At 43.0% G+C, this 141,935-nt stretch overlaps 7 protein-coding genes across 9 annotated transcripts; 6 read left to right on the forward strand and 1 right to left on the reverse strand.

Annotated features, from left to right (window-relative positions):
- The first annotated feature begins 387 nt into the window (after positions 1–387).
- Positions 388–8,133, forward strand: ndufv2 (NADH:ubiquinone oxidoreductase core subunit V2). The gene is made up of 8 exons (XM_004078613.4): positions 388–561; positions 1,437–1,499; positions 2,336–2,398; positions 2,667–2,783; positions 4,545–4,713; positions 5,021–5,130; positions 7,791–7,867; positions 7,937–8,133. Exons 1-8 carry the CDS (start codon positions 520–522, stop codon positions 8,028–8,030), a joined length of 735 nt encoding a protein of 244 aa, XP_004078661.1. The 5' UTR covers positions 388–519; the 3' UTR covers positions 8,031–8,133.
- A 1,829-nt stretch (positions 8,134–9,962) lies between these two features.
- Positions 9,963–52,567, forward strand: ankrd12 (ankyrin repeat domain 12). 2 transcript variants are annotated; one of them, XM_023965343.1, is made up of 13 exons: positions 9,963–10,155; positions 32,221–32,334; positions 34,094–34,244; positions 37,205–37,276; positions 37,705–37,845; positions 41,013–41,216; positions 41,396–41,538; positions 42,760–42,907; positions 44,407–48,683; positions 48,812–48,910; positions 48,999–49,142; positions 49,257–49,352; positions 51,385–52,567. In XM_023965343.1, the coding sequence occupies exons 2-13, from the start codon at positions 32,275–32,277 to the stop codon at positions 51,568–51,570; spliced, it is 5,721 nt and encodes a 1,906-aa protein (XP_023821111.1). In that variant the 5' UTR covers positions 9,963–10,155; positions 32,221–32,274; the 3' UTR covers positions 51,571–52,567. The 2 variants fall into 2 exon arrangements, with proteins under 2 accessions (XP_023821111.1, XP_023821113.1); XM_023965345.1 differs by lacking the exon at positions 37,205–37,276.
- Positions 52,568–53,581: 1,014 nt separating this feature from the next.
- Positions 53,582–73,526, forward strand: twsg1 (twisted gastrulation BMP signaling modulator 1). Its single transcript, XM_004078614.4, has 5 exons — positions 53,582–54,539; positions 55,007–55,165; positions 65,679–65,778; positions 71,800–72,060; positions 73,076–73,526. Exons 2-5 carry the CDS (start codon positions 55,040–55,042, stop codon positions 73,255–73,257), a joined length of 669 nt encoding a protein of 222 aa, XP_004078662.1. The 5' UTR covers positions 53,582–54,539; positions 55,007–55,039; the 3' UTR covers positions 73,258–73,526.
- Positions 73,527–78,049: 4,523 nt separating this feature from the next.
- On the forward strand, positions 78,050–87,964 carry ralbp1 (ralA binding protein 1). Of its 2 annotated transcripts, XM_023965253.1 has the most exons (10): positions 78,050–78,166; positions 82,634–82,936; positions 84,038–84,469; positions 84,537–84,886; positions 85,425–85,586; positions 85,749–85,880; positions 85,956–86,066; positions 86,145–86,266; positions 86,338–86,458; positions 86,534–86,833. In XM_023965253.1, the coding sequence occupies exons 2-10, from the start codon at positions 82,687–82,689 to the stop codon at positions 86,831–86,833; spliced, it is 1,980 nt and encodes a 659-aa protein (XP_023821021.1). In that variant the 5' UTR covers positions 78,050–78,166; positions 82,634–82,686. The 2 variants fall into 2 exon arrangements, with proteins under 2 accessions (XP_023821021.1, XP_020566379.1); XM_020710720.2 differs by lacking the exon at positions 78,050–78,166 and having other exon boundaries at positions 82,687–82,936; positions 86,534–87,964.
- A 743-nt stretch (positions 87,965–88,707) lies between these two features.
- rab31 (RAB31, member RAS oncogene family) lies at positions 88,708–102,411 on the forward strand. The gene is made up of 7 exons (XM_004078617.4): positions 88,708–88,921; positions 89,595–89,674; positions 91,006–91,087; positions 95,835–95,906; positions 97,922–98,028; positions 98,148–98,257; positions 101,079–102,411. The coding sequence occupies exons 1-7, from the start codon at positions 88,886–88,888 to the stop codon at positions 101,174–101,176; spliced, it is 585 nt and encodes a 194-aa protein (XP_004078665.1). The 5' UTR covers positions 88,708–88,885; the 3' UTR covers positions 101,177–102,411.
- Positions 102,412–102,657: 246 nt separating this feature from the next.
- vapa (VAMP associated protein A) lies at positions 102,658–120,189 on the forward strand. The gene is made up of 6 exons (XM_004078618.4): positions 102,658–102,819; positions 113,073–113,225; positions 115,576–115,679; positions 116,905–116,988; positions 119,045–119,176; positions 119,262–120,189. The coding sequence occupies exons 1-6, from the start codon at positions 102,762–102,764 to the stop codon at positions 119,394–119,396; spliced, it is 666 nt and encodes a 221-aa protein (XP_004078666.1). The 5' UTR covers positions 102,658–102,761; the 3' UTR covers positions 119,397–120,189.
- Positions 120,190–121,262: 1,073 nt separating this feature from the next.
- LOC101175348 (protein APCDD1) lies at positions 121,263–141,831 on the reverse strand. Its single transcript, XM_004078710.3, has 5 exons — positions 141,539–141,831; positions 134,244–134,430; positions 133,616–134,141; positions 123,806–124,127; positions 121,263–122,217 (listed from the first exon to the last, which is right to left on the reverse strand). Exons 1-5 carry the CDS (start codon positions 141,576–141,578, stop codon positions 121,766–121,768), a joined length of 1,527 nt encoding a protein of 508 aa, XP_004078758.1. The 5' UTR covers positions 141,579–141,831; the 3' UTR covers positions 121,263–121,765.
- Positions 141,832–141,935: the final 104 nt, after the last annotated feature.

Here is a 141,935-nt window from a genome sequence, read left to right on the forward strand (position 1 = left end):
ATCATTATTATTATTGTCAGTCTGCCCAGGGCAGCTGTGCTTACATCAGTAGTTTACCTTTACCAAGTATGAATAAGTAGTGAATGAATAATGGAGACATTGTGGGCATCTGGAAAAGTGCAGATAAATTAAATCCATTATTATTATTATTATTATTACCACTAATATTATTATTATGAATTAATAATAACAATAATAATAACAAAAGTGTACACTTTGAGTTTCTCTTGTCAACAGTTCAGTAAAAGGTATGATTTTTGCACATTTCTCCAAATGAAAATCCTGTTTTGAAGGGATTTACAGAATTTTAAATGGTTTATTGCAATACAATAATTAAAAGCTTAATATTTAGATATTATGGCTGTCTAAACAGTTTGGATCTGGGCTCGATTGGATTGCGCAGGCGCAGACGCAGCGACATGCGTCAGACCCTCTCAATCGAGCCAGAGAGCGTTTGTGTTGATGCACCGCTGTCCCGTTTCTCTGCTAAACCGTCGGGACAGACTTTGACGCCTCACAATGTTCTTGTCTGCAGCTGCTCGCTCTGTTTTATCGCAGGCGGTACGTATGCGGCATTTTGAATATTTAGGGCTGACTTGCAAATCATTTCTTTGAGAAATTAGAGAGAAATGTCCATGACTCCTCACAAGGACATGTAGCCGAAGCGGCTAAGCTAAGTACGGTTGGATAAAATTAGCATGCTAGTTAATGAAGCACCTTCCTGCTGTCACACTAAAGTGACGCACAGTCTGTCGAACATTAAACTTACTTAAACAAGTAAATAGTACAGAACCAAATCACCCTTCATCCGAAACTAAATTTTACTTTGAATTTTGCGCAACTGATCGGTAGAGTTTTGAAGTTAGCAAAACATTTTAATTTCTATATCTGTTCTCCGTGGAGGAAAATCTGTTGTTTTCTGATGGAAATTATGGGGTGGTTTATGATTTATTTTCTCTATTAAATGCCTTTTAAGGAGACGTTTTATTGCTGACGTTTAAAACGCCACTCATTCTTTTCACGAATGTTTTTGTTCAGCGTTCATATTTTTCTTATCATAAATGAAATAACGTACACGATCAAATAAACGAGTTTGGGTCATAATAATGTGTCTGTACAAACAGGAACAAATGTGTGTTAACATTTCTTTTATCTCAACATAACTAAAACATTTGGATTGAGAAATACTTTCAAGTTGATGTAGTTTTATTTTCTGAATTGGTCACAATATTTATTTTTAATACATGTGGTGTCAAACTAATTGAAGTTGATATTTTTACTGTGGAATTAGTTTTATATTTTATATATCAGCGAAAGTCCACCTACTTTGATGATTAAGATAAACAACAGCATGTTTTCTATTGGGTGTAGATTTACTTTGTCCCCTGAATCCTTGTTCTAGCAGGAGTCTGACCTTTTCCTCCTCTGTCCTGCAGGCCAGGCAGGTCAGACGTCTGCATCGGTCTGCTGCCCGCGCTGGAGCTGGCGGCATCTTTGTGGTCAGTTTCAGTTTAGATTCGAGCTTTCCTTAAAGATGGAAGGAATTGTTGTTAAATTATAAATGTATCTTTTAATACAAAGATGGAGTAATTCCAAGTAAGAGCTGCTACTACTACTACTACATGTCAATATAGATTATATTCTCTGCTTAATTTTTCCAATATTGGCCCTTTGGACGGCTCATTCTTTACTTAACGTTTAGTACTGTGATTAAAACAAATTGCTAGAATAAAAAGACGTCACATTATCTGTAAGTTTTTATCCCTTTTGTGATGTAGATTTAGAAATATTCATGTCAAACTAATACCAAGCACAAATTCTGAGTTTGAAGATGAAGTCTTCAACAGGGTTACATGGAATACATCAAAGAACATCAGTTCTTGTTTTCAATGTTGTAATCCCAATAGCATTGTTTTTTCCAAGGTTCTCTAACCATCTAGGGAGCTGCTATGAGCAAACACAACAGGAAATGTTGTTTTCTTATGCAATGAGAACTTGTTTCTGTGATAGAATCTCTGGCAAAGGAAACACGTTAAAAATTACATTTATGACACTTGTGTTGGGCACATTCATCTCCAAGGACCTTCACACTTTAGAACTGAAATCATTTCTTTAGAAATATTTCTCGTTCACAAGGGGGCAGTGTACCTAGAGGCCCAAGCAGTTGTTGCTGTGAAGCCTGATGTCAGAATGTGTTTGCCCTGTTGGATATTTAACGCTTTTTTGGTTTTATTAGACGCTGTAAAACACACGCAACACTCATTTTTTCTCCTTAAAATACATGGAGATCTACATTTGATTTGAATTTAATGATGATATATTTTATCTTTTATAGCACAGAGATACTCCTGAAAACAATCCTGACACTCCGTTTGAGTTCACTGAGCAAAACAAAAAGGTGAGAGAAAAACTTTGAGTGAGTTTTTTTTCACAGCTGCACTTAGTTTTTCTTTTTAAGCCACTAGAAATGTTTGATCTTTACCTTCTGGTATATGATGACTTCAGTAAAATGTATGTATTTTTTCGCAAAAATGGCTTATCTCAACTTGTATTTTTTTTTTGTTTTTTCTTTTTTTAACCATTGTATTCTCTTAGAAGTGTTTTCGGCTAACGCCATTTTGATGTGCTTCGTCTGTCAAAAATGTAAACATCTTTTTCCTTTGCAGAGAATAGAGGCAATTCTGTCAATGTACCCTGAAGGACACAAACAAGCAGCCACGATCCCAGTCTTGGATTTGGCCCAGAGGCAGCATGGATGGCTTCCCATCTCCGCTATGAACAAGGCACGGTTATTTTTCTCCAGACTCTTGTGGACGTGTACTGCTTGCCATTATTCACACTGGCAATTTGTCCTGTACGCCTTGTTTTGGAAAGACGGGTTCGTTTGTATGGTCATGAAAAACCTGGAAACGTTTTGGAAATTGAAAATGCAATTTCTAGGTCCACGAAAAGTTTGTGGAAAACGAAATCGTCTGTAAAGTTTTGGAAAAGTCGTGAAATTTTAATATTTTGGACGCAAAAAACATTTGAAAAAAAATAGTTAAACAATATAAATATAAATTGTGGCAGAAGTTCAACCTCACGCCGTTGATGATGGGAGTTTACACCATGGTCTGGGTGAAAACCCGGATGATTGGCTGCTGGGTGTGCGTCAAAAAGCGATATACCACAAGATAACCGCAACCCATCAGAAAGATCTGCATATATATATATCGCTTTATATTGCCGAATCTTGACTGCAGCGGTGGTGCGGCACGGACTATTTGTTACGTACATAAAAAATAGTTTATGCTTTTTGTGAGAAAGGCGATCCAAATCGGAAAAAAACAAAACAAGAATTAAGGCGTAAAAACTGGTTAATATTTATTGCTTATGTAAGTGACCATGGTTGAAGCGGGTTAATGGCCTTTGAAGTGTGTATTATTACTTTTTAACGTACACCGTGGAAGCCTGAACTTCTGCGAAGTGCGTTAAAAAGTGATAATGCACTCTTCGAAGGCCATTAACCCTTACTTACGTTGCCGTGCAGCAGTTTGAGTGGTCGTCAGTTAAGCGCATGGCGCTTTCAACTCGCAATGCCGGGAAATGTAGCTTTAACGAGTGGCTTTTCAAGGAGAGGTATCAACTGTGGCTACTGAAAGACCCTGAAACGCATTTTGCAACATAAATGTGCAAAATGCAGATTTTGCTCCTGGTCCTTTAAGATCGGCAGCATGAGAGAAGCTGGCGAGCCACATCAAAGGGAAGAAACAGCGACAGCAGGCGAACGCTGCAGACGCCAGTCAGTCAGAGTTAAAACGGGTAATGATGGCGTTACTATGGAAGTGGATTGCCTTAAGTGAGAAAAAAATTTAAACAATGGTGATCTTCGTTCAAATCTTTAACCTTCGTTCTAATATTTTAGAGAACTACAGAAGCAAAGGGCTCTAACCTCATCTGTTGATGAAAACTAGAAGACGAGCTGTAATTAAAAGTTAAAAGCCACAATGTGTTAAATGTGTTAAATATGAGGGTTAAAACTGTATAAAACCATATCATAAAAGAATCAAAAAATCAAAAGGTTTTTTTTGGAACAGTTTGAATCATTATGTTATTTAAAAGATTATAACGAACATCACCAGTTTATTTTAATTAAATGCAATAAGCTTCCATACGTTACTGCAGTTTCCGCCACACCATTGATACGACAGCTGCAATTTTAACATCAAGCCAGAACAACTCGGATGTATCAATATGTCTTTGTTGGATTTAGGCAGCAGCAACTTCAATAGTTTGACTGAAATGTATTTGGAAATTCTATGAAAGGTATTGGAAAAGCATTTACTAAAACCTGTCCAAACCCTGAAAAGAGCATCTTGGAGAATTTTCTCAACCCGTTTGTGATACAAGTGTCACTCTGAAATTTGGGGCTTAGACACAACTCATTGATATCTACTATTTGTCATTAATCTCTTTTTTAAATGTACCTCTATTTGTGCCTGCAGCACCTAGTTGTTTGTTTCTTTTTGCCATTGTTTTTAGTGACATGTGAATATTTCTTCCAGGTTGCTGAGGTTCTGGGTGTCGCACCAATGAGAGTCTACGAAGTAGCAACATTCTATACCATGTTCTTGCGTCAGCCTGTGGGAAAATACTTTATCCAGATCTGCACAACAACACCGTGCATGCTCTGCAACTCGGACAGTATTCTGGAAGCCATCCAAAACAAACTGGGTAAGAGGGTAACTTTCCATTTTATGCTGAGAAAAACCAATGAAGAGATGAAAACACAGATGGCGACAAAGTCTGTCTTTATTGTGCAAGTTGGAGATAAACGTAGAGTAAAAACAAACATGTAAATATACAGTTGTCAGTGATATTCAAACTGTATTTAAACATAGCAGCAAACAAGAAAATGGGAAAAAAAACAAAAGTTCAACTAACAGGTTTTTATTTTTCTTAATGACAAGAATTGAGTTTTTTTCCTCCTTTTTTGTGTTGGCCAGAGCACCAAACAGACCCTAACCCTACATCTCCACAGGTATCAAGGTTGGAGAGACGACTCCAGACAAGATGTTCACTCTAATAGAGGTGGAATGCCTGGGTGCTTGTGTAAATGCTCCAATGGTCCAGATCAATGACAATTATTATGTAAGTTCTTGACTTCCTGGGCACATGTCTTCCTCTGACCATAACTTCATTTACTAAATTGAATTCAAACCCAAAATACGTTTTTCAGAAAATACGGTTCATTTCATCAAATATCCTGTTATTCCGTTTAATAACAATGCTGTCCCTGTGGCTGTAAACAAACATTTGAAAGAAGTAAACTATGTTCATCTCCACCATCAAAGGAGCAGTTGTCTGTTACGTTTAAGGTTGGCTAAATTACCTATTTCCTATTCAACCTGTAATCTTCTCAAACCCACTACCTCCCAGTATCGGGCTGCTGAGGTGGAGTAAATGTTAGTGATGAATGAATATTTTAGTTGCTACAGTACAACATCACTAGTATGCTGAGCTTTAAAATAAATTAACTAGAAAGATGCATCAGATTCACTCAGGCAAACTCCCCAATGACCATCGTTTACCTTCTTGAACTGCTCCGTTACATTAAGGAAGACAGGAATCTGAACATTGAGGTGAAAAGGAAAACCCTCTCTCACCCTTGACCAGGATCTTATGTTTGACTCCCACCACCCACTTCTAAATAACCTAGGAGTAATCTGAACATTACAGCACCGAGCAAACACATCACTTACAAATTCAGAAGGATCCAACAAGGAGCCACATTAGCACTTCCTTCAGGAACTGCGGTTCTCCCAGCGGGACTTGGGTGAAAACCAAGAAAAAGAAAACTGGCAGGAAAACGACAAACGTTGTCTTCCTTTACGTATCAGGTGTGTCTGACAATCTTAGAGGGATCTTCAACAAACATGACATCTCTGTTAGCTTCAGCCCCAGCAACCCCAAACCTGATCCACCAAAACACAGAGGGTGAAACGGAGCAAAGAGGTCTATGCTATCCAGTACAGGCAGGGATATTCTGATCAGTTGGGGGTGTAACAATTCATTTTAACAACGATTTCCTCCATATCAGAATTTGTGGTTGAAGAAACGATTTATAGTCAATGTTGGTTTATTTGAACGCTCCAATTCACTGAATCACTTTAGCCCAAACTTCAACAGTGTGACTGATTGTGAAATTCCTGGTTCTAAACAGTGAAGCTTTTCAGATTCCTTTGATTTCTTAAAGATCATCAAGTGCAAATGAAATGTGTCCAAACAAGAATGAATCATTCAGATTTTAGTTTCATAGAGTTCAGCCCACTGTTGTTTTTCCACATCCAAAGAATCCAAAGGGAACATTCTAGCACACTGTATGGTCACATGTCTTTGCTAAATTCAAAGTCTTTCCACACATTGGACTGGAATGATCCGTTTTGGCTGCATCATGTGTGTTGTCCGCTGTGATGCACTTGGTCGTTTTTATGTTATAGTAAACCTACTGTGTCCTAATCCAAAGGGTATTTTCCAATACCAATATATTTATTTTGTTTTGAAACCATTTTTTAATGGTTTAGGTCAATTTGATTGACAACTTGCCTCAAACAGATTGATATGGTTGGATCGTAGGAATCTTAAGTCTATGAATCGTTGCACCCCCATGATCTGTATTTTGGGGAAAGTAACCACACAGACACACACAAACAGACAACACACCTGAATGACCAGAACTTCCAACTAGGTCTCATCAGTTCCCTGCCACCTGAAGGACAGGGAACGCTCCTTTGGAAGACCACAGTCTCATCCTGATGAGAGAGGTGATGGTTTGAAAGAGACAAGACAGAAACCTTCCCTCAACAAACACTGAGATGTTTCCTGTCTCGCATGCCTTGTCCTGTTTTGAAATTTTGTCCTAGCAGACTCAGATTCCCATTCACAATCACCACACACCAAGTGCCCTACCCTGAAGAAACATCAAGACCCTCCACTAAGTAACAGGACACTAGCTGACAATTCCAATTAACACTGGATTGTTGGCATTTACATCTGTTTACATGGCATTAAGATATTGAACTTTTTTGGCTCTGAAGGAATCAACACACAAACAACCAGGCTTCTACATCAGCAGTTAAAACTGAAAAACCTGGGTAGCTCTAGAAACCTTTAAAGTCCAGTCGACTGGAGGAACACAATCCTGACCTGAACAATGTGATTCTTTACAGACAACACAAAAACAAGTTTATTTTTAAGGTTAAACTGAGAATCAAACTATTTTCCGCACTCAAGTTATCATAGTAAATCCAGTTATTGCAAGTTGGGCACAGCTGAATGACCCAATTAAAAAGCACTCAGAACTTACTCTGAAAACTGCAAGATGCAGAGATGAGATCATTAGAGTAAGAACATTGTTTTTCTATGCTTAAAGGTTGTAGGTAGTGCTGAGTTGAGCAGTTTTGTATTCATTACTTTAAAAACGGTGCTTGGAACATGATTTAGTTGCTGATTTAAGTCTGTTGAAATCTTAAATAGAATGGTGGGTTTGTTTTCAAATAATGGCAATATTGGAATAAATTAAGTTCAAATTATCCAGAGCACTTGTATACATGTTGTCAGTACAATGTTGAGATTCAAAAACATTTCATGCAATGATATATATTTGCACAATAGCTTTTTAAAAGTGTTAAAAGTACAATTTGAAATGTTTTCTTTAATGTAAGTTTTATAGAAACAGCCTCATCATTTTTATATGCAATTCATACATTTTACTTTTTACAAATGATAGTCTTTACCTTCCCAATCTCCAGGAGGACCTTGCACCAAAGGATATTGAGAATATTATTGATGAACTTAAGGCAGGAAGAATTCCACCACCAGGACCCAGGTATGATCACATAAAACATAAAAAAAATGTTTTTTCTTGTTTAAGTTAATATATCACTTTTTTTTTAAGGAGTGGCCGTTTCTCCTGTGAGCCTGCAGGAGGACTGACTTCCCTGACAGGACCTCCTACTGGACCAGGATTTGGTGTACGATCTGACCTGTAAACCTGTTCAAGGTGTTTTTTTCCTGCTTCACCTGGAAGTGGTCCCTGCAGATGTTAAAATAAAAAATTATTGTGTAAATAAAATGTCCCACACCTGCTACTAACATGTGTGTTACTATAATAGTTTTAAGAAGCTACAGGTTTATTAGTACTATTGACTTGTGTTTATTATACCGTACATACAATCAAGTTTCCAGCCTTAATAATTCAAAAAAACATCTTTACCCTTATATATTGTAGGTCATTTTTCTCTATTTTAAACAATAAAAAAGACAAGTTACCTTTATGTTCATATCTTTAATTTTGGAAACGTTTGTAGGATGTGTTGTGGTAAAATTAAATGTTTTTAAATGGCTGTTGAAATATTTTTAACACCTGTTAATTTTCAAATACTCCTAAGTTTTGAGGTGATTCAAACAGCCAATTAAAAAAAAAAGTTAAGTTTTAATGGAGAGACAAACATTATCTGTGCTTTGTTGGATCTTCATTCTTATGCTATGTTCAGTTATTCAAATATACATTTGCTTTCAAAACAAATGAAGAAATCATGCTGTAGATCAGGGGAATCCAAACTGTTTGCAAAGACTGCCAGATTTGGTGTGGTAAAAATGTGTAAGGGCCAACCATTTGACCTATTTTAATAATACTAAATGCAAATTAACTAACATTATATTGCAGTGGCAAACTTATTTCCTCACATAGAAAAAATAATCATCTAAATAAGTTTACCAAAATTACTCTCAATTTATCAAATGTTCACACCATTCATTCCCAGGTAGCTTGTTGTAGATGGCATGTCTCGTCTGTAAATCGTAATTTAGCCAACCCCAATCAAGAAATCGTATACATAGTTTTTAGAAAATGCTGGGGGCTGCGTATTAATGATTTTATCAAAGGAGTTTGGACCTGCCTGCTGTATATGATTCTCCATTTAGATTTGATTGAAATATTTAAAAACCCATAACCACAGACTCAAAACTGAAAATACCATTAGCATTATTTTATTTAATATATAGAACAGTGCTTTGATGCTGAAAGAACATATGATTTTCTTTCACAGCTACAAACATAAATGTGCTTTAAGGTGCCTGTCAGGTACACATTCTTATTTTCATTGAATATCATTCAACAAAGTTTTTATCTTTTATGCTTTGGGAAATAGCATCTTTGTGACATACTTTAGGTATATTGTTTTTAACGTGGGTACCTGAATCTTACAAAATAAATCTTACAGTCGTTCAAAAGATCTCATTGTAACATTAAGTTAAATACAGTGTTAAAACCAAGAATGACTGTCGGTCAAAAACTCCCGGTCATCTAGTTTCTTTCCATTCAGCCCCGTTGGCGTTTTCGTCTCATGCCAGCGCCCCTCCCCCTCGCTTTACACTTCCTTCAAATCTTGCTCTGCAACACCGTCACGCATGCGCGGGACGTGCTCGATGATGCAAAAGTTACTGCGCAACCAATTCTAAAAGCTGACTCATACGAAGAATTGGCTGACATTTCGGGTGAAATGTAGCCACCGGTTTATTAACTGTGTAAAAGACAAAATCAACCACTCTTATCCGTACATGTATACCTTTAGAAATCCCAACCTGGAGCTAAGTTCGAGAACGTTCCCACCGACCGCAACAGCGGAAAAGATGACGTCAAGCGGCCATTCCTGCTCTCCTTCTCCATTCCCTTCAATCCAAATTCTCACGCTAAATACACCCTGTCGGCTTAAAATATTCCAGTAACTCACTAGTAAAGATACATCAAAAGATACTGCAAGTGTTAAAGTGAGATTTTACTCACAGTTACGAAAGCCTAGCAGTTAAATCGTTAAACACATACCCATCTACAGTCTATCCGCCAGACGGAGACCTTATAAGCTCGGTGGGGCTCGGGCTGTCACGTGACTGTCGTTGGCCAATGAGAACGGCGTTTGCATGTTTTGCTAGGCTTTTCTCAGAGAGATCGACAGACGAACGGCTGGAATGTTTTCAAACCCAGCGATGAACGTCACACAGCCGTAGGCTACGGTTAACGTCCATAGTTTTTAGGAAATAACGTTTAATATAGCGCAAGAGTTTTCTTTAGAGGAAGGCGAATGAGTCGGCGGAAACGTGTACCCTGATTTTAAGGTAAGCACCCGAAAATACTTGCTTTTGAAACCGCTTCAGACCATGATGGGTAAAAAATCATGCTTAGCCGAATGGCTAAGTTCTACAACGAGCAAGCTAATGTTGGGCTAACTTGACGTAATACGTGCGAAAATGAATGTTTTGTGTTTGCGTGGGCTTAGTATAGACGTCTACCACGTGCGTTACACACGGTGAGTTGTATCTCATTCTTCGCTATCAGAATTTTCACTTGCGTGCGCGCTCAGAGTAAGCCGCCGCATTTCGTGCAAGAGTGCATAGAGGCGTTAAGGAAAATGTCGGAGCGCAGCTCAGTGATCCGGGTGAGCCCTCGCGAGCCTGTGACAGGCTGGGCACGAGCTTGCTAGCTAGCTAGAAGGGCTGGGGAGGGGGATCGTTGTAAGGGCAGCGAAGGGGCTGCAGTGGGCTTTTGTCTTGTTCTGTCTCTTGCTTTTGGGTTTATTTAACCAGTGAGTGAACATGGATCACCAAGGATTTTCTTTTTTTAACCGCGCTATAGGAATAATAGCTAACAAAAACATAAAGAGAATTTTCAGGAACCCCAACACCCCCGTTTATAGTGTTACTATCGTAGGATTGAGCTAAGCCTTTCACCTTAAACTGTTTTGTGTGTGTGTTATAAGAAAGCGTGAACGACGTGAAGCTGCCGTGAACTGGGTGGTGGTGTCTGCAATGGTTTAGTCACCGTTTATTTACAACCGGCGCTCTTTTGTTGGAAATAAATAACCATCAAAAAATGTTTCCAAGCACACATTTGTGGTCTGATCATAATTCTTCAACGTAGCCCCATAAACAGGAGCTGGAGTCTCTGTCATTGAATGTGACATCTGGGGGGTGTGTTTCCTGATACAAAAGCAGCCTGTCTTTTAGATGGCAAGCTCTGGAACAAGCCTGAATCCAATCCAAAACTGTACATCTCAATTAACCAAGCTGTTCTGAACGAAACACAAGTACGTTTAGATCTTGGTTTATTGACCTTTGTGCCTGTGTATGAGTCAGTATTTTATTTTGGTAATTGGCTGAAATTCCCTTCAAACCTATATCGAGTTGAACGTTTTTTGCAGTAGGAAGAGTAATTTAAAGGGTATTTTAAAATAGTAGCGCAGGTAAAATGTCTTTTCTGTTTTCTGTAAGGAAAAAAAGTCTTAACAGACGTCTGCTGATGAAGCTGGATAAAAATTTATTGTAACTATCTCTGAAAAATTATCCACCAGTAATTTTTCAATTAAAAATGTCAATATATAGTCTTCAATTGCACTTACACCTGATTTTTAAATGAGTTAAAATAGCATCATGATGTGCTTACAAAAGAGAACAGGTTGAGCTATAAATGTGCTAGTTCAGTGTCCATTGTTTTATTTATTTCTACCTTTTTTTTCTCTTCAAAATGTCTCAAAAGGACATTTTTAGATGTTATTCTCAAAACTAGACAGTGGCTGGGTTTCAATTCCACAGATGCGCAAAACTTTATCAAAATTCTACAAATGTCCAAAAAATAACAACACAATTTTGCAGTTGCACCATTTCCATTAAATCCTAATTATGCGAATAAACACAAACCAACTTGTGTGGTATGTCATTTAAAAACATGGCAACGGATGTGAACAATACTTTGATTTACAACAGATAATTCAAATTTCTGCCATGGCACGTTGACATGGTCTTCAGGCCGTGGAGCGGCGAGCTCCTTAAACGTGGGAGGGGCTACGGATGAAACCATTTTGGGAAATGGTGGTTGGTGATTTTACAGAGGAGCTGTAGATCCAACAATTCCACATGACACGCTCAATTTTTGAGGACCCGTGTGATGCTGTGGGACCTTTTTTTGGGCCCGCTGTGCAGTGTCCAAGGCAGCCAGTCCCTACCAGGAAGAGCATCGCCATCTGATTTTTGGTCACATGATTCAATTAGTTTAAGAAGTATTTCCTTTGCAGTTTTTCCAAATATGTCAGTTTGAAATGCCTTAAAAAGCACCTCCTCCAAGCGCAAAAACTTGTTTTAATAAATGCGAGTTTTTTTTTTTAGATTAGGCAATTTATTTTCACGAATCCAATTTTAGCAATTTCATAGTCAATGGAAACGCAGCTAATGTGGTCGTGTCCTGGTATTTTGTTTTGTTTGCACTTGACATTTCACACATTCCTGTCTTCAAAACATTTTTTTCAATTTCAGTAGACCTTTGTGAATTTTATTTATATATCAAAACGATGAGCAGCTCACATGCATTTTTAATTCACGTGAGGCATTAAAATCAACACACTGCAAAAAAGAGACATAAAATAAAGCATGCAGAAGACTCCATCTGGTTTTTATATTGTGAGTAGAAATCAAGTTTCTATTGCAATTTGAGAGTGAATGGTGTCGGACTAATCTAAATGAGAAATTTTCCAACGTTGAGGAGCAGTAGTTCTCAGTACAACCAAAGGCCTCGGATCAGCTGGTCTTTTTTGGGTCTTTCTGATCTTTTATGTCGTACAGTTAAAAAATTATAGTGATGGGAAGACAATAACCCATGTAATCATTTCAAATCAAGTCAAATTTTGAAATCAGTTAAAAGAAAATGTGGATGCTTGCAGAAGCCAAACGCACTTTGTACTTGTTATAGATGTACACAAAGCCTTTCATTAATGTTTCCTATTTTATGATATACAATAATATGCATTTGACATAATCTTTTATTTTAGTTGTTTTTTCACGTGGTGTTGGTAAATCACTTTAACTTATTACTCTTACTTTGGAATTTCGTGTTTTTACGGAGCTAGTTAGCATAATTAGCAAATGCAGCCTTGACTAGCTTTTAATTTGTGGTCGGTGAGGGGGGCGGTGGTGCGTAGAGTTGAGCGTGGAAGGTGGCTTGCGTCTGCGGGCCATACAACGCCGCTTGCGGCTTTAATTACTCTCACTTTGGAATTTCGTGTTTTTACGGAGCTATGACGATTGTTTTCCTTTTCAGCTGATAAGTGAAGATTTTAATAAGTAAATGTAAATTACTGGCATTCCATTTTTTGACTTGTTTAAGATAAAAGTCATACCATGATTTTGGGAATTAAAAAAGCACAGACATTTTTGGGGTGGGGGTGGGGGGTGGGGATCTGATTTTAGGTTTTCATCAAAACATTGCGACTTGTATAAAAGAAATTGTCCCTTGTTTGTTAGGATCACACCAGGCTCATATCTACTGTCTTTTCTAATTCACTCACACAACATACATCCATGCATGCGCACAAACCAACACTGAGGGACTTTTTTTGTAAATCACAAGAGCAAACAACTTAATTTTCATTAGCAGGTTAGATGATAATCCTCTGCTGATTTCTGAAAAAAACTAGATAATTGATAATGACATGGCAAAAGGTTAATTCACTCAGAAAAGATTGAGAATACACTGTCAGACATCAGCTTATCAATTTAACAACTAGCAAGTGAACTGAATGGCCCAGCTCCACATCAACGTTATGATCAGCCTTGACTGTTGCATCATGCATGACAGTGTTTTCCTGTATATTGGTTTGGATCAAGTGCAGTAATTGTGTTTTGTCTGGATACTGGTGATGTTATACGCATCATCATCACTCATCACTTCTTGGCTGAAGCTTAATAAATTTGTAACAAGGATACATGCTGCCCCCCCCCCCACTTGTCTCAAAGTGTGTCCAAAAAATCCAGAGTAGAAAACCCCTAAAATGATGGTCAACAATTCCATGAGCATAGAAAGTTTACTCTTTTTAGGTACAATTTTAAATTTTCCTTTAAACCAAGTTAACGTGCTGTGAAAGTTAATTTGCCATCTTCTCAGTAAGTGTTTTATATTTTTACACTTTTTTATACATTTTGCTTATGTTTTCACCATGGTATGATTCTGACCAAGGTTTCTTCTTGGCTAATACTATTACTAGCTTGGTCTTTGTTATTGACTGTCTATGAAAACCGACTGAGTGACCCCTCCTTCTGGCACTCCAAACAGGAAGTACCCACTGGTCCCAAAATGCCGAAATTCCATAGACTTATATAGAGAATTAAACGGCTATTATTCAGTCATTCTATATGTCAGAATAACTGTTGTTGCTCTGAGACCTTTTTTTGATAATCTTTGTTTTTGTCTTGATATCTTTGCTGTAGCGCAAGTTAGTCAAATCAGTGGTCTCAGGTTGAATGTTTGACAGATTCTCCTGTGCCCGCTTTAAAGTGGTAGGACTGTGGACTGCCAACAAGCTCACTCCTGATTGGTGAGAGTGGTTGTCATAGAAGTGTTGACTCAGACCGACTTGAAACAATTGCAGCTTACTGACGATATCTGGTTCCCACTTGGTGACGGGCGTATCGTGAAAAATAGGCGACTACATTGACTTCCTTTCGTTGGTTCTGAAGCCAAGTCATTTTAAATGGGTGACTTTACACTCACTCGATCCAGTTCTCTAATACAGTCAATGGTCTTTATTAGAGGTGTACCTGGAGGGCCATATTGCATCTTGCTTTCCAACAAACTCCGCGCTTGCATCGTCTGATTGGTTGAACACCCCTAATCCAGGTAATCATCAGTAGATAGAAAAAAGATATCTGGAAAGAACGCAGGTATACTGACTCCCAAGGCCTGGAATTGCCCATCCCTGGTATGTTATGGGTTTGCTTTTGTCCTGTTGAGCATTGTAAGCAATGAGACTGCTTCTGTCATTAGCCGTTAAGTCTCATCGATTGGAGTTGACGCCTGCTAACATTTGTATAATGAGAATTTTTTTTTAGTCTTCCTGCACAAGCCTCTAATTCTTTTGACCTTTGTTTTTTTACTTTGTTTAAACTTAAAAATGGGTTTTTGCTTGGTATGAGATATTTTTTACAGATTTAGCGAATACAACAGCTTGCATCTTGACATTGGTCAAATGCTGATTTCAACACACTCTAACCTCTAGTGATGTGACAGTGATGTAAATGGTTACATGCCAATCAGAGTCTTTTCTCAGAGAAGAAGAAGCAATTTTTATAACATTTTCAAAGAAAATGCTGTTTTCATCTTTTCCGGGTGTTCATTGAGGTGCATTTAGAAGGATTCCTTTTCGGTTTTTGCAAGGCAGTTGTCATGCTATCCTTGTAAGAAATGGAGGGTTATTCGTGGCCTTGTTTTGCTCCAGCTGTATCTAGCTCAGAAGTTTCAGATTTGATTTCCAGCCCAGTTTAAAAAACAAAACAAAAGAAAATTTGTTTTCTTCAAAGGGATGAATGTGCTTCGAAAAGTTGTAGTTTCTCCTGACTTTTGCAACTGTTTTTGCTGCTCCCCCTTCTTTTTTCTAACCCCCCATTTGTTCATCTTTGACTTGTTTCTAATTCCAGTTTTTTTATGTGCATTATGAGCAGCTGTTTGTTCTTCCTTACATGGAAACAGGAGTAAACAGGGTTTTTGGAGCGAGTATTTTTTTTTTATAACAGCATCCCAATCAGCAGAATAGAAGAGTTTATCAGGCTAAACTGCCAGTGAAGACATTTCTAAGTCAATCAAATTTAGAAAAGATGTTGATTGCTTCTTTTTGGATGAGTTAGGTACCACAATTAGTATAAATAATCTCTATAAAAATGTTATGCTCTTGTATTTTGCAGAGAATGTTTAACTCAAATAATAGGTTCTTATCTTAAATTAAATAAGCAAAAACATCAACCAGACTTTCTAGTCAAAAGGATGACGGTCAAGAAAACAGAAATATTAAACGTTTGCTTGTTTTGACACAGAGTCAGGATCATTTGAGTACATATTTATTACCGTATACTCCCATCCTGAAACTGTAAATTTATACCAACTTTGAGATATTTTTTCAGTCTGTATTAGAAGTCAGCCTTTCTTCTTGGCACTGAAGCAGTGTTGTATTTAAAATGCAAATCTCTGAAATTCTTTACGTATATTCCATGTAATGCAAGTCATTTGTGTACCGGTATTTGTTCTTTCATTCTTTTTTTGAACGTACTCTCCATACACTCAAAATACTCTTGAAGCAGCAGATATCATTACTTCCCACCTTCTACACAGAATTTGCTATCTAACCAAAAGGATTTAATTCTCTTCATTCCTTTTAAAGTAAATTCTGAATAAATTAGCTGTCTGTTGAGCTTAAAAACCATTGCATGGCTTTCTCATACAATAATAGCCTTTACATGCAGACTAATAAGCTTCTTAGTGAATAGGGCATTGAACAAGCAGCTGTAGTACAGGAATGATTATGCCAGTACTTTAAGCATGTCTGTGAAAAATTGTGTTACTTTATGAATTGAGTTTTCACCTCTAGGTATTTAATTCAGTTCTACTTTTGATCATATGGCAAAGACATAAACAGATTTTCTTTGATCTTTTTGTGTGTCCGATATGACAGATTTGATTAAGAGGCTTGAATCTTAATATATTGTAAACACGTTACCAGATTACCTCAAAATTGGACGTACAGTTGTTGAAACAGCATTTATATTAGTGTTTTTCTTTTGTAAATCATTTTTTCACTGTCTGACATGTTTATAAGAAGTAAAACAAATCCACGGAGTAACATTTTTACTTAAAAAATTCACATAGTTTTACTTCTGGGCAGTTTTTTTTACTTACGGAAAAAAAAAATCCAAACTTGGATCAGAAAAGAAATGTTTTTTTGGTCAACTTTTTAAACTACACAGTTAGAAAAGTAATAAAAAATCATTTGTTTTTCTGTTACTATTTAATCTTTCTGACTTTGCTTGTTATAATGCAAAAATAAAAATAACAACATCTGAACTGTGTATTTGTTAAATTTTAGCATTTAGTGTACAGCGTTTGTATTTGAGGAAAATATTGCGTCGTTGTTGGGTGGACGTTCATTCTCTTACATTTTACTGTGTTGTTGAATTTTGATAGTTTTCAAAACTCTTCTATGTATGCTACTGACTGAGTGAATGACTGTTGATAAGTTGTTTTTACTGCAGCTTCTCTGTAATACCAGGCAGAAGTGACCTATGGCCGTAACACAACTACTTTCCCCTGATAACGCATTAAACGCAGTTCCTCTTTTGTCTTTTGAGTGATCACACCACTGAAGGGGAAACCCCTTAATGGTTCTGAGTTTTTGTCTTACCGTCGTCCTCGAAGTGAGCAATGTCTTGACTGTGACTTGTTCATGGTTAGGATACTATCAGAAGTCATCAGGGCTCTGCCATTGTTCCGAGTTGCTGATATAGATCAGCCTAAACAGAAAGCAAAGTATTTGATGAGGGCAGTTTCCTTTTACTGCAGAAAACGTTTCTGCTCTGTCACTTTCACTTTAATGTGTCCTGCTTTTCTACAGTCGTAGTTCTGAGAAGTCTGAGAAACGACAGACGCCCTTTATACTACAGAGTACCTTCAGCCAGTAAAGAAGCTTCCTGCAATGTGTTCTAATGGTACCTGTAGTATTTTTGTCAGTACATGTGGGGGCTGAGGGCGGAGCCTCCTCATTACTCAATATTTGAAGACCTCTGCATAAGGGTGCAGAATGTTATCTTTTGTTAAATATTGTGTTGTAGTACTGGATAAAGCAATTTGATAATCTGCCTGTTGTTTTTTTTATTGTTTATCGATGGACAACATGCGACCAGTAAATATTATGTTGGTAGTTGAATGAAATGTCTTCTGTTGTTGTCTTTAATTATTTTGTTCAGATAATTTTTGTGTTTCTGTTTACTTTGTTGTTGTTAGTAGAAAACTAACAACCAAGAACACAACAGCTTCTGCTTCTTTTTATGCACATCCGGAAAGTAATTAATGATAAAATGAGTGACTGCTGCTGTGAAAATTTACTACTGACATTAAGAGTGGCAACAAACTTTGATTTATGCTTTAAGGATCCTTTACTTTTAGATTCTGCACTTGACAATAAATGATCATTTTAATACATTTTTGTCATCTCCAAACAATCCTTGGTAAAGTTCGTATAGGTTTGCTCATTAAAAAGATTCCCGTTGCATGTTTTAAAAACAGTTCCTTTGATCCCAATTTTTAATCATTGATTCTATAAACTATTCAAGCGAATGTGGTATGATGGCATTTCTGATGTTAAATGAGCCCAGAATTCCATCTGTGATAAAAATCAATTCAGGTTCCTTTACATCTTAGTCTGCAATAGTTGCATTGAATAAAAAGATGCCCAACTGAATAAATAAGTTCACAGAACATGGGAAATAGTTAGGAGGTAAAAGTTATTGCCACTAAATAAATATGCTTTGTTCTTTGTTGTTGTTAATGCCAATATCCAGGTTGACCATAAGAATAGGGTCCACTATGACTATGACTGCATTCTATTGTGGATGGGATCTGATGTTGTGTATTATGGTCTCTTGTGTTACATCAGAGTATCTCTCTAAAGACTAAAGTTTCAGATTTTCTGGCAGTGTAAAAAAAAAAAGAAAAGACCAGTTTATAATTATTTTATTTTTGCGTCGTTCTGTTCCTTGGATATTTTTTTTAATGATTTCTTCTTTATTTTCTACCTTGATGAAGAGCTCAGGAGTCTTTTTCATTAATATATAGATTTTGTAAACCCAGTCTGCTGACTTGTCTTTGACTGTTTTTTAACCAGTGTGGTGCGGCACATCAGCGTCCCCTACAGATGATATGGTGTGCCATGGGCAATTATTCGATTTCACCCCATTGGTCTAAAACATTCACCATCGCCAGGATATCAGCTCTGTGTTCATCCAAACAGGCCAAAATTTCACACTGAGTATTTAATAACATGAAAGATCATAAAGCACTTTTTTATTGTTGCTTTTTTAAAATTTCCTTTCAAGACACTTTGATAGGAAAGACTGTACCATGATTTTGCTGCAACTATAGCCAATTTATCTCAGTTTGGAAAACGTTTGACCCCTTAAAGTGTCTCCACCAATCATTCTTGAAGACTTGGATCATACACGTCATCAACCTAACCAATCAGATGTAGTTATCTTCCTCACTTCGTTGTGCTGACATGGCTCATAAAGTCTGAGTTACGGCTAAAATAACGGCCTAAATGGTGTTTAACGGTGTAGCTACCCACGGTATCTGGTGTCAGATCTTGTAAAATGTGGATAAAATTAATAAAGCTTAAAGACAGGAGTCTGTTCGGCGGCAGCACCGCCTTTTTGCACTACATATCTCATGATTCACTGGGTTAATCTGACAGCATCTCTCCTCTGTCTTGAAGCATGACAAACAAAGATTGAACAGTCTGTCATCACAGTTTTTACTTCTGTATGAAAGCAGAGATGAACAGTTTAGTTCTCCTTCAAGGTTTTTGTTGGAGAACAAAGGAATCATTAACAACCAGAGATTCCAGTGTTTGGTCCGAGTCATTTTTTAAACTGAAACAGCTGAGAAACTGAAACGGAGAGACGGAAGTACCACTGGATGCGGCCAACCAATCAGATGCAGCTCCTACAGTAGATTGTGAACCATAAACAGTGTGAGACACAGTGACGTGATTACTGATGCTTTTGTAGAGCTCTTCAAAATAAATAAACCTGCCTTCTCAACACCATCCATGTTTTCGGAGCGTTGTAAAAGAAATCCAGTCAATGCGTCCATCTGGAATGTCAAGTTTCAGAATACAGTTTTAGCCGAGTGTCCAGCAGCAAGTTTGAAGCAGAATTTGACGCGTGAATTTCATTTGTATGAATGCATCATAATAACGTCTGTATTTAAGAAAAGAGTCAATTACAGGCTTAAAGCACTTTAGCACTCAATCAGAGTTATGTTTAGTTTAAGTTAAAAAAAATCATTAAGGTTAGGTGGCCAAGAGACAAATTTAACTAAAACTAAATTGAAATGATTGTTTTATTTATTTATGTATTTAACCAAGAATAAATAAAAGCCTTTTTGTTAAAGTTACATTTTTGGTTTAGCCAAAAGAAAAACTATTAAAACCCCAGCGTGTTGATTTTTTTTTTTTTCTCTAGTTACCATTAAACTTTTAAAAATGAATATAATGTTGGTCCTTATTGTTTAAAAGTCTTTAAGCATGTTGGGATTATAAAATTGTTCAAAATTTACTGTTGCGCTTGCACAAACATGAAAAATGAATAAATAATAAATAAATAATAGTTTAAAAAGAGTTTTATTATGGCCTTTATTTTATTTTTTGCGAGGTTAGATGAAAATGCATTGTAATCAACTGGAGGCAAACCACATCTTTAAAATATTTACATCCCTCACAGCTTGTAGCTGAAACTGTTTTTGAAAACAATCGCAAAGTTTAAAACAGACGTCCACAAGCTAAAAGTCATGCTAAAAGGTAAATAAATCGTTTAGAAATGTTTCTATTTTTAGGAGGTACCTTATTTTTTATCTTTTTATTGTATTTTTTTATTTTTATGAATTTGTTTCCTTTACGTTTTCTTTTTAACTTCCCTGGGACTGGCTCCCACACAAAGCTGTGGTCGCACACTGCAGCAGATACCGTGTGCTGTGGCTGTGATCGGATCGACAGCTTATCATGCTTAAATGGTTTTGACAGGTGGAGATGGAGTCGCGTCTTAAATGTCATAATGAATACTGACAACGTTTCTATGTCTCAGACTGCGGTCGGCTAGTTGCTCATATGGAGCGGTGGTGACCAAAGTCTTTCTGCTTTGACCGTCTTGTTGGCTGCAGGCCTGTTTTACTTTATATTCGTACCCCAAGGCTGCTTTCAGACGGTCTTCTGTAGGATGAATGTGTGCGATGTCTTTGGAAAAATCATGTTACAGAAAGACACTTTAACCCTTAATTTCAAAATTTTCACCTGGTTGAGATAAAAAGACTGTGTCGTTTGCTGCACTAAAGTAAATCTGGGTTAAGTGTTTTTTAAAGAGTAAAGCGTAAACCAGTCAATCAAACAGACACTTATTTTAAGATTGAAAGCGAAAGGAAAACTGTTCTGTTTGATTTAAAAATGCCATTTCTGCATACTTTATCTGAAAGCCATCGTTCGTTTACGTCAATATTGTTGAGTCATGTGGTTCTTGGGTTGCAGTGAAGTAAGAAGCAGACCCCTGCCCTGGTCTTAACCTTTGCTCTAATCCTTCCCTCATTCCCTCCCCCTTCTTTTAACCCATAATCAGAAATAAAAGCTTCATTGTTCCTGTCCTCTGCTTGGGTATCTCATCATTAACCTACATTCAGGGCAGTGGCAGCCGGCCTCTTAAAGCTTTCTGGTTCTCCTGGACCGGTTAAATGGGCGTGTTTTAGTGTCCAGAGCTGAACCAATGAAGTTAACCCCATCAATGCCTCTGTCATGCAAACATTGGGCTGTTTTATGAAGCTTTTGGTTCGTTTGGAGCAATCCTTTGACTTGATTTAGTGCTGTTCCTCTTCTTATGGAAGCTTTTGCGAGATGGATTGAACTGTGGGAATGTTTGCCATCTAGCTCTTTCATTAAAGTAAACATTTAGAACACTTACTATTTCTTTCTCGTGAAACTGCTCGGTTATTTGATTGCAAAACGGAATCTGCTGTTTGTGACCATTTCTAGGGCATTTAAACTGTGGAAAAATGCTTTTAAAGCTGAAAATGTATCATTGATGAATGTGCCTTTAGAAAAGCAGACGACTGCTGTGAACACTAAACATGTTTTAAAGTAGAAACTTTTACTGGAGTGTACAGATGTAAAATCCATGAAATATATTTAATGTGAAGGCTTAATCTGTCATTTTAGTAAAGCTCATACTTTTCCTGTTTACAAACCTTTTAGCCAGAGCTATCTAGGTTTGAAAAAAATCCAGAATGCTGGATTGACACTTAGTTGTTTGGTGACGGGGGCAAGAAGAGGTAAACAGATGCCTGTAGACATCCTCTGTCCTCTGTCATTTGCTCGTCCATGTCAAAATACGCCCGAAGCTCGCGTTTGCCTTGACACGGCATCAAAGAAAAGGCAGCGTTTAATTCATCCGGTACATCTTAATTCATGTTTTAAATATTAGAGCTTTGAAGCACGTGGTCAGTTGAAGCTTCAGAGTGAGAACACCAAAAAATCTTATTGTTAGTGTAGTTTAATTATTTAAAATAAAACTGGATTTTGATGATTGGCTCTAGATAACCCTTATTTTCAGTTATGTTTCTGATTATGTATTTATTTAATGCTTTTTAAATGCAGTAGTGTGCTAAAGGGGATTTCAAGGTGTGCAGTTGGCCCACGAGTAAATCTTTTTGTTTTTGTCAAAAAATACTCATAATGTTTTCACTCCTACTAAAAAAAGTTGGGCTGCAGAATATGAGGAAAACTCGCAGTATTCGTTATTAGTGATCAATATTGCGATGACGATATAACTTGCAATACATGAACAAAAAGCAAAACAACCAAAAACCTTTTCATTTTACTGCAGCGTTTTTTTTTTTAAATAGGAGTCAACATAATTTAAATTGTACTCTGAATGACCCTAGTTTACATAGGAGGCAAACATCTAACACAATAAAGCTCCAAAATAATTAAAAGGCTCCATCTGATTGGTCAACAACGTGAGGGCGTCCATCCAATTGGTCAAATGCATTGATGGATTTATGTGGTTTGTTAAATACTTCAAGGTGTCATAAGATTGTTTTAGCACATTCAAGGAAACCATTTATTGCAATTTCCTTTTCGATCTGCGTTTTGCACAGTTTGATATCGCGATAATGATAAATTTGGGATTTATTGTGCAGGCCTAAAAAAAGAGTCAGGTAAGATTCATGGTGCTGGTTGAATGCCTGCATGTTTTTGTTACTCAACATTTTATTTTATTTTAGGTTAACTCGTACGTTCCTAAAATAACAAACCCAGATTCTGTAGGCCTTTCCAACCACAGAGGAGCTGATGAAGGCTCGGTACTGATGTTGCTTGTCCGGTTCAGCTCAGGATCTTCTGCAGAACCTGTCGGCTCACACATATACAGGGCCAATTCAGTGCGCCATTATTATTATTTTTTCTGTCATTATGTAATAATATGTGGCATTTTGTTTGATCTGGCAGGAAAAACGGTTTTGGTGGGATTTACAGTGTCCGCTTTACCTCAAGTCAATTGTTTTGATGACAGAAACCTCTTCAGCTTGTTTATTATCTGACCCACAGTCTTGTTGTGTGCCGACTGGTCTGTTCAAAGTGGGCTTCCTGTGGCTGCTGTCACAGCATGTTACCTCAATGCTGGCACAGTGAAGGATGCACATTTACCCCGTCAGACCAAGCCTGCTGGTTCTTGCAGGTTGGAGTTTGGTCATTCAATTACTCTCATTAAACAGTGGTTGGTCACACCCTGTTCCTTTGGCCAGGTATCCCTACGCCCAGCCTTTCACAGAAACTACCTGCAGTGGTTTTTCTCCCGTGAGGCTAGCAAAGACTCCAGGATTGAGATCCAGAGGGCCTCAAAGACTCGCTCCGAGGAAAATGGTGTTTTTAACAGATTCTTGTTGCATTTTTTTTAAAGATAGAGCACCTAAGTAAAGAAAATTATGCTAATTAATACTAAGAAAATTGCATTTCTTAGTGTTTCGTTTTTTCAAATTGTGTTGAATCAGGAGTAGACGAAAAAAAAAGCCATTAACAAAGATTGTATTTGTGATGTTGAAAATACGCTGGGCGGGGACACAAGCCCCCCGCTCTGCTCCATTCTGATGCATCCACCTGCAGACAAACAAATCCATGAACGTCCTTGTTTTCCTCGTCTGAACTGGAATCTGGATATAAACTGTACGGCTGTATCGGTCGCCATTTCTTGTTGCACCGGTAATGTTAGGTTGGGGATGTGAGGGGCTGTAAGCTTGCGTGAGAGAGTGTTGGATGACGGGATGTGGAGGTAGGCTTTCCTTCTTTAAAAAGTACTTTTTGCACCACTGATGATTGCGAAAAGACTGGTAATTTTTTATAGTCCCACGAACTTATCAAAATGACCTTAAAATTAATTTTCAGCCTTAACTGTCAGAGGTCAAAGTAACGCCAGTTTTTTTTCTCTCTCAAAGCACATTTACCCTCTGTACCTCTAATTCCCATTTTTTATACTTAAGAAAAAAAGGTTTAGAATGAGGTTTAGAAGCTTCTGAATCCAAAAATACAATACACAGAAGACGATGCTTTTTATTCTTTTGTTCTCTGGTTTTTTTTCCCTGCAATGGGTGTGAAGCGGACACAATGCTTTTACGCTAGAACCTCCACTTTGCCGTCAGCATGAGCTTCAGTTTAAATCTAACCTCATTTGTTATCAAACGGTGGACATCAAAAGTAAGGTCATCCTTTTAAGGACAAAGGTAGTCTAGATAAAATGAGCTTTTTCTGGAGACACGTTTGTCTAAAGCAAAGAAAAGACAAAAGACTCGAGTCAAAGAAGAGGATTTCTTTTTCTGGCGTTTTTCATAATTTCCTTTTTCTTTAAATTTCGATATATTTATTTTAAAATAAGGTTTTAAAGATGAAACAAAACATTGTCGATTTATAGATTTTAGATGACTGTTTTTCGCTGTCATATAAAAATCCTCCTGAGAATGCTCATGTACAGATTTGCATCTTCTACTTCGTGGGTCCATCTCTGCGTCTGTTTCTGGTGCTACCCTTTCCATGTAGTCTCAGTAATTGTGTCTGTGTCTGGCTTTGTCCTGCATCTCATTATGCAGCCAGAGGAGGTGGAGGAGGAGGAGGAGGAGGAGAGCTGGGAGTGCATGTGCAGAGGAGAGATACCTCCCCCATCATTTAGCCTGATAGCAGAAGGACCACCACCACGTGACCAGCTGTTTACCATTGCAGCAGGCGTAGTGGGGCTGCCTACAGATTTGCTGTCTTCCATTGCTCCAACAATAGCCAGTCTGAACCGTGCAGCAGTCATTCAGTGTTTTTTATAGCAACGTATAACATCTTGAACCTGGAACTCATTTATTTAGTAGCTTCATTTTATATGCAATGGTGAGTGGAGCCACATGGGAAAACACGGACAGATGACATGTATTTCCTACATGGCGTGTGTGAGTGCACAGCAGGCGGTACTTAAGGAGGTGTAGTTGAATAATGTTTCTGCTGGTGGTGGTGGTGACAGCGTGCTCTACGAGCCCCATGTCAGACTGGGTTGCTATTGTTAGACCTCCTGCCTCCCCGTCCCATGCTGCAGTCGGTGGATCGGGTTTCTGTAATGTGTGTGTGCTTCCATCCCAGCTACAGCACCATACACGCTCCAACACCCCCCCCCCCCCCCCCCCCCCTTAAGTTACACCAGCACCCCCCACCTCTTCTATAACCCACAAACTGCTACCCTCACGCAAGGACGCACAAGGCTCCCAGGGCCAACATGATCCAGCACTGGAGGGAAATGGCTGTTGTTGTTAGTGGGAAACCAGTGGAGGTAGACTGCAGGAACACCGTGTTATAAATAAATACAGAGACATCTGCTTCTCTGGAGCTGCAGCTCTACCTTTTTAGCTCTAAAGGAGATTTTAGTCACTTCTGTCACTGCGTCTTCATGTTAGGAATTGTCATCCCTTCATTTTCCTAAAATTTGGTCATAAAATTGGTTTGCTTTTTGAGTTAACTGAGAGAAAAGCATCTTAAACGAAGACATCTGGAATAAACTGGTATTATTATATTTTAGGATGTTTTCATCATTGGAGACAAAGATCCACAGAGTTTTATCACATCTACGCCTGTTTGACAGACATTCTTTTTAACGCATTTCAGTTAACTCTGAAGATTTTTAAAGACTAATATGAATTTTATTTTTGTTTAAATAACCACCAAATTGCTCGAAAATAAATCTTTAGTAGATGTTAGTTCTTTTAGTTGCGCAAAACAGCCAAACAGTTATTGGAATTTCAAAAAAACTCAGTTTATTAAAAGTATCGTTAAACAAGCAATGATGCAATTTAATAATAAAGCTGTTTTTAACAAAAATGTATTTGCTGCTTTATAATGAATCAAATCCTGTCCGTTTTTTACTTGTACAGCGATCTTTGTGTTCTGCTCTCTTTCATAATCAATGATTATAAATTGATATTCCATCAGTTTTTCTGTCTTTGCCATCTTTTCCTTGGCAACTGAATTATTTTAGACATGATGTATGTAATCAATTCTCTGTTGTGTCACATCCCTTTTTTTAATTCCATTTCCATATTTGTCCAACTGCCGTTTGTGTTAACGAAGCTCTGCGTTTAAGGTAGCGGTGTGCCATCACTTCTGTTGGCCGTGTCGACTCTGAACTAAAGCAGTCATTAAGGCGGGGTTTGATGTAGACTTGAAACGGCCCGAGGTTAACGGCAGAGCTCGCCAGGTCTTTTCATCCCTGAGCCACTCATGAAACTCTGAATGGAAATGCCAACTGGCGGGTGCCCAAATACCTCGGTAATTATAGTCACACCCTCTTCGACTGTCTCTGGGCCAGATCGGAGTTCTGTCGGTGTTTGTTTCCTGGTCTGGTCCCAACGCGTCCCCGCCGCTTTAATGCCCAGATCGGAGAGTTTGAGCTCCGGTGGCTGTGGGCAGCTCGGCTCCTCTTTTCTCTGAATGGCATTTGTAGCTGCATTCTGCTTATCTGCTGACTAATGACAGACCTCTCACTGACCTCAACAGAGCAGCAGGTCTGCTGTGGGGGAGAATTACACCTGTTAACACATTTCTCTTTTGGATAAAACAAGTCCAGCTGACTGCATTTACACTACACGACATCTATGGATGAATGTTTTTGTTGACCTTTTCAAAAAATTATTAACTGAAACAGGAAAAGTCGACAGTTTTATTTAAATTTAGTATTGATGTAAAATTTTGAAGATTTTCATAAGAACCTGAAAAGCATGTTTTGTAGAAACTCCATCCATCCATTTTCTTAATCCACTATGTCCCTTTTGGGGTCACGGGGTTGCTGGAGTTTGTCCCGGCTCTCTGTAAATCCGGGGTTCTCAAAGTTTTAGTAGAGGGCCAAATGAAGAATTCGACATTGGACTGTGGGCAAATTTTGGTGGGGAAAAAAATGGATAAACAGAAAGTCGTTTTTAATAACTTAAATGACCAAGTGTCATTTATACAGTTAACCAGGCCCTCCAGATGTTTTCCTAGTTGGGATTGGAGGTTGCTGCCCACATCTTCTACTCGTCTAGTAATTGTATCATCGGAGAAGCATCTTTTCAACACTATGGCCCCCGTTTATGGAACAGTCTGCCAGAGGACCTGAGAGCCGCAGAGAGCATTGACGTTTTTAAGAAAAGGCTAAAGAACTATCTGTTTAACCTGGCTTTCAGCTAATTTTTGTTACTACCACTATTTATTTATTTATTTATTTGTTTTATTTATTTATTTTTATCTATTTTATCTTGTTTTATGAACTTACACTAGATTTTAGTGTTATTTTAATTTTAATTTACCTTATTTCAATGTTTTATTTTTTATTGCTTTTATCAATATGTTTACTTCATTCTCTTTGTCATTTTTTATTCATTTATTTTCCGGTGCTTCCTCATTTGGGACCTCTCCCTCTGCACTGCAGGGAGAGGGAGAGGTTCCCATCCAGAGCTGCAGTGGCTGAACAGCCACTGCAGCTCTGGATGGGAACCTGCATCACCGCTTAGCTGTGGTGGAGCGGTCCCCGCCTGTGATGCTGCATTTGGCTGATTATGCGGCTGTTCAGAGAGGGGGAGGTTCCAATTATCAGTGTTTCCAACATCTTGTTTTCGTGCTCAGCCTATTTCTCATAACTCATTGTCTTTCCCCATCAGTGAGGTGGTGGGAGATGTGAAACAACTGGGGGGTTGTGTAGGTATGGGGAGGGGGGCCCTATTTTTATGTTTATTTGTTTATTTTTGTGCTTGTTTATTTTAATTTTCATGCTTGTTTTTATATTATTTTGTTTTGTTTTAATGTAAAGCACTTTGTGTTATACTTTTATATGAAAAGTGCTTTATAAATAAAGTTTGATTGATTGATAGACTTATTTCTTTAAACTTTTCTTTTGCTCTGGACTAACCATGTCAGCTACTTTCAGCTTACATTCTTTTCCAAACTCCCCGTCACTGAAGGACTTGCTACGCTGCTTCTGTCACAGTTTCACTGGATTTAGCCACTTTTGTAAACATCTGCTGTGCAGCATAGCCTCCTTGTTGTTGTTGGAGCTTATTGTTGCGCTCCTCACCGGTAAATTTGTCAGTTTTTATGATTTGTAACATAGTGACGATTAATATTGAATTCTTTGAACATTGCATTTACCTGGTTGCAAATAAGGCACAGGACTTTATCTAGCCCATGAGGTATGACAAAATATTCATTTGTCCACTTAGCTTGAAAGAGCCTTTTCATCTCGCCAACAGGTTTTTCCTCAAAGGAACCTGCTCTGGTTCTCTTATTGAGGGCCACAAAAAATCTTCCCGTGGGCCGCTATCGGCCCCCGGGCCGCACTTTGAGAACCCCTGCTGTAAAGTAACCAGTCAACCTATGAAGCATGTTTTTGGACTGTGGGAAGAAGCCGGAGTGCCCGGGGAAAACCCACACATGCCCGGAGAGAACAACAAACCACACAGAAAGGCCCCTGGTAGGATTTGAACCAGGGTCTTCACGCTGCTAGGCATTAACCTCTGTGCCACCGTGCAGCCTCCATGACAAACTCAAATTAGAAAAAATCCTAACACGGTTGGTCTGTTTTTTCTAACAGTTTCCTTAAAAATTCTTAAGTGAAACTGGAGTTTTTGGTGTTTTAAACATGTTCTTGTAGCATTTTTCTCTGATGTAGGACATATACAGGGGCAAAGTTCTTTGGGTAGGAGGCTACTAAGGAAAAATTAGGAGGCTACGACCAGAGCGCCGGAGGTGTGAGGGGTTGACTTAGTCACACAAAATGCCCAAGGTAGGGCTGCACGATATGAGGAAAACTCGCGATTTGCAATATCAGTGATCAATATTGCGATGACGATATAACTTGAGATACATGAACAAATATCAAAACAACCAAATACATCATTTCAAACATTTTTGCCGAGTATCCTTCTAACTTTTGCTCGCCAAACAGAAAAAAATGCTGGCAAGTAGCGAGTGTTGGTTTCAGAGCCCGCATACACAGATTATTTTCTGAGAGGCATTAAATGAAACTTTTGTTCATCAAGAAGTAGCCAGCGACTACTTTACTCACAGACAGCGACCACAAATGTGATAGGTTGGTCAAAGGCTCCCCGCTCTGATTCATTCTGATCATCCACCTGCAGACAAATAGGTCAATGAACGTCTTTGTTTTCCTCGTCTGAGCTGGAATTTGGATCTAAACTGTACGACTGGATAGCTCCAATATTGCTCCCCAATTTTTAAGCACTGGTAATGTTAGCTTGTGGATACGAGTGGCTGGCTAGCGGGAGAGGGTGTATAGGGGAATGTTGGGAAATCAGCAGAGGCGTACACTTAGCAGCAACTACTTACTTACGTGCCAACAGTCCAGCCAACAACTCGGAGGTGAATTACTTATGAACTGCTGCTTTGTGGAAACTGTCCTAAAAAATCGACACAGGTTTTTTGCCTAAAATGGCATAATAATGTTTAAAAGTTCCCTGGAAACGCTTTGAAAATACATTAAAATATGATTGGAGTGGGAGTTGAAGAAGTAAGATTAAACCAGCTGGACTTGGGTTCTAAACATAAATCATTGGTTCTTACCCCTAAAATGTTGTTTGCACATGTTCTTCTTGGAATTTTTTGGTCTACCTTTTCTTTGAATCAGTTCAACCACCACAGTAGGATGTGTTTAGGGCTGTGCTCATTGTTTTGGTTGATGTATTTGTTATCATTCATGTCTACTATAGTTTATGACTAAAAATATTTATTTCCACTGTCATTAAACCAAATCAGTTTTAATTATGCAGCATAAAAGAATGTCAACTTTAGAGTTATGTTCAAGTTTTTAAATAAATCTTTGAACAATATCTAGATCCAGTTTTGATTTAATGGGAAAATGAGTTGTAGTAATTTTTGTTTTCTTACTAGTTTTTTGTCCATCAATACTATGCACTGAAGAAATGTCTGCTTCACTGTCTTTTACATTATATAAATACAGTTGAGGAAAGAAATGCTGATTTTGAAGAATTTTATCATTGAGGAAAATAAGTATTTGAACCTTCTTGGTGGAAAGACTTGGTGCTTTGTGGCAAAGTCCTTATCAGTCGTGGCCAGAGGCTTCTTGCAATTGATGGGCAGGTTTCTGCACATGTTAGGAGAAATTTTGGTCCACTCTTAATTGCAAATGACTTCTAAACCATTGAAGTTTGGTGGCTGTTGCTTGGCAACTCTGAGCTTTAGCTCCACAGGTTTTCTATAGGACTGAGGTCCAGAGACTGGCTAGGCCGCTCCACGACCTTCTTTAGCCATTCCTTGGTTGTCTTGGTTGTTTGCTTCCACCACCCATTTGTAGCCTCCTGGTGAAGGGAAGGAGGTTTTTTACTTAGGATTTTATGCTACATGGCTCCGCCCATCCTCCCATCCACACGGGGAAGTAGCCCTGTAGAGAAAAACACCCCATACCATAATGTTTCCACCTCCATGCTTGGCAGTGAGGATGGGGTCATAGACAGCAATTCTCTATCTCCAAACACGATGGGTTGAGTTGATGCTGAAGAGCTCCATGTCGTTCTGATCTGACCACAGTACCTCCTCCCAATCCCTCTCTACATCAGGAAGGTGTTCAGTGTCAAACTTCAGGCAGGCCTGCACATGTGCCTTCGTAGGCAGAAGGACTTTGCTAGCTCTGCAAGATGTTACACCATAATGTGGTAAAGTATCACCAATGGGTTTTCCTGGTGGCTGTGGTTCCAGCTGCTTTGAGATCATCAAGAAACTCCTGCCGTGTGGCTTTAGGCCCATTGCTCACTTTTGATCACTCGTGATCACAGAAACCCCACCAGGTCAGATCTGGTTTGGAACCCCAAACCTGAAGGTGGATTTGTGGTCAGGTTCTTGTATTTTGGCCCAGTTGCACCAACAGTTGTTATCTTACCCTCCAGCTTCTTGCTGATGGTTTTGTAGTCCATTCTGGTCTTGTGCAGGTCTACAATCTTCTCCCTTAAATCCACCGAAAGCTTGTTAGTCTTTCCATGTTGGAGAGTTTGGTTCTGTGGACAGGCGTCTTTTCCACAGGTGATTAGTTCAAACAGGTGTCTGTGTGAACTACAACTCTTTAATGGTTACTAGGGGTTCAAATAGTTATTTCCCTCAATGAATCGCAATTAAATGTATATAAATTCTTCAAAGTGGATTTCTTTATTTTCTTTGTTATTTTCCATCCCTCACTGTTGAGCCAACCAGTTGACAGACTTCAGTTTCTTACTAAATCATCTAGGGATCAAATATTTAATTCCTCAGTAAATATTTATGAAATAGTATTTACCTAAATTGGACGAGCTAATGGTATGTTGGTTACTCAGGAATGATTGATGAAATTGACCATTGTTGTTCACTACTTTTGAATTTCTGCTTCTTTACATTTTGTAGCTATGAAATCTCCAAACGCGTCTGTTCTTTGAAATAATCTAAATTTCAAGTGTGCTCATGAAGCTGTGCCTCTTAGTCTTTGTTGTTCCTGTTTGAAGGCAGCTTATAGACCAATGAGAGGCCTTTCCTGCTCCATCCAGGGCCACCGTGTGACATCATAAGGGATGCATGTCAGGCTGTCTTTGTGGGGAGATGGTCACACTTTATCCGGGCACTGCAGACGCCCACATTGTTCCTATTCACTCAACTGTCAGTCACAAACCACATCAGAGAGGATGGTTCAAGTGATGACTAGGCTGGAGTGACGACTGTTCTGGGGGACGTTTTCCGTCCAACACTGAGAGTCCCTAAAGCTGTGGTTCATGCTGCCTCATTGAATTGTTTTCTGACTTTTCTGACTGCTTTAATGTCAACCTGGAGGACTACAAGGAAAATCCCTAATTACATATTTTCCCTCTTTAGGTCAAATGTCTTTTCCACAGACTGAAAGTTTCACCCTGCTCATAGTTTAGGTGGGGAAATGGTTTTATTTTAAGTCCCTAAAACCCTCATCTGTCCTGTGCTAGTGTCTGCACGAATTGCGAGCTTAGTCATCTGTTGACAGAGATGCAACAGAGCCTAGATCTTTATCTTTGCCGTTTTCTCTTTTCAGGTGCATGATGAGCCGACTGTGCTGTAGCCGTCTAAGCTAGTCAGGTGTCGCACCATGGCCAAACCTGGGAGCGACCGAGATGGAGCCATGGTGGATAAGCAGGCGGGGAAGAAGGTACGTCAGCAAACTCATCCAGTTTCAGAGAAAAACAGGATTTGAGCTGTTTCCCCTTCTCTGAATGACGAATTCTTGTTTGTATCTTTTGTTAAAGCATTTTAAATACTTCACAGAGATCAGAAGAGGCAGTTATTCTTATATAGTGGAATAAAAAAAACTTAAACCAATACTGTATTTATATATTTAGTTGCATTAAAAGGCCTGTACCATGCTTTTATTAAGCCTTTCAGAATAAACTATATCCATATTTATGATCACATATTACCTTTTGCATACAAAAGAACAATTTTTTTTAATGAAATATGTGAAATATGAGTCCTTTTTGCAGTTCATTTCTCTATCCGGAAATAAGACGATTCGATCTCTGCCTTGTGGATGCCGCCCATTTCATGTGGTCATCCCAGAGCCGGCCTCTGCAGCGTCATTGTATTTTTTCCACACACAAAAGCAAACAACACCTGAACGTTTCCAAAGATGGATGCGCATTTTGTTCATATAATAGGAAAAGAGTTTAGCCGATCACTGCTTGCTCCACGGAGAAAGTGGGCGTGTGTGTTAGCCTGGAGGCGGGGCTGGCAGCACAGACTCTTCCTGGAAGGGGCTGTTCCTCACTTTGTGATGTCACAATTTGAGGACCTGGCTGTTTTGGTGGGTTGGAAGGGGCTGCTGCTTAGAGAGCAGGTTTTTAGAGGAATACGCAGTAATGCGTTAACGGATTAAAATACCACTTTGGGGTTGTTTTTGAGAGGAATAAACATTATAAAACACTTCTGACCTCAAAAAACTGATTCTGCATGATATAGGCCTTTTAATCTTGTCTTTTCTCTATGTGTCATAAAAAACTATTTGTGCTGCTTGTTGTTTTCCTTTTAATATATCTCACTGGCAGTTGCATGTTTTCCCAAAAAGGACTCAAAGGACTTTTCTTTGAGATGCTCTTCATTATTGTTGCACCAATAGCATTATTCTTCCCTGCGAAAAGGACAGATAGTCTGGGTAGTTTTCTTTTTTCTAAATCAGAAGGACTACACATCCTTGCAACAGTTCCAGATCCTTCAGCTTTCACAGCTGGCTCTTAGCTTCTCTGAGATCAAAGAAGCAGCACATTGCAGACATTTTCTTCCTGCCAAAAATGGATTTTACTGCATCTAAGTGCAGCTCACTAAAAGTAAAGGTGCTAAAGGCGTTTTGTCTGCAGATCAGGGTGCAAAACCCAAGTAAATAATAGACATTAAGAAAAGAAATCACAGATGCTGGTGTTTTGTTTTGATCTCTTGTTATAGTTGTCTTGACCTGTTGCATTGATGTTCACTGTCATGCAACATGCAGCCTTTTTTAATATTGAACTCCTCCAAACTTTACCTTTTTAAGATTTAAAAGTACATTTGTTGTTTTACCTTCTGGGAGTTCAGTATTTAAATGTTCTTGGAAGTATTTATACGTCTAACAGGACCCTCACACTGCATTACCCAAATGATTAACCGTTGCTTCTAGTGTTTTCCTCTTGGCAGGAACCTGTGACAAAAGCCTGTGTCTAATGTCATCTGTGTCATGTTTTAGCAGGCTCTGGTTCCACCCAGGAAAGATGTGTTTGTTTGCTTTGTTCAGCCATTTCCTTTCTTGTTAGACTAGTTAGCTTACAGTTTATGTAAGGTCAGGATCCCTGTAATGTTCACACACAGACACACATTTCCAGACACGTTCTAACATTGTCTGCTCTCTCTTCCTGTGTTTCTGCCATCATCCTTTCTAACAGAGCAAAGACAAGTTGTCTCCGTTCACCAAAACTCCCAAATTGGACCGGAGTGAATTACTGGGGAAGGAAGGAAAAGCCAAATCTTCCATGAAGCGCAAGCTCTCCTTCACTGCAAGTCCGCCCCGGACAGAGGAGCGGGACTCAGACACTGGTGAGGATTGTTAGGTTCCTCCCTGCTCCCCCCCCTCCAAAGCTGCCATGCTGCTGGCTCTCTGCCATGCCCTCACACTGCCCCCTGGTGACTGCTAAACTGCCTGTTTGCAGACTTCTCAGTAGGTCAAACTCACAACAGGATAAACAGTGTGTGTTTAAATCCCACACTGGCTTAAGTTTACTGCAGCTTTCCCTATGAGGCCTAGTCCATTAAAGCTGTTGATGTCAAGTGTTGATCTTCATTCACCAATGTATCCAACTTAACAGCATCTGAAACAATGGCAGCCTTTTCATGAGCTCTTAAAGCCCATCAGGTGGAAATGATATCATTTTATCTCAAATGTTATATTCAGTAACAACAGAAACCGAAGGAAAAATCAGCGAACAAGCACACATTGAGATCATTGAAGAAAAGTTAGGGGATATTTCTGGGAGCTCTAAGTTTCTCTCTGTATGCTGTGTGATATAAAAAGCAAATCACTTTGATCATAAATTTCCTTTGTCTTCTTATTTGGAAATCATTCTGGTTGTATGACTGACTGATTGGGGAACAATGAGTTTAAGTTTTTTGCTGGTTTACTTGTATTGGGGTTAATGTTTGTAGCAGCTGTTGGATGGATTAAGACTCACTGAGACATTTTTATTCCAGTCGTGTGTCGTTTCCTTTAAGATTTGAGCCTGTAGTTTCAGCCACACTAAACAGTAAAATCTGATGGGCAGTAATGCAGAAAAACTTCATCTGCAATTCAAATTCATGGGTTTTCTAAGTGGTGTTTTGTTGTTTGACCAAGTTAACCAAAAGCATATTTTACAGTACACAAACTAAAGCTGACTGAGGAAAAAAACACATTTTCTCTGTAGAGTTGCTGTATGTTATTTATTTAAATTGACTGTTTTATGCCTTGTGCTACGGTCACATATACAACCGCCACCGTGCCAAGTTAAGCTGCTGCCATTTAAAAAAAAACAAATGTTTGAAAAATCGTTGGCGTGGTCATGAATACGGAAGGCGTCAATCAGCCATGTGGGTAGGACGCCTGTATGAAATTGGGCGACAGCTGGAAAGCCACAGGGCGGTGGCAGCGGCTCTGATTGGACGATATGTGAATGTCTCCTGACGGTGGCCGTCAAGAGCCACCGGCTGACAGCTGACGGGGAAGTATATGAAAAGTGCATATACTTCCTCACGCCAGCAAAGAAAGCCCAATGTTTATTCTTCATGTTTTTCTCAGCATCAACTGCAATTCGGCAATATGCAGGTCTGGGAGTCGCTGTGGTGCCATCAGCACCATGATGAGTTTTGTGCGGCATCAATGCTGTCTCCCCTTTTGGGCCTACGGTGGCCAGAATTTGCCAGATTGTCGTCTGGTCATTGCCGGGTACCCGGCCCATGTCAACAGCCTTCGTCGGGTGCCCGCGCTGCTAGCGTAGGATTTCTACCAATCGGACGGTGGCAGTGGGGTGGGGGTCCCAGTCTGAAATCAGCCAATCATCAGAAGCTTTTAGGGACCCTGCAGACCCTCCACCAAGTCAATTATCAGGCTGTTTAAATGTAACATTTTCTTGGACCCTCGCCGGCCGCCGCGCGGCGTGTAAAAATGCGGCGGCCGCCTCCCGATTACAAACGCCACCGCGCGACCAGCTGCCGATTTTTCTGAAAAACTTGTATTTAGGTCTCCGCGTGGTGACATTTTGGGATATGTGACTGTAGTCTTAAATCTTCAGACGTTTTACACCACTGTAGATGTAAAACTGACCTGCATCGTCATCACCAATAAATGCAAACGGTGTAAAAATGTAACATCTGCAGATGGTTATCTCCCCTGTTTATTAACCATCAGTTACTTAGTGTGTCCGGTTCTTGAACCGAATGCATCACTCCCCTTTGGCCAGAAGGGGGCGAGATCGCAGCGCTGCCTAGAAATAAAACGTAGCTGGTAAAAGCACACCACCTGCTGGGAAACTAAACCTGCTCCTTCGGTCAACTAGCATCCTCACAATGCCAGAACAGGTTGCTGACTGATGAGTATTCAATCAATGGAACCAGCTCGTTGTGACGTACTCTCACCAGGCTTTGAAAACGTTGCGTTGAAAAAAAAACACGTTTTCTGCTGCTGAAGCTATGGTCACACATCTGCGGTTTTATCTCACAGCTCAGCATGTGGGTACAGATCAGGCTGAAGTAACTTTACATGACGGTTCAAGGTAAAAATTTAAATATTAGCAGATTTTTTGGGGTTCTTTGCAGCCCAATGAATATTTTTGCTACTGAGATTCCTTTATGTAGACCTTCACAAGTTGAAGAAAAGTTCAAAATCAATAATTACGTTCCTCGATGATCGATTTACTTCATTTCTAGAAATGTTCCTCCCTTTTCTGTGAAACTTCATTTAGGTGGGAGAAGCTTCCTGTTTTAGTTCCTGAACAGAAGCAAATTACAGCCGTCTTAATCCCAGTCTTTCATTAGTGTCATCTGCAGCCGGCATTTAGTTAGGAGTGCAACGGTCTGTGGACATCAGACAGAAGATAAACAGCCTGAATGACAATAAACGGAGCACGTGTTTAGATCCAGGAACAGGTCTGGTGCTTGATGTCGTCTGCGGGGCGATCATAGCTGTCATCGTTCCAGCAGCAGAAAGATGCTTGCTTTGGTGTAATTGATGTGTTCTAAACTAGCTTTCAGGGCGGCTTTACCTTCCAGCAGCCCGGGTCCTGCAGCTTTAGGAGGAAGCTGCATAACGGCTCCACAGACCAGCCCGGATTGGACGTCATCTCCCGTCTTGCCGTGACTCATTGTGTGTGGCGGCGAGGAGTGCGAGTGTGCTGCTGTGGCTGGCTGTTGTGGGGTATAATGTGCAACGAGGAGGGTGTGAGGGCGTGAGCGTTAATGCAGTGCTTTCCCACCCTTCTTCCGTCCCTCCTCTCCCCCCTTCCCATCCTCTCTGCTTTGCACTGTAGATGACTCAGACCCAGGCCATTCGAGTGAGACCTGGGGAGAGAGATTAGTGGCTCCCTGCAGGATATACGCAGGTAACTGCTGCAGCCCGATCCTCCGCCCCACGTCACCCACTCTGCGCCACCGCTCTGCTGCAAGCACACATGCACGTGCGCGTGGACTCACCTTCTGTGTCCCCGCCGCTCTGTCAGCTCCGCATGTCTGTGTTTAGTAAGAACTGACCGATCAGAGACCGAGGCTGGGGAGCCGGTGGAGTGCCGTCTGCACTTGGTTGGCTTAAGAGAATGCTGTCCTTTTTATTTTTCTCCTGCTGTCTCTCTTTTTTGTCCTCCTTTTTTCTTCTTTCTTTCTTTTCAACCTCATGCTTGTCATCTGTTTCTCTGCGTGGCCTACAGATACAAGAGGAGGAAGAAATAGTTTTTCCTTGGTGATGACGTTAGCTTTTGTCATACTTATTTTGAAAGTGACCTCTAAAATCTTTGACCTTTTGGTTGTTTTGCAGAGAAAGATGGACCAGATAAGAAGAAGGTGAAGAAGGAGGCTGGGAACAAGAGGTCCCAGGCATCCAACCTGTTGTTTGGCTATCCTCTGTCAGAACGCAAACAGATGGCGCTGCTGATGCAGATGACGGCCAACAGTCCAGGTTTGTGGACCTCCCTCTAACCTGAAGCGCGTCCTCCAACGTGTTCCTCATGAGTCATTCCTCCCAGAGCGTGACCTGGATATGTCAGACAGGGTTGTATAAAAGTTCCCTCAAACTCTGGCCTGGCACGTGTCGTGTTGCTTCGTGGTTATTTTACGTGGCGTTGTTGTCGCTGTTTTTTTCACGTCTGATGAGGCTTTTGCTTCGTCTGCTCAGCGCTGTGAGAGGAGCAGTAGTACTAAAAAACAGAGAAAATCGTCATTTGTAAAGGAGATGTTTGGCGCTCGCTCGCTGCTCCATAAACCGGTGAGGACTTTTTTTCTGCAGCTCTGCTGGACAAGGAGCTGGAATGTGAGAGACAGAAATGATACCTGAAGATGTAAAAAAATCACATTGTCCCATTCGGATCAACTTCTGATCGATTAGCAAAACGTTCCCAGTCGTCTTTTAATGATGATGATGCCGTTTTTAGCCCAAATCACAAAAACACTGTCGTTTTTTAGGACAAAGTTTCTGCAGATCGGCTGGAGCTCGTTAGAAATTCACCTCTGAGGTGTGGGCGACACTATGGGCACGGAGTAAGCCTGCCCTCGTTTCCCATCATCCCTTTCTTTACACTCCCTCCCGCTTGTAACACTCGACATTAAATGAGAGTAATTACAACAACAAAATCAGGGATCTCCTTCCTTCTTTACAGTATGTGCTTGCTTGTTTGTTTTTTTTCTATTTACACGAACAACTCCAACGTGACTAAATTATGTCTCTTTAGTTACTTTGTTACTGTTGAAATATACACAGATATATACAAAAACATCACCTTTGGTTCAAACCGCCCCCCAAATACAGCCAGTCTTTATATTATTTACTCTCAGTTCTTTAAGAGTTTCTTTGGCGTCTTTTGTTTCTTAGGACAAAGCCGTCTCAAATGTAACGCTTCGTCCACATTCCGATGGACAACGGCTTCTTACCGGCTCGTTGAGTCGGTTAACGTACGACTATCTGATCAAAGGGTAGACCTGATGCGCGGCAGGAAGTGCCGGTAAACACCCCAACGATGCGTCCAGAGAAACATCCGTTGTGCATTAATCCATCCCAACAATGGCGTCTGTTTGTTTCTCCCTCGCTTGGCTCCGTTTCCTCCCTTTTTGGGCCATCATTGGCCATAATCGGCCACCTGAGAGACCGGCAGAAAGGCCGCCATATTTGTAGTTCTTTTCACAATATACACTATTCTTTACAACATAAGGCTAGTCTACACACAAATACATAAAAATAACTATTATGATGTGCTCATATGGTGACAAAAAAATGAAACACTGGACCATTAATGATGCTTATGACTAATTTGGAATGCAATCACTGTCTTTTCCCAACAGTAAAATGTCAACCTTATTTATTATGTGGCAATGCGACACAATTGCTTACAGCCCCTCACAACCTAACATTAGCGGTACAACAAAAATGGCGAGCAATACCGGCGCCATCCAGATTCCAGCTCAGACGTGGAAAACAAAGACGTTGTCTGACAGTGGATGCATCAGAATGGAGCAGAGCAGGACGTTTGTGGGATGCTGTTGTAGGAACTATATCACACTTCCAAGCTTTTCAAACGTTTTCTTTTTTTTGCTTCTGATTTACAGTGATTTGAATTAAGAAATACTAACAAAATTTATATTAAGACCAATTATCTTTGTATGTGTCCTCCATGAGAAAAATGCCACAAGAACATGTTAAAAACACAATTATCATCTGAGTGGGTCTTTAAAGGGCCTATTTTATGCAATTCTTAAGCCTTTTATAGTAAACAATATCCATTTATATATTTGATCACCCTTGGTACACTAAAGAACACAATTTTTATTAAATACAAGTTATTTTTGCAGCTCATTTTCCTACAAGAAGTAAGACGACTCGATCTCTGAGGCCCCGCCTTTCACTCCTTGTGGATGCCGCCCATGTTATGACATCATCCTAGAGTCGGCCTCAGTAGTGTCTGCATTTCTCCCAAGAAAACAAACAACATCTGAATTTTTGTACAGATGGATGTCCACATTGTTTATATATAAGGAAAGAGTTTAGCTGATCACCGCTAGCTCCCCGGGGAAAGTGGGCGTGTGTGTTAGCCTGGGGACGGGGCTGGCAGTGCATACTCCTGGAAGGGGCTGTTCCTCACTTTGTGATGTCATAATTTGAGGACTTGCCTGTTTTGGTGGATGCTGCTCAAAAAACAGGTTTTTAGAGGAATACTCAGAAATGCACAAATGGATCAAAATTCCACTTTGGGGATGTTTTTAGTGAGAAATGAACTTTATAAAATACTTAAAAGCTCAAAACATTGATTTTGAATGAAATAGGCCCTTTGAATTTACTGTGGACCTTTTTAAATAAACACAGCTGGAAAATTAACTTGTTTTTCAGAGAAGGGATCTTGCAAGAGAGAGGGGAAATACGGTAGTGGAAAGAGCTAAAGCTCCGGTGTAAGAAGGCTCATTGTTGGAGCCATACATGTTGGCTTATTGTTCTAAACAAATCTTCAGATCGTGTAAGGAATTTCTTTAGAAATGACCACGTTCAAACTCGTTCCTCTGCTCTCTGAACACCGTTTCTCCTGTTCTAAAGAAGCGGTGGTTTCCTGGGATACGTCTCTAAAAACAACAACGGTGGCATTTAAATGCAGACTATTCTTTATGGTTTGAGTCTGCTTGAAGGGACGTCACTGTGCAACAGAAAGCTCCTCTAATGCTTCGGTAATGCATCCTTTGGTAGATAAAATAAACTTTAACGTTGGTTCTCCTTGTTTTACGACCATGTTCTTCTAAAAAGTGCTGTTTTGAAGCTAAATGGATGAAAATTTAGAGGAAACTTTGTTTTTTTTGTCATCAGAGGTCTTGACTTTGATTTCTACTTCAAAGAAGATCCATCTCCAGTTTCCACCTGTTTAGAGAAAAACTTTTAGTAGAGAACTTCAGAAAACAGAGACCGTGTTTCATGAAGACAGGGTTGTACTGCTCTCATTGAAGTGGAAGGTCTTAAAAATTAAGCCCAGATAAACAAATGCGATGGAGTCTTTCTGTATAGATTCCCAAAAATGTCTGAATAAAATTCTATAGCAGGTTTTTTGCCTCCTTCCTCACTTTAGATTCTGTCCTTTCTTTGTATTTTTCTAGACTCCACGCCCAGTCACCCCTCTCAAACCACCCCTGTGCAGAAGAAAGTTCCCAGCAGCGCCTCGTCTCGACAGAAGGACAAAGTCAACAAGAGGAACGAGCGCGGGGAGACTCCCCTTCACATGGCGGCCATCCGAGGAGACGCCAAGCAAGTGAAGGAGCTCATTAGCCTGGGAGCGGATGTCAACGTCAAAGACTTTGCAGGTACCGTGCCTCAGCGGATTATCATTTAACGCTTCTTACAGCTGCTGGTTCAACTGGGATACGAGGGGCTTTGTCCCCCCAGGGGCAGACGGGTTGGAAAAATAAAGAAAGGGACGGGAACAACGCGGAATAATGAAGTGTGGCTCCTGAAGGCTTTGTGTTCTCTCTGTCCTCGTTAGGTTGGACGCCTCTTCATGAAGCCTGTAATCTGGGCTACTACGACGTTGCCAAGGTTTTAATAGCAGCAGGTGCAGAGGTGAACACGCAGGGCCTGGATGACGACACGCCGCTCCACGACGCTTCCAGCAGCGGACACACAGATGTACGAGGGTTTGGCTTTAACTTCACAAGCTGCAGGTTTTTTACACATAACTTTTAAAGGTTTGAGTAGTCTTCCCTTGTTTATCGCAGGACTTACAATTCATAAATAACTTTTCAAAAAGGAAATCCAAAACTATTGGGGTTTTTTTACGATAATTCTAGAGGGTTTGAGGTTGTAAAACTCCTCTTTACACTTTTCTCAGACAGACACGAACATTTGAACTCTTTTTCTCTCTTTAAACTCAAAGTTAGAAAAATAAGTCCAGGATTAAAGGAGGAACACAGAAATCTGATCGCCGTTAAAGATTTATGTACATTTGAGAAGTTGAACACATTCTGTAGAGGAGACACGGCAGAGGAGAAAGATGCCAATCAGGACGCAGAACACAGTGCGCTGTCAAAAAAAAAAGTATGCAAAACTACACCTGAAAAAACCCCCACAGGTGAGCGGTGACATGGCGAGGGGACCCCGTACACGCCAAAGAGACACGTAGGCATGAAAAAATGTTGCTGTTCATCAATCAGATGATTGATCATTGTATGAGAGTCAAACCTGCTTCAGTCCTGTGAACATCAGAGTCTTAGGCCGAATCCGAGTTTCATTCCCGACCCCTACGGCTTCTCTCTACCCCTACATTTATCCCTCCAAGGGAAGAGAGATGGAAAAATAGTGTCTCCAAATCTGGACGTTACTACCACTGGATCTCGTCACGAACAGCCGCCAGTCATCTATGTTAGTGCGTAGCTGCCAGCGCTCAGAAAATGCATAACGGTGTTGGTTTTACAACTTTAAAAGGTCAAGCAAAAGCACAAAGTCAATACCTGCATTTAAATGTAAACTTCTGTGCTTCAAAGCACACCCACAGGAAGAAATGAGTTTGTCTTCTGTGCCACAAGCGCGACAGAGGGATATCCAGCCCTAAGTTGCTACGTCTACGCCTCAAAAATAACAAGTTTGGACACCACTACAGCTCCAAATGCCCCTACAGTCGGGGCAATAGGGAGGAGCCAGAGGCTCAGGGAAGCAATTGAGATTCAGCCCAAGTTGTTATAATATTTCCTAAAATAAAACAAATCTTAGTCAGCCTAATCCTACATCAGTTTGAAGTGCCTGAATGTATTAAGATTTTGGTAGAATTTTTGTTTGGAATGTTGGTGTTTTAGATAGATTTTAGCCTCTTTTTTCCCCCTCTAAGTCTCATTTCTGCGCTCGTTTTTGCAGATCGTGAAGCTTCTGCTCCGTCACGGCGGCAACGCCTTCCAGGCGAACAAGCGCGGCGAGCGGCCGGTGGATGTCGCCGACTCTCCGGAGCTGGAGCAGCTGTTAAAGGGAGAGGCCTCAGTGTCCGACCAGGATGACAGCTCGTCAGGTACGCTGGAGGGTTGTTGCTTTGGTTTTTACACACACACACACCTACACACATACACACACGTACAAAACTATTGATATCTCTCTGTCAATGAAAGACAAGATTACTAAAAAAATGAAACCGGTTCCAATGAAAATTTGGCCTGTTTAGATGCAGACCAAACAATAGACCGTTATCTGGTCTGATTTCACCTGTAGATGAGATGATCCATTGTCCGCAGCTATCCGCTCACGAGATATCGGATTAACACGCAGATTTCTCCCTGAAAGGTACAATACTTCACCTTTTATTCCGTCTTTTGTAGTTTTGCGCCTATATATGTGTAAACAAAGACACAGAAGACAGGAAATGGCGCGTTTAGGCGTCCAAACGGCGAACAGCAGCAACACGTTTCTGTTACAAACCGTTTTCAGGAAAGCAGAACTAAAGTTACGTCCGTCTGAGCTTCAAAGTGTGCAGAGAGCAGACGGCGGGGGTATCAGGAAGTCATCAGTGCCTGAGCGCCTTAGTTTATGTAAAGGTTAATGATCTTTGAAGTGTGCACAATCAGATCTGATCGTGCACACTTATCCCGCTTATACCATGGTCACTTACAAAAGAAAATGCATTCAACCAGTTTTTGGTACTTTATTCTTGTTATTTTTTCGGTTTGGGTCGTTTTCCCCCCACAAAAAGTGGACTTTTTGTTGCGTGGAGCAGCGCGTTGTCACGGTAACGTGCTGAGCCTGCACTGATCTCATCTGCAGCGGCAAAGAAAGCGATATCTATGCTGATGATCACGATGTGTTAAATAAAGCATCAGTTCAGAGAGAAAGTTCTTCTCTTGCCGCTTGTTTTTGTCCAGATGATGAAGATGAAGGTTGTTTTAAAGAAGCCAGAGCAGTGATACAGAAGATTTAGGTTAGGTGACCGGAAATACTTTTTTTAGGCGTGCATTTTATTTGCACACCCAGCAGCCAATCAGAATCGAGCACTCACTCAGACCATGGTATAAACTCCTGTCATCCTCCTCCTCCTTCATTGTGGTCGGTTTTGTTCTTGCAGCTGCATCATGGAAGCAAACCCCTCTGAATATCATCAACATCCTTTCTGCTTTCTCTGCCTCTCTACATGTGGACCAAACGGCACACGTGATGTCTGCCGTTAAACACACACCTGTGATGTTGGCGGACACGCCCCCGTTTAGCGTGTCCTTATGCTCATGTTTATCTTTTCTACAGGAGCCATGATTTCTGTTTTATTGGTCTATTCCGATTCAATTGAACAACTCAAAAGAAGCATCTGATTTTTTTTGTCATTTTCTGTTTTTCAAAGAGTTTTTTTTGTGTTATTGTGACCTTTGTGTCTTTCATTAACAGAGAGGAGACAATCATTGAAGTACACAAAAGTTTTCCATTTTGAATCCGCTGGAAGTCACACAAATGTGTTTCTTTACTTTATGACATTGTTCCATTCTGCTTTGGTTTCTTTTCCTAACATACTTTTATTTTTCTCTAAAGAATCGGAAGACCTTCCGTCTGTCAATCCGTCCAGCGTGGATGACAACATGGAGGACACCGACACAGAGAAGGACTCGGACGGCAAACCGGCAACAAAGGCGTCGTCGTCCATGCCGGGACTGGACGAGTACGAGTTCAAGGACGAGGACGAGGAGGAGGACCTGAGCAAAGCCCTGAACGACAGACACATCCTGAGGAGGGAGCTGCGGCAGCGGGAGAAGGAGGACAAAGACAGGAACCATGTGGCGGGGAAGCACAGCAGCAAAGCGGAGTCTTCCTCAAAGTCTAAAAAGCAAAAGACGCGCGTCCACTGCAGCTCTGACACCTCCAGCGATGAAATGGAAAGCCTGCCTGAAAAGAGGAACTCTCCCACCTGTTCGCACAGCTCCGAGGGCCACAAGCCGGATACGAGATCCAAAAAGGACCACGCAGAGCAGAAAGACAAGAGCAAAGTCAAGAGGAAGAGCAAAAGCCAGATCAAAAACAAGGAGAACCAGGAGGATGGCAAAGAAAACAGTAAAACTTTAGCCCTGTGTCTTTCAACTGTGTGTGAGAGCAGCGAGAAAGGTCGAGAAGAGGACTCCTTCAAGATGTCGTTCAGCCCAAAGGATGACTCCTCCGTCCACCTTTTCCACCTGTCGTCCATCAAATCTCCCAATCTGAACCACAGCCTGGTGGATAAACAAACCCCACTCAAACAGGAGAACACTAAGACCAGCGTTTCCCTCAGCGACGGCCCCTGTCCGGTGGACGCCGTCAAGTACAACCACTACGCAGACGCAGAGTACTGCACCGAAGGCTCCAGCACCAAGGGCTGCAAGCACAAGGAGAAGAGCAAGCACCAGCAGAGAGACTGCAGCGGGGACGGAGACGACGCCAGCCCCTGCAAAGACAACAGCGTGGACGCCAGCGAGGGCGCCCTACGGAAGACGGACGTGGACGGCAAAGTGGTGAAAAAGCATAAACTGAAACACAAGGAGAAGGACAGACACCGGAGGGAGTATGAGGCCGAGCGCAGCCGCCACCGGCAGAAGGAGGCCAGGAAAGACGGCCACAGGAATTTGGAGTTCGACAGAGAGTTCTGGAAGGAAAACTTTTTCAAAAGTGATGAGACGGATGAACCTCCGGGAGCGAAAAGGGAAGCAGAAGACAACGGCGCGCTCCACAAGGCGCTGGAATCCTCTCCTGTCAAAGAGGAGAAAATCGTGAAGGAGAAGCATTCCAACAGCAAGGAGAAGAGGATAAAAGAGGAGCGAGAGAAAGACAAGACCGTGAAGAAAGAGCGGAAAGAGGAGAAGGCGAAGGATTCCAAACCCAGCGAGCACGACGAACGACCCGAGATCCCCGGCTCAGGCCGGGAAGACTCGCTGCAGGGCGGCGTGAAAGAGGAGCCGGAGGAGAAGCCCGTCAGCGGAGTCGCGCCTGATCAAGAGCAGCTGGAGCCTTCAGAGAGAGCCGCACGCGAGAGAGCAGACAGGAAACTCCCGGGAAAGGAGAAGGATTCCGAGAAAATGGAGAGGAGGCATCCTGACAAAGAAAAAAAGGTTAAAACGGAACATTCTGACAGAACTGAAAACCAGAACTCTGTGGAGCGTTGGAAGGAAAAGGAAAGAACGGGAGGCATTGCTTCCCTCTCGCCTGCAGACAAAAGCTACAGAGAAAATGAAAAACCCAAATCCTTCTCCACAACAAAAAAGCACGAAGATGGCAGGAAAAGTAAAGACAAGGCGGACAAACGCTCCGACCGGGAGCGGCTGGACAGAGACTACAGTGCAGGAGAGCACAAGGAGAAAGATCGTGCCAACAACGAAAAGAGAGGGAAACCTCTGGAGAAAACCTCTGATCAAAGCAAATCCGATCGATCCAAAGAAAAGGACTGTGACAGGAAGAGGAGAGAGAAGCCCAAAGATGCAGCTCTGTCCTCAAGCTCCAACCTAAAGACAGTCCTAGATGAGAAGAGAGGCTTTCTGTCCGAGGGCACCAAGGTCTTGTTGGGTAAATCCAAGGAGGAGGTTGTGAGAACGCCAGAGAAGGATCGTGACAGACGAGACCGGGACAGAGACCCGGACCGCCATAAGGACAAAGATCGGCACAAGGACCGCCTCCAGCAGGCAAAGGTTAGCAAGCTCAAACCCGGCGAGGTGGAGGCCGATAAAAGCAAACCCAAAACCTCTCCAGCGGCGCGAGACGCCAAGCCAAAGGAGAAGCGGCTGGTCAACGACGACCTGATGCAGACCAGCTTTGAGCGCATGCTCAGCATGAAGGATCAAGAAATCGAGCTGTGGCACCGGAAGCATCTGGAGAAAATCAAACAGAAGGAGCGGGAACGGCTCAAGCAGCGGCCTCTGGCAGACGCCGGGCGATCCAAACCCAAAGAGCGAGCAAAGCCAGAACCGTCCCTGAGCAAAGAGCTGATGCGCTCTAAAAGCTCGGAAGCTTCCGATGCTTCCTGCAGAGACAAGCCTCTGAAAGACATCACCGGCGCCAGAACTGTTTCTCTGGATGGACGCTGCCTCGCCCCAATCAACGCCAAGGTCATGACGGCCGTGGAGAACTGTCTGAGCAGGTCGCCGCGGCCAGAGAGCGAACGTGCCGGCCTCATGTCCAGATCCGTGTCTTTGGTGTCCGTGGCCAGCTCTGAGGATTCCTGCCAGGCCGCCACCTTAACGCCCAGAAACGCCGAGTACGACTCCGACATGATCCTGGAAACCTCCGACTCCCAGCCGGCCTTCCTCCAGTCTTCCCTCGTCATTCAAGCCGCCAGGTCGCCTTCTGTCCAAGACAGAGATTGCAACAGTCTTCCAGAAGCTCTGCAGAGTAACCGCACTCTGCCGCCGGGCAAACACGAATCTCCCTTCCTCAGGGCCGTTCTGGATGAGGATGCCGACGCGGCGGCTGAAGGCAAAGGGGTGGACCATCCTTCCAAATGCCTTACTCCAATCACCGAGGAGGAGCTGAGAACAAAGGACAGCCCGGAGCCAGACGAGAGCCTGCAGCACTCCGACTCAGTCGCTGACCTCCTCACAGAGAAGGAAGGGAGCACGGAGAGGAGTTTACCCGCTCCGCACTCAGACGCAGAGCTTCCAGGTAAAGGCCAGACTCTTCCGCTGTCCAGCGAGCCTCATCCAGGTGCGGCGGAGCAGACGCCTCCGCCCGAACCCGCTGTTGTGAGGGACATGCCGTGTCTGACAGAGAACTCTCAAGGAGAAGGTCCCGGAGAGTCCGATCAGCCGTCCTCGTCCAGCGCTTCTCCAGCTGCGGAGCCCTCAGCACTCACCAAAGCCTTCCAGCAGAAAGAACCACCAACACCTGCGGGTGGCGAGAGCCGAGCGCCGGCCGATTTGGAGAGCACACAGATCCCCGATCACAGAGACGAGCCGGAGGAGAACCCTGACCTCCCAGAGCCAGAGGAGAAGGCGGAGAGCGTCCCACCAGAGCAAACGGAAGGAGCAGGAAGTTCCATGGTGTCATCGGCTGCAGACGAGGCCTCAGCTGGTCTTTCCTCGTGTTCTCAAGAGGACTCGCTTGTAAATAATCAAGACTGTAAGAAATCTAGAACTTCCTGTGAGGGCGCAGAGCCGTGTCCCGAGACGGAGGAGGAGGTGGCTCCCGAAAGTTTGGATGTCACGGCTGAAGAAGTGACCCCCACCCCCCAGAGTTCAGAGAGCAGCTCTACCCCCCTCCCCGCAGAGACACCGCCAGCTGACGGCAGCACGAGCGGCGAAGGCCCGTCCGAGTCCACAGCCGAGCTCCTCCCCGAGCCGATGGAGGTGGCGCCCGCCGACGAGAAAGCCGAGTCGGCCGCGGAGGAGCAGAGTCCGAGCACCGCCCAGCCAGCGGCTCAGAGCGACAGCAGCGCCTCGGGGGGCTCCTCGCCGCGGTCTGTGGACCACGAGACCGATTCCTCGGGAGCCAAGGTCAAAGTTCGCCCGGCCGAAGAAGACGCGGACCTCCACGTGCCTCATCCACGCAAGAGGAAGATGCCCAAGCTGTCGCCTCCCCAGGTGTGGTCCACCTCCCAGCAGGAGAAGGAGAAGGGGCAGCAGTCTCTGGCGGCCATCGTGGACTCTGTGAAGCTGGAGGAGATCGAGCCGTACCAGACGGAGAGGGCCAACCCGTATTACGAGTTCCTGCACATTCGCAAGAAGATCGAGGAGAAGCGCAAAGTGCTGTGCAGCGTCACTCCGCAGCCGCCGCAGTATTACGACGAGTACGTCACTTTCAACGGATCCTACCTCCTGGATGGGAACCCGCTCAGCAAGCTGTGCATACCCATGGTGAGTCCCGCTCCGTGTGGTTGGTCCGCTCATGCTTCGCTTTCTAACATCAGGCAGCCGACGCCGTCCTGTTCAGCTTCAGCCACATCGGTGCTGAGGCCGATTCAAACCTGTGCTTTTGTTTGCAGATAACGCCGCCGCCATCGTTACCCGAGCCGCTGAAAGAGCTCTTCAAGCAGCAGGAGGTGGTCCGCATGAAGCTCCGCCTGCAGCACAGCATCGAGCGGGTGAGCAGCTGCGCCCTGTCGCCGCGGCGCTCCATGACGGCGCCTCAAACTGTACACATGTTCACACAACTCTTGTGTCTCCACGCAGGAAAAACTGATCGTTTCCAACGAGCAGGAAGTCCTGCGCGTCCATTTCCGGGCAGCCAGAACACTAGCCAATCAGACGCTGCCTTTCAGTGCCTGCACCGTCCTGCTGGACGCAGAAGTCTACAACATGCCGCAAGACGTCCAGGTCAGTGACCTTTAGGCCTCTCTCAAAGCCGTCAGAAATGTAGCTGTTGAGTGATTGAAAAGCAGCCCCCAGTCCCCCCCACTGCCGTCTTCACGAACTTCCTGTCTGTTCCAGAACGAAGACGGGAAAACGTCGGTCAGAGACAGATTCAACGCCCGGCAGTTCATGTCCTGGTTACAAGACGTGGATGACAAGTTTGACAAACTGAAGGTGAGAGTCCAAGCTCCGCCCTCCTGGTCAAATGAAGAACTTTTGACTCCTTTAGCAGCAGCTGACAAACATCAAAGGTTTTCCATCACAGCCACACCGTGTCTGTGGCGTTTAAACCACCGACCTTCGTCTCCTGCAGCTTCATCCTCTTTCCTGCACTCGTATCTTCTAAGCAGGAACGTCCCGATCTGGTTCTTTTGATTCTTACCGAGTCCTGATCCGACACTTTAGTAAAACGTCTTTTTAAATGAACAAATTTCATCGACAGATTCAGATGAGCCTCTTTTTTTCTTTTTATTTGATCATTTAACACTTTAACAGTTGACGTCTGTGAAGTAGCTTCAACAATTCAGTAAAAATAGTTACTATTAACTAGTAATTGACGAAGGGTGCATCATCATTTTTTAACGCATGCCATGGAAGCCTGAAGCGTCCGATGTGGAGGACTGTTGCTTCCGTGAAGTGCGTTTAAAAACTGATGATGCATACTTTAACGGCCATTAACCCGCTTATGCCATGGTCACTTAAAAAAGAAATGAATAGTAACCAGTGTTTAGTCCTTAATTCTTGTATTTTTCCCAATTTGGAAACAAAAAGCGGACTATTCATTACGTGGTGCAGCACCGCACCCAGTCAAGATTCGTCAATATAAAGCGATTTTTATTTTTATTTTTTATTATCATCAGTTCAGAGAGGAAGTTCTCCTCTAACCGCTTGTTTTTGTCCAGATAACGAAGATGAAGGTTGTTTTAAAGAAGCCGGCGCAGTGATACAGAAGATTTGAGATGGGTCACCAGAACTTCTTTTTGGGGTTTGCGGTTATCACTGTGCATTGGCACTTTTTAATGCACACCCAGCAGCCAATCAGAATAGAGTCCCGGACCGTGGTATAACTGGTAATAATTAGTCACGTGAGAAAGTTTTAGGAACTATTGAACATTTTTGTTCAGATGTCTTTTATAGTTCCATTAAAAATTCTTATAAATTAATAACTTTGTTTCCAAATCATTGTTGCAGCATAAATATAATGCATTTCATGACTAGAGCACATCAATGGAGCCATTTATTAGTTTGACCTTTTGTGAAATGCCGTTGTTTGGGTCGAGACGAGACGCTTGCTGTCAGTTTAGTGAAGCCCCACTCCATCGTTTCTTTTGTTAAATCCTTCCCAGGCGTCTTTTAGTTATGATTGTGGAGTTTTTAGCCAAAATCAAAAATCGTTTGTTGTCTTTTAAGACAAATTTTATGTCCAGCAGCTCCTTAGAAATGCAGTTCTGGTTTTTGGCGGGAGTGTTGGCTCGGAGCAACCCCGCCCCCTTCCCTCTGATAGCCCCAAGCTAGCATGAGTGGGGCAGAAACGATGGCTAACGATGCTGGATCAATCCAGCCGGACAGTTTGGAGCCAGAGGCCGCTCGGACCCACACGTGACCGGGCCGAGATACGCGCAGGGGGGCGGGGCAGACACTTTGGCACGCCCCCTTTCAGGAGCTTTGTCACGTCGCTTTTCCGAGGATTCAGTTTTCTGATCCAATGTGAATGAAAACTGAGTAGCGCTGTTGTAATCATACGTTACAAGAACATGTTCAAAACACAAATAAGAAGATTTTCAGAATTTTAGTTCTGGGCTAAAACTCTGATTCTGTGGATATTTTGCTAACTTTGGGGAAAATGTTATTGCGTTTTACGACACTAAAATGACGTGATCCTATCGTGATCCGCAGACTTCTAGTGGAGAATTTGTCTGGAAGATAAAGCCCTGATCATAAGAATGAGACTGAAACAAATATCCAATCCCTGATGGGTCTGACACCATCTGATTGAGTCTGAACGTACGCAGTCGCGATCATGTGGCCGGATCGGGACATGTGGTAAGCCGCTGTCAGTCGTCTTGATGGAGCGCGAGGATACAGGAGCCCGAGTTTCTTCAGACTGATGGGGGGAAAAAAGCAAAGAAAAGTCTGAATTCTCCTTTGATGATTGTCTGTTCTGTATCTGCCGTCCAGACACGAGGCTTTGTTTTTCCTCCCGCAGACGTGTCTCCTCATGAGGCAGCAGCACGAGGCGGCGGCTCTGAACGCCGTGCAGCGTTTGGAGTGGCAGCTGAAACTGCAGGAGCTGGACCCGGCCACCTACAAGTCCACCAGCATCTTCGAGATCCCAGAGTTCTACATTCCACTGGTGGAGGTCAACGATGACTTTGACCTCACCCCGATATGAGCAGGAAGACGCCGCGACTCCCTGACCCGAGCTGCAGCCTGCGCCTCGCGTTAACCAGGAAGAAGGAAAGTGAAGCACTTAAGGTGTGGCGCCAACGCAAAGCAGCACTTAGACACATCTGTACCGCAGAACTCTTCCGGTCCAACGAACCATGACGGAGGACAAGAGAAGGTGTGGCGCCACGCCGCTCCCGGAGCGGACGCCAAAAGCCGTCCCGGGTGGAGCACCCGCCGCCGCCGCCGCTGCGGTTCATCAAGCAGGGTCACACAGCTGAAAGATTTCAAATGTTTTCAAAGTGTTCATACGTTGTGTACAGACTCTGCTTTAATTTTTTGTAACTTATTTTATACATAAAACTGTGCATTTGTAAATAACCATGTAATTATTGTTTTAAACTTGTAAAAAAAACCTAAAGTAATAGATATTTTGATTGTAAACTCGTTCTGTCTGATGTTTTAATGGACCAAAGTTGTTTTTTCTATCAAGTGTCCTCTTCGTTGGTGATGTTCTCGCTGTTGTTGGCATGTGTTGTTCTTTTCTTTCAACCGTTCCTTCCTCATCTGGAGCTCCACGCCACAGCTGGTAAACGTTTTTGACTCTGGCAATTAAATGCTGTGCATGCATTGCAATGTCTGTACTTTTTCCCTAAACAAGCTGTACTGTGGTTACTTATTTGTGAAGTTTACTAAAGTGTTCCAGCTTTTCTCTTTGAGTTCCTCCTTTTGTTTTCCTTTCAGACATGGTGTTCTGTCTCTTCTGCGGCCTCCTGTGTTGTCCATCGTGTCTTGCACACATTCAAGTCTGTTGTGGCTTCTGAGGAAAAAAAAGACAAATACTTTTACAGTTTAAATGTGAAATCACAACAAATCCTATTTTTTCAACATAATGCCTTTTGAACGATAGTTCTAAAAAATGTCTATTTTAATATTTACTTGTTACATTACTTGTATATATTTGTAATATATAATTGAATAAATTTTATTTGTTGTGAAATTCATGTCTGTGTTGCCTTCTGGTCCTTTTGCGCGGTGCAGAATTGTAATCGGCCACCAGAGGGCGCTGCAGGAAGTTAGAAATGGACTGCAGGAGTTTGTTTAGGAGAAACTTTGAAGGTGAAACTTGAAGAGGAAAAGCTCCTAACGTTCTGGCAGCCAACGGGGAACATTTGGGAGGGTGTAATTACCATGGTGAGGGTTGGTGTGCAGTGAGATGGAATCCCCAGTGCATTGTGGGAAATCTTTTTTTTTTTTTTTCAGTCATTCAAGAATAAACAAACTCAGTTCATGTTAAAGGAAATGGAGATCACGATTATTTTGGAATGGAACAGAATAAAATATCTGCAAAGAGCAGAAAGGAAATCCTGTGGTCCCCACACCAGACCCCCTCCGGCCCCTGGCTGCGCCTAGAAATTCTGTCCACAAAAACTGAACAGAACCGGTGATGAAGGGCAGCCCAGCCGGAGTCCAACGTGCACTGGGAACAAGTCTGACTTGCTGCCATGTGAGCCTATGTGAACCAAACTCTTGCTCCGGTCATACAGAGACTGGACAGCCCTCAGTGAGGCTCCCTGGACCCCATACTCCCAGAGCACCCCCCACAGGATACCACGGGGGTCGAACGCATGAGCCAACTCCCTCCAGCACCCTAAAGAGGGTGTAGAGCTGGTCCACTGTTCCACGACCAGGACGGAAACCCCACCCTTGTTCCTTAAACTGAGGTTCGACTATCGGAATAGAATAACAGAATAAAAAGATGATAATAAAACACCAAATGGCTTTAATTTAAATAAAACACCATAAACAACAAAAGGCTTAATAGTCATTTAGTTTAATCTTGTTTTGACTTTGTGAAGTACTTTGTCAGTTTCTCTCTGTGGAAATTTACTTAATTACAAATTGCAGAAACTTCTGCTATAGTTCCGTTAAAGATTCCACAAACTTTGACTTACTTTTCTGATTTAATACAAATCATTCATCAAAACTTAACATCAAAGAATGAATGAACGAATGAAAAAGATTCCGACTTGTTTAACATTAAATCCACTCAAATTGAACATATTTCATTGTCTCTTGTTTCAGGTTTAGTCTAAATTCAATCATAATCTGGGAAACACACCATTCTTACTGATTTTTGTTTTTTACAGTCCGTTTGAGAGTTTTTTTTATTTGGTCAGAAAATGAGGATCCGAGACTTTATAAAGGGATGAACCACGTGACTCCACTGTCACGCGCTCCACGTGCGCCTCTCAGGTCATCAGTTCAGCTTTCTGTTTCTGTTGAAGCAGAAAAGGCGTAAAAACGGAAGAAACTCGGTCAGAACGCGTCGCGCGCTGACCTTTGGCTCGTGTTGTCCCCTTAGAGCAGCAGGAAAAGATTATTTTTTAAAAATCTGACCTACTCCGGTGTCTCTTGCCCCTCTGGAGGCTGTGCACCCGCAGATGTCAGCCCTTGTGGGGCTCCAGCTCGGGGCCCCAGAGGCCCTCATGGAGTCGCGCCTCCGGGGGGAGCCGGACACTTCTCACCTGAAGAGCGCTCCCTCAAAGCCCGCTGATTGGAGGGGAGACAAAGGGCTCTCTAATGAGGCGGGGGTGGACGGAGAAGGCTCGCGCAGAGCAGCAGAGCCCGTCTGACCTGGGAAAAGTTTGGGGGTTTGCGCACTTTTACGCACACTTTCTGAATCCTTTGAGGCGGCCTGGCGGGCCCCTCCTCTCGGTCTCCCCCGGTACCTTCAGCTGGTGTCGGTGTGGCCTCAGGCCCGGCTTTTGCCTCCGCAGACATTCTCCAGAAAATGGAGTCTGCGCCTTTAAGGCGCCCGACTGCCTGTCGCTTTGTGCTGCGCGCAGACTGACGCCCTCTGGACACAGTGGACACTGCGCGGCGGCACCAAACCATCCTGGAGAAGTTCAAAGAGCAAACAGACGCGGTCCTTCTCCCAGAAGAGAAGCACACGACTTCCTACAGCGCCGTGAGGTGAGTCGAAGTAAAAACGTTCCTAACTCCTCGCTCCTCCGCGCGCGCTCCTGTCGCAGTTGCGTGCGTTTCAGAGAAAGTTTGGAGTGAAGCGAAGGGGGGAGAGAAAAGAGGTAAAGAAAGGCGCTCGGGAATGAGGGAGCTCATGTTCCTCACGCTTTTTTCCTTCTTTCGTGAGAAGAGAAACAGAATGTTGGGTGTAATAGCGGAGCCGCTAGGGCGCACAGCGCGTTCAGGCGCCGCACGTGCGCTAAGAAACGGGCCAACTGAGCTGATGTTGCCAGATGTGAGTGTGGCACTGATGGCTCTGAGTGACTTCTGTCTCCTTCAGGACAATACATTTACATCTTTTGAAGAGCTCCTATAGAAAGTCCACCTCATGGATGCCAGAACCGCCTTTCCGAGTTTAAAGTTCCTGAAGTGAAGCAGAAGCTCAGACTTTTTGTGTCCTCTTTGTGTTGCTGTAGGTGTTTCCAGATCCGTGCTGGTGAGCCTTCAGGATGAGGCCTGCTCAGCTGATCCTCCCCGCCACTGCTGCTCTGCTCTTCGTCCTGTCAGGACTGTCTCTGACCTCTGGCTGCAACAAAGCCCTCTGCGCCAGCGACGTCAGCAAATGTCTCATCCAGGTAAGCTCTTCCTCCTGCATGAAGCAGACTGTCGTTCATCCAGACACGAGGCTGATCAAACAGCCGTAAACACGCGAGCTTCAGCTGCCAACGTCCAGATTGAGTCTGCCTGGGCGAGATGCGGATCTGGAGCCCAGAACAAAGATGGCATCTGTTGGGGAAGAATGCAGATGCATTCTTTGGATAAGCCAGGAGTCGTCTGGAAGTTTTCCTCAGCGTAGACGTGGATTTTGTCCAGGCTGATCTGTTGTCAGACCTTCTGCTGGTTCTAGGATTTATGACAGGCTTCCTTTGGGACGCCTGCCTGCCTGGCTCTCCAGCACGGCTCCCTCCGTGTCATTCTTTCCTCCCTCATGGGAAGCTGCGGTTTGTTTGCGTTAAGGGTGCCACCCAGCTCAGGTCCCTCCAGGAAGCGCGGTGAAGGTGTTGGCCTGTCTGTGAGCCTGCATGGCCTCTTCATTACCATCTTTAAGGTCCGGTCATGGACCTGGGCGCTCGTTTCACTTTAAGGCCGTCATCTGGCTTTAACTGCGGGGATGTTTTACTGTTAAGTGCTGGAAGTTTGCTGCTTTGCATGCAAACCAGTCCTTTTGTTCCGAGATGAGAAATGCAAACGACTAAATCCGCTGAGATCGGTATCTGTATTTGGAAGTGTGAATGCATGGGATGTGCTGCTGCAGCCAGACCTCCCATGATGCTCTGAAATATCCCTGACAGGTAAAGCCTCCAAACAGGCCCCCTGCATGGTTTTATTGTTGTGCACAAACAAAATGTTCCTCGTTTCTAATTTTCAGATCTGATAAAGCCCAATGATTAGCCGTAATTGTCTGTAATTACAAAAAGAGGCTTGGGGGCTAACTTTACGACTCGCCTGTTTGTTGTGCAAATGTGCTCAAAACCCGTTTTATGGAGAGATGCGAAGGAACTGCAGCTTCCTGGTGTTATGTCAGCATCCATTAACCATCTGTGGTGCGGTGTTTGTGCAGAGCCGGTTGTGCTGTGGCTTGGGGGGGGGGGTTGTGAAACAGTCTTGTGATGTCTGGAGTGAGCAGAGCCGCTCAGAAACTGCAGCTTGAAGGGACTCGCCGTCACCTGGTGACATGCAGGACGTTGAAATCAGACAAACAAAACCAAAGCAGGAGGTCTAGGAGTTACCTTTCAGTTGTCATATTTAAATCTGTTTTTTGTTTTTTTTAGTAAGGCAGCCTCGTCATAGACGTTTTCTCGTTAAAGCCTTTTGTTTTTTATCAGTTGAAGCACATTTCTGTCTGGTGGCACCTCTGTGGTCAGCTTGTCCGCACAGCGGAGGTGGGTTTGCTTAGAGAAATGTGCAGATTTGCAGTCTGAAACCCAAACTGTGAAATAAACAACGCGCCTTGTGTGTTTTGCTTTGCTTTATGGTGGTTTGGTGAACTTCGGTGAGGTCTGGATGAAGGTATTCTGGTAGCTGCTCCATCACTGGCCATTTTTACCAAAACCAAGGAGGAAATTCCCCACATCTTTAAGATATTTTCCTGGTTGTCGTGTAAGCGGGAGCCGTGATGACGCAGTGGAGGTTGCTCTGCTACTTTGGTTTTTTTCTTTGGTGGCCTGTTTGCCTGGAACCCCCTCTGGTTGGGCTCTCTCCAGAACGCTGCAGTCCCTCTTGTTCGCCTTCGCTTCCAGGCGGCTTGTTTCCGTTGAACCCGCTCCCAGGACACACTCGGCGACCCGGCTGACACCAACTTGTTAGCTGTCAGAGGTGAGAGTAATGGTGCGTGCGCGGTGAAGGAGAAACTTCTCCACCTCCAGCCTGTCTGTAAGACGCTCCGTGTTGCTTTTGATTAGTTGGATCTGCGGTCTGACGCTGGCTTTCACGCTCCGCTGCCATCTCAAGTCGTTTGTCTGAATTCCCCAAAACCCCTGAGAGCAGGAGAAGCATTAGAGAAGGAGGAGGAGGAGGAGGAGGAGGAGTGGGCTGAGGTCAGGAGGAGGTGTGTGTGTGTGTGGTGGGAGGTTGGTTGAGGAGCTGCAGAAGTGTGTGCACTGCAGTACAGCCTGGGCTGTGCAGCAGGGTGGGGCCGCGGGTTTGAAAGCCAGCGGTCGCCTGCTTGGCAGGACGAGGCAGCACATGTTCCCTTTCCATCCGCGCTGCTTCAGTCACGCTGCAGCTCGGCGCTGCTGTGCTGACTGATTGCTTTGGTTTCCACTTGAGAGCAAGAGCAGCCTAATAGGATGGTTTTCAGATAAGCTCATCCATCTCAGTGGTGAACGTGCGGTTGGAAGAGCGGTTTGCTTCCATTAGTCCGTCCATTAGATCCGAACTGTTTATTCTCCTAAATGTCATCGGAATGATGAGTTTTCAGCCTACAGTCCGTCCTCTCACTGCATGCTCTCCACAAGCTACACGCAAAACACATTTGGTGCTCGGTAAGAGGACCTTGAGCAGGGAATCTGTTTTTGTCATCAAGAGTAAGAAGTGTACGCTGGGCCAGAACTGCAAATCACGTCAGCTCTAAACATTTTAAAGGGCCTATACCGTGCAAAACCAACTTTTTAAGTGTTTTATAAAGTTAATTCCCCACAAAAAAAACCAAAAGTGGCATTTTGATCCATTCTCTGAGCACCAGCCCCTCCCTACACATAAAAACGAGCAGTCCTCACATTGTGACATCACAAAGTGAGGAACAGCAAAGAAGAAACTGTGCTACCAGCTCCGCCCCCCAGGCTAACAGACACGCCTACTTTCTCTGTGGAGCTAACGGTGATCGGCTAAACGCTTTTATTTTCTATGCACAATATGAACGCCCATCTTTGTAAAAGTTCGGATGTTGTTAGTTTTTTTTGTGGGAGAAGCTCAGACACTCTGCCGAGGCCGACTCTAGGATGGCGACATAAAATGGGAGTGAAAGGCGGAGCCTCAAAGATCAAATGGTCTTACTTCTGGGTAGGAAAATTAGCTTCCAAACTAACTCATATTTAATTCAAACAATAGTTCTTTAGTGTTCCAAAAGTGATATATGATCATAAATATAATTTACTCTTAAAGGGTTAAAAACAGCAAATGATTCAGGTCCTTTAAAGATCACAGCAACAACTGAAAACGGATAAGAAGACATTACATCTTAGTAATCAATACAATATTCCAGAAACCAAAATGTAAAAAAGAAAAATAAAGAAACCAAATGAAATGTTGGTAAAAAGGCAGATATTATGGGATGACACTGATTGAATGATGACATTAATTTCTGTAGAAGAGGAAAAGCAGAAGGATGCTTTGGTGAGGAGTTGATGGATCTACCCCTGAATTTTTGCAGTGGGCGTGGCCTGAAGCTCAAAGAAGCATCCTCTTTCAGAAGATATCGCCACCCTAAAGACGTTCAGGTTGAAAAACAAACATCATCCTCCAGCAGCTATGTTCCTTACTTCCTGCCTTTTCCACTTGTTGTGTTTCGATTTGTAACATTTTATTTAGATTTCTAAAACCACTTTTGTTTTCTGTAACTTTGAATTATTGCGTTTTGGTTTTTGGAATCTTGTTTTGGTTTCTAAATGTTCGGTTGCTTCTTTTATTGTTTCTTTTGTTTTTAGTTGTCGCTGTGATCCTAAATCTGTTTTTATGTTAAGCAATGTGTTGATTTGATTTGGCCCTCAGGGCCACCGTAGAAGTCATGAAAGGTTTTTCAGAACTCTCTGCCATGAAAACATGCTGGTGGACTCCTCCACACGCCTGCATTTATGGCCACGGTGACGCGGTCAGGGAAACGGGGGTCTTGAGCTAACTGAGATTTTTTTAAATCTAAATGAAGATTTAGATACTTACACTGACCAAAAATATAAATGCAACACTTTTGTTATTGCTCCCATTTTTTATGGTATGAACTCAAAGATGTGAAACATTTTCCACATACACAAAATAACCAGTTCTATAAAATATTGTTCACAAATCTGTCTAAATCTGTGATAGTGAGCACTTCTCCTTTGCCAAGACAATCCATCCCACCTCACAGGTGTGCCATATGAAGATGCTGATTAGACAGCATGATTATTGCACAGGTGTGCCTTAGACTGGCCACAAGAAAAGGCCCCTCTGAAATCTTCAGTTGTATCACACAGCACAATGCCACAGATGTCACAAGTTTTGAGGGAGCGTGCAATTGGCATGCTGATAGCAGGAATGTCCACCAGAGCTGTTGCTAGGGAATTGAATGTCCATTTCTCCACAATAAGCCGTCTCCAAAGGCGTTTCCGAGAATTTGGCAGCACATCCAACCGGCCTCACAACCGCAGACCACGTGTAACCACACCAGCCCAAGACCTCCACATCCAGCATGTCAACCTCCAAGATCGTCTGAGACCAGCCACTCGGACAGCTGCTGAAACAATCGGTTTGCATAACCACAGAATTTCTGCACAAACTGTCAGAAACCGTCTCAGGGAAGCTCATCTGCATGCTCGTCGTCCTCATCGAGGTCTTGACCTCACTCCAGTTCGTCGTCGTAACCGACTTGAGTGGGCAAATGCTCACATGCGATGGCGTCTGGCACGTTGGAGAGGTGTTCTCTTCACGGATGAATCCCGGTTTACACTGTTCAGGGCAGATGGCAGACAGCGTGTGTGGCGTCGTGTGGGTGAGCGGTTTTCTGATGTCAATGTTGTGGATCGAGTAGCCCATGGTGGTGGTGGGGTTATGGTATGGGCGAAGAACACAGGTGCATTTCATTGATGATTTTGAATGCTCAGAGATACCATGACGAGATCGTGGGGCCCATTGTTGTGCTGTACATCCAACAACATCACCTCATGTTGCAGCATGATAATGCACGGCCCCATGTTGCAAGGATCTGTACACAATTCTTGGAAGCTGAAAACATCCCAGTTCTTGCATGGCCAGCATACTCATCGCACATGTCACCCATTGAGCATGTTTGGGATGCTCTGGATCGGCGTATACAACAGCGTGTTCCAGTTCCTGCCAATATCCAGCAACTTCGCACAGCCATTGAAGAAGAGTGGACCAACATTCCACAGGCCACAATAGACAACCTGATCAACTCTATGCGAAGGAGATGTGTCGCACTTCATGAGGCAAATGGTGGTCACACCAGATACTGACTGGTTGTCTGAGTCCCCTGACCCCCTCAATAAAACAAAACTGAAGATTTCAGAGTGGCCTTTTCTTGTGGCCAGTCTAAGGCACACCTGTGCAATAATCATGATGTCTAATCAGCATCTTCATATGGCACACCTGTGAGGTGGGATGGATTGTCTTGGCAAAGGAGAAGTGCTCACTATCACAGATTTAGACAGATTTGTGAACAATATTTTATAGAACTGGTTATTTTGTGTATGTGGAAAATGTTTCACATCTTTGAGTTCATACCATAAAAAATGGGAGCAATAACAAAAGTGTTGCATTTATATTTTTGGTCAGTGTAGATCCTTTATGGTGTGTTTTTAGCATTTTCAGGCCAATATTTTTAATAGAAACTTAATGTTTTGTCTTTAAAAGGTTTCTATCTATGGATTTTAGTTTTTAAAAAGACTTTAAGTTTTCCTGGTTTTGCATTTTTAATTTGAAAAAAGAGACACGTTATTATTTATTTGCTTTACATAAAGTAAAGAAAATAACATTGAAGTTATTTCCCATTTTAAGATGTACAAAAGAAATGTTTAAAAACGCAAAAGTGTTTAAATCAGTTGCTAAGATAGATTAAGGTGAAGTGTGCAGATACAGCTGAGGAATATGAAATCATTTTCAGGTAGAAAACACAGCTGGTTTTATGATAGTTACCCAAAACTTTGGGGGAGGTTCTGGAGTACCACAGGGTTTAGTTGTTGGACTTCTGATATTCCATATTTGTTGTGTGGGTCTGAATATGTAAACTATTACTGTTTAATGTCATAGTTATGCAGATGACCCTGGACTGAATTGTTACAAATCTCCTGGGGTCTACAGTAAATCAAAAGAATCATTCAAACTCAAACTCTTAGGGTGAACCTGGACACGAAGAGCAGAACCGAGCCGGCCTCCCACCTGCGTCTTAAATAAATGGAGACTCGGAGGTGTGACAGTCTTTGGACGCATCCTGCATGTTCTGAATTCTCTACACCACTCGCCTGCAGAAGGGAATTTAAAACCTCTGAGTTTATAAATCACTTAGTCCTTCAGTCCGAAATCTAGGTTTTTAGGAGATTTGCTGTGACAAAAAAAGCTCCACCTTCAAAAAGAACACCAGCTCTCACTTCAAGAACCAAACGTACATTTATTCTGACAGTTGGTGCTTAGATATGAACTCTGCTTTCAAGTTTTGTCTTTTTCCTTTGTCAGACCGGACCAAAACAAAACCCAATCCTCTGATAAAATAAAATAGAAAATGAGAAAGGGAATCCTCACTACTGAATCCAGACTCCTGCTTAAAAAAATGACCTTTGGATCCAAGATGTCCAGACAAGACGAGTCTTGCAGAATCCCCTCCAAGGATGGTACAGCTTGGGTCTTTGACCTTTGCACTTTTTTGTGGGGTCCAGATGACCCCACCCTTGCATTGACGTGTTCTCCCTACCATGACAAAGGTGGATAAAGGTGGAAAGATTTCATGTAATCCATGGACACCAGTGAAGATCACAAATCATTGAAGAAAAAAGGTTCAGCGCACTGTCTAGTGGGGTCTTGGGAGTGGGGTCATCTGGACCCCACAAGATAGCACATGGGTTAAGGAAAGTCCAACAAGGAAAAAAAAATAGTCAGGATGTTCATGAAAAACAACACGTTCACTCCAAACCTCTTGGGTTTTCGAGTGTCCATCGTTTCCCGAATCGCGCTGACCAAAGCATTCGGTCTGCTTCCACTGGTCTACCTGCAGGGCTGCGGTGCGTTTGAGGACCATCGGAATACAGCCTTCTGGTCCTAAAATGACCAAAAGATCTCCGGATGCTGAAAGCAGTCGGGTCTGGAGATCTGCAGGAAGCTGCTGGAACCGATCAGGCCGACGGCCTCGAGCGGCGTCCCCGAGCTCACGCGGATCCCAACCTTTTCCATATTTAAATCCAGGCTTTGCTGTTCTTCGGTGTTCGGACTTTAATAGCCACAAATCCATCTGCTGCTCTTTGAGGTGTCGTTCCTCTCTGATTTGAGAGTTTTGCTTTCCCTTTAAGCTTCCTCTGTGACTAAAGTCGCCTGGCATTGTCTGCATTCGGCGTGTTTCGGTCGGCTCTGCAGCTGCTGTGACGCCTCGCTGGTGTTGGTGCTTTTGGATGTTTGCTGCTGGTGCCGGGCTAGCTCCCCCGAGACTCTCGCTCCTCTGTGTCTGAAACGGTATTATTTTCTGATTAGTGAGATATGAGGCACATGCTTTGCTGCTTAGTTTCTTATAATTCCCCCTCTGAGAGCCATAATTAGCCGTGGGATCAGACGCTGATCAGAGGGTTGCGGGGCGGCGAGGCCGGTCGTTAGGTGAGCCGTGTGTGGTTTTGCAATCCTTCACTGGTGAGTCACCGGAGAGGCCTTTATCCTCGCCGGGACTGTTTTACGTGGGGGAGACGCTTTCTGCCGACATATAAAAGGAGCAAGGGGGAGGAAGGGGGGGAAAAGGGGGGGCTGGCAGGAGAAAGGTAGACAAACTGAAAATGGGAGAAGAGGAGGGGGAGGCTAAGAAAGGAGGCGGGGAGAGCGGTTGTGGGGGCCGCGGCCCTGTTCTGCTTTCCAGGTGTTTTCCTCCCCCCTTTCCCCTCCCTCCCCCATCCGTGTGACCTTGACGTTGAGGAATGTGCTCCCTGTTTAGTCAGAGGGGAGGAAGAGGAGCTGCTCCATCTTTATCTTTGTGGCTTCCTCGGCGTTCACTTCAACAGTGGGAGCAGCAGAGTGAAGCACATTTGACCATATTTAGGAGAAGCTTCCATTATCCGAGCGTCCGACGTTTTCCCCACCACAAGAAAACGGGAGCTGTCGTTCGCCGTGATCCACACAACAATGCGGAGGCACCCCCGGGTTGAAAGTGTTCCTGGGATTTCTCTGGACCAGACTTTTCCGCCCGCTCCCGTTGGAAGCCGCGGAGGTCCAGCTTTTGTCCTGCATAGTTGTCTGAGTGGGACGTGGGGTAAACATGAGGGTGTGCTGACGGCCTGCTGGAACCTGCGGCCCGATTCCTAACGAATTCTGACGGATAGTGATGAAAAGCCGTCTTCACCGTCACACGGATGTTCTCTGGAGGGAACATGATTGGAATCTGAAGAAACCAAAAGCTGTTTCCTGTCATCATCATGACGGGGGGGAGATGTTGTTGTCCCGCTGTTGACACTCTGTTCCGTCTGTCTTCACATTATTTCATCTAAATCAGAAAATGCTTTTTTTTACAGGTGAAATAAAAAAATTCAGAATTTGTAATTTCATTTTTTTCCTGAATTCTGACCCGTTTATGGATACGAATCATTTCTTCCTGAAACTTTAACCTCTAAATACTGAGAGCAGAAAGTCAAATTCAGTTTTCCCTGATCCTCTTTTGTATTTTTCATATTTGTGAATTATTTAAAAACAAAAACTTCTTTGAGAAAAAAAAGAGAAGCCAGTTGTGTAAAAGAACTGGACATGACAACATTCTTTATCAAACTAGACAAATAAATCAGAGACAGAAGATAATTTAAATATTGTTTTAAGTTTTAGACATTAATTTGAAACTTAAAAATGTGTGATAAATTTTTAAAAACCTTTAAAAACTCACGTTCAAAAGGAAATGCAAGCATTTGCACAGCGTCCCCCACCCCACCCCCCACAAACACACAATTTGACGACAACCTTTGTGTTCCCTGTCTTTGTTTGGCCGTTTAATCAAAAAATGCATGAATTTGATGAAAAACAGACAGGAACATTAATTGAATTAAATATTTGATATTAATCCTGAATATCTCAAGTTAAACCTTAAATAACTTATAATAATGTATAATATTTTGCTCACAAATTTTAACATGCTGTAGAACAAAACAAACAAAGCCTGGAAATGTTAATAATTATAAATAACAAATTAAATCATTCTGTTTTCTTTGCTCTTTTGTTGTTTATTTTTGCGCTGGACTCCTGGCATCATTTTTTATCAATAATTTTATTTCTTGGTGTGTGACGTCCTGTGTGTGTCTTTGTGAAACAGATCAGAGGGATTTGATGTTTAAAAAACCTGTTATTGTGAAAATCATTTTTAGGTCTTATAAAACATTAAAAATAAATGATAGAACTCATCACTGATTACTCCAAAAATATTTGCCATTTTCCTAATTTTGTGCAACACCAACAGTAAAAATCCTCCAAAAAATCTCAATCCAATCATAAAAAATATCTATAGTTTATTTATGATCTCATAAAGTGCAGCTGTTTTCCTGCATTACCTGCTGTCTGTATGTCAAATACTGACACCAACTAAACCACAGGCAGACAAAGAAAGAATTGATGGAAAATAAAGACACGTCATCAAAATGGTCTACAATAGTTCATGAAGAATGACATTATTAGCATGAGCTGAGTCATCTAAAGGCTCGCCATGATCCAGGTGCAATCGTGGTTGCGCTCTGTGCGCCCTTGACCCCTCCCCTTTTTTCACACACATTTGCTCCGCCTTCTCAGAGACAGGAGCGCAAGCAGCGGGCGCCAATTCGCAGGTTTCAGGCCACTCTGTGATATAACAGATACTAGTAAGCCTATAGTGGTGCCGATTTTTTTTTCTCCAAGCACTGAGCTGCCGACCCCCTTTAAATTGGCGCCCCTGGCAATTGCCCGTACGGCCCGTGCCTAAAACTGCTGCTGCACTTGTATGTACTTGTCAGACATATCTTTTTAATGAGAGGAAGTTTTCCCTTTGACTGGCTTGATGGATTTACTAAATATGATTTATAACGGGCTGAATTGTTTACGCTGCCGTGTTTGGCCATTTCACTTTGGGGCTGTAAAATCATTTTGTGGTGTAACCAGCTCTGCGGTTGTTGTCTGAGCAAACGGCATGTAAAGACACTTGCTCTTTTGTTACTAACCAGATGAACTCATCCCACGACTGCTAAGCAGGAACACAAACAAACAGCATTCGCACAAAAAGATTTAAAGATGGCTCCTCCTTCTGTGGAATAAAGTCCAGTTGAAACGGAATTTTTCACACATCTGTGATCTGCACATCCGAGACACGTTTGTCATATGTAACAATGCCTTCTTAGACTTTTCTGTCTTTAATGTCTTTACTTTCTTTGTGTTGGATTTCATCAAACTTTGGTTAACTAAAGAAAATGTGACTAATGTGTTAATGACTTCTTCAAATGCAACATATTACAGTAAACAAATATTGTCCGGGGAGTAAAGTTGAGTTATTAGAGACAGATAAACTCAAAATCAAAGCAGAAAAACAGTTTCACTTAAATAACACACTTTAGTATCCCAAAAAATAAGATCAGGACAAAGGAATTAGACATTTTCTCCTGGCCTGTTGTCCGCCGCCGCCGACCGTGTTTGATGGCGTTCGGCGTTGGGCTGATGCGTGTTTCCATGTGTTTCCTGCAGGAGCTTTGCCAGTGCCGCCCCTCCGATGACAACTGCTCCTGCTGCAAAGACTGCATGCTTTGTCTGGGGAACCTCTGGGAGGAGTGCTGCGACTGCGTGGGTGAGTGTCACGGCCATAAGCGACACAAAGTAAGGGTCACGGGGCGCGTGTGCGTCATTTTTGGTGGAAAAACCTCCCAGCCCGCGCCTCCCTCTGAAGCTAGTTTGGACCTGTGGGACACGATAATCCTTGAAGAACCGAACATCTGAAAAACACCAGGCGCCACAGCGCTGCTTTATTTTGACGCTGGGTTCATGTTCTGTTGTGCAAGACTTTCAAAATAAATGCTTGTTCATCAGGTACTTTAAAACCAAAAGTTCATATAAAGCACAAACTTGATTTAAAATCTTTTTTTTTAACCAAATATGGCGCCTAAACGCATGTCGTGGTTTAAATACCATCTGCAAGAAGCCAGGGCGTCTGGTGCAGTAAGCCCAAAAGAGTCTGCCTGTTGCCATGGTAACAAGCTTGCATGAGTGCACGACACCCACCTCTGGCGGGAAGGGCTTTGATCCTGGCCTCAGCACACCAGGGAGTGTTAAAAGTTCTGCCTGCGAGGTATTTCATTTTAAAAGTGTTTTCGCTAGCAGCCCAGGTTTCCTCTAATGTGTTGAACCTGTTGGATTGATGTGAAAAATGCAGCTTTTAACTTCATTCATGCAGTCGACGCAAATGGAACCCCATCCAGAGGTGTGGATTGAGCTTTTAAGTGTATTCTAATGTTCATTCCTCACTAAAATCGACCCCAAAGTGGTATTTGGATCCATTCACACATCTGAGTATTTCTCTAAAAACCTGCTCTCTGAGGGCCAGCCCCTCCCAATCCACCAAAAGGAGGGGGTTCTCACATTGGGACATCCCAAAGTGAGGAACAGCCCCTTCCAGGAAGAGTCTGTGCCAGCTCTGCGCCTAGGCTAACAGACACACCCACTTTCTCAGAAGAGCTAGCGGTGATCGACTAAACGCTTTCATTTTCTGTGAACAATATGGACATCCAGCTATGTACAAGTTCGGATGTTGTAAGGTTTTTATTGTTTGTTTTTGTGGCTGAAACACAAATACGCTGCTGAGGCCGACTCTATGATTATGTTGGGAAATGGGCGGTATCCACAAGGAGAGAAAGGCAAAGCCTCAGAGATCGAGTCGTCTTACTTCTGGTTGGAAAATTAGCTCCAAAAATAAGTTCTATTTATTAAAAATGTGTTTTTTGATGTGTCAAAGGTAATATATCATCATATATATGGATATAGTTTACTCGGAGAGGGCTAAGAATATGGAAGCGATTCTGTTGCATAATTCAAAATAAAAGTCAAAACCAGAAATGCTTTTTCATTTTCAAAATGAAGCTGCATTTTTTTGACTCAAAATTCAAATGAAAAAACAATCCACCAAAATGCTTTTTCATTTTCTTCTTCAACACCGCTTATTCTGTCACTTAATTAAAATGATAAAGAAAATGGTTTTTGACATTTCCTTTTCTAAAAGTTCTCTGGTAAATGTGTAGCAAAATTCATTTAGAAATGTCTAATTTGACAATTAAAATGGATTAACAGAAATAATTTTTCATTTTCAAAATGTAACTGCATCAAATGACTCAAAAGTATTGAAAAATCAATACAGTGATCCCTCACTATAACGCGGTTTACTTTTCACGGTTTCACTACTTCACGGATTTGCATCGTGCATTGTGTTCTGCATTCTGATTGGCTAAAAAGTCACTCTGCATCTTCTCTACTTGTGCGTCAATAATGTTGCAGTTTAATATGTACACGTACGTAAATCAGCTTGCCAAATTTAAATTATATACGTGCATTCTCTTGCAATTTCGAGTTTCTCTAAAACCCATAGAAAAAAGAGCCACAACAACTGCCCATCACTATGTTCTTCTCCTGAACAAACACAGCTGCACAAAAGAAGAAAACACTGCAGAGCGGAGTCAGGATGCAGCGGCTCAGACTGAAGAGCAGTGAAATACACCTGAGTCACTATTTGTCCAACTGTACTTTGTATTTTTTTCATAATCATTTTAAATTTTCTCCTGTTTAATCCAATACTCGGGTCCCGGTGGGGGGGGCTAATCTCCGCGATTTGAAGCCTTATGTTCACATTGATGATTTAAATTATTATTTGACAGTACAGGAGTTTTTTGTTGAAAAAAACGTTTCTAAAGTACTTTTATTTGTGAAACAAATGCTTGAGCCTGTAAAATGGTTTGTTCTTTCTTTTCAATGTATAAAAGAGTATTTAAGTGTTTAATAATTGTAAAAAAAATAGAGGTTTCTACTTCACGGATTTTGCCTATCACGGGTTCTTAATGGAACGTAACCCCCGCGAAAAACAAGGGTTTACTGTACTTAAAAATGCTTTTTCCTTTTCTACTTAAAAACGCTTATTCTGTGTCACAACTGAAACGAAAATGCAAAGAGGGGATTGCATTTTCATTTTCACATCCACCTTGCGAATGGTGCCGCATAAGTCAATTCGAATAAGCATTTCCAGAGGGGAGGCGGGGCGATGACGTCACTGCTATCTCCATGTTTCCGGCTGCTAAGAGACTCATGCTAGGAGCAGTGTAGCTTTGTGTTAGCGGCAGAGAAGGGGGCTTTGTGACGTTTGTGAACTTCTGATGGTTTTACACATTTTCTCAGGACTACGTAGCAGCATTTCCGCCTTCTGCGGTCCTCCTTCGGACGCACAGCGTTTTGTCCAAACTTCCCGGACTAGCTTTGTCTTCAGACCGGCAGCCGCTTCGCATGGAGGAGCGCGAAGCCCCGCGATCCAAAGCTCCAGATCGCCAAAGGCAGAAGTGCTGCTACGATCTGAGAAACTCTAAAACATCATATGAATTTGTGTTTCCAGTGGTGTCCAGACAAAATAAAGGCTGATGTTGTTTCCACATATTTACATCCAAGATGCTCATTGCCAGCACAGAGTTTTAAGCACCTCCACGGCTAATGTTTTTAGCACATATTAGCTCAATACTAACCCGTCTTTCGGGTCCTTAGTTGCAGCAACTGATTTAGCTGTTCAAGGACAGCTAGAGCTCCATCAACAGCTATAGCAGATTTCGCCATGCTGAACGTTTGCTGGTTGGACCAATACGCACTCCGGGTGAAGCTGCAGGAGACTATCTTCTAAATGTGCTTTATTACTGTCGTGATTATTATTAAGGGCCTGCGCGTGGAGAGTGGCTAAGTGAGGTGTTTTTTTATTCTGAAACCAACATTGTTGTGGGCAAAAACATACAAAATTAACCATTCTATCCTTATTACTATCTATTTCTAAAACAAACAAAAAAAAGATTTTGAAACATATTTTGCGTTTTTTCTCTCAATTCTTTGATAAATCAGATTTTACAGGGTCTTAAGAAAGCATCCAAAGTCTGAACCATAACATACACATTATTGTCATTGAAAAAAGTAACCAAACACCTCATGAAAGGGTTAGCCATCCTTAATGATTTATACTTTCCTTTTTACAGTTATTGTTTTTTAAATAACGTTGCATGGACGGACTAGGAGGCTTTACACCCTGAAGGTGTACAGTTATAAGTGATTTCAGCCACCAGAAGCACAGAGTGATGGTCCTCTGGAGGACAAATACCACACATATCAAACAAAGCGCAGCGCCTGGCGTTCCTGTGCAAATTTAGAGGCGTGCGAGGTGAGCGAAAGCAGAAACGCCGATCACGTGTCTGTGGGTGCACAGATGTGCCTGTTCCAAGCAGAGGTCTTCTGGGAGATCAAAGCACGGAGACGTTTATGAGCAGAGGAGACATCCAGCGAGTGGAGAACATATGAGTCACAGGCACATCTGTACCCTTCATGCATGTGAAATCAATCATTTCTACGTCACACCTGCTGAGGCGGGATTAGAAACAGATTTGGGGTGGAAATAAATAAGAGGAGGGATGTTTTGATGCAGGCATGATGAAGGCCTCTAACCCACGTTGAGGAATATTTGCAGCCTTAAGGACGACTGTGGTCCTTTTTGTCTCTTTGTAGTCATGTTGCATCTTCTTGTGGTCGCTTTGTATGCCGTCTTGATTTTTGTGTGTCTTTGTACTTTTGTGTTTTTCATTAATCACCTCTTCAAGTTTCAGTTTATATCTGTGGTTTTGTTGCTTTTTGTGCCTCTTTGAGTCTTTACTCTGTTTCTGATCATTTTCAGGGTTGTGTGAATAAAAACATGATGTTTTAGTTGTTGTTTTTTTTACAGGATTTCCAGACTGAACTTCAGGTTGTTTTGGGACCGCTGAGCTCTGCTGTCGTGATTTGAATGTTTATGGCAGATTTTATGTCGCACAGTGTTTCTGTTGCTGCATCAGATCTCCGTTGACTGGACAGACTTTTAGTGTTTCTCTCTGTTGGAAAGTGGAGTCCATTCCAGTCAACAATCGTCTGATGTTCAGACTGAAGCTTATTTGAACATGAAGGCTGAAGGCAGCTCACCAGGTGACCATGACAGGGTTGTTTTCAATGTATTTCAGTGTAAAGAGAGAACAACGGGATAAATAAACACAATTAAGCTTCATTTCTAACAGGTTTCTCTTGTCTGTGGCTTAATTTAATGTTTATAAAAATGCCCTGTCCTGGGTTTTTATTTATCTCATTTTTTTTCTTTCTATTTCCCCTAAAAATTGTGCTCAGAGGACAACCGTCAAGTAAGTCCCTTTCTGGAAACGCCATCCTGAGTCTGGATGGACCAGCTTCAGATCAGGCCAATAACCACAGACGGGTCACATGACCACCTACAGTTCTGAACACTGATTCTGCTTTTTGAGTCCGCCCTGTTGGTTGCCCCGCCCCTCGCTCTGTTCCTGTGTGATGCTGAGCTCTCAGTCCAGCTTTGACAGACAGATAACGCGATACTTCATGACGGGCCGTCTTTCTGAAGGTGCTTTCATGTGGAACAGCAGATCCTGAGAGCCGAACTCTCTGCTTCCACTGTGTTTTTCTCCTGAGCCGACCTGCTCCCACACACCTGGGACGGCCTGGGACAGACCTTTGCACTTTCTGTTTTGATTTTTCCCTCTTCGCCGCTATTCTTGCGTCCACTTCCTATTGCTGCTGAGGACCGGTTCTGGCCGCTGAACGTGGAAGTATTTGAAGTGTGTTCGTGAGCGGTTGGAGGACAGGACAGAGGGAAGGGAGCAGGAGGGAGGACCCATGAGGATGTTTTATCTAAACCAGCTGCTCTGGCTCTGGGTTTGTAATCCAAATCCTCTGCCAAAATCCGTCTCCCGTTAAATTATTTACCCCTTCGCTATAATTCACTTTGACTCATTTGCAGTGAGGAAGATCATATCTGCGGATGTGGGGACTTCTTCGTGAGAACGCTACTGTGTGTGCGACTTCAATGAAGTGTCAAAGACTTTAATTGAGACGAGACACTTTTGACAGAGGTGGTTTTGCTCATTTCCTCTAGTGAGCCTTAAAACGTATAAATTCTGTCTGACTGAAATCAAAGCGCTCTCAAACCCAGAGTGGATCTTGTTCTTTAAAGACCCACTCCAATGAAAATGGTCTTTTGGGTGTTTTTAACAGGTTATTGTAGCATTTTTCTGATGATGGAGAACAAATGAAAAGAAAATTAGGCCACATTTCTGAGTATTTTGTGACGTGGAAAATAATCTGGGCGGGTCATAACCTCCCTGCTCTGCTCCGTTCTGATCATCCACCTGCAGACAAACAGATTCATGAACGTCTTTGTTTACCTGGTCTGAGCTGGAATCTGGATCAGAACTGGACGGATGGACAGCTCTGATGTTGCTCGCCATTTTCTTAGCTTGTGGTGTGAGGGGCTGTAAGCTAGCAGAAGGTGTGTAAAAGATAGACCCCGGGAAGTGATGGCGGGCTTACTCCAGGCCAACAGTCCCGCCTACAACTCAGAGGGGAATTTCTGATGAACTCCTGCCGCTCTGCAGAAACTATATGTTCTAGAAAACGAGTTTTTTTAGTTTGGCTAAAAACGGCATCATTGTAAGTAAAAAAAAAAAAAAACATTGGGAAATGCTTTGAAAATAGATGAAAGGTTGATCGGAGCGGGACTTTAACATCCCAATTGTTGCCTTTTTTTCAGGAATGTGTAACCCCAAAAACTACAACGACTCTCCTGCGACATCCAAGAGCACGGTGGAGGAGCTGCACCGCCCCATCCCCTCGCTGTTCCGCGCTCTGACGGAGGGTGACGCTCCCATCAACATGATGGTGGTGTCGTTCCCCGTCGCCGAGGAGCTCTCACATCACGAGAACTTGGTGTCTTTCCTGGAGTCGCTCGACAGCCAGGATCCCAACGTGTCAAAGGCCAGGAACAGTCTCCATCCCGGCTACGACAATCAAGGTAACGACCAGAAGACGCCTGATTGCTCTTTGAACGTCTGTTTTTATCCTTTTAAAAAAAGGATGGATCAGTGGGGAAAAAAAGGAGTTGTAAGGAAGTAGTGGAGCATCGAAGTGTAGAAAGCGCTGGGACAAATCTATAACTGTTTTCAATTGAGAAACACCGTTTTAAATCACCTTTTCCCAACAGCAACAATTTAAAATGCTCGTTTTAATTTGGAAGAAACGTCTGTCTTATTGACACTCCTGACATTTCAAAGAGGCAATTTTGGTAGCACATTTTAAGTCCTGCTTTTTTTTGAACTAATCCGTCCCAACACAGACTGAAATCATGGAACTACCACCACCATGCTTCACATCAGTTTAAATGTAGTCAATTCCTAACATTTACTTTTAGCATTTGTTGCAAATCAACATGGTGGCATTTTTTTTACAGGAAAATGTCATTTCAAAAGGTTAATTAACACCATGATATTTATGTTCAAATAATTCAAACTAAACGTACTTAGTTAGTGTAGAATGTAGAAAACACGTTGTTCTTAACATGACAGTCGATGTTTCATCCGGTCGACTCACAGTTTGTTAGTTTTGTGGTTTAAACAGTTCAGCTTCATGTCAGAAAAGATCTGCTGTGAAGACGATCAGTGGGAGCAGTTTCCTTTGACATTAGGTTGCCGTAAAGCGTATCTGCTCCATCTTTCCCTTATTGAAGATTTATTTTCACCGTTTTGGTCGTTTTTGTGGTTGTTGGCTTGAAAAGCTCTTCGTGGAAAAGCTTTGGTTATAAAACACGAGCTCAAACTCAGAGTCTCAAACTGATTGGTTCTTGGCCAAATGTGTTTGAGTTGGAAATAGACGTTGCCTTTCCGGTCGCTGGTTCCGTTCTGGACCTCACATTTGATGTTCTTTCTACTGGAGACTCTGTCAAAGAGAAAAAAACGTCTCGTTTTAGAAAACCCGGTTTGCTGTATTTTTGATTCATGCTGACCTGAGCGCCTCGTGTTCTTCCCTTTCAGAAAACATGTGCACGGTGGTCTACTTTGACGACTGCGTGTCCATCCATCAGTGTAAACAGTATTGTGAGTCGATGGGAGGGTCGAAGTACCGCTGGTTTCACAACGCCTGCTGCCAGTGCATCGGGCCGGAGTGCGTGGACTACGGCAGCAAGGCTGTGAAGTGCTTGAACTGTCTCTTCTGAAGGCTGGGCACATTTTGGTACCAAACCAGAGAACTGAGCGCAGAGGAATCAACGACTGTTCTGTTAGCTTCCCTCCTTGTAAAATACTCCCCTCGATGCCTCCTCTACTCCTGCAGATTGTTTTTATAATGCTGTTACTGTTCACTGTATATTTTAGATGTTTTCAATAGTGTTTTTACTAGAGGTGTATATGAATAATGTATTTTTACAGTTATAGTCCACTAAATCCCAGTCACGTGCCAAATAAAGAACAATTTGGTGACATGGACGCTCATTGTTCACCCAGGGGTTTTATTTGAAGCAAATATATATAATTATCTGAAGCAGTACACGTCAAAAATATAATACCAAATGTTTCTGTTCCTGGTTGCCCATCGTCCACGCTTAGCTTGGTGTTGTCCAAGTCAGGAAACGCATCATTTCCTGGGGAAACAAAGTTGTTTTTGTTGCTCCACTGGGTCTACAGGTGTTCGGTGTTCACTGACCGTCTCATTCATGCCAAGAGGAAAACATTTACCCATGCCAATGTCTCTGCCACACACAAATTCCCTTTGTAATGCCTGTCCGTTTTCCAAAAGCAGCAGGGTGCTCTGTCGCTGATTATGTTCCCAATTGGCGTGCGACAGCAGCGTGCTCGGACTCCTCCAGCAGACGCACAATGAGAGCTTGTTTGTCTTTTTTTGTGATGTTGAATCCCGACCTCATTTCGCCACTGCAGCTGTGGTTTGGAGCAGGCCGTGCCAGAAAAGATGATCAGAGGCCTAATTTGTTTCACGTGTTGGAATGACCACTAGCTCGGAGTTCAACCGCAGCGTTTAGGAAAGCACACATGATCACAAGCAGTCTCACCAAATTTGGGCTTTTCCAGCAGCTCTTGACAGCTTCTCTCATGCAGGAGATGGAATGATTGTGAGCTTGTGGCTGCCATCGAAATGATACCACAGCCTAAACATTCTTTATGGGTTCCAGACGCTTCTCAGCCAAGAAAGCGATGGAGACAACACAGCGGTTATGAAACAGCCAAGCACTTTTAATGGGGGGCACCTGTTCACTGTGATGCAATCCCACCCCCCCAAAGAATAAAACAAGTGTTTTTCTATCTAAAATAAATCTAAAACACGATGGAATGAAAGCAAAGATGATGAATTTCACCCACACAGCAAAAACGGAATCTTCAGGAAGTAAAACTCGTTTATAAGAGAAAAAGTCTTATATTCTGCTCTGCAAGAAAAATGAGTTATCAACACACTTTCCTATGGAAAAAATATCCTTAAATCGAGAAAACATAGCTTTGTGACTAGATTTTATTTCATTTCAAAATGGTCTAAAATCTCCATATTTCTGATATGGTTAGTGTTGTGCAGTCTGACTCTCGACAATGTTTCTCATATTTTTCCTTTTAAATGGAGAGCATGTGTTGTTTTGATGTACTCCCTCCACATGAAATGTTTGATAAAACACCTTTAACGTGTTTTTTCTTTTGTTGCCTTAATACCCCCACAAACACATCCATTGGGTAATCATCACTGCTTTTCCGCATGCATCCAGACTGTGTTAAAAATGTCTTTTTGTGTTTTCCAATCCCGGCTCTGATGTTTGCATCATGTTACCACAGTATGAGCTCTGAAACCCTCAACATTATAAATATTAACAGTATCTCAGGAACCATCGAAGCTGAACGTTCCCCCCCTGAATTTTGGCTGGGAAAGCACCGTCCTGCTGAAAGAGGAGCTCATCAGCTCCGTTTAGAGTCCAGCATCTGCTGCAGTCCACGTGTACTGCAGTTCTTGCCATAACGTGCTCGTCTGTTGCAGGACTGAAAATGCAAAAGGATATTCGGTTCTTTAGGCAGCTCTTCCGAAGAAGAACGTCAGCTCTTTCAAAACACGTCTGGCACGTTCTGCATCACTACAGCAAACAACGAGAGCTGGAGCTGCCTAAGCCTGCCTGTGACCTTCTCAAACATTCGATGCATTGTTGAACAAGAAATGAAACAAAGGAGGCCCCAAACTGTTGGACGCTGAAATCTGATACCCAGCAAGAATGAGAAACTGCTTTTCAATCTACAACGGGTGTCCTCGGCCTGCAGAGTGTTGCTGAAGAAAAATAAATGAATAACAGGTGTTGAAGACGTCCAATCCATGATATTAAAATGTTTTCTGGGAACAAAAACTATTCCCAATTCATGCTGCTTTAAGGGGTTAGCATGTTCTTTCAATTATTTTCTCGTTCTTTAATTATTTTGCTTAACTAATGTCTTTTTTTTTTAATCACACAATTTTATTTAGTTATTTTAGTCCATGTTAAATTTTATGTAACGACGGTTAAGCAGTGGCTAACACTGTGACTTACAGTAAGAAGCCTTGGTTCAAATCCTGGTTCTTCCTGTGTGGAGTTTGCATGTTCTTTCCGTGCATGCGTGGGTTTTCTCCAGGAACTCTGGCTTCCTCCCACAGTCCAAAAACATGCTTCATAGGTGATATAAATTCTCTGTGGTTGTAAATGTGAGTGTGGTTGTGTAGCCCTGACCTGTTCAGGATGAACCCCGCCTTCACTCAACAGTAGCTGCGTTGGCTCCAGCAACCCTGTGACCCCACTACAGATTCCGTGGTTTTTAAAGATGGCTAGATGATGGATGGTAATAACATCAAGCTACCAGATTTTGAGCCGTAAAGATATAAAAAAATTCATATATTTTTTATGTTTTACATTTGAATTGAATTATGCTTTTTTTAAAACAATTAAAAGAGATGAAGAGTTAGTGTTTTCATTTTTCATTTCAATCCTTCCTAAAAATATTTCAGTTAAATGTTGTGCGTTATTTAGTATAGTAAATATATTTAATTATCCTCCTGAGAACTGAGGGAAAAAAAGTGTCTTCCAGTTTTTGTTTTTGTGTGATTTCCTATCTATTTGGGCCTAAAAAAACACCTTACAATTTTAATTTAAAAAAAATACTTTTTATTTTAATTTCCCAACACGTCCACTGTAGAGGACAACAGGACGACATTTCTGTGAAAATAGAACACTCAAATAGGAAAATCAGAAAAAAGGAGCAGATTAAAACTTTAGAGTGATATTCACCCAAAAAACATTAAATTTTAAATTTTTAAATAAAACTCTATATCACTCTATTGCCACTTGTTGGACCATCTGCTACAGAGGAAGATTGACCAGTAAATTGAGAGATTTGCTTTTTGGCTCAGCTCTCTTTTCACCACAACGGACCGGAACAGCGACCGCATAACTACGGACGCTGCTCCTATCCGCCTGTCAATCTCACGCTTCTGTCTTCCCCCTCTCATGGACAAGACCCCAAGATATTTAAACTTCTCCACCTGGGGCAGGGACACTCCACCCACCGAGAGATGGCAAACTACCTTTCTCTGGTCGAGGACCATGGCCTCAGATTTAGCGGTGCTGACCTTCATCCCAGCCGCTTCACACTCTACTATACCACAAACCGCCCCAATGCACGCTGCAGGTCCCGGCTTAATGAAGCCAACAGGACAACGTCATCTGCAAAAAGCAGAGATGAAATCCTGTGGTTCCCAAACCAGACCCCCCCCCGGCCCCTGCCTGTGCCCTAGAAATTCTGTCCATAAAAACTATGAACAGAACTATGATAAAGAGCATCCCTGCCAGAGTCCAACTTCCACCGGGAACAGGTTTGACTTACTGCCGGCTATGTGAACCAAGGTCTTGTTCCGGTCATGCAGAGACCGGACAGCCCTCAAAAAGGCTCCCCGGACCCTGTAATCCCAGAGCACCCTCCACAGGATATGGGGGACGTGGTCGAACACCTTCTCCAAATCCACAAAACACACATGGACTGGATGAGCAAACTCCCGCAAACCCTCCACCACCCCAGATAGGGTATAGAGCTGGTCCACTGTTCCACGACCAGGACGGAAACCGCACTGTGGTTCCTGGATCTGAGATTCGACTATAGGACGGACTCTCCTCTCCAGTACCCTGGCATAGACTTTCCCAGGGAGGCTGAGGAGGGTGATTCCACGGTAGTTGGAACACAACTAGATCAAAAACAGATCCTCGAAAATGTTATCAATGTACTGTGAAAAGTACAGGAATAGACACTAGTATTCACAAACTTTGGGGTCATCTTGATAGGCAGGGCGCCCTGCTAGCACAGGTGTAAACCTGTTATGATAGACGTTTAAAAACACAAAAAAAAATCAAGTTAATTATAAAAACAAGTTATTTTTTCCTGAATCTCATCCTTTTCATCATCCGAAAGCTCCAAATCTGAATCTTCTCCAACTATCTGGCATAGAATCCTCTCTGCTTCACTTTTTTCTCCAAAAACCATGTGCAGCCATTAAATACATTAAAATGGTCCCGGTGTCCTCTACAGTGGACATTCATTAAATGCCTGCTGTTTTAAAACAGAAACCATGTCACTGTTTTCAGATCTAAATACATTGTTCCTAACATGTTTATGACCAAGAATATTTATAATTATCATGGTAAAAAAAAGGAATAGATACAGAATATTTGACTTGCCTTTCACCTTTCCATAAAGATAGGTAAATGGTTTGGTAGCCATCTTGGTAGAGGTAAAACTTAAAGTTCCCTAACATACAAACTCAACACGTGACACATCACTGGAAAGCCCAGGATGTCCTACAGAGTAGAGTAGGGTTTTGAAAGGTATCTCTTAAATCCTTAAAAATATACAGGTAAACAAAATTTCCATTATAGAGGACATAAATGACTGGGCCGGGTCTCAGGAGGTTATTATTATTTTCCAAAAAACAGAAGAATTGAGATAAAACCATTTTAACTACATTTCCCCTGATGCACCTGTGCAACAACGCATGCGCAAAAGTGTTTATTTAGTTTACGGGGAACCGGAAGCTCCAATGTGGAATTGAGCGAACAGGACTTGGTAAAGTTTCTTACGTTATTTGTTTTCTTCTCTCGTGTGTAACACAGCTTTGGGGAAATACAGTTTATGCTCTGGCGCTTGCAGTAAGGGCCAGACGATTTATGCGGGTTTGTTAGGAGCTTTGTTTCGAAGTTAAGAGACTCGTTTATCACCTAGCTTAGCGCGTTTGCGGCTAGCTAAGCTCCCGTTAGCATATGGGCCCCTACATCCACAGCAGCTTCCCTTCACGTTTCAGCGTCAAAACGACAAAATCAACCATAGCAGACATTAACTGATGGGTTTTACACATAGATATCACCTTATGACAAGCTGCATAGAGTAAGTGTTTTCAGAAACACTTACAGCTGTTTTTAGCTAGTTAGTTCCAAGCAAAGAAGATGAAGATGAACTTGATGATGATTTAGAAAAATAATTAGTTCTACATTAACTTTGTTTTGTTTAGACAGAGTTATTTAACAGAAGGCTGTTAAATAACGGGTTTCCTGACGCATTTTTCAGTATTTGGCATATAATAATAATAACCATAATAATAATAATGATAATAATATTTAACTTTATTTAAATTGTCCTCCATGCAGACCTAAGCCGCTGTACAGTGACAGAATAAAAACGTATAAAGAAGTGGATACAAATAGATTATATGTCCAAAGAAATTCCTATAAAGATACACTATTAAAACTAAACATATAATAATAATAACAATAATATTGGATAGGATTTGTCCATTATTCATTCATTCTTGGTGATGGTAACTACTGATGTAGCCACAGCTGCCCCGGGGCAGACTGACAGAGGCGTGGCTGCCAGTTCACGCCTACCATCACTGGGACATTCACGCACAAGCAGCACTAGACAGTGAGGGTGAAGTGTCTTGCCCAGGGACTAAACGAAAGTTGACCGGGGGGAAGCGGGGATTGAACCTCCGACCCTTGGATCATTGGTCGTCCTGCTCCAACCTTTCATAGAAGAAAATGAATTAAATGTGGTGAGATATTGGGGGGGGTGGGGGTTAAAAACAGACTGTCTGACATGAACTGGGACATCGTTCCAGAGTTTTGGAGCTGCTGCAGGAAAAGCACAGTCCCCTGATCTAAGAGGGCGGGAGGGACACACGGCTGCAGGAGCTCACACAGTTAGAGAAATGTACTCCTAACACCTCATTTTGTGTATCAGCATTCTAGTAATAGTTAAATGATGTCAGTGTGACAACAGACTTAAATAGCAAACCACATCCCCTTTGAGGTAAATGACTTTCTGCATGACCTGCTGTTGCTGCGGTTCCGTTTTGTGACTTGTGCTGCTTGACTCCAGTCATCTGACATCATGGCTGTTCTGTGGTTGGTTCCCGACATGGCAGGTTTAGTTATGGAGATGATTGCTGGAATGGCAGAAGCCCCATCTGGTGGGAAAAGCGGACTGTTGCAATTGTTTGGTTCCCAAAAATTGCCATGAAAGCATCAGTGGACGTCAGTCTGCTCACTCATTCAGGTTGATCTAGTCTGTAAAGCAGATTTTAATTTACTCATATTTAGGATTATGGTGAATAATTCTTCAGTTTTTATGCTTTGTTTTTCACAAGTTTGTTATTTTTTTTTATTTTTATTTTTTTTGCTTTTGCAATATTTTATTTTCATTTTCAAGTGTACAAAATCAAACAGGCAAAACAAACAGTTCAGGTGCTCTTTAGACCATTACAAAACACAATGTAAAAATACAAGTAAATAAACAATTGCCAGTTACATTCTATTCAATATTTATTCACAGGCCGTCCAAACAGGACATAAATAGAAGACAGAAAAATGCAGTCTCAACACAGAGCTAAATAACTTTAACTTTCTGTAAGTGATTTAGAAATGGTGTCCAGAGTTTATTGTGAACATTAATTGAGGCAGTCCTGACATGGCGAATTTTTTCCATGTGGATGAGAGATAACATGTCAGTGAGCCACACTTTAAAGTATGGAGAAGCCATAGATTTCCACTCTCGCAAAATTTGTCTTTTTGCAGTCATTAACCCAAGTTCTAGTGGTTGTTGCATTACAGTTGGGATAGCTCTAGTACGTACGCAGCCAAAAATGGCGAGCTCTGCATCGGGTGTTATAAAGCAACGATAGGCTTTGGCATACCAGTCAAATATTCTGTTCCAGAAGCCAGCCAATGAGGGACAAGACCAAAAAGCATGAGCCAATGTGCCTTCAGATATTTTACATTTATCACAAATGGGAGTAATTGAAGGATATATTTTGTGCAACCGTACTTTGGAGTAGTGGAGCCGATGGATGATTTTAAATTGTATGAGTTGGTGTCTGCTGTTAACTGAGCACGAGTGAATCTTGGACAAACACTTTTCCCACATAGATTCTGATATTTCTATGCCCAACTCCTGACTCCAAGCATCTTTTATTTTTGTTGATGTCACCCTGGTGCTGCCATCGAATAAATGCACTATTCTAGAAAGCAAGTGTCTGGAGCCAGGGGGACTTTTGAAAATGTCATAAAGATCATGTTCAGCTGGAAGATCTTGGAATAATTTAATTTTGGACTGCAAGTAATGTCTAATTTGTAAGTACCTATAGAAGTGTGAATTGGTAATGTTAAAGTTTTGTTTAAGTTGATTAAATGATGCAAATTTTTTATCTATGTATAAATCTTCAAGTTTGGACAAACCCCTCTCATTCCATTCCTGATACAATTTGTCATCACAAGGAGGCAAGAAAGAGTGATTATGGCATATTGGTGACTGAACAGAAATGTCTGGCAAAGAAAGAATGCTTCTAATTTGATTTAAAATGCGCACTGATTGCTTTAGGACAAAACCCAGTTTCCGGAGAGACTCCGCCCTCTCCAGTTTGGAGAAGAGCAGAGCCTGTAAACATGAGAAATCTCTCACTCCCCCGGCCTCCATCTTAACCCACAGCGGAGTGGTGGGACCAATGGTGTCCGGCGATCCCTGCTGCCAGAACATCAATGCTCTGATATTAGCAGCCCAGTAATAGTGTTTGAATTCCGGCAGGCCAAGACCTCCTTCCAACTTGGATTTTTGCAAATGCGACTTTGAGATTCGAGCATTTTTATTATTCCAGATATAAGAAGTGATTATTGAGTCCAACTCTTTAAAGAAGGAGGCTGTGAGGTAAATAGGGAGATTCTGACACAAATACAAGAATCTAGGCAGAGAAACCATTTTTATGGAGTTTATTCGGCCGATCATGGATAAGGGAAGGGTCTTCCAAGAGTCAATATTCTGCTTTAATTTTGATAAAAATTTTGTGAAATTCAAGGTAAAGATTAATTTTGGGTCTTTAGGAATAGTCAGGCCCAGGTAAGTGAAATGGTCATAGGTTATTTTAAAAGTAGCGTTTTGAATAGAATTTGGCGGATAAGTTTTAGATAAAGGCATTAATTCACTTTTAGTCCAATTTATTGTGTACCCTGAAATTTTTCCAAAGGTTGTTATCAAATCAATAAGAAGGGGCACAAACTCCTCAGCATTGCGCAAGTATAACAATACATCGTCTGCATACAAGCTAATAAGAGTTTCTGCTCCTCCAACCACAAGGCCATGGATATGTGGATGTGCTCTTATTTTAACAGCAAGAGATTCCAAAGCTAAGGCGAACAGGGCAGGAGAAAGAGGGCAGCCCTGCTGGACAGAACGCTGTAACGGAAATGGTGATGATCTCTCCCCATTAGTCAGGATTGAGCACAACGGACCTGCATATATTAGTTCCACCCAAGATATAAACGTTTCACCAAACCCAAACCTTCGCAGTGATTCAAACAGGTAAAGCCATTCAACCTGGTCGAAGGCTTTATGCGCATCAAGACTCAAAACCGCAGCTTCATCAGAGCCATTGTGGTCGGCAAAGATGGTGTTCAGAAGACGCCTAACATTGGAAAAGGAAAGTCTGCCAGGGATGAATCCTGTCTGGTCAGGGTGGATAATAGAAGTCAAATACGTGTTTAATCTGGTTGCTAAAATTTTGGTAATTACCTTCCGATCAAAGTTTTGGAGAGCAATGGGTCTGTAATTAGCTGGATCGGCCTCGTCTCTGTCTTTCTTCAAGATTAAGGAGATGTTGGCTTCATACAGAGTTGTGGGTAATTTAAGTTTATGTTATTTAATTTTTTTTTATTAATAGAAGGCCTTTTAAGTAAACAAAATGTTTTATTTGAGTGATTCATTCATATCTAATAGAGTAGTTTTCGTATTTGAAGACCTAAAAACAGAACGTTTATTTAGGCATGACGCAATCTCACTCATAAGGTGATTACAGAATACCTTGAAATGTGATGTAACTTTTTGTGAATAAAAGAGTTTGCACATTGCGCTCCTAAATCTTCTTGCAGATTCACCTTTTAGGAGCTGAGCTCAGCCCTTTTAGGTGAAACTGCAAGGCAAACCTTTTTCTGCTTTGGTGTGTTTACAGCGTTTATTATCCAAGTGAAACTTTTTTGTCCACGGCAGGTTTGATAGGGAGGTGGTGTGTTGGTTAGAGGAGCAATAAGGCCAGTGGAGCCATGACGGAGTGCTTCCTGCCGCCCAGCAGCAGCCCTGGAGAGCAGCGCAGGGCTGAGCACCAAGGGGGCGTGGCCCGCACCCCCAGTTCTGAGGAGATCAGTCCCACCAAGTTTCCTGGGTTGTATCGCACGGGTGAACCATCGCCGCCCCATGATGGACATCATCATGAGCCTCCTGACACCTACGTCTCCGATGATGATAAAGAGCACGGAAAGAAAAAGAACAAGTTCAAGAAGAAGGAGAAAAGAAGTAAGAACAGACTTTCTTTTAAGACTTTTATTGTTTTTTTACATCAGTGAATAAAGAATCAGAGCCTGATTTGTAATGCATGTCCTGTCTTTAGTCTGTGAGGCTGCATGGCTTTACAAAACTATTTTCCCTGTGAGGTATGGCAGCCATTCATTTCTTTATTTACACATTTTCAGATGGATTAACAATGATAATAAGATGAGCTTGTAATAGTGTTTGATGGTTTTCATGGAGTCTTTACCATGTGAGGGAGAGCTGTATGCTAGAGGGGGGGGGTGACACCCACAGTGCTGCTGAATTCCAGTTAACAGCATCTCAACTAAGTGACGGCACGGCTCACAAAGAGGCTCGTCAAAGACAGAATTTGAAACAAAAACAACCTTTTTCTGGAAAAACAGTTTGCTGATGGGTCTGAAGCTGCTGTGGTTAAGGTCCCAGCTGTCCGTGCATTTAAAGTGCTGCTGTGTCGTAGGTGTGGTATGTGTCTTCATCTCTTTCATGGTTTCACAAATACTAAAAATCCTACTTTTAATAGACTCCCAGTTTGTCTTTGGGTCAAAATATTAGAAATCCTTCAGTGATAAAAGTAAAAATCTACTTTGAATGCTCTGTTTTCACGGCGTTCACATTTCTGATCTGGATGTCGTTCTTCTGTACATTTTGTGCTGCTCCGTGCCCGCGTGGAGCTGCTGTGCGCGTGCACGATAGCAGCGAGAAAGAGGTGGACGGTTTGAGGACACGCCCACAGAGACCAGGACAGGTGTACCTCTACACATGAAGGCAGATCTAGAGAGGAGACAAACACTGAGGAAAGAGACCTTCTGTGTCCGAGAAGAGCTTGTTTGTTCTAAGAAAAACTAATTGCGTCTGTTTTGAAGTGGCGAGGTCCTCTGGGAACTACTACATCTCTGGCTGACCTGTTTTTCCCAATTCCCTATTCTCACCGCGCTGCTATCTGGTGTCTCTCACGCATCTCTCTTCCTGTTACTCTTCGGCTGCTATCACAGCGCGGACGCAGGCGGCCAATAAGAAAACAAAACGCTTCTCCCATCAGATTTAACCCGTTTCTGCCTCTCTTTTTTTTTGTTTTGTTTTTCACAGCGGAGGGATACGCCGCCTTCCAGGAGGACAGTTCAGCCGATGAAGCGGAGAGCCCGTCGAAGATGAAGCGCTCCAAAGGAATCCACGTGTTCAAGAAGCCGAGCTTCTCCAAAAAGAAAGAGAAGGACTTTAAGGTGAAGGAGAAGGGCCCCAAAGAGGACAAGGCCAAGGAGAAAAAGTCCAAGGACCTGACCGCGGCAGATGTAGTCAAACAGTGGAAGGAGAAAAAGAAGAAGAAGAAGCCTGCCACAGAGGCAGAGCCGGTCCCCGTGGAGACCCCCACCTTCAGGCCCATCTTTGGAGCCCCCCTGACGGAAGCGGTCAAGAGGACAGCTCTGTACGACGGCATCCAGCTGCCGGCCGTCTTCAGAGAATGTGTGGACTACATTGAAAACTATGGCATGAAGTGTGAGGGCATCTACCGGGTCTCAGGTACCAAAGGTTTTCTGGTGAAATATCTTTAAGGTCTTTGCGATTACTGACTCCCACTTCTGTTCAGGTATGAAGTCCAAAGTGGATGAACTGAAGGCGGCGTACGACCGCGAGGAGTGCCCGTGTCTGGAGGAGTACGATCCTCACACGGTGGCCAGCCTGCTGAAGCAGTACCTCCGCGAGCTGCCAGACAACCTGCTGCACCGAGACCTGGCCCAGCGCCTGGAGGACGCCTGCGGGCGGCAGGCGGAGGCCGAGAAGGTGACGGAGTTCCAGAGGCTGCTGGCCGAAGTGCCGCCGGAGAGCAAACTCCTTCTGTCTTGGCTCGTCACGCACATGGACCACGTCATCGCCAGAGAGGCAGACACCAAGATGAACATTCAGAACATCTCCATCGTCCTCAACCCGACCATACAGGTCAGAGTCTCTGCTGCGTAATGGAAGAAGACGACGACAAGATGCAGCTGCTGTCCACCTCTCGGCACATCCCTGTAGGGGTCGCCACAGCCATTCCGCTGATTCTTAAAGGTGGTTTGGCAGAGATTTTTACGCCGGATGCCCCTCCTGACAGAAACTTGTATATTATCCGGGCTGGGGACCGGCACAGGGACACCCAGCAGCAACATGCAGACTCAATATGAATAAGAAATGATGGGCTTTAATCAGCCCAGCAACCCACTTCTATTTGGATCAGTAAGTCAGTTCATCTCTGACACTCTGGCCCAGTTTAATGGAGCTAATTTATCCTCGCAGGACATGTCTCTGCTGCTGCTGCTGCTGCTGCTGCTCCACTTATTCCCCAGTAGCAGCAGCAGCAGCAGGACAGATACTTGAAACAGGATGTTCAGTGACTGGAATCCACCCTGTAAATATGTGAGGTTCATGTTTGTATGTTGCAGAAAGAGTCCAGCCTCACAACAGAAACCCGTGTGACTCCTCTTTTTGATGATTTCAGATTGGGAACCGGGTTCTGTATGTGTTCTTCACTCACGTGAAGGAGCTGTTTGGAGACGTCGTCTTGAAGCCGGTGGTGCGGCCGCTGCGCTGGTCCAACATGGCAACGATGCCGGCGCTGCCTGAGACGGCGGAGAGCATCAAAGAGGAGATCCGTCGGCAGGTGAGCTCACTCCAGCCAAAGTTTGACCTTTTTTTTTTTTTTTAGCTTAGCTTAGTGTCACAGCGACAGCAGCATTCGACTGTTTTTCCTCTTTAATAAATGAAAATGCTTGGCTGCTGCAGCATCAGATTGAAGCAGTACTATGACGGTGTTTGTTGGCAGGAGTTCCTCCTGAACTGCTTGCACAGAGACCTGCAGGCGGGTGTGAAGGATTTATCCAAAGAGGAGCGACTCTGGGAGGTTCAGAGGATCCTGACTGCTCTGAAACGCAAGCTGAGGGAGGCGAAGCGTCAGGTAAGCTGTCCCCGTGCGGGAACAGAGAGAGATCTGTCTGACGTCGTCTTTACACCAAACCTCTGTGGGCATCAGGAGTGTGAGAGCAAGATTGCCCAGGAGATCGCCAGCTTGTCAAAGGAAGATGTTTCAAAAGAGGAAATGACCGAGAACGAAGAGGAAGTCATCCACCTGCTGTTATCACAGGTGCACAATTCACCCAAACCTTTGAATTCTGCTTGCAGTTGGAAACTACAACAGGGTTTTATTCCTCTGTAAAATCAGGAAAACGAGATCCTGACGGAGCAGGAGGAGCTGATCTCCCTGGAGCAGGTGCTGCGCAGACAGATTGCTACTGAGAAGGAAGAGATTGAGAGGCTGCGAGCGGAGATCGCTGACATACAGAGGTAAGGGGAGGACCTGGAGCAGGCAGGGGGGGGGGCGTGGTTCCCACTGTGACCTGGAGATGTCTGATTAGCCGGCAGCAGGGTCGCAGTGAGACGGAGGAGTATTCATCTGACAGCGAGAGTGAGAGTGAAGATGAGGAGGAGCTTCAGATGATTCTAGAAGATCTGCAGAAGCAAAACGAGGAGTTGGAGGTGAGAAAAGATGCCAAGCTGGGCTGTGTGAAGCTTTTTAGTGTGGAGAATAAATATGTTTTGGTGTCCCCACAGAACAAAAACACCCACCTGAACCAGGCCATCCATGAGGAGCAGGAGGCCATCCTGGAGCTCAGAGTCCAGCTCCGCCTCCTCCAGAGCCACAAACAGCAACAGGAAGTGGCAGTGCCGCCGGCGGCGGAGCAGGCCCCTCCCACACAGCCGAGCCCGGAGGCACGCAGCGAAGAGCACACCAAACGCGCCGCCGTCCCCACGGCTCCTCCCACTGACACGGCAACCCTGACCAATGGAAAAACCGCAAAGGATCCTGCGAAGCCCTCGCCGAGCAAAGACAGGAGAGACACCAACATGTGAGCCGAGCGAAGCTGTCCGTCTCCACCGCTGGTCAGCTGTAGGGGTCCGCTGAAGCTCGCAAAGATGGGGGGTTTTTGTTCTTAAAACAGGTGTCCAAGAAGAAGGCTAGTGTCCAGGCCCCAGCACCTAAACCTCTTCAGTTTCCAGGGAGGAATGCAGCTTTAGCAGAAGCCAAGACGTTTGCAGGGACCACGTTGTTATATCTGCTGTGCCAAGACCGTGAAAGAGAGAGGGGGGGGGGGGGGGAGCAGAAATGAAGCCATTTCTGAAGGGAGGGGTGCGAGAGAACCCTGTGCTTTAAATGATTCGGGTTAGGATCGAATAAAGAGTAGTCCTCGTAAGTCAGCTTAAGGCGAATGAAGCATGTCAGGAAATGACCACTGTGCCATAAAGTAAGAACCCCGACTATTCCAAGAGAACCACTGATTTAGACATTTCAGTATTGAAGACTTTAGGATCGGTCTATCTGCATAGGATATATTTTATCTAATATTCTGGCATCAAAAACTAAATACGTCTTTTTTTTTAATCAAAGCCTTCCATTAATGTTTAAATGAGTCAACGGTTTCTTTAAACAGCAGATCTGTGTTGCTCTTCACGGCTGATGAGCAGCAAACCGATACGCAGCAGCGTACGGCGAACACGGGAAACGTCACGTGTGTTTAGTTTCATGTTGTGCATCTTTGGTGATGTGCAGGCTCTGTTTGAATGTGTGAAGAGATGCAGCCCATCAGCTGGAAAACCCTTCATTTGGCCTCAAACCCGCGGCTGCAGAGCATTTCATAGTTCAGAGTTATTTCAAGGCGCTTGGCATGACCGACTTTCAGTCGGGTGTTTATGTGAAAATGCAAATGTTCTTTTCAGCGTTTATGTTTTCTTGTGGTTAATCACTTAAAGTGTGTGAATAATGCAAGCGTAACACCCCCCACCCCCCACTTGAGTCACGGTTTGCAAACTGTGGCGATTTCATCAGGACTCCTGATCCAGTGTTGTGAATCCTGTGACTGAAACACGCCGGATTGGGCTCAGCAGCTCCCGTCAGCTTATTTTCATATCGCTCTGAGCTTTGGTAGCAGATTGTTACAGACAAACTAATGCTGTGAAGAATAAAGTATCATTCTTAAAACTTTTTCTCGCCCAAACGTTTTTGATCCTGAAAGTGTTTTTTCCTCATTTAGCACTTGACGTCTTGTTTCAAATCTGCTTCCTGGTTTATAAACCTGTGCATTTCTCTAAAAGAGGCTGTTGGACTCGAATGGTGAGAAAGTTAAGGACTTTCTTTTAGAAATCTAGCTTGTCAATGTTAACAAAATCCCACCAAAATAAAAGCTGTGAAATGATTAGATTTTAAAACCAAATAAACTCAACAGAAAATATGAAAACTGTTTCATTTGCAGCCTACAGTACACATATTTTTGTTGGTGTGTGTGGTTGTCATTTACTTTGATAAATGTATATGTATGATTTTACATAAAGTTGTGTGTAAATTTGTATTTATCCAGGTTGATTTCAGTTACCGTAACAGAAGGTAAGGAAGCAGACTGGATTTGGTTTCTTTTATTTAAATTGTTTCACCTTCAACTGCTTTTTTTTAACCTACTATATTTACACAAAAAGATATGTTTAATGTTCTAGTTTCTTCAAAAGCATTCATTTCTGTTACACATTTTAGTTTATGGTACTTTATACTTCAGTTTTCAGTCCTCAGATCTGTAACTAAAATTAATAAGTACCTTCGAACAAAAACTCGGCTTAGATTTAAATAAAAACTTGATGACATTTGCAGTATTGATTGAAAACCTCCAAGTGTACAGATGACCGACGTCATAAAAAGCTTTTACTTTGAAAGACGCCGCCGGAAGTTTCCCATTTGTTGCTTTTTTTTCTCTTTTTTTTCCATCAAACGGGCTTCTCCGGAGGATGGCCAGGCTGTGTCAGGGCTTGGTCGTTTTTTTTAATCTGAGAAAAGGAGATTTCGGCAGCATGGAGGAGCGAAGACACTGAATCCGCGCATTTCAACGATGATCTAACCGCTTAGTTCCAGGACCCGCCATGGCCATCCGGGAGCTCAAAGTTTGTCTTTTAGGGGTGAGTTTTTCTTTGATGATGCACTCCGGAGAAAATTCCTCTTTAGTTGGCTGCAACTTCAACTCCAAACATTAAATGCCCCTTTTGTCACTTAAGTAAATGTTTAAATGGACTTTCCCCTCACTTCTCCTTGCCTGTCGTGTTTGAAAACAGAAATACTTCAAATGTTTCTGAGGAAAACAGATTTGGGGGGGGGGGGGGGGGGGGTTCATGTAGAGCTTCGCATCGCAGGTTTTAAACAAAAATATTTCGTCCTACCTTTCAACTTTATTTAAGACGTTTTAAAAGCTTGTTTCATCGCTGACCGCAGACGTTAGAGATTTTTCTGCTGCGTTAGCAGAAAATAGGGGAGAAGAACCCCCCCCCCCCCGTGCTGTCTTTTTCTGCGTTGGTTTGATCCAGTATACTTTGTGATCTTTTATTTAAAAAGCGCCGCCATTGTGTTTTTCATAAACTAAAACGATGAACTCTGAACTTTTTCGAGCTTCGTGGCCCTTCCAGGCTCCCGTCACGCAGATGAGGACTAAGTTAACCGAACTGTCACTATGTCCCCACACACACGACCGCTGTAAACGACCTCCTGAACACACCGCATGCTGCTCCTGTCCCGATGAGATGGGGTGAAGGATGCGTGACTCATGCGGGACTGACGCGTACCCCTTTTTGGTTCCAGGACACTGGAGTCGGGAAGTCCAGCATCGTATGCCGGTTCGTTCAGGACCACTTCGATCACAACATCAGCCCGACCATCGGGTAAGTGCGGGACAAGCGTCCTGAAATGTCCACCAAACACCAACACAGAGACGGAGAACAACAACCAGGAGGCAGTGGTTTTTTCTATGGGCGGTCGCCCAGGGCGCAATCTTGTAGGGGGCGCCCCCCGCAAGAAAAAACCCACTAAAAACTTTGACAGTTTTCTATCCTGGACTAGAGCCGCCCACTTCCCCATAAAGTTAACAAAATTTGTGCTAGGGCGCCCAACTGCCGTGTCAACCTGCTGCTGTGTATTTCTTTAGCAGGTAGAGAGGCGGAGGAGGGGCTTAGACAGATGGAAAAGTCTATTCAAGGTTGTGGATTTATTCATTCATAATTGTGTCAGGGTTGTATTCAGCTCAAGAAAAAAACAACAAAAAAACAGTGGAAATGTGAACATTTTTACCAGAACCAGCCTTTAAAAATAAAATACAATCCGATGCGTGTTAAGTGTGAACTACCTTACATACTAGATCTTAATTGCGAAATCAACTACACAAATATATTTTACTCATCTGATTAATAGAGTAAAATAAACGATATATGTTGTTTTTGTGTTTGTTTGTATGCAGGCTTTGAGTCATTGAGGGCTGGGCTGCAAAGGGGGGTGAGGGTGGGGTGAGGGTGCCATCCTCCTGGCAGAGGACACTGGGATTGGAGTCCAGTCTCCTGATAGAGAAACGGGGGTTTTATATCATGCAAAATCAACGTTTTAAGCGTATTATAATGTTAATTCCTCACAAAATAAAAAAACACAACCCCAAAGTGGTGTTTTGACTCGTCTAGACATTTCTGAGTATTCCTCTACCTGCTCTCTGAGTTCCCGCCCCTTTCAGGAAGAGTCTGTGCTGCCAGTCCCGCCTCCAGGCTAACAGACACGCCCACTTTTTCAGTGGAGCTAGTGGTGATTAGCTGAATGCTTCCCCTTTCTATGCACGAGATTTACATCCATCTTTGTAAAAGTTCGGTTGTTTTCGTGGGAGAAACGCAGAGGCCGCCACTGTGATGACGTCATAACACCCACAAGCAGCAAAAGGCGGAGCCTCAGAGATCGAGGCGTCTAATTCCGGTATAAAAATGAGGTGTGAAAATAAATCGCATTTAATGAAAAAAATGTGTTCTTTAGTGTGCTAAAGGTAATATACTATCATATACCATCATATAAATGGTTACAGTTTACTCTGAAAGGCTTAAGAACAGCACGATTGTCCTCCATCATTAGAAAAATATTAGAAAAACATGTTAAAACACCAAAAAGTCCTTTTTCATTGGAGTAGGTCTTTAAATACTGGATATTTGAATGCTTGTGTAATCCGCTGAATCCTCCACAGAGCATCATTCCTGACCAAAACCGTCCCCTGTGGGAATGAGCTGCACAAGTTTCTGATCTGGGACACGGCTGGTCAGGAACGGGTGAGTTTTTGTCCTCTGCTGAGTGAGGTTTTCATGAATATTTCTTTTCTATGCTCACATTTCCAGCATGATGACAGAACTTCAGTAAAGTAGATTCAGAGGAGCTTTGAGTGCGCTATGGAGTCAAGACTACGAGTCTTTTCACAATTTTCCAAGTCGTGAGCCTGTCCCTGCTACTGCCGGGTGAAGGCAGGGCCCAACCTGGACGGTCTGTCAAAGGACCACACAAGCATACACACATGCAAACGTATAGGTGCAATTTAGAATCATCAATTACCCTATGGAGCATTTATTTGGACTTTGGGAGGAAACCAGAGAAAACCCACATATACAAGACTTTTTTTGTGTCTCTTTTTTTGTTTTTTCCGTAGGACAAACCACTACACATAAGACATTAAATCAGCAGTCTGTAATCTGGATGATAATCCTATCAGGCTCATGAATTGGCGTGTCATTAGCGTAGAATGTGAAGAGTAAACTCTCCCGACAAAAGGCTTCATGTCATGATGGTCTGAAGGCCTGTGATAGAAGTGATGAGCTGACGGCAGCACATGTAACTGTGGTTTCAGAGAATGTGATGCTGAGTTCAGTCACAACAACAGGGTGACAGTAATGCACCACAACTGTGGCTTTCCTGCAATGCCGTTTTTACAACACTTGTGGTGTGACAACAAGGGTTTCAAGTCCTAAAAATGTTTCTTGACTTGGTCCCTTTTTTTTTTTTTTTTTTTTGCACACGTGTCTTGCAGTGTTTGGTTTGGTGGCAGACTAGTGGTTTTTGCCTCTTATTTTTTTTTTTTTTGTAGTTTTAAAGTCTTTTACAGGTCCTCCCTGTGGAAATCATTACTTCAGGCGCAGCAGAATCATGTTTTAACACCGACTCACTGAAAATCCATGCAAGCACTAACTTTGGACAGAATCATGCCGTCTTCTTTAGAGACTATAAAGTTTTAAAGTTTTTTTTTCTTTTTTTTAAAGTCCACAATAAAATCTCGTCCTGCAAAGCCTAAACTCATACGCTTTACACGACACTTGTTTTTTTAGTGTTCATCCAAAAAACAAATTGTCTTTAAAAGCCCAGTAGCAAGTTGCTCCTGGGTTCTGCAGGGTTAAATATTTAGTCTTTTTTTAGTTTTTTACAGTCAGGTTATGACACACACTTTAAACTAAGGACTTAATCTGCACCAATGTTTCCTCTAAAATCATTCAACTGTATTTGAGGCCTGGCGGGAAGACGAGCATGACAATGAAAACAAAAATGTATAAATGTGTAAATGCATGACCTCTGTTGCCGTGGCGATCCACCAGATCCTATGAAGTCAGTAGAACGTCTGTCTAGAGCAGGTCTTCTCAAATAGTGGGGCGCACGATGCCATGCCGGGGGGGGGGGGGGGGGGCAGTAGTGGAGCGAGAAGCATTTTCTTTTTCCAAGGGGTTAGGGTTAGGCCCCCCGCCTGGCAAAAAATAATTGAGAAGCACTGGTCTGGAGCTTCGGTGTGTCCTGTTCTCTACATGCTGGAAACTTCCAGATGTGTGCAGATGTGTGACCGTTTTAGCTCTGTGGACGCAGCATTCCTTGCAGGTAGTTCTGGTTTGGTTTACAGAACTTGCCATCAGCGCCGGGAAAATAGGATGCATGTTTGTTTGTTTTTGCTGACAGCAGCAGGATTTTTCCTGATGAAGCATTTTTTTTTATTAGATGTGCAAAAGAGAAGAAAAAGCCCCAAATATGAAAATAACCAAAGTATTGAAACATTTCCTTGAAAACATGCAAATGTGTCATTTATGAATCAAAGCAGTTTTCGTGTGAGTCACCTCTGACAGATGATCAGATGCAGGGCTTTCGACTAGCAGCTGCTTGCTTAACCCTCACGATTCCTACAGAGGCTGTAAGAGTGTTTCTATGTAATGTGCACCAAGCTGTACGTTTGGTTACGTCATCCGTATTCACTCAAAGCTACATCCCTGGATTTTGAGGAAGTCTCCAAACTTTCTGCTTCCTCATCAAAAGCTGAGTGTTGTGGCTGTCCGTCTCTGTCACCATGTGATCTACACGGATCATGTGCATTAAAATGGCTGCAGATGGAATTGCATGTTGACCGTGGGATGAGAATAACCAAAGTCTTTCTTAAAAATGAGCTGATCTTTATTTTTGAGGCTTCAGTTTAAATGGTGCTTCACAGTTTCACAGAAATGGGAACCTTCTTGTTGGCATCTGCAGTCAACGCCCAGCTGCAGGACATGGACAGAGTCCTTCAGGATTGGATTTAGAAACAAAAACATTCAATTAGACAACCAGGGATGGTAACGTCAGGCCTTGAGGGGCGTGTTCCTGGATGTTTTCCAACATTCCATGTTCTAATTGGCTGGACACACCTGAACCAGGTAATCAGTCATGAGTAGGAGCTTAGATATCTGGAACTCATGCGGACACACCGGCCCTCAAGGCCTGTAGTTGGCCGTCCCTGGACTGTGTGTTTGTACCACTGATGGGCGACCATCCAGCCTCTCTTTGTGTTGTTGTAAACTGTTTATGCTGTTCAGATTGAAATATTTCATACTACATTATTTCATAAGGGATAATGCCCGAAGAGGTGTCCATCATCAGAGTTTAATGAACGACGCGGAAGCTTGAACCGTCCGAAGTCAATGGGAGGACGGTTGTTTCCATTCATTTCTGATCATGAACTCCTCAAAGGGCGCTATTCCGCTTATGCCATGGTCACTTACCAAAGTAATAAACATGACATCAAATATTAGTGCCTTAATTTTTTTTGTTTCGTTTGATTTCACAAGAGGCGGACTATTTCATATGTGGTGCGACACGTTGTCATGGTAACGGCGATTGGGCCTGTGTCTCTGCCACCGCATGAGGCCTAACCTGCAGAGGACAATGGCTCATATAAACATCATGTTACGGGAGATAAAGCATCATATCAGAAAAATGTTCACCTCCTGGCGCTTGTTTTTGATCAGACGATGAAGATAAAGTTAGTTCCAAAGAAACAAAGTCCACCGGTAGTTTCCTAGATCACTTTAAAGAAATAGCCACCATGACCCCGGACATTAGATGTAGATCATCAAACAATTTCTTTTAATAATAAATGATGAATTTTTTATAAACACGTATTTATTCTGGATCAGTCAATAAGGTGTATTTAAACTTTAAACTGCAAGTCAACACTGCTGTTGATGGTAAATGTCGTGTCCATTAGAGCAGTGTTTTTCAACCAGTGTGCCGCGGCACACTAGTGTGCCGTGGGAGATGGTCAAGTGTGCCGTGGAAAATTGCCCTCATTAACTGATCTAAAAACATTTCCAAACTCCAGGATTTCAGCTCTGTGTTCATCCAAACAGGCCCTGATAAAACACTGAGGAGTTAGGAATATAAAAGATCGTAAAATACTTTTTCTTTGCGTTTATTTTATTTTATTAAAGACATTTTGATAAGAATGACCGTCCCGCGATTCAGCTGCACCATCGGCTGTATTTCGGAAAAGTCCCGTCCCTTTAACTGTCTCCACCAATCATTCTTGAGGGGCTTAATCACATGTCATCAGTCTGACCAATCAGAAGTGGTTAAAGTCTTCACTTCCTTGTCCCGATTTAGTTCGTAAAGTCGCTCAGTTCTAACAAAAATACCAGCTAAAGCTCGTCTTTAGCGGTGTAGCTTTCCACAGAATCCGGTATCAGACTGTGGAACAAGTGAACAAAACAATGAAGCTCCGAAAACCGATCTCCGGCCGTTTTATGCACTACATCTCCCATGATGCATTGGGTTGTGAGAGTGACAGCACACAAGGAGATCTGTCGTTAAACGTCTTGAAACCAACGAACACACCTAAAACTATTTTTAAATCTTCTAACTTAACTTTTATTGCATCTTTTAGAAAAAACAGCTGCAGTTTCCAGCTTTTTCTGCAACAATTATCTCAAAAATGCATGTGAGATTGTGGAGGGGCTGTAGATCAATACAGACTATGAGTTTCTCCTTCTTTTTTTTAAATTTTTGGATGCTGGTGTGCCGCGGGATTTTTTTTAAGGTTAAAGTGTGCCGTGGATCAGAAAAGGTTGAAAAACACTGCATTAGAGAGACATTTGAAGGACAGAAGTCTTTTGCTGTTGACATCAACTGTGGAATAACGTCTGTCCACCTACATTCCATGTTCCTGTTGGGCCATCCCAATAATAGAGAACATTTAGGCTATGTGACCAGAAGGGCTTTTTTAGGTGTCCATTATCACTTTTTAATGGTGACCCTGCAGCCAATCAGAGTCGAGTATTCACCCGGACCGTGGTATAAATACTAACTTTTGAACGACCTTTTAGGACCCTTTTTGGGTTCCTAAAAATAAATGGAAATTTATATGTAGCCGTTTAGCAGATGTTTTAATTTTCCAAAGTGACAAATGACTTTCAGTATTCTCTAATGGAGACCGCAAATGTAGGTGGTGTTAAAAAAAAAAATCTCTTAGCTGGAAAAAGCCCTTCATTATCAAAACTGAGTTTTCGGGCCAGTTTACAAAAAAAGATTTTTTTAGTTACGACTTTTAAGTCGTAAATTTACGAGAAGAAAATCTCGAAATTGGACTTTTTTTCTCTCTTTTTTTTTTTGGTGGCTCTAAAATTCTGTCGTACATTATGACCAACAGAAAATCAAACAAACTTTTCTTTATTTTGTAAACATTTTTACCGAGTTCCAGCTACACTTAAGCTATGCCTAACTATTTCACGATTCTCTCCAAAGTTTCATTCTTTAGCACCGATGTACTACAGAGGATCAGCTGCTGCGGTCATCGTCTACGATATAACTAAACTGGTAAGTTCTTGTTTGTGTCGCCATTCCAGCTGTAAACATGTGGTGGTGATGAGGTCTGGATTGTTCAGATCAGCTGATAAAACAGAATGAGATCCACAGAGGGCGATTGGGATGAATGTAGGAATACGTGAACAAGTGGCAAAAAAAAACACCTGTTACAGTATTAGTTAAATAAAAGTTAACATATCTTAAATTAAACTATGAAGAACCCTCGTCTACATAGGAGGCGGAGATCTAGGGCTCCATTTGATTGGTCAGGTATGTAAAGGGCTCTATTTGATTCGTGAGATAATTCAGGCTGCTGTGAGATTGTTTTAGCGCGTCTTTGAACTTATAGACGGTTTTCTCACCCATGATTCAATGTAATGTGCAATTCTCAGTTCAAAATTACATTTTCATGCAATTGGATGCTCTGCACGGTGGAGCAGTGGTAACGCTCTTACCTCACAGCAAGAAGGCCCCCGGTTCAAGTCTGGGGGACCTGAACCAGAACACCAATGGGGGTCCTTTCTGTGTGGAGTTTGCATGTTCTCCCCCTGCATGCGTGGGTTTTCTCCAGCTACCTCCAACCGTCCAAAAACATGCTTCATAGAATCATTGGTTACTCTAAATTGCCCCTAGGTGTGAGTGTGATTTGTAGCGACAGACTAGCGACCTTTGCAGGACGTCGCCTGTCTTCGCCCACAAGTGCCCGGGATAGGCCCCAGCAGCCCCGTGACCCCAAAAGGGACAAAACGGATAAGAAGATGAATGAACGAACTTGGAAAATAAATTTTGCAATTTACAATAGAAAAAATTCAAATGTATTTAATTATTTTTTTTATCTCCTGTCTGCGACCTGGTACGACGTGACCCACGGACCGGTACCGGTCCGCAGCCTGGGGTTTGGGGATCACTATCTTGAGGGACACAGCAGCCCTAAAGTTGTGCTCCAAAAATAACAGTTTATGAGCTGCAACAAATTCAGCCATAAACATAGAAACTAATTCATTAGCAGATGGTGCGTTCTCTTCTCTAACCTCTGACCTTTCTATTGGTTAGTTGAGTCCTTAATATTTTTAATTGGTCTGGATTTAATAAATTTAGGAAGGATGGTTGGCCCCGCCCTGAGGACTGATGTGACTGTTCGCATTTCAATTTGACTCTAAAGGAATTTTCATTTAGAGTCAAATTGCAAACTGCGTTTTTAAAATGCATGACCAAATCAGACATGAAATTGTAAATTGGAAAATTGGCACCAAAAGCCCATGACAATTTAAAATGCAATTTATTTTGCTTTTATTTTAAATATTATTTTTTTAAATTGTACGACTGATTTTCAAGTTAAAATTCTAAATTTGAAAATGCATTTTTTAATTGCATGATCAAATTTCAAATTGAATTGTCGATTGAGAAATGCTCATTACTTTGAATTATGGTTGAAAATACCAGCCATTTAAGTTTACGTCATCTTTTGCCAGACACACATCCCTGAGGCTGATGTCGCGATGACAAAATAATGTATACTTCTTGTGATGAGGTCACCGATGTGGGGAAAAAAGACACAATTCTTCTCCAGATGAATATTCAGTGTTTCAGGGCATCAAAACTATTCCTCCAGCTCTCATCAGGCTTTGACGGCTGATCAGACATTTCCTACCAATTTCAAAATTCATTACTTTGCTCTAAAATGTGAATAAAATTAATTGCTTCAAAGTTGCAAGCCTCAGCAGGTTTCCTAAAGTTAAACGTGAGGCAGAAGGAACTTCCAGCAGTTTTTAAAACATGGGAGGAAAAACTCAACATGTATGACACATATTTTAATAAAAACGGGGAACTGAAATCAGCTCCTGATACTCACACCATGAACTGAAAGTTTCTGCAGTTTTCAGAAAGGAACAAACCCCAGGTATTCTCCATCTCTGTGAAATTCTGTGACCCAATGATGTCATCGTTTCCCAGGAACCATTGCTGATGCGAGGGCTTAAAAATCTCTGCCAATAATTGACTAAAAGCCCTTCCTTCTTCTTGTCCAGGACTCTTTCCAGACACTGAAGAAGTGGGTGAAGGAGCTGAAGGAGCACGGCCCAGAAGACATCGTTGTAGCTATAGCGGGGAACAAGAATGATTTAGGAGACATCAGGTGAGCTCACCGCCTTTCTCTGATGTCTGGCCTTTACAGAGCAGTGTATGCACATGTTGGAGCGAGTCCACTTCCTTAGTGTCTGAGCTTTAAGGTTCAGAGTCACCATTGTTTTACAGGGAAGTACCAATGAAGGAAGCAAAGGAGTTTGCTGAATCCATCGCAGCCATTTTCATTGAGACCAGCGCCAGAAACGCCGTCAACGTGGAGGAGCTCTTTCAGAAAATCAGTAGGTCCTCCAGCTCCATCTGGTTAAAGTCCCACTCCAACTATAGTTTTGTCTATTGTAAAAGTCTTCCCAGTGGTCCTATAATTGTGACTATGCAGTTGTTAGCCAAAACAAAAAAAAAAATCCTTTGTTTACACTCTCTTCTGCTAGCTTACAGCCCCAATATAACATTAGCGGTGCAACAGAAATGGCAGCGACATCAGCGCAATCCATCCATACAGTTCTGATCCAGATTCCAGCTCAGACGAGGAAAACAACGACGTTCATGGATCTGTTTGTCTGTAGGTGGATGGTCAGTATGGAGCGGAGCAGGAAGACTTTAGCCCGTCTATGGCTGTTGCAGCGTCACAACTGAGAGCTTTTTCAAACGGCAGGTTTTCATCCGCTCCTGATCCATCACGATTTGAATAAAGAAATACTCCGAAACACGGTTTTAATCTTAAATTAGTTTGTATTTGTCCTCCTTCAGAAAAAGGCTACAAGGTCATGTTAAAAACACCAAAAACACAGTTTTTGGGGGATTTGACCAATAAAGACCAGGGGCCATCAACAAGACAATCAAGTAAAGACCAGGGGCCATCAACAAGACAATCAAGTAAAGACCAGGGGCCATCATCAAGACAATCATCTTTTTATTGTTGTTGAGTGATGCACATTCTTCACATTTCAACACTACAGACCAACGTACGCACTGAGAAAGTAATTTGATGGTTTGGAAGAACAGGAAGTGGGGAGGGGGGTGTATGTGGGTGTCAGTAGATGTCCTTTCATTCCTCATAAGACCCTACAGTCTGACACAGGAGCATGTTGGCAGTCCTGCTCTGTATGGAGAAGGGTGGGATTGCATTTCTTTACATTCCTGCTATAGCTTGTCTGATTGTTTCACTCTAAAGAGCTGGGTAAAAACAAACCTAGAGAGGTTTTCCTAACGTCCGGTTAGGACTTTGTCACCACATTTGAAAGGAGAGAGCAGTGAATGTTGAGAGATTTCCGACATGCTGCAGCTTCCTGCTCTGTTCAGACACATTCACCAGTAGAAGTTCCCAACTGTAGAGAGGTGCAGGAGGCTTTAGATTCCACTGGTTTGGGTTTCTATCTTTACTGTCTGGGTTTGTCTTTCCTTTAAACACTCGGGTATTGTCCCGAATTATCCAACTGTCCCCTCGATTGTCTGCTGTTGGACGTTTCACACGGTTCCCTGTGTCATGAAATCACGATGAAGCTCCACCCACTCCAATGAAAATCCGGTTTTGGTGTTTTTAACATGTTCTTGTAGCATTTTTCTGATGGTGGGGGACATGGATGAAAGAATTTTGCATTGCTGAGGCATTTTTTTTTAAATCGTCATGAATCAGGAGGTGATGAAAACCTGCCGTTTGAAAAAGCTCAGGTTTGGGACGCGGCAACTGAAATGAGCGGGTCAAAGGCTCCCTGCTCCGCTCCATTCTGATGCATCCACCCGCAGACAAAAAACAATAATAATAGTAATAATAATAATAATGGATTTGATTTATCGGTGCTTTTTCTTGGTGCTCAAAGTGCTTACAGTGTGTCCATTATTCATTCAGTCCTCGTTCAGACTTGGTGATGGTAGCTATTGATGTAGCCACCGCTGCCCTGGGGCAGACTGACCGAGTTCGCCTACCGGGACATTCACACACATTTGCTGCACAACGACAGCTGGCTGGGGGGGGAGCGGGGATCGAACGGCCGCCGACCTGCTCTACCGCCTGAGCCACTGCCGACAAACAGATCCATGAATGTCGTTGTTTTCCTCGTCTGAGCTGGAATCTGGATCCAAACTGTACAGCTGGACAGCTCCGAAAATACTCCCCACTTCTGTTGCACCACTAATGTTATGTTGGGGGTGAGAGGGGCTGTGAGCTAGCGGGAGAGGGTGTAAACAAAAGAATTATGCGATATCAGAGTAGGATTACTTCCGTGCCAACAGTCCCGCCCACAACTCTGGTGAATTTGGAATAAACTCCTGCAGGAATTATGCCTCAAAGTGACAGCGGTTTTTTGATTTTGGCTAAACACGGCATCATCATAATTAAAAGACCACTTTGACCACAGATCGCAGTGGGACTTTAAGTTCTTCTAAACTAATGTGAACCTTCACTGGTTGTACTCAACATGGTGACTTTTGAAAGAAATGTGAAATGTTTGAGGTAAAAAAAAAAAGAATCTGCTGCTGTTGATCGTTTTTAGGCACTGATCCCGTCCATAATTATTACTGTGTCCTTCAGAAACACAGTTCTAGTTATAAATCCAATAAAAACCCTGAACTGTGATGGTTTAGTGACATGTGATTCGACGTGGCTTTGAGCTCCTGCTGTGATCAACAGCTGCAGCAAACATGTGGAATGATTCCAAAAAAGCCCTGAAGTCCTAGAAATGCATTTTTAAAGTGTGAACATAATCATAAACAAGCTTTAAATGACAAAATAATTTCTTTCAAACCTTAGAATGATGTAGGGATTTTAAAAGGAGTTATTTTCTGCTTGGAAAAAAGTAACGAATGATTAGTTTATTTGAAAAAAAATTATCTTTGGAGTTTTTCTTTAAAAACAGTTTGGTTGTTTTCCAGCCAAAAATCTTTTTTTTTTAAGGGAATATAAATAGTTTGTGTGTTCCTGTTTTAGCCACAGTTTCTGTTAAAGTGCAGAAAGTTTGGAAACAGACATTACAAGCTCTGGAAAATGTTAGAACGTGAACTGGGGAAAGTGAAAATAGAAGCCGTGGAAGGTTTTGCTGCAGATTTCTTCAAGCATTTTCCCAGAACACTTCCTGTCTAACACACATGCATATGTCCTTTAAGGCAAACAAATCCCACCTCTGGAGAATCCCGAAGCGGATAGCAACGACTCCTTTAAACTCAACCGGCAGCCGACTCCATCCACCAGGAGGTGCTGCTAGTACCAGGAGCCGATGAACAGAACTCCAGACCTCCCAGAGGAGTCCATGGTGTCTCCTCAGGGAAGGAGGACACAGTGGACGGGCTGAGGTCCAAACGGAACAACCTGTTAGCAGAATCATGCTCCTACAAAATCTGGGAAGTCTCAGTTTTGTCCCCTGTTGTCCTCCACAGCTCAGGCAGATGCAAACGGCCAGACTCCACGTCTGTAACAAGTCCTTTCCTGTGTTTGAGCATCATTAGTCTGTCATTGTTTCCTGTAACAGTGATAGTCAAACTCCTCTTCAGCTCCTTCCTTCAGTTTATCATTACAGAATCGAGGACTCCAAATCCTGATTCTCATCCCGACAGAAAGGGCTCCCCAGCTGAAACACTTGGACCAATAAGCGGGACGTTTTCTAAATGCTGATGGGGATTGTTTGGGATTTCACAACAGGGATTGACTGGAAACAGCTGCCAAACGGGAGCTTTGCTGGTGTTAAAAAAGGGTTGCATTTATAGCGTTACATATCCAAGTGTTTAATTCAGGAAACAGTTAGCTGTAAACACTAAATCCAATTCAGAAAATCTTAGACTAAACAAGAGAATGTGTTCAAATAACAAAGATGGAAGTCGTATTTAAATGCTGTTTTGCTTGTTTTGCCCGACTCCTCCATTGGAAAACGGAGAACGGCACTTTCTCTTCTGTTCAGATGATTTTGGAGTAAATTAAATGTATTGACATTGAGAATAATTTGAAGCCTTTTTAAGGAGAAGAAAAACATTTCCCAGCATCCGCTGTGCCTTAATATCTTGTATACTATTAAATGTTATTTGAGTGCTTATATTTAGCATCTGTTTACATAAAAAGTGGCACAAACCTGTTGAAGCCAACCTTGAAATATTTGGAGGTGAAGACATATTGATCGAGATTTTATACGGATGATTTGGGATTAAACTTCTTGCTGTAAATTGGAAGATGAAGTACTGTAATGCCTGTGAGATAGAAATAGTAAAACTTTTGAAAATGCCATCTTTTATATTCAATTTGGTGGAATATTTCCTACAAGTATTTGCCTTCATTTCCACAAAAGTGCCTTTATTATTCTTTATACTTTAAACAGTGATATAATGCTAGAATGATGTATTAGTCATTATGATAATCCACTTGAAAAGTTTAACTTTGTTCTGTTAAAGCCTTTGAACAGATCAATTTACTGTACAATAATATCAGTATTAAAGACATTTTCATGCTAAAGGATTTCTGTTTCATTTGGCATAAAAAACTTTTTTTACACTTTCAATTTTTTTTAAACTTTATTTTATCCTCATTTACTTTTTCTTATGGTGTGTGTGTGCTGCTAAGTATTCGAGTTTGAAACTGAAAATACTTGGATTGTGCTGTAATCTGATCAGCTGCGGAGCCGCGAGGAAGCCGCTCAGGCTTGTGCCCGCGCGCTCAACTATTTGTAGCCACATGCTCGCCCTCCGGCTCGCAGAAGTCAGTCAGTCCGCGGTTGACTCCGAAGTGGCAGGGGATCCGGGACTTCCACTTGTCAGATACTCCTCCAGCGTACCCACACCAAGTGCATCACCACCCGCGCTAAAATGTCCAAGTTGGAACAGGTTCTCATCCTCGACCCGCCTTCCGACCTCAAATTTAAAGGTATGTGGAGGGAAAAGACCATCCAGTGTCACATTTTCCCTCTGTGGAAATGACTGGAATGATTTCCGTCAAACATGTTTGGGTACTAGCAGGCTAGCTAGCGTTCACCGCCATTTTAAATTAGCCAGGAAGCGGAGGGCCGCTGGAGCCTCGGACTCTCGTGAAGCGGGTGGCCGGCGTGGCGTCCATGGACGCGGCCTGCTGTTCGTGACCAACACACGGCTGAATAAGCGCCTGGCAGATCATTGGAAAACGTTTGGTCTGTGTTTAGTGGTGGCGCATGGACGCAGACATGAACTTCTCACGCCGCACGTTTGCCAAGACTGTCCAGTTGTTAACTTGGGTGTAATAGTGGAGTAGAGCGGCGGATCAGCGCCGTGCTCTTTCCCGGCCGGGGGGCATGATGGTCCTGCATTCCCCAGCTGCATAGGAGTCGGTGGTGATGTGGCCTTAACTTGGAAATGAAAACAGGCTGACTTTAAGGTGACAGTTGTGGATGAACAGGTTCAGTGACTCGCAGCTGAATGACAAACTTGGCTAACTGCTCCAACCTTCAACGTGTCAGACTGTGAAGCTGCAGTGGCCGGTGCTGGTCCTTTTCCATTCCTTTGGTGGTCAGAGAGCAGAGGGCTCTGCCCTGATGATGATTCTCTTCCTGGTAATGATAAGGATGAAACATGGCAGGAAAGAGTTGGCTAGCGGCCGCCAGGCTAGTCTGCTAATGCCAAACTTGGAGCTAGCATTCATTGGAGTGGGGGAAAATGCTTGTTTTGATTCTAATCCCTGTTTAAACCGATATTCATTCGGACCAACTGTTGCTTTAACAGGGTTTTATTTTCGGAGGATCTAGTCTCAGCAAACTCTCTCTCTGCTATGCAGGTTAAGGTGCTGAAAGCCCACAGCTTGTTTAGGGGGCTGTTTAACTCAAATCATTGCTTTCTTTGGGTTTTCGGCCCCTTTCTGCTTTTCTTGCATTAGTTCTGGTGTTGTCGGTGCTGGAAGCATGGCCTTCTCTTTTGCTGGCTGAAGCCGATGCCTGTCAGTCTGCTGCTATATGACTGAATTTCTCTGGCTCTAACTTCACCAGCTTTTAGAAGACTAACTTTAAAAAGAGCAAAAAAAATGTGCTTGAATCTGTTTTAGCAGCACAACGTTGCACACTTGGTTTAAGAGTGTCTTAGAGTGGTCATTGTATATCACACAGGAGGTGTGATGATAGAAGATCAAATCTACACTCTTAAACCAAAAACACTGATTAGATGCATACTTTGATAGGAAGCTGAGCTTGCAGGCAAACAACATTTTTGTTGGGCAACCTGAGGACTCTAGAAGCACAGAAAGATATTTACTCTAAAGAAATTGTGTGCATTATCCCTTGTGCTATCATGTGGGGTCCAGATGACCCCAACCTTACATTGACGTGTTCTCCCTACCGTGGATAAAGGTGGAAAGATTTCATGTAATCCATGGACACCAGTGAAGATCACAAATCATTGAAGAAAAAAGGTTCAGAGCACTGTCTGGTGGGTCTAGATGACCCAACTCCCAACGTTAAAGTGCCTAGGATAGCACAAGGGTTAAATGGATAAGGAGTATTGTACAGTGAGTTTTTATCCTTTATTTCACAGTTACAGGAGGTTTTAGAGTTAACAAGGCTCGTCCCTTCATAACAACAACATTTTAATGCATATCCCTGGAGATGCAAGTTTGTTTATGCATCCTCGTGCCTGTGCGATCAAAGACGCCAGCAAACAAAAAAAGTGTCCTGGTGGTGCAACACTCAGACATGAAGTCAGTCAGTCTGAACAGGTTATAGAGTTCGTCTTCGGTTCTCAGTGTGGATGTCTGCTCACCTGCAGAAATCACCTAGACTGATGGGAGCATGGATCATGCCAGAGCCAACATGTGCCTCTGTAGTAATAAGAACCTTCAATATACATGTATTTTACCACTGTAGCCAATCATGAGCACACATGGGTTAGACTTTCAGAGATGGAGCTTGATTGCTGCCCCCCTCCCCCACAACAGCACTATAAAAGGGCCTCATAAACAGAGGATCCTGGGTAATGTAGGAACTCCTCTTTTCTGCAGAGTTTGAAATCCGTATTACATTTGTAATTGTTTACTTTTGATCATATGATAATTGAAACTTTAGTTTGACACCTCTTTGATTATTTTACTATGAAATTCCTTCTGTCCAGAGTTTCACATTTTAATGCTTTCAGCATTCACAGTCAGAATTCTGAACTGTTACATTTTTATGGTTCTATATAATAAGATTTATTTCTACCCTCTTTAACTTAGTATGCAGACTAAGAACTGAAAATAAGACATTTACAAATAAATAATAAAATGTGAATAATCCCTTTTATAGTTTTTCTTCTTCTTTTTTTTAAGTAGAAGTTTTCTGGGCAGTTTTTTAATAGTTAACCTGATGTAATCTGTTTTGGTGTGCTGATGTTTAATGCTGTAAAGAAAGCGTGAACAAGGTGCAGTAGTTTGTCAGTAGTTTGTTGCTGTGACTTATAGTAGAAAGGAGAAAAGGCTAGGAAATGTGCTTTTGTTGTGGAAAGATATGAAGCTCAAAAGTAGAGGAATAACTTTTGGAATTTTTTTTTTAGTTGTATCACAAACGAGACAAAGGGTAATGTTGTAGCAACAAGTGAGACTGGGATGTAAGAAAACACTTGTGCAATCTATAAATCCATCTAGTTTTTTTTTTGGGGGGTATTTTTTGAGACAAAAAGTGCTTTTTTGGGGTAAATTTCCTTCCCCTTGGACAACGTTCCACCTTTTTACTTTTGTACTCGTAGCTATAGAAAAACTTTTGCTCCATAACCTAACAGAATTGGTTTGGGATGGAAATTTGATAAGTGAATCCAATATTAGTTGAATCATAAATTGAATCAAAGCATAAACTGGTGAATGAAATTGATTTAGCAGTTTGGCAACACACACCACCTGATGTGACTCTTGTATACATTTAGAAGAAGATATGGTGCGTGTGTGTGTGTTAGGCTTCATTTTCTTAACTGTTGCTTCATAGTTTAGTGTAGGTTATCCTGTAGTGATCAATTTAAAAAAAACATTTTACCTTTTTATTGCTCGGTGCATTCTTAAGTCCACCATTGGAAGCTTCATACCTTAATTACCCACCAGTCTTTGCAAGAATCAGTAATAAATCTTTTCCAAAATAACAATTTTATTCTATATTTAAAGGTTATTTTTATGTGGACTTGATGGACTTTGATGACCTCTTGAATTGAGCGAAAAAATCAGGTTTAAGTTCAAACAACTCGAAGAAAACAAATCCGATTGTATCGTTCTGTACCTTTCTTCCATCTAACATGATTATTGTTCTCAAAACCATCCTGAATATCATCAAATCTCTGCTTTCGTACAGGAAACCGTCAGTTCAAATATCAGTGCTCAGAAAGGATGCCCACTATTTTCTACCAAACTTTCTGAGTTTTATAAGTGTCAACAAATAATTATTACCATTCACATTTGGAGTGAGTAAAAGAACTAATATTTATGTGGAATGGAAATTGTGATGAGACAGCTCTGTCATTTTCTCATTGGTTATCACACATAATTACTTAGTTGTGGTGAGAATTGTTCTCTGCATTTGACCCCTCCCCAGGAGAAGTGGTGAGATGCAGTCACAGCCTCTCTCAGGAACCATTTTGGTGGCTCAGCCCCCCATCCGTCCCCTTAATAGGTGTCAAACAGGGAAGCGTTGGGTCCCATTTTTCTAGAGTCTTGGTATGACCTAAGCATTGATTTGAACCCCTGACTGTACAAGAGAACTAGACTGAGTGATCCCTCCTCGCTTGCGTTCCAAATAGGAAGTACCCGGTGGCTCTAAGAAGCCACAAATCCATAGACTTCAATTGAAAATAAGCGGTCATCCCTCCGTCATTTTATTTGTCAGAATAAACATTCTTGCTCCGATACTTTTATTTATTTATTTATTTTTTTTACGATCTTCAGGGACGGGCAACTCCAGGCCTCGAGGGCCGGTGTGTCTGCATCACTTCCAGATATCCAAGGCTTACTCACTGATTACCTGGTTCAGATGTGTCCAGTTAGTTAGAACATGTTGGAAAACATGCAGGAGGGCGGCCCTCAAGGCCTGTAGTTACCTCTCCCTGTATGGGGCTCGGGATTTTTTTACTTAATTGCAACTTGTTCATTTTTCAAACTGGCCAATATATATATATAAATATATAAAAACATAAGCAGAGGTTTGGTTAAATTAAAATGCAGAAATGAATGTTTGTTCCTCAGCTAAGCAGTAAACTGATTAGCACAAGTAACCACCTGGCACAACCCACCATATTTCACCCGATTGAAGAAAGTCTGCTCTAATTAGCTTGTTCAGATTACAGATCAGTCACAGGGTTTACATTTTCTCTCATGAGATTAACCTTTTAGTGTCTGTCAACTGTACTGGACAAAGGGTTAAATTGTGTCTGTAGGACTGGTGACGTTTATGCTGACTGTCCTCCGTCTGCATTTTATTATTTTGTTCTGATGCATGAGGCCTCAAACAGTTTAATGAGCCTGGAGGAAGATATCTGGTAGAAAATGGTTTTAAAAATATGCTCAAACGTTACAGGAAACATAGAGGGAGCATAACTTTCCAGCCGTTTTAAAGATCATCTGGACTGCTTGTTGTGTAAGCTCTGTATGAACCAATGAGAAATGAAATGCTGCGTGGGCAAAATCTAATTTAGAATAAAGTCATCAAGAGAGCAAGAGCATTGTTTTGAGTTTTTCCTCAGATATGCAGAGGAAAATAAAATGACTGATGCTAAGATGCAACTTTAGACTTCCTTTGCTCAGGGACTGAGCTAAATTAGTCAGCATGTATTGGAGACCTGGTCTGTTTTGGGGTCTCCATAGGGATTCCTCCATTCTACTTTTGGGGGGGGGGGGGCAGCCCTCCACTGCTTGGTTGGTATTTTTGGAATAGGAGAGGCCCAAGGGACCCTAGCCTGGCATACATGCAGCTAGATGAGAGAGATGGAGCTAACAGTACTGGAGCAAAGGTGGCATCTGAGGAGCTCTGCAGTGGATGCAGGATGTGTGGGCGTGTGTGAAGAAGAGCAGCATTGGCTTTCAGGCCTGAAGTCATGCTCACAATACAGAGAATACCATCAAATCTTCTTTAAATTCAATGATACAAAAGCAAAGTCTTGCCTGTCTAAATTTACTCTCTGTTAAAGGAGAAGAGGATTATTCATTGGCTAAATTGTTTTCAGTCCTTGGTTTTATTTTCAATGCGTGCTTGGTATTACCGGTAGTTTCACCCAATTTTCAGGCAGTGACGCCTCAGAAGCATTTGATGTGCTTTTTTGCGCGTCGTCGTCCCCTCTGGCTGGCGCGTCCTCGTCCCCTCTGGCGGAGGCGTGGTCGTCACTTCTGGCGAAGATGTGGTCGTCACTTCTGTTGGAGACTTGGTCGTCACTTCTGGCGGGGACGTGGTCGTCACTTCTGGCGGGGGCGTCCTCATCACCTCCGACATTTACTGGGCCTGGCAGCTGCAGTCATACAGACTTTGTTATCCGGTCAGATTACCTCATGATGTGGCTTGAAATGACTGCTACTACCTCACCCATGTTTGAATATTGAATATGATGTTACTTAACACACATCTGAATAAATGTAATAACAGAATATGGAGACAAAAGGCTAATTTTGTTACACCACTAATGCGTTGCAAACCTGTGGATCTTAAACTTATAATTCTTTTTGGTCCATTTTAATACTTAAAAAATTGGGATGCTTCTTTTAAAACCACCAAGTCTTTAGAAATATTAAAATGTTTTACCCTTTGAATTGTTCTTTTTTTTCCTTCAGAAAATTGATGTCAAGGATTAAAAAAGCGCAGTAAAGAATATCTTATGTTCACGTGAAGATATCTATTGTTGATGTTGATATTTAGTTTGGGGCTATTGAGATTATGAATGACTGCCTGAATATAACCAACGATTATCACGATTCTATTGGTTTTATTTGAATTATCCTGGATCGAATGATTTTATAGTCCAGTTGAAAGCTTGAATTATGAAAAGGCTTCATTCAAAGATCAGTTCTCTAATTCAAAAACTAAATGAAGTTTTATGTTTTATGCACCTTATCCAGTTTTTTTTTGTCTGGATTGTTGTTTCAGGGCTCCAGACTAACTTTGTTCACTAGGAGCAGAGTGGCCCCCAACTGAAAATTTAAGGGGCACAACCAGAAAATTTAGGGGCGCATACCATAAATCAACATGCTAATCAAATCTACTAATTTCCACTGTATTACGTAGGTGTCCCCATCGATTATAATTGATAAATACGTAGCATCCTAGATTTACGTGCAAGTCTTCACCTTTGAAGTATCCGCAATTACTCCAACGAATTGTGCGGATGCTGTATCGTTGTTGTATGTTTCGTGAAGTTTTAAGCCATTGTTCCTTTGAAGGTCGAGCTGGCTTTTGTATTTGGTGAAGGGTAGTTCCTCTTTAGCAACCAAGTAGGCCGTGTTAAATTTCAACATCATCTCTGCCTCATCTGCGCTCTGATTTACAGTCATTTGTCTTTTAAAAGCAACCGACAGTGGCGTTGTTTTCTGCTTTATATACATGTCACGACATACTCGATGTTTCAGGCTGAAATTGTGTTTAATCAGTGTATTGTGTTTTAACTGCGAACTGCCTGTACTATTGGCAAACTTTGTGTTCCCCGCCGTTCTGGGGTAGCTGCTGCAGTATTCGCAATTCATATAGTTCGACTGCTTATAGTACCTCAGCCAGCTGAATTCTTTCAGCCAGTCTTCTCAAAAATGGTGAGTGCGGGCTTTTTTCGCCACACCAACCTCTGACTCTGCATCACAGTGACGTGCGGTGAGGTTGATGGCTGGTGAGGCACCGACTCCTCTGGAGTGGAGATTTACAATGAAAGAACTAAATATTTCACCATTCATTCAACAGCAGCTAACAGCTTATAAAATACACACAAGATCATATTTTTCCTACAGAGATTATTTCTTTTATAGATGGATAGAACACTCCTTGTGTATAAATTATTCATATGTACTGTAAACAAATTAAAGAATACAGATGTGTTCTGCACATATTTGACCATCAGTAACTATTCCTGGTATTTTTTCAACTTCAAATTCTGGTGCTTTAATCAGTGTTACTAAATGTTGTCTGTAAAAATGATCATAAAAAATAAGATAAATGATATTAGTAAAATCATGTAAAATTCATGTAATTAAAATTTTTACTTACATTTTTACCCACTTACTCCAATGTTATTTAAAAAAAAAAACCATTGAAAAACGTGTTTGGCCTTACATTTTGAGTCCATGTGTTGATCCTTTACCACAAAAACCTCTATGATCTGTTGGATAAGTCTTCCTTATTTTCCTTTATATAAGTTTCTCCTCTCAATGGAGAAAAACGTTCTTAGTCTTTTTCTATGGCACCAGTGTAGCTACAAAGCGGCTGTCAGCTCACGTCTGCCCCCTGCTGGAAAGCTGTTTCTGCAGGTCTATAGCAGTGTTTTTCAACCAGTGTGCCGCGGCACACTAGTGTGCCGTGGGAGATGGTCAAGTGTGCCTTGGGAAATTGCCCTCATTAACTGATCTAAAAGCAATTACCATCTCCAGCAAATCAGCTCTTTGTTCATCCAAACAGGCCCTGATAAAACACTGAGGAGTTAGGAATATAAAAGATCTTAAAATTACTTTTTCTTTGTGTTTATTTAATTCTATTAAAGACATTTTGATAATTATGACGGTACCGGGATTTACCTGCAGCTATAGCAGTTTGTGGAAAAGTCCCGCCCCTTTAACTGTCTCCGCCAATCATTCTTGAAGGCTTAATCACATGTCGTCAGTCTGACCAATCAGAAGTGCTTAAAGTCTTCACTTCCTTGTTCTTAATTCTGCTGATAAAGTCTCTCAGTTCTAACATAAATACCGGCTAAAGCTCGTCTTTAGCGGTGTAGCTTTCCACAGAATCCGGTATCAAACCGTGGAACAAGTGAACAAAACAATGAAGCTCAGAGACGCGAGACTTTCTGCCCTTTTTCTGCCGTTTTCACTCTACATCTCCCATGATGCATTGGCTTAAAGGGACAGCGCATACTGAGTCGACCTTGTGAAACGTCTTGAAGCCACAACAAACAGTTTCTAAATTTTCTAATTTAACTTTTATTTCATCTCTTAGAAAAAACAGCCGCAACTTCGATCAATACAGACCATGAATTTCTGCTTCTTCTTTTTTTTGGGGATGCTGGTGTGCCGTGGGATTTTTGTCAAGGTTAAAGTGTGCCGTGGCTCAATAAGGTTGAAAAACACTGATCTACAGCAATGCTCCCACCGCACGTCTCTGTTAACATTGAGTCCTGCCGTCGGACATGAGGCACAGCGGTGCAGAGCCTCACCCGGAGTTTCAGCTCTGTCTGTGATCGCGCAACACTCAATTTAGGCGATTTTAACCTCAGAAACTGTGGAAAACGTTTTGAGTTGACTGAAAATGTATATTTAACACAGATCAGTGGAAAAAATATTTAATTAATTTACCTTTTTCTATTTTATCACGATTATGACAGGTGAGGCTCTGCCTCACTTGCCTCACCTGACCGCACGTCACTGTTGCATCATCATCCGATGGTGAGACTGTAGACTCTGGCACTGGTACACTAGCCGCAGGTCGGAAGAACGAATCAATAGTTCGCTTGCTCATAGCTCAGACGCACATATCAGGTTGTGATGACATTTGTCTCCGTTTCCTTCCCACAGATGTTTACGCGCACTCGATTCTCTCTAGGCCCCTCCCCCTCCACGCATTTTAGTCACTTACAGTGGCCATTCCCTATTCTTCTCACACGCATTGGCCGCCTCATGCATCACTCAATGAGACGCGAGTGTGTGCTCGCGGCTCATGAGTTTGTGTGCGAGTGTGTGTGGTTGCGTGCGTGTGCGTTCGCGTCTCATTGATTAATTCATTCCTCATTCTATTGATCATTGACATGCATCTTCCTCGTTTAATGTATAAAAAATACGGAGGGTGGGGGAGGCAAATTTACTGGTAGCACATGTGCGACTGGATGTAAAATTCAGTCGCACACTCAAATTTTGGTCGCAAAATGCGACCATTTGGTCGCAGTCTGGAGCCCTGTGTTCTGATTTTTTTTTACTGTTTTTTTCTTTTCTTTAATTGTATCTTCAGAATTGTAACTTTACACGAACCCTTTAGGTTTGACAGGCAACTTTTATAAATAAAATGTATTAATACCGTTATTATTATTATTATTATTATTATTATTATTATCATGAGTTCATTGAGGCTGGAGTGTTCAGTCAAGTTTGACCTTTTGTTCATTTTTATAGACCGTGTCCAAACTTCTGGAGGTTTCTACATATTATGCTTTTTGCATTCATAGCAACGTAGCCATGCTGTTCAACAGCTTCATGTCATAAGACCCTCATTTTTTCAGACTCCCAAGCTAATTGCTGTGATTGAGTTTGGGGCAACCTCTAACTTGGCGTCCAGTTGTTTTGGACTTGACATGACCGATCAAAGCTGCACAGTGCTGTCTGCGGTTAAGATCCTAATTCCAACTGGGTCACAAGATGGAAAGCCATTATACAAGCAGATAAAAAGGAAGAGGACCTTCATTTCCAAAATCATCATGGGACATCCATGTGGCATGATCGGTCAGTCGTTGATGCAGGTGGTTTGTGGCCGCTGAGCATTGATGCTGCTTCAGGTTTAGAGTTTGAGACGGAGGGCTTTCCAGGTCACATTTGAAAATAGAAATACTCCATGTCACTTTTTGAAAGTACCGCAAGGAGTTGTTTTTGTCCTCTGGGAAGCCTCTTTGAATACTTGTAAAATGATTTTTTCGTCCATCAGAGTGCTGGATTAACCTCCAGTCTGGTCACCAAATTCAAACCATATTTAATTAGTGTTTTAATCATGCAGATCTAACCGAGTTACCCTCAGTGTATTCTTCTAATCTGTTTAGGGTTTCTTTTTGGACAGTAAAAACAAAACAGCAGTTCTGCCAACCTTCTGAGGAACGTGTGCATTGTAAAAACCCCACTTCTATCACATAGAATCAGCTTTTTAGTGTCTAACAGCATCAATTCCTCTGATTCACTGGAACATTCAATAAGCTTTCATGTTTTATTCAATGACTGATGGGCTTTTGGCTCCGTTTTGATGATTTTCACTGGTTTGTCCTCCCCAGGTCCCTTCACAGATGTAGTAACCACGAACCTCAAACTGAAGAACCCTTCAGACAGAAGAGTGTGCTTCAAGGTGAAGACAACAGCTCCACGTAGGTACTGCGTACGACCAAACAGTGGGGTCATTGATCCTGGAGCAACTGTCGTCATCTCTGGTAAAGCCTCATTTCTTCATATTCCTCTGTTACATGTATGTGTTGGACAGGAAACCTTTACTGGAGAAAGATTATTTCTTAGATTTGCTGTCATACCTGCTCCTGTGCTTGAGGTATTTGAAAAGATACACCAGAGTTTGATGTCAGAATCCCCATATTTGACTTCTCCTTACTGACCACACCTTTTCAGCCTGATGTTTGAAGTACATGTACACCAACACAACTTTAGCTGTACTTTTCCGGATATAAACTCAATAAAACACTTAGTTTCTGTCCTGATGGTCACCCAATTGAGATGAGCAGCGCCTGGTTTCTACTTAGAGCCTTAACGCCTTTAGAGCACATCTAAGTCCATACATGGACCCCTCCCACACCAGAACAAACACGCCATTGTTGGTGGACTTCAGAGAATAACAGTGAATGCTGGCACGTCAGTCACAGTTTACAAGTCGGTGAGCTGCTAAGTTTCAGAAGCAGAAAAGATTTGAAAGGACGGTCCAGAGATCCTGATCTGTGTGAGAATGAGAGATTTCTAAAATCAATTCACAAAATGTGTGAGAACGGAGTTTAAAAGGCTATTGAATCCTCACTGCATTGGTCTTTACTTGGAAAATCAATATAAATTTAAAACAAGGAATCTGTTTTATTTTGGTAGTACTGTAGTTTTTTTTAAATGTCTTTTTGTAACGCCTTGTTCCCTATTTATGTCACGGTTCACCTTTTGCAGTCTCGCTGTTATGCTGTTTTTCTTTTTTTCATGTGCAATTTTTTGTGCTCTTTTGTGTGTTTTTTTACACTGCATTGTATTCTGCATCCTGATTGGCTGTTGTCGATCAATCTCATGCTGTGTCTTCTGTACGGTTTGCCACTTTTGCAAAAATCTTTGGTCGTGATCAGATTTTTGTGCTCACTCTATTTTACTTTAAACAAGAGAGAAAATTGTGAAAATGTTCGTGTCTGTCAGAGAAAAGTCTATAAAGTTTGTAGTGAAAAGTTTTACCGCCTTAAAGGGCCTATGTCATGCTAAATCCGCTTTTTGAGCTTTGTAATGTTCATTCCTCACCAAAAACAACCCTAAAGTGGTATTTGAGTATTCCTCTGCTCTCTGAGCACTAGCCCCTCCCAGTCCACCAAAACGGGTGGGTCACATTGTGACATCACAAAGTGAGGACCGCCCCTTCCAGGAAGAGTCTGTGCTGCCAGCCCCGCCCCCCAGTCTAACACACACGCCCACTTTCACTGTGGAGCTAGCGGTGATCAGCTAAACGCTTTACTTTTATATGAACCATAGGCACGTCCATCTTTGGAAAAGTTCGGATGTTTTTTGTTTGGACGAAACGCAGACACGCCGCCGAGGCCGATTCTGGGATGATGTCATGAAATGGGCGGCACCAACAAGAAGAGAAAGGCGGAGCCTCGGATATCGAGTCGTCTTACTTCTGGGTTGAAAAATGAGCTGTGATATAATTCCTATTTAATAAAAAAATGGTTCTTTAGTGTTCCCAAGGTGATTTATTATCATATTTATGGATAAAGGTGACTATAAACGGCTGAAGAATAGCATGATAAAAGCCTTTTAAAACATCTATAAATTTCCACCTATTGCGGGTTATTTTTATAACGTAATCCTTGTGATAAATGAGGGAAACACTGTATCGCAGGTGAAGTTACATCAATAACAAACCACACAAAGCTCGTACTCGTGCTCACGCACATGAAAGCACGTCTTTGATTTCCCCTCCTGCTGTTTGTCAGGGGGAACAGACGCTGGTGGGAATCCTTTTTCAGGGACTCATCAGGGTGCAAGTGTGACCTCTAGCAGGCCTGCACTATGCTGATTTGTCAGTTTAACATTGTACCCTCCTGTTATAAAAGCTCTAATGAGGTAATATAGTTTTTAATGAAAAACTTTCCTGAAGTGTTTAGTGAAGCATGTTGAGTTGTATGAAGGAGAAACAGACGTTCCTGGGAACGGGTATTTAAACCTTTTCAAACTTGATTTTTCCCAAAACCCACAAAACTTTCAGTGTAATTTCAAGAGGCTGCCGCAGAACAAAAGATAAAAATGTAATAACTGAAGGACGAGGTGTTTCCAAAAGATGTTTTCAGCCGGAATTCCACCTCATTGCTTTTCCCAGAGATTACAGAGGCACAGTCGCATCACCTGAATCTACAGTCAGACTTTTCCAATTTACTGGAAATCGGTTCTTGTGGACAAACAGGAAGCCAACAAAGTGCTCACTCCACGCCCAGACGCACGCTTCCTTTCACCTTACCTGAACCTCCTTATGAACCAAAAAAGTTCAGGAATCTTTTCTTTCTGTGGTTCAAGTTACGTTTCTGTTTGCAGTTATGCTACAACCCTTTGAATATGATCCCAACGAGAAGAGTAAACACAAGTTCATGGTTCAGACCATTTTCGCCCCGTCACATGTTTCCGACATGGATTCATTGGTGAGTACTCTGTTTGTTTGTTTTGTGTTCACGTATTCGAAGCTTTTCTCAAACGTCAAATACAATTTTTATCAAACACAAAAATGTCCACCAAAAAAAAAAAGCTAAACTCAGAGGGGAACCTAGCTTTATGCAGGACAATCCAGAACATAACACTCCAGGATTAGAACTGAAGCTGAAAGAAAGTCTTTGCAGATGCAAACTCTGCTCCTAAACCATACATTTACATCCAGATTCTCCCCAAAATATCAACAATTAACATGAATCTTTGCAATGCTAAACACTAGAATCTTGGTTTTTAAGATTTCAATCATTTATGTGCCAAGAAATCTATATTACCCCTTACAAACGTAAAGGTGAAGAGGGTTTTGTGCTATAACTATCTTTAAATGGACTTAAACGTGTCTGCCTTTCGGTATCCTGCGGCGTCATCCAGCTTTGTGTGCAGGTGTGAGCATGTGAAAGCGTGTGAGTGACTGGTCTCATGATTGATGTTTTGCTGCACTCTTAAACATCAGAGAGGCCGTTCAGCTTTCAGTTATGCAGGTCAGTCCTGCCTGAACCGCACGGCGATCAGAAACTGGGCATTAAACGATTTCATGTTTCTTCTTTTCTGCCTAAACTCAGGACAAATTGTTTAAACTCGAGCCGTTTTTCCTCATTTGGCGGTTTGTTCTGTAAAGTGGCAACAAACTGTGTGAGTCTGTCCACCAGAGGGCAGCAAAGGCTGCACCAACCTCTCCATGATGCACAGTTGTTATCATGTGCTAGCAATTCATGAAGTCTGTGTTCAGAACAAAGGTCAGACTGGTTCTGAATAATGTCTGCATCCAAATGGACCATTATAAAGTTCTGTGTTTGGAAAAGTACTTTTAAGAGATTGAGTTAATTTGCTTTATTGACCAAGTACAGCGCATATACAAGGAATTTGGTGTCTTATGCTCTCATAAGGCGAGGCTGAATAAGTGTAGAATGATAAAATAACAAAAATGTAAAGAAAAAAAAAGACAAATATAAGGATGAAATGTGTTTATTACACATTTCTTAACTTGATTCTGTTACAAAAGTACACTGGTTCTTTTTTTTTTAGTGGCAAACTCATCATGTGGTGTGTATCAGTAAGGGAGTGTGCATGTGTGTGTGTGTGTGTGTCTGTGTGCAGATGGGATCCAGCTGCTAGCAGTTTGATTTGATGAATAACATTCTCATTTTTCATTTTCACCAGTGGAAAGAATCTAAACCTGATGACCTCATGGATTCCAAGCTGAGATGCGTCTTTGAGCTGCCTTCTGAAAATGACAAACTGGTGGTAAGACGCTCTGTGGCTCGTTAAATTAGCATATTATTTATAAGTGGAAGCTTCTGTCTTTGCATTTAGGGCATCGAACGTTTGCAGAGGAAACGGGACGTTTCACTCAAAGTGAAGCACAAAGGGGAAAAACTGACCAAAGCATTTCCGTTTGTAATAGAAATGTGAGGAAAATGTACTACAAACAGATCTAATGATGGGTATTTTATAAAGAAGACTACACTTATTATGTATTGGGTTGCTCTAGAACAGTGTTTTTCAACCTTTTCTGAGCCACGGCACACTTTAACCTTAAAAAAAATCCCGCGGCACACCAGCATCAAAAAATTAAAAAAAAAGGAGAAACTCATAGTCTGTATTGATCTACAGCCCCTCCACAGTCTCACATGCATTTTTGAGATAATTGTTGCAGAAAAAGCTGGAAACTGCAGCTGTTTTTTTCTAAAAGATGCAATAAAAGATAAGTTAGAAGATTTAAAAACAGTTTGATGTGTGTTCGTTAGTTTCAAGACGTTTAACAACAGATCTCCGTATGCGCTGTCACTCTCACAACCCAATGCATCATGGGAGATGTAGTGCATAAAACGGCCGGAGATCGCGTCTCTGAGCTTCATTGTTTTGTTCACTTGTTCCAGTCTGATACCGGATTCTGTGGAAAGCTACACCGCTAAAGACGAGCTTTAGCTGGTATTTTTTTTTTAGAACTGAGCGACTTTACGAGCTAAACCGGGAAAGGAAGTGAAGATTTTAACCACTTCTGATTGGTCAGACTGATGACATGTGATTAAGCCTTCAAGAATGATTGGTGGAGACAGTTAAAGGGACGGGACGTTTCCAAAATACAGCCGAAGGTGCAGCTGAATCGCGGTACTGTATCGTCATTCTTATCAAAATGTCTTTAATAAAATAAAATAAACGCAAAGAAAAAGTATTTTACGATCTTTCATATTCCTAACTCCTCAGTGTTTTATCAGGGCCTGTTTGGATGAACACAGAGCTGAAATCCTGGAGATGGAAAATGTTTTTAGATCAGTTAATGAGGGCAATTTCCCACGGCACACTAGTGTGCCGCGGCACACTGGTTGAAAAACACTGCTCTAGAAAGAGGTTTGTCCTGGTATTATCAGTGATAGACAGCGGCTGTTGAGGTCGGGGGGCCAAGTAAACCCGTCCTGAGGATGGAGGGGGTCACTGTTGGAGCAGACCTTCATCATTTTAAAGCTCAAACCTCAGAATGTCGGATCACTCTGAGACGACCGTGTGTTGTGGGTTTCCACGCCATCAGACAGTCATTCGCTTTGTTGCTACATTTTCTGAACCGCAGTGTCTTTGAGCTCTGCAACGGCTTCTTAGAGCAGGTCTGCGGGGATTGGGTGTGAGTGGCGGCTGCTTTCAGCAGGACTCCGTAACCTGTTGTCCCGCCACGGCTGCAGGACAAAGATGCCGCTGCGTCTGTCCCCTGTGAGGGGGGGGGGTTATAGCAGCAGGGGTCATGGTGAAAGAATTTCAAGTTTTAAAGTCAGACACGACTTGCTTGTTTTGCCTTTTTCTTCTTCTGTGTGTTTTTTTTTCTTCCAAGATACAATGGACCATAATGCATTATGTTTTCCATATAGGGGTATCTTAAGTTCAGACATGTTACCGTTTTAGTCCTCAATCAGTAATTCTTTTGAAGTTAGTCTGTATGTTTTATTAAACAAATCTGATCTAAAACAAATTAGCTGTAAGCTTTCATTTTATTTTGTCCAGTTTAAAAAAAACCTTTTTACTACACATGCCCGCTGTGTACGCAGCATTCATTACTGCCAAAAGGGGGGTTTGAACCGCTCCTAGTCAGATTCGTCACCCAGAACCCGTCTGCCATGATGGGACACCCCCCCAGCATCACTCCAGCTCTCCGTTATGGCGCCGACATCACAGCTTCAGTCGAGTTTGATCTCTCATAAGAAGACGTTTTGTTTCCACACGCCGCCTGTCCGGCCAAAGAACGCCACAGCTGGATAAACCCATGAGCAAGGCAGCCTCCTGAGGTAACTTTCTGTACTTTGTCTGGCAGAATGCGGTGGATTCGGTCCCGGTGAAGGCCGAGCCGACCGTGGAGGATTCGGAGCTGAAGAAGATGCAGGAGAAGTGCAGGAGGCTTCAAGCAGAGATCAGCAAGCTGAACGAGGAGAACCGACAAATAAAGGTTGGAACTGAGAGCCGCGCGTTGGCAGAGGGAATTGAACGTGCCGTCATGCGTGTGAAACTGAACGACTTTCGTTTCCTTGCAGGAAGACGGAGTTAGGATGAGAAAAATGCCTCCCCCAGACCACATGATGTCAAACTCAACCGCCTTCCTGCCCTCCCTCCTCGTCGTCATAGCAGCAATTTTCATCGGTTTTTTCTTAGGGAAGTTCATCTTGTAGACCGGGACATGCATGTTGGGCGTCCCCCTCCCCCCTCCCCGCCCTCTCTGCAGCTCCAGATCACACAACAACAAAAAAAGAAGAGCTGGACCAGGTCCTTCTGTTGACTTTGCCATATCATCGGTAGTGTGGCCTCCAGTGAACACGTGTGTACAGCATCATTTGAAGGCCTGGCCTTTTTACAATCACACAGTTTAGTGCGCACAGAGTTAAGACGGGTGACAAAAATCAACCCCCCCAGTTTTTTTCCCCCCCTCCAGTTTTTTGATTGCAGTTTTGACACAGATGTTGTGGTGGGATACAGACAGATGTTCGCTCGGGGAGGACTTTAAACGGTGACGGAGAAGCAGTCAAAAGGATCAGGGTTTCCTTTCTTCCTTCTTTCTTTCTGCTGTTTCTATAGGAATTGAATGGAACTGTAGTCGTCTTTTTAAATGTTATTTTAAAGGCTTTTAAACAGAAAAGGACAGAACTTCCATTTAAAAAGACCTTGCTCCTTGTTGCTGGATCGCCTCTGAAGTCAATTTGTTTGTAATTTCTACTTCTTGTGTTGGAATGTTGAGGTCCAGCTGAGGATTTAGGTGCCTCCTTCTTGTATATTTGTCCTGTGCTTTTCCTCACACAGATGCAGGCTTGTTATTATTATTATTATTATTATTATTATTATTATTATTACAAGACATATATTCCTTTTGAGGCAAATATTGACTGAAATGTTTCCATTCTTAAGGTGAAAATTCTGTCCCATGGTATTAATCATTAATCAAAATAAAGGTGAAAATTGTGGTTTTCACGGCTGTCTGTTCCTTGAGCGTCTGAACCGTGGCGCCGTGCTTTTCCCTCTCATAGAGGAAGGAGGACGGCCATGAAGAGGCCATGTGACCGGGATGAGCGGGACTTTGCTGCTTCATCGGGGTTTGTCTCCTGCTGCTGGTAAAGGTCGTGTCGCACAGCCTCTACGTACATGTTACGCATTTTCCACGTATGAAATTTCCGTGAAACATGTGATATTCATTATCATCGTTCATCGTCGAGGGTTTCTGCCGACGGGTGATTACGATTTTGAGCAAATTTTTGATTGGTTGAGAATAACACCGTTTATGTTGATTTTACATGTGAGTTTTGCCAGATGTATGCGCAAATTAGTAGTTTTTCACGGCCGTTTCACGTATGTCTAACAGATTTTTCACGCATGAACCACCGATGTATAACTTTTACATCCCTTGTGCTATCTTGTGGGGTCCAGATGACCCCCCCCTTACATTGACGTGTTCTCCCGACCATGACAAAGGTGGATAAAGGTGGAAAGATTTCATGTAATCCATGGACACCAGTGAAGATCACAAATCATTGAAGACAAAAGGTTCAGCGCACTGTCTAGTGGGTCTAGATGACCCAACTCCCAACGTTAACATTGGGAGTTGGGTCATCTGGACCCCACAAGATGGCACAAGGGGTATACATTCAAATGATGTCATTGAAGCATGAAAATCTAATGAATTACATCTAAAGAGCACAATAATCACACGGTTCATGTTCTACGTTGTTTTACGTGTTCTCTGTGTGGTTTATTCGTACTTCTCCCGTGGTTTTAACGTGATCCATTCCTGATACAGCTGTGAAAATTCACGTATGACCAATGTGCATCCGTAGGCTACAATGCGTCCAAAATGTATGCAGTGGCTGTGTGAGACGGCCTTTAGCATCAGGAACCGAGGACGAAGGTTTACGGGTCACTCGGCTTTGGAAAGAGAGCTGGACGGATTTGTGTGTTGAATCGCCTCCGAGTGTTTGAGTCAGTTTGTGGCTGACACCTGAAAGCACAGAGAAGGCGTTTAGTTGCTGACTCGTAGAAAAACCGCAGACTGTCGGCATGTGAAGCTTTTATTTTTGGCATCAGTCAAGTGGGATTGAGCTCCGGCTGTGTGGGAGAGTCCATCCAACGGTTCTGTTGACAGCAGGGAAAACCAATCGTTGGCAGGAAATGCATTTAATGGAGTCTGAGTCGGTAATGTCATGAGGAGAACATGACATGGATCTCAACAGCCACCTAGAAATGATCTCTCTGACTAGAAATCTCATTTTTACCGCAGTAAAAACCAGGAGGATCTGCACCTCACACCATTGTTCTCAGAAGGACTGCAGTGTCTTTACAGCAACTCGGATGCTTAGCTCTAGCTCCACAGGAGGTCTCTGTCCACATGGTTCTGTCCCTCAAAAGGGTGACGGTTGAACGTCCAGCAGGAGTCCGGAGTCTGTGTGGGTGGAGGTCCGTGGGGTCAGTTCCAATCTAAAGTGCAGTTCCTGCGGTGCAGCAGTTTTTGTGACATCAGTTTAAAGAAATCCTCCTAAAAACCCGACATGCAAGTCTAAGTCCACCAGGACAGCAGCCCGGCTGTGACGGTGAGGGCCAGCAGGGGGGCGCTGCAGCCGCTCTGCCATCCGGAGCCGTCGGGGCGATGCAGAAGAGAGCCGCTCGCAGCGCCATCTCTGCGCTCCGACCTCTGGCTGCTGGACGAGCACCGGACCAACGGCATCTGGTAAGAGGTGGCCCGCTTCTCCGGGCGGTCTGGGCTGGAGCCGTCACTGGGGCGCTGGCCGTTGTAGAGCAGGTAGCGTCCGTGGACGTCCTGCTCCATCCGGAAGAGCTCGTACTCGGTGTGGGGCAGCCGGATGCCCAACGCCATGCAGCCGTTGGTCAGGGTGACATCCTGCTCCACCTCGATCTGCCAGGAGCCCGGCTGGCCACACTCATTATCTTTGAAGATGTTGAGAAGGGAGGTGGTGGGCGTGTCCATGGGGGTCACCGTCATGTGGTTCACTGAAGGAGGGAAGAGGAGAGCGGATGGTTTTATTAACGTTTTCTCCCAAAGCTGCTCCTCACATGAATGTTTAGGAAATCCAAACGGCAAAAATACTAGTAAATCTCCCCCTGCAGGGTCTGAAGATGCAGAAATTCTTCTGAAACCAGATGGTCATCTGGATCTGTGATGTCACAGTCCTGACATTTTCTAAAGACCCCAGATCTTCACATTCCTATTTCAGGATTGGCTTGTTCGAACGTTAGACATGGAAATAAACGCATCTCAAAATAAACCTTAACTTTTATGTTTCTGAGCCAAACTTTGTGCTTTAATGTTGCTGATGATTGTCTAAATTGTCAAATCTTTCAATTCCTTTCATCTTTTGAGCAATGTTCCCCCAGTGGTCTTTAAATTCAGACTTTGACATTTGTAGCTAAAAACTAAAAACCAAACGTTCCTCAACAATTCACCCCTAGTTGTGGGCGGGATTGTTGGTGCACAGTGAGTCTGCCCCCTCCTCCTGGAATCTGCCTTCATTTCCCATCATTCCTTTGTTTGCACCTTCTCCTGCTAGCTTACAGCCCCTCACAACCCCAACCTAACATTAGTGGTGCAACAGAAATACCAGATCTATCCATCCGTAGAGTTTAGATCCAGATTTCAGCTCAGACCAGGAAAGCAAAGACGTTCATGGATATGTTTGTCTGCAGGTGGATGATCAGAATGGAGCACCCAGCGTATATTTTACGTCAAAAATATTCATCTTCTAATCTGTTTGTCCTTTTCGGGGTCACGGGGCTGCTGGAGCCTATCCCGGCCACTTGTGGGCAAAGGCAGGGGACGCCCTGGACAGGTCGCTAGTCTGTCGCAGGGTAGAGTGTCCGCAATCACACACGCATTCACACTCACACCTAGGGACAATTTAGGTTGACCAATTACCCTATGCAGCATGTTTTTGGACGGTGGGAGGAAGCCGGAGTCCCAAAACAGAGAACCCACACATGCACGGGGAGAACATGCAAACTCCACACAGAATGGTCCCCCCATTGATGTCCTAGTCCAGGTCCAGGTCCCCCAGCCGGGACTTGAACCGGGGACCTTCTTGCTGTGAGGCAAGAGTGCTAACCACTGCACCACTGTGCAGCCTTGTCAAAATATATATATATGATTTTTTTTTCCCCAAACAGCATTTCCTTTATCTGCTCCTGATTCACATTTATTTGAATAAAAAAAAATCCAGAAATGCAATTTTATGCTTAATTTTCTTAATCTAAGTCTTTTATCATCCAAAAAATAGTCTCAGGAACGTTTAGAAAGACCAAAACCACAGTTTTCCTTGGAGTGGGTCTTTAAATAGAAAAGCTCATTTTTCTCCTGAACTGCTGCTGTACTATCCTCTTTAGAAACACACTGCTGCTCTGCTGTTTTCTGTCCATCTGAAAATCTGTCCCTGCCTCAGTGAACAGGGATGCTGGTTCCACTTCTGAACAATGAGTACTGGTTTGTGTTGTTGGGCAGGACACCACCTGACGCCTCCATCAGGGCGGGGAAGCAGAAAGAGTCTGTTTTTGATCTAAAGGATATTCTTATGAGGCAAACTCAAACCTTTAAAGACAAAATCCGTCCCGCCTGGAACGCGGGTGGAGTGCAGCCCCCGGCTGTAGCGTCCGCGGGCGTAGAGGGTGAAGATGGGGTGTTTGCAGAGTGGGTCGGAGTAGTGGTAGTAGTAGCCCTCCCAGGTGTGGTTGTTGTCATGGAAGATGAAGTGGCGGGTGAGGAACAGGACTTCGGGCCGCATCTCGCAGCGCTGGCTCACCCACTGACCGTACAGCCCCACCGTCTGGTCGGCCCGCGGCGGCAGGACGGGAGGATGGAGCTCGTCGGAGCGGTAGATGATGCGGCAGGCGATGCAGCCGTGGTCGTGGTTCTGCGAACAGAGGGAGCGCGCGTGCGTCAACAACACATTTGCTTTAGCCTTGTGCTATCCTATGGGGTCCAGATGACCCCCCCCTTACATTGACGTGTTCTCCCTACCATGACAAAGGTGGATAAAGGTGGAAAGATTTCATGTAATCCATGGACACCAGTGAAGATCACAAATCATTGAAGAAAAAAGGTTCAGAGCACTGTCTGGTGGGTCTAGATGACCCAACTCCCAACATTGGGAGTGGGGTCATCTAGACCCACTAGACAGTGATGATGACCTTACAAGATAGCACAAGGGTTATGCAGTTTGATTCAAAGGTGTTTCACCCACAGAAATGGGAGGAAAAATGACTGCTGGAGAGAGAGAGAGAAAAAAAACGCGGCCAGAATTGTTTGATCATTGAAAAAAACACATCCAGAGGAACAGAAGCCATGATGCGGTTTCCAGCGAGCCAGGCTCTCAGAAACTCCACTCTGATGCACATTTATCACTAGATGGGAGACAAAACCTGGTCCAAAGGGGAAACTCCAGGGAAGGGAGGCAGGTTTTCATGATCCTAGGGTGGCCAAGCTTTGAGAGCTGCTCAACCCCAGCCGCAGTTTTCCCAGACTACCACACGTCTACATGAGATTAATGGCCGCTGAAACAAAAAGGAAACAAAGAAAAGAATGTAGAAGGAAAAGGCCAAAATCTGCACATCTGGCAGATGAGAGAATCCTGCAGCGAGTTCCTGATCCGTCTGAGAGGGAAAGGAGAGTCCAGCTCCCCCTTTGCTTCCAGGAGTGTCTGCAGTTTTACAGCCGTTCATGTGAGTCACCTCGTACCTCAGACGTATGTGGACACACCTGCTGCCACTGCACAGCACGGTCGTCATTGTTTAAAAGTTCAAGTTCAAGCGAAGTAAATTTGCTCTGAACAGAAAAACTCTGATTAGTTGATGCTTTTGGCGCTCCACTTCAGCAGAGAGTCCTTACATCCATGCATCTTCTCTTCCAGCTTTGTCCTGTGCAGGGTCACAGGGTTGCTGGAGCCTATCCCAGCTCCTTCAGGGAAGAGGCAGATTTGATGATGATGGCCTAATAGTCACCGGTAGTTAAAGCAGATCCTGCTACCTTGGCAGCGCCCTGCAGGAAAACTAAAAAAATCTTTTCATGATATTATAATTGTTTGAGATGCGTTTCTGTGTTTGTCTCCTCCTTTTCCTCTCAGACCTGAGCAGCGTAGAATCTCACAACATTCAGGACAAATCAAACGGCAGGCTCTTTTGGTGAGGGGAGGTCCGTCCCTGCCTGACAGGCAGAGCCATGGGCCAAAAAGCCCTTTGGGGACTCATGGTCCAGTTTATTGCTGTGAGCTCACAGTCATAACTGAGGGAACCCAGACGGGAGACCATTTTTATGACATTTCTCCTGTCTAACGTGGAGAGGCAGGGATGAAGAGGAGAAAGCTGAGCTGGAGCCACTGAAGAACTGAAACAAAAAAACCGCTCCAAATCCTTCACTTCCCCGCCTGTCAGACGAGACAAAGGGATAAAATCGTTTGAAACAACAAGGATTCAACTGCATAGTAAAACATGATACAGTTTTTAATAGATTTGAAATAATGTTGACCAAAACTGCAAAAGCGGAAAAGTGTGGTTCTCTTGTCGACAACTATGACAATTACACCGTGGTGTAGATAATCGTATGGGATCAAAGTCTCCCTGCTCTGCTCCATTCTGATGCATCCACTGTCAGACAAACAGATCCGTGAACGTCTTTGTTTTCCTCGTCTGAGCTGGAATCTGGATCTTAACTGGACGGCTGCATAACTCTGATATTGCTCACCAATTGCGTTGCCCAGCTAAAGCTTGAGGGCTGTAAGCTAGCGGGAGAGAGAGAAGATGGGAAATGAAGGTGGGCTTACTCCACACCAACAGTCGTGCCTACAAATAAAAAACCAGCATCCTTAAAAAGTAACGTTTCGTTTTTGTCACTTTACTCTGGTGGAGACACCAGAGACAAATCAGGAGAAAAGAATATCTACTGTGAAACACGGAGGAGGGTCTTTCATGGTCTGGTCTGCTGCATCTGATGCAGGGTTTCTTAAATCTGTGCAGATTCACCCAGATCTCCATATCAGGGATTTCTGAAGATTAGAGTTGTGCCTGGTGTCAGAACACTCTGTACTGATGCAGATCAGGGCCTTTCCAACCGGATCAGGACTCTTAAGTCCTGAATCCGATACGTATCCGATCTTTTCAAATGGGACCTCCGTCTGACCGGCCAGGCCGTATCCGACCCGTACGTCATCAATACGCTACAGGAGTCATAATTCTGCGTTGAAGTAGGCGGGAACTAGAACATAAACATCAACCATGGTGCACGATGCTGCTGAGACCAGTCAGTGGAAGGGAAGCGAGGTCACCGATTTGATTCATTTTTGGGGTGACAGCTCTATTCAGGCCAAACTCCAGGGCTCTTATCGCAACCGGCGATTTTTGAAAATATCTCCAGCTAAATGGCCGAGCGTGGTGTGGAACCTTCCCCGCCATGACTTTTTATTTTCCCTTTCCGACCGCGGTCAGAAGAAGCGCGGGGGAGACCTTCTCCAGGACAGAAGGCGGATCCTCCTTCGGGGTTCACTTCCCCGTTCGGACCCTCAGATTCTCCAGAGCAGGTTCATAAGGAGTCAATAGCATTTATTCTGGGGGAAGCTTTCTTTTATTACCATTCTCCTTCCTCCATAACACACAACATGAATACCTGCCCCCACTGCCCCCCTCATTCCCTACCTCGCTGCACGCGCTCTCTCTTGTCTCTTACACACAAACACACACATGCATGCGCGGCCGCAGCACATACACATCCCCATTCCACAACAGTGGGTACAGACAATCCCGGCTCCAATGCCTTCTTAAAATGAGAAGATTTTAATTGTGCTGGCTCCTTTGTGAAAATGAATTTAATAACGCAAAAAGAGCTCCACTGTTGTTGACATCTATTGTTAACGTTAGCTACTTCCACAAACGAGTGACGTCGTTCACCGTTGAGTACCGGTACTCTTCTGCGCATGCGGGTCAATTCTGGGTCACACAGGAGATCACAAAAGTTCTGATTTAATTGGAAATGTGAACGGCCTTGCAAAAAAATCGGAATTGAGCATTAAGCCCTGCAGTGTGAACGTAGCCTAAAGGCCTGTTCACACCGGGACGAATTTCGCCGGCGATTTTCGCCGACGTTTAACCCCTCGTGTCTAAACAAAGGGCACCAATGTGAGTGTGCACACCGAGGCGAAAAAACGGCAAGCGCCAAAGCGTCAAAAAAAAAAAACGCCTCGGGTTCGTTTTTTTTTTTCGACGCGTCGCGTCGAAATGCATTCGACCAATGAGAATGGCGCTTTTGCACACGTGTCTGGAGCTTCTGAAGTTACAGTAAAACACAACTTGGGGGCGCTCAAACACAAAACTGCCTTGCTGAGCACACATACCAGCGAAGAAGATAGACGCCAAGTAGCGTCTACACTGCCGCGAAGAAATAATGACGGACATTCTAAAATATCCCCTTACCAAGTACCAGTTGGAGCTACTGATGCTTGAAATATTCATGTTTTCTTTGTTTGATTCTGACAAGCGCGTAAATACTTGCTCTCTTCTTCTGAGTGAAAGCGACTTTAAGAATCGTAAAGTTGCGCAGCGCCACCTTGTGTACAGGAGTATTTCTGTTTACATTAAGCGCCATCTAATGTCAGGGAAGGAAATTGCATGTTCGCTCGGCTCATCGTCAGCGAAAATCGCCTGGGTGTGAACACAAAAGACGTGGCGAAAAACGCTGGCGAATAACGCCTGGCGAATATTCGTCCCGGTGTGTACGGGCCTTAATTCTTAGCCAAGTCTGTGTGAAGTCTCACTAACAGTGGAAGAAACAGTTTGCCTCAAAGGTGCAAAAAACAACACTGAGTAAAGAGCGACCTAGTTTTTGTCTGAGTCAGCATTTTCTCTTTGAACTGGATTCTGCTGAACAATAATAAAACCAATCATAGGCTGAATTTTCACAAACAAAAAAAAGATTGTCATTACTTTGTTGGTTTCAGGTCTTTTCAGCTAAAAAAAAAAAAAGTCGTTAGAGTTTGGTTGGTTTTGTGAGAAAAAACTTTGTCTTCAACCACTTTATAATAATGGCGGCTGCCAGTTCTCCAGCATTTGGATGCATGAAAGTGAAAATGCAGCTGTGCTTAAACCAGGTTTGTGGCAGACATTCCCGCCACAGAACGCCTACACTGCTGGACCGACTCTACGCTGGAAGAAAATGCTTTAACGACTCCTCTGGAATTTCAGAAAAGTCAGGAAATGAGAGATACGGTCAGAACGTCTGCATCAAAAGTCCTGATGAGAGGACATGCCACTGAAGACAAAGTGCAAAGGAAGATGGTTAGATGGAGACGGAGGCAAGGAAACTCATCCGGCTCTCGTGTTTGTGGAGCTTCACTCTTTCATTTCAACAAGACGTAAAAAGCCAAAAATGACCAGCCGCACACACCACAATATGAAAGCGGACCAAACGGTTGTGCTTGATGACGCAGTTCTGCTGCTCTGCACTTGCATCACTGCTGGAGACCCACCCAGTAACCACAAAAGAACAAGGCTGGCACCGGCCAACGTTCTGGTCCGGCACCAGCTCTGGGTGCAGCACTTAAAATTAATGGATTGGATAGCCACTGTGGCAGTAAAACGTCCCAAAGAGAAGCCATTACAGCCCCGTGAGGTGATCAAACCCAACACGTTTTGAGTGGACTGCGGTCCTGTTCCAATTCTTCATGGAGAAATCTGAAATGTACTCCATGATCTCAGCTGCTGAGCGGTTAATCATCCAGAGCTACCCAGTTAACGGTTTACTTTTATGAAAACACAAATGAGACATGGAGTGCTTTAACAGCGAAAAAGAAACCGAGCAGTCTTCCATTTTTGCTTCTGATTTCATCTCACATCTTAATATTCAAGCTCAGTTCTCACTTTAGAACCCAGAACATCACTTTGTCCCAAGGTTTCTGTGAGGGAAGTGGTCAATGGAGAGTAATGTGAAGTCGTAGAACAATTCAAGAACCTTGCCGTAATCTTAGATTCAAACTTAACTTTTAAAAGAAAATATCCAATATTGTCAAATTTAACTCTGTCAAATCTTAAGTAAATAAGGTCTTCTTTGACACTGAGGCAGCAAAGGCATTCAATGATTTGTAGTTGTATAACTTATTGTTTTACTACATGGTCCCAGACAAATGAAAGCACTTTGACACCCCCCCCCCCCCCCCCCCCCCCAGTCTCTGTTTAAGAGAACCCTGAACAAAAAGTCTGCGTTATCATTACCGTGACATTCTAAGTAAGAATTGCATGATGGATTTGGAAAGTTACTAAATGTTCATGGATAAAACTTAGCTCCTATCCTAACTAACTTTGGCATATTTATGTTGAAGCAGCTGCTGATACATTGATTAATATGCACTGTCCTAATTCAAATAATTAAATAAAAGGCTGATATCCTGTTAATATCAAAAAAGGACACATGGATACTCCTCTGGTTCTACTCTGACTGAGGGCTGTCTGGACATGAAGCAACAACAAAAGCTCAGATTTGACTTCTTGCATAATTAGGAAGAAAAAAAAAGTTTTTTAAGAAGTGTGATTCAGAAAACATGACGGTCTGGTTTATGTGTTTCACTCGGATCCTCTTTTGATCTATTATCAAAACGGTCCCGGTCGTCTTTTCATGATGACGCCGTTTTTATCCAAAATAAAAAAAAAAACTGTGACGTTTTTCTAGGACAGTGTCTGCAGAGCAGCAGGAGTTCACATGAAATTTACCGCTGAGAAGTGGGCGAAACCCACCCCCCTCTTCCCATCATCCCTTTGTTTACAGTCTCCCCCGCTAGCTTAATGCCCCTCAAAATCCCAACTCAACATTAGCGGTGCAACAAAAATGGAGAGCAATATCGTTTAGATTCAGATTCCAGCCCAAATGCGAAAAACAAGGATGTTCACAGATCCATTTGTCTGCGGGTGGAAGCATCCGGATGGGGCGGAGCAGGGAGCCTGTGGCCCCGCCCAGATCCTCTACATCACAAAAAATATCTTCTCTATTTTTTATCTGCTCCCTATTCAAAATGATTTGAATAAAGAAATATTCGAGTTTTATTTTCTTTACAAACGTCCTCCATCATGAGAAAAAACACCAAAAACACCATTTTCATCTAAGTTGTTTTTTTAAGTAATTTAAAATTAGGGAGCAAAATTTTTATAGATAGAATGTATAGAATAAATATAAAACTACACTGACCAAAAATATAAATGCAACACTTTTGTTATTGCTCCTATTTTTTATGGTATGAACTCAAAGATGTGAAACATTTTCCACATACACAAAATAACCAGTTCTCTAAAATATTGGTCAAAAATCTGTCTAAATCTGTGATAGTGAGCACTTCTCCTTTGCCAAGACAATCCATCCCACCTTGCAGGTGTGCCATATGAAGATGCTGATGAGACAGCATGATTATTGCACAAGTCGGTTACGACGACGAACTGGAGTGAAGTTGAGACCTCGATGAGGACGACGAGCATGCAGATGAGCTTCCGAGACGGTTTCTGACAGTTTGTGCACAGATTCTGTGGTTATGCAAACCGATTGTTTCAGCAGCTGTCCGAGTGGCTGGTCTCAGACGATCTTGGAGGTGGACATGCTGGATGTGGAGGTCTTGGGCTGGTGTGGTTACACGTGGTCTGCGGTTGTGAGGCCGGTTGGATGTGCTGCCAAATTCTCGGAAACGCCTTTGGAGACAGCTTATGGGGGAGAAATGGACATTCAATTCCCTAGCAACAGCTCTGGTGGACATTCCTGCTATCAGCATGCCAATTGCACGCTCCCTCAAAACTTGCGACATCTGTGGCATTGTGCTGTGTGATACAACTGAAGATTTCAGAGTGGCCTTTTTTTTGTGGCCAGTCTAAGGCACACCTGTGCAATAATCATGCTGTCTAATCAGCATCTTGATATGGCACACCTGCGAGGTGGGATGAATTGGTTATTTTGTGTATGTGGAAAATGTTTCCCATCTTTGAGTTCATACCATAAAAAATGGGAGCAATAACAAAAGTGTTGCGTTTATACTTTTGGTCAGTGTAAGTAGATTAAACAAAGGAACATGTCAAATAAAACAGATGGAGTTTAAGTAGAAATCCTACTTAAGGGTCGCCATGCACCGCCTGAGTGGTACAGGTCTTTATTTCCTTGCTACAGTTCAACTGAGGTACCCTTGAGCAAGGGTGCTGACCCTCTGCCTGGTCACCACAGGTGAACAAGCAGTGTGTTTTATTCAAGACAGTTTACTGAAGTGGTCTTAGTAAAGGGTGAAATAAAAACACATTTTATAATTGATATTCAAAATCAGGCTGCATGGTGGTGCAGTGGTCAGCCCTCTCACCAGGATGCAGCGGGATGCTGTGGAAAGCTTTGGGACGCTGCGGGATACTGCGGGATGCTTTGGGATGCTGCAGGATGCTGCGGGATGCTGCAGGATGCTGCGGGATTCTTTGGGATGCTGCAGGATGCTGCGGGATGCAGTGAAATGCTTTGGGAAATTGGGATATGCTGCGGGATGCTGCGGGAGGCTGTGAAACGTTGGGGGATGCTGCGGGATGCTGTGGAAAGCTGAGCGATGCTGTGGGATGCTTTGGGATGCTGCAAGATGCTGCTGGATGCTGTGAAATGCTTTGGGATATTGGGAGATGCTGCAAAATGCTGTGGGATACTGCAAAATGCTGTGGGATGCTGCAAAATGCTGCGGGATGCTGCGGGATGCTGCGAAATGCTGCGGGATGCTGCGAAATGCTGCGGGATGCTGCGGGATGCTACGGGATGCTGTGAAATGCTGCGGGATGCTGTGGGATGCTGCGGGACGCTGCGGGATGCTGCGGGACCCTGGGGGATGATTCGGGATGCTGCGGGATGCTACGGGATGCTGCGAAATGCTGCGGGATGCTGTGAGATGCTGCGGGACGCTGCGGGATGCTGCGGGACCCTGGGGGATGATTCGGGATGCTGCGAAATGCTGCGGAATGCTGGGAGATGGTACGAAATGCTGTGGGATGCTGCGGGATGCTGCGGGATGCTGCGGGATTCTGTGGGATGCTGCGGGACGCTGCGGGATGCTGCGATATGCTGCGGGATGCTGCGGGATGCTGCGAAATGCTGCGGAATGCTGGGGGATGGTACGAAATGCTGCGGGATGCTGTGGGACGCTGCGGGACGCTGCGGGATGCTGCGATATGCTGCGGGATGCTGCGGGATGCTGCGAAATGCTGCGGAATGCTGGGGGATGGTACGAAATGCTGTGGGATGCTGCGGGATGCTGTCGTTTAACAGTCTGCAGTTTCAGGTTTCCTTTAGAGAAAATGTTTAGCGTGGACGTTTCTCAGGTTCCTTTCATTGCAGATTCTTGTTCCCATGTGGATCAAACGACACTTTTGGTCATTCCTGCAGTGTAAATAATCTGGGATCAGGTCTGGATTAGCAGAGTATTCTGAGGGTCGGTTGTTGTGGGTGTGTGGGGGGTCTTTGGGGTGAGGAGGGTCAGCGCTGTGGGAGTGGAGTGCAGCTCCTCTGTGGCTGAACAAACGCTGCGCGAACACATGAGGGCCAGAGCTACAGCTCAGCAGGACGCCGCCGACCGCCATCCACCCTGAGCCGTCTGCAGTGGGACCGGTGGCAGCAAGTCCACGCCAGCCTCCACGCCAGGAGGAGCTCGGTCAAAAGAAGACATCAGAGCACTTCCCATCCGATTGTTGGCATTAGTTTCTGCTCAGGTAAATTAGTGTTTTTAATAACACAAAGACTTTTTTCTTTTATTTTGCTTTAAAATCGTTTGGAAAAAGGAGCAGCAGCCCCGAGGCCACAGCTTTGATCCTGGCAGCTGCTTTTAGTGGGTCAGGCTAACCATATAGTATAAAGAGTTTGTCTTGAGTGTCAACAGGAGCATTTTGTGACTTTTATGTGCAATTATTAAACAGAAAAGCAGTATTTTTTCTTTAATCAACACATTTAGTATAGATTTAGAACTATGTATTCCATTAACCAACCTGAAAGAAAAAAATCTCAGCATTCACACCTTTGGGAATGTTTGATCAATCTTCCATCTGGGAAAAACCCTCCTGGCTATAGTTTTACTCCAATTTATGTTTTAGGATCTTTATGTGGCTCTGAAAGTATTTCCACAAAAAAAGCTGCTTTTATCAGTTTAGGACAGTCAGATTAATGAACAAATATTTGAAACATTTTCCCTTTAAAATCTTGATCAAAATCAATCTTCTTTTCTTACTGTATTAAAATCTTCCTCACAGCAAAAACGCCATGCAGAAAAGAGAAAATCTGCTGGATTTACATGGAAAGGCCTGCGGACTGAAGCTTCTGCAGGCCTAAAAAGATCCGGAAAGGAACATGAAAAAGCGGGGAAGGACAAACCTTGGCGTTCTGTAAAGGCGTCTGATAGCTGGACGGTTTGTAGTAGAGCCTCTGCGAGGGGTCCGTGTGGATGTCCCCCAGAAAAAGCTCCTCCACCAGGTGGTCCAGGTTGTGGTGCAGGTAGTGCTTCTCCACCCTCAGAAGCTGCAGCTCATGCATGGCAAAGTTCAGCTCTTTGGAGCAGTCGTAGCTCCCCTCCTCGCTCGACAGCTTGTATAGGACATTGGGCTCCCAGGGGCCCCTCACAGCCGCTGTGCAGCTGCGGTTGAGCTTTTGGCTCAGCTCTTTGGCCACAGAGGCCGTGTGACACACTATCTGGACTTGGTGGAGGTGGTACTCTGCCTCTGTGGCCCCGTGGATGATCCAGGAGGCTTGGCGTAGGCGCAGCCGGCCGTGGATCAGCAGCGTGTAGGCGGGTCTGGTGCAGTGGTTGTCTTCGTAGTAGAACTGCTGAGCGGTGAAGGTGTTGTTGGGGTCAAACCTGTAGGAGCGGGTCAGGAACTCCGGCCCGGGTCTCACCTCACAGCTGCAACACGAAAACGGAGATGATGAAAAAAGACAACCTGTCAATCGTTTTCAGCAGCTGCCTTCACTGACACAGAGAAAGTGTTGGAAATAAGGAGCAAACCTCATGGACACCCAGTGACCCTCAACGATGGGGGGCATCTGAACCGTGATTTTAGCTCCGTTGTGAAGGTGCTTCAGCATGTGCTGGCACTGAGAGTCGTTCATGGATCCACCGAAGCTTTTCTCCAGCGAATGGCGGCTGGGGTGTCCGTCAGGGTAATGAAGAGAGGAGGAGCCTTGAGCCCAAACTGAGGGAAAAGAGCACAACAGGAAAATGGATGCTGTCAGAAATAAGGAGGCACAGAATTGTTTCAAATTTTTCCAGTTGAGAGTTTAGTTTAATTACTCAAACGGAACAATTTAGAGCTGAACCGGTAATTGTCAAAGACGTTTATTTCACATTTAAATAAATGAAACACGCTTACAGCTGTGTTTTAGAGCACAACACAAGCAACGAGTTAGTCTGTTTCTAATGAACTGGGGTGTTTTAGTATAAGTTAAACTCCTGATATGAGCTATTTTCTGGAATAAAGTTTATTATTTGATGATTGCATTCATGTTTGCAGCCTGCAGCAGACACTATACTTGACGTATTACCAAACTCACAACGCTTGAACAGACAGCCGGAGAGATGTGTAGTCTTCTGTCTTCCTTGAAACCCACAAAACAAAAAGCCCTGGAAACAACTTCCAGGGATAAAAAATCGGAAATGAAAGCATCTTCAGCGCTTTAATCTGAAAGACAGCCCAAGGCTCACATTCCAGTCAGGATTTACTCCATGAAACATTTTAATAAAATCAGACTCCACCTAGAATTCCTGCTATCAGATCTGGTCTGCCTTTAATGCACATTAATGCAGCTGCATCATGATTGATTTGCAGATAATACCAGAAGAAGAACCAAACATGTGAATAAATGAAGCAACAGAGTTTCAGGCAAAACCTCCATCTCTTTGTATGTTTGTCTAAGCACGTGTATAATTCACGTCAAAGCATCTACTCCCAAAGTGAGGGAATCTCAAAGCAAATAACCATCAAAGCCAACAATCCACATCACTTCAAAAAGCCCAGATTGACTAATCTGTGCATGGATGGACTAAAAAGTGACCAACAGAGGATATAGAAGGGTTTCTTTGTCGTGAGTAAGCCCACAGTGGAGAGGAAGGAACCTCCAGCAGAACCAGACTCAGTCCATCTGATGTGGGCATCATGCTGTTTTTAAAATCCTTTTTTCTACGACATCTATGGCTTTGTGCTGCACTTCAGTCTTTGAACCTGAGCTGAGGATGCACTTCCCTGTCCTCAAACCCAGCAGGGACCACTTTCTCTAACGGTCTGTGGAGCAGCAGGGAGACAGAAAAAACCAAGAGGTGCTCCTCTGCCGAAGATCGCCCTCTTCTCTTGGGTTTAGCCGTGACGCTGATGCTGCAGAAAGCAGCTGTAAGCAGCAGGTCCTGAGAGAGCTGTGCTTGTTTACTTGGGTGTGGAAGGAGCAGTTTCTCCAAAACGAGATGTTTCCAAACTATTGGACGAGAACATCAAAAGACTCATCAAACATGATCTTATCCTGAAAAGCTGCGGATTGCAAACAGAGCAGTCAGTTCCACCATCACAACAGAAACATGGTTGCTTCTAGAAACACAGAAAATCCAGGAGAATCTGGACATTGTTGTTGTAATTAGAAATTAATTGAATAAAGAGCATAAATGAACAAATATTTTCCCTTGAAGCCAAAGTTTTCTGTTGTGGGAATGTTGAGTCCAGTCAGAGACAGTTTAGTCAGAAGTTGTCTTTTTTTTAATCCGGTAAAAATCCCTATAAACTGAGGTCAAACCAAACTAAAAATCCTCATCACCCTTTGAGATGGCAAATTTATTAAAAACGGATTCGAGTCTGTCATGAAACTCCTTTGGAAAAAAAAATGGCGCCCGCTCATGGGGTTGCTCGCCTTCACCCAATAGTGGCCGGGACAGGCTCCGGAAACCCCGTGAACCCAAAAGGGTCAAGAAAATGGATGGAAAGCCCGGGTGAAGAGGGCTCCCCCCGTTTGTGCCCATCCGCCTGCTCTTCCCCGCTCCCACCCTAACATATCGTGCACACAGGCACATGGGGCTCCAGGAACTGGATGGGTGAGATGTGATGGCGGGGTTCACCAGTGGTGACTCTTTTTGGGGTCACGTCGGCGCCCGGCCTCCATTCCACTTTTACACGCATGTTGGACACCTTGATTCATCTAGGGCCTTGTGGGGATGGTCTGGTGGAGGGGGGCATGGAGAAACATCCGTTCTCATCTCACCGTTCCAACACCCCAATTTTAACTCTCACTTTAGACACACACTTCTGCATGTTGGCACCACACATACACTGCACACCCACACCACAATACATAGGTGGGATCGGGGAGGGGTGACCGGTCTTCACCCGCCTGGGTCCTCTCAGGGCGGCCTGTTGGGTGGGGCAGTGGCTGGGGGTCAGTCGGCCGGTGGTTACCGTGTGGTGATGGGGGGCGGGCGGGGGGAAACCAGAAGAATGTGAGAGTGCATGGGTGGGGATAGGACTGCAGGGCTACATCGCCGGGGGCCCGCTGGGACTCACCCTCCTTTTTGCAGAGTGGGGAGGGCATCGGGGGCAGATATGGGAGGAGGGGTTGTACAGGGTAGTGTAGTGTGAAGGGGCGCCTGGGCACCTGGGCCTGCTCTGGCCTGTGGTGGCGAGATTCCGGCAGGGTGGTGGGCGGCTCCTGGGCCCTCTGGGTCCTGTCTCCATCCTTGGCCCACGTCTGTGTCCGGCGCCCGGTGGCCCCAGTGGCTGCCGCCCGGTACGGCAGAGCTTTGAAGACTCACTCCAGTGAAAATGGTGTTTTCAGTGTTTTTAACATGTTCTTGTGTCATTTTTCTGATAATGGAGGAGGTGTGTAAAGAAAAATTAAGATTAAAATTGAATTTCTGCTAATTTCTTTATTCAAATGGTTGTGAATTAGGAGCAGGTGAAAAACTGCTCATATTTTGTATAAAAACAACAAGCTCCCTGCTCTGCTCCATTCTGATCATCCACTGTCAGACAAACAGATTCATGAAGGTCTTCGTTTTCCACGTCTGAGCTGGAATCTGGATCTAAACTGGACAGCAATATCGGTCACCATTTTTGTTGCACTGGTAGTGTTAGGCTGGGGGTGTGAGGGGCTGTAAGCTAGCAGGAAAGAGTGTAAAGGATGATGGGACATGGGGATGGGCTTACCCTGCAGCAAAAGTTCCGCCTACAACTTAGACAACAATTTCTAATGAGCTCAGGCTACTTAGCAGAAACTATGTCCTAGAAAACCACAGAGATTTTGATGGCTTCATCAGAATGAGAAGTATATTTCTGCATTCAAAGTAAGGCTTAAAACATTCCTCTTTGGACAGGCTTATTGTCAGACTAGCTAGTGTTCAGAGAATATTTACCTTAATGTTAATGTGTTTAAATTAAACTTAACAACACCAATAAAGTTGTTAGTAGGCTGCTAGATGTTTGAAGCGGTAAATTATGGTGCACTGGGGTTCTGTCCTCTTTCCTCATCTACTTCTACTCTCCTTCTCTCCTCTATTCTTCATCATTATTTATCATTTAGTTCTCCATTACGGAGCCCGTGTCATGACATGGAAAAAATAAAATATATGTAGTTCCCACAAATTAATATTCCGTTCCCACGAACCTGACCGTGTACCTCGTCTCTGGCTCGCCTCTACTACTGCTCCTACACCTGGCTGTGGATCCCGTCTCCGGCTCGTCTCGCGCCCCCAGCCGTCCCCCAACTTCATCTGGATGACGATCATTTGCTGGACTTTAAATATGTAGTTGTAGGGTAAGATAAGTTAATTCTTCTCTAAGAGTTCTGGTACATCGCCTGTCTGTCCTGGGGGAGGATCCCTCCTTCATGTTGACACCCCTGAGGTTTCTTCGTTTTTTCCAGATTCCATTTTTTTTTTAGGAGTTTTCCCTTACAGAGAAGGGGGTTCTAAGGACAGGGATGCCAGTTTGGTTTAGTTATAGTATTATCCTATTGAATTCTATGTATTTATGATCCTTTTTGATTGTATGTTTACCTTACAGTTACCGGTACGAAGCCCACTGTTGTGAATTTGGGCTATACAGATAAAATTGAATTGAATTGAATTGAATTGAATCACTGGGAACGCTTTAAAAACAGATCAGAAGATGATGGGAGTGGGATTTTAACACCTTTTTTTTACTTTAAAGCTGCAGTAACAGGACTGAAACTACTCCATACCACAATAGAATTTTGCATGTTATCCTTAAAATATAATTGCTTTTCAGCAACAGACTGAACAGGTACCCCAGTACCCCCCACACCCACACACTAACCCCTAAAAAAATCCCAAGTTCTGGGTTATGCTGTGCTTCCACACAGTGCCGGTCCATCCCAGACCCCTCTGAGCCCAGAGAAGCTGAAGGAAAGGAGGGGCCCTCCGTTTTTTTTGGCTGAATGTGTAAAGGTAACCCTGTGTTGTACTTTCTGACAAAGACAAGCATAACATTCTATACAGTTAGTTCACAGCACTGTATGTTTGGATATTGTTTGTATCATCAAAAACATTCTCGTTCACAGCCCTCTTAGCGTGTTTAGTTTCATGGTTTCAATCCTCTATTGATGATTTATATTATAAAATCATAAATATTTAGAATATCGTCATGTTTAGGGTATTTGTGGTGTGCTTGTCTTTACTCTGAGCTTTAAAAAACGGGTTTTCCTTGAGTCTTGATTTAGAATCACACCGGAAAATGTTTGTCTTTGTGTAAAATACTTGGGATCAAAAAAGAAACATAAGTTTAAACGTCCACATTGTGCAGAATGACATGCTATTGGTGGTGGTCAGAGTCTGGAGCAGATCAAACTTTAGCAGATATTCCTTCTAAGCACATTTTCCTTTTAACCCTTGTGCTATCTTAGTATCTTAGTATTTCTGCTGGTTTCTATTTCTCCTGAAGCTGTTTTTTCTACATTTATAAAGTTTAAAACAAACAAACAAGTGAAGGCCTTTTTAACCATTGTGCTATCTTAGATGACCCCACCCTTCCATTGACGTGTTCTCCCTACCATGACAAAGGTGGATAAAGGTGGAAAGATTTCATGTAATCCATGGACACCAGTGAGGATCACAAATTATTGAAGAAAAAAGGTTCAGAGCACTGTCTAGTGGGTCTAGATGACCCAACTCCCAATGTTAAAGTGACTATAGCACAAGGGTTACAGCCAACTCAATGGAAAATGGGCTTTTAGGAAATGAAGGAGGGAATGATTAGGGGAGTGTGTGTCCTTTTCTGCAGGGTCTTCCATCATCCCTGCTGCCGCTCCTTTAAACAGTGATGATTGAGCATCAGACCTTCATTTCTTTTACAGCACCTCCCTCCCTCACGGAGGCCATCATCATAACAATTCTGTCTCAGCCCAAGAACAAAACTCCCAGAGTCCTAAGCCACAGAGAACATTTCCAGTTGGCCGCATCCTGACGGTGATGTAACGGCAGAGAGACTCTGCATGGCTGAGAGGAAAAGACAAAGGAGGCCTCTATGTAACGTCTCCGTTTGAGTTTGTTCCACCACAGACAGGGTGGAGGGAGGGGCCCGTCTTATCAAACACCACCCTGCCAAACAGAGCTATCACTTTTTCCCTAATTCAGATTGAACCCCGATCAATATTGAGCCTGCTGCTGATGCTGAAATATGCATAAATGATGGAATTTCAGGAGAAAATACTGACATCTACTCCTTCATGTGACGCTGCTTCTCATTTGTCGATCAAAAAACACCAAGAAAGGCGCTAAGAATTCATGAAAAAGACCTTTAACTGCAGTGAAAGGGGTTTACTGCAGCTGATTGGCTGGAGTTAAAACAATAAAAGTCTTAACTGTCACACTATAGCAGTTTTCTGGAGGGTTCGCCCCTCTTCTCTGGCCTCTCTGTAAAAAACATTTTTACCCTTAAAGTTTAGCAAAAGAAAACCAAAACTGACTGGACTAACAAGAAAACGGTTAGGTCTGGTTCCGTTTAGGACTGCTCAGGAAAACAAAAGCCTTGAAGTGGAGCGTGACATCAGAACGGGTTCTCAGATCTCCAAGGTCGCACATCTCAACAGGATCCAACACGGAAGTGTTTCCATCCTGAGACGAGAAACGCTCATCATCCAACTGTTGCTCTATCTCACATTCCACATTTCACCGCTGGATCCAGCTGACCCAAATGTCCTCGCCAAATCTCTTCTTTCTGTTTCCTTTTTGTACTTTTCAAGCTGAAGTATTTCAATCACATTTCTGAGCAGTTCAGTAAAAAATACTCCTGCATTTCATAAACATTCATGAATGAGAATGTGTTTGCCAAAGCCTGAGCAAAGGAATATCAACATTTTTAATGTAATGTACAAAATTTGTTTTTTTAAAGGTTGCTGCCCATATTTTCACGACAATTTTGTTACAGCTGTTGTGAGGGATCACTGTAATAATACAGACAATAAATAGATTCAACTGTTAGGGTTTTTTTTAACACCAAAAATAATTTAGTTCTGCTTTCTTTCTGATGTATTTTTGTCCTCATGCGGTCAGTAAAATATTTCTTAACGTTTTGAAAATCTGCAGCCTTCCAAAGGTTTGGCTCAAATTCCTGGATGATCCGTCTTTTCCAGCGAGCTCATTGTTCCCAAACATTTCAAAGAAGAAAAGGTCAAACTCATTCAGGCTGACCGCATGCAGCGTGTTTATCCTTTGGTGGGTTTACTGCCTCTGTTTTGAACTTTATTTTCTTGGAAAGCTCTGCACTTTCCTCCCATGCATAGCACAGTTACAGCAGCACAATTGAACTCTTAAATGATCCACTTCAACATACTGAAGGATAAGTGGAGTCCAAAGCATCCATTTCATCTCAACCCGCTCATTTGAAGTTGCTGCCAAATGTTGCCTCCTATCTGTCACTGGCAGCAGATGGATTGGGTCAACTGCACTCCCATAATCCTCTGCTGCTCAGCAGGGTTTTCATCAGGAGTGGATCTTTAAAGTGGCTCTTAAGTCTCAGAGGGCTTTCATCTGCAGACCAGCCTTAGGGAGCTCTCTGTGACTTCTGCCCTCCAGTTATGTGTTACCACAGGAAAAAAAATCATCTGTTATTGTTAACTGACATGAATCAGGTGTGAGGGGAAGTGATAAAGGTCCTCTACCTGGAATATGATCACCATCTTCATCATGTAAATATGTTCTGATATTTAGCATTTAATAAAACTTTAGAATTTCAGGTCATTGGAGGCAAACCCCTCTCTTTATCATCTAGTTTGAAACTTGCGCACCTGTGCGCAGAAACCCTCACTTACCCAAAAACGCAACAAGCAGCGCAGCAGGTAACGGTGCCATTCTGGATTCCAGAGCCGACCTCCAACAAGTTCCCGTTTCTCTAGTTAATTCCACGGAAATCCCGGCATTCTTTAATCCGGAGTGTGGGGCGAACCCTCCAGGAAAAGCCGCGCATCGTGAAGGAAACTCCGCTGGAACTGAGGGCTTCGGGGTGCCAACGGCACTGTGACGGGACTGTGACGCGCCTCTGCGGTGTCCGCTGCGCCTCAGAGGAGCGCCTCGGATCACACCCAAAGTCTGCTGAGATCTCCCCGCCCAGGCTGAGACTTTCTGGGCGTGGAGAGCGCTAAAGTCCCCCCTTTCATGTTTCATCTGAGCAGGATTTGTTTCAGAGGCTCGACAGTCTGTGGATGAGAT

The sequence above is a fragment of the Oryzias latipes genome, chromosome 17 (genome assembly GCF_002234675.1).
Source record: "Oryzias latipes chromosome 17, ASM223467v1".
Lineage (NCBI taxonomy): Eukaryota > Metazoa > Chordata > Actinopteri > Beloniformes > Adrianichthyidae > Oryzias > Oryzias latipes.

Bases quoted from the DNA above. Each gene is read 5' to 3' on its own strand.
- ndufv2 (XM_004078613.4), top strand. From the start codon at position 520: ATGTTCTTGTCTGCAGCTGCTCGCTCTGTTTTATCGCAGGCG. The intron at 2,399-2,666 runs GTGAGAGAAAAA...TTTCCTTTGCAG, and splicing joins TCACTGAGCAAAACAAAAAG to AGAATAGAGGCAATTCTGTC. The intron at 5,131-7,790 runs GTAAGTTCTTGA...CCCAATCTCCAG, and splicing joins AGATCAATGACAATTATTAT to GAGGACCTTGCACCAAAGGA.
- ankrd12 (XM_023965343.1), top strand. From the start codon at position 32,275: ATGGCCAAACCTGGGAGCGACCGAGATGGAGCCATGGTGGATAAGCAG. The intron at 42,908-44,406 runs GTACGCTGGAGG...TTTTCTCTAAAG, and splicing joins CCAGGATGACAGCTCGTCAG to AATCGGAAGACCTTCCGTCT. The intron at 48,911-48,998 runs GTGAGCAGCTGC...GTCTCCACGCAG, and splicing joins TGCAGCACAGCATCGAGCGG to GAAAAACTGATCGTTTCCAA.
- twsg1 (XM_004078614.4), top strand. From the start codon at position 55,040: ATGAGGCCTGCTCAGCTGATCCTCCCCGCCACTGCTGCTCTGCTCTTC. The intron at 65,779-71,799 runs GTGAGTGTCACG...CCTTTTTTTCAG, and splicing joins GGAGTGCTGCGACTGCGTGG to GAATGTGTAACCCCAAAAAC. The intron at 72,061-73,075 runs GTAACGACCAGA...CTTCCCTTTCAG, and splicing joins TCCCGGCTACGACAATCAAG to AAAACATGTGCACGGTGGTC.
- ralbp1 (XM_023965253.1), top strand. From the start codon at position 82,687: ATGACGGAGTGCTTCCTGCCGCCCAGCAGCAGCCCTGGAGAGCAGCGC. The intron at 85,587-85,748 runs GTGAGCTCACTC...GTTTGTTGGCAG, and splicing joins AAGAGGAGATCCGTCGGCAG to GAGTTCCTCCTGAACTGCTT. The intron at 86,267-86,337 runs GTAAGGGGAGGA...ATGTCTGATTAG, and splicing joins GAGATCGCTGACATACAGAG to CCGGCAGCAGGGTCGCAGTG.
- rab31 (XM_004078617.4), top strand. From the start codon at position 88,886: ATGGCCATCCGGGAGCTCAAAGTTTGTCTTTTAGGG. The intron at 89,675-91,005 runs GTAAGTGCGGGA...AATCCTCCACAG, and splicing joins AACATCAGCCCGACCATCGG to AGCATCATTCCTGACCAAAA. The intron at 95,907-97,921 runs GTAAGTTCTTGT...CTTCTTGTCCAG, and splicing joins TCTACGATATAACTAAACTG to GACTCTTTCCAGACACTGAA.
- vapa (XM_004078618.4), top strand. From the start codon at position 102,762: ATGTCCAAGTTGGAACAGGTTCTCATCCTCGACCCGCCTTCCGACCTC. The intron at 102,820-113,072 runs GTATGTGGAGGG...TGTCCTCCCCAG, and splicing joins TTCCGACCTCAAATTTAAAG to GTCCCTTCACAGATGTAGTA. The intron at 115,680-116,904 runs GTGAGTACTCTG...CATTTTCACCAG, and splicing joins TTTCCGACATGGATTCATTG to TGGAAAGAATCTAAACCTGA.
- LOC101175348 (XM_004078710.3), bottom strand. From the start codon at position 141,578: ATGGCACCGTTACCTGCTGCGCTGCTTGTTGCGTTTTTGG. The intron at 134,142-134,243 runs GTTTGCTCCTTA...TTCGTGTTGCAG, and splicing joins GGTCACTGGGTGTCCATGAG to CTGTGAGGTGAGACCCGGGC. The intron at 124,128-133,615 runs GTTTGTCCTTCC...CTCTGTTCGCAG, and splicing joins CGCCTTTACAGAACGCCAAG to AACCACGACCACGGCTGCAT.